Source organism: Meles meles, chromosome 16 (genome assembly GCF_922984935.1).
Source record: "Meles meles chromosome 16, mMelMel3.1 paternal haplotype, whole genome shotgun sequence".
Classification (NCBI taxonomy): Eukaryota; Metazoa; Chordata; class Mammalia; order Carnivora; family Mustelidae; genus Meles; species Meles meles.
In genome coordinates this window covers 78,634,058-78,775,166 of record NC_060081.1, presented here as the reverse complement: position 1 = coordinate 78,775,166, position 141,109 = coordinate 78,634,058, and the positions used below count along the sequence as shown (strand labels likewise).

Genomic DNA, 141,109 nt, shown 5'->3' with positions numbered 1-141,109 from the left:
TTTGTAGCAACATGGACGGGACTGCAAGAGATTATGCTGAGCGAAATAAGTCAAGCAGAGAGAGTCAAGTATCATATGGTCTCACTTATTTGTGGAGCATAACAAAGAACACGGAGGACATGGGGAGATGGAGAGGAGAGGGAGTTGAGGGAAACTGGAAGGGGAGATGAACCATGAGAGACTATGGACTCTGAAAAACAACCAGAGGGTTATGAAGGGGTGGTGGGGGGGGGGTGGGGGTGTGGGGTGGGAGGTTGAGGAACCAGGTGGTGGGTAATAGGGAGGGCACGTACTGCATGGAGCACTGGGTGTGATGCCAAAACAATGAACACTGTTATACTGTAAATAAACAAATAAAAATAAATAAAAAAAAAAAAAAAGGAGAGACTGGCTAACTACTGGGCAGAACCAGCTTGGCCCCGCTGAGGTCCACAGGTGCAGCACGACTCTCGGCAACCCCTGCCCGCCCGGCCCTAGGCTTGCAGCCTCGTTTAAGTGTCTGCTTGGCGGGCTTGCCCGAGAGCCTGACAGCGACAGATTCTTGATCTGGTACTTAATGGTCACTCAACAGCCCCGGGTCCTTTCTCCTTCGCTGATGGGAGCCAACAGCCTGGACTTAGGACCCCGCCCTGGGCTTTAACACTGTGCAGAAGGGAAGGGGCAGAGTCCGTTTCGAGGGGATTACACCCTCCGTGTGGATGGTGTGGACCAACATTCTGGAATTCAGATTTGCCCCCCAGCCAACTGTGCCCGTTCCAACTCCACAATCTCTCCCCCTGAGACCCTGCCCTGCACAGCCAGGCCTCCTGCGTCTTGTAAGCATCTGGTCCTCTGCAGGGTCTCCATGGTCTGCAGAGCGTCCTGTCCTCACTGTGTGGGGCTAAACTCGGTCCTTACTCTCTGCAGCTTTATGCTCTTTGGGAAGAGAGGGGGGAAGAGAAAGCTTCCTTTTGAGCAGCCTGCTAGACCCGTCTCGTTAGAGGAACGATCAATGCGATTCATCTTGAATTTTGATGCAAAAACTGATAGTGACATTTTACCAACAAAGATGGTATCATGAAGACGTTACTTAGGCACAAAGATGATTCCTTCCATTTATTTTTTTGCACACGTAGGGGTGCTGAGCTGTTGGGGCCATCTTTGGGCGAGGCGTTGGGACCCTGGGAAGAAGGTTGAGTCCCAGCTGGCCACTGTGAACCAGCTACGTGGGCTTGTCCTTCTCCGTCCGGGAGCTCACCTCTTCCGAACAGTCTGCCATGTTCTTCTTGCTTCCCTCTTTCTTCGATTCAGACGTCCCCCTTTTGCTTTCTTTCTCTTATTTTTGAATTTCACCGAGAGGAATTTCTCTTATTTCTGAATTTCACCAAGTCTTACTGGGTAGTAAGACGGGAGACGTGCCAGTGTTCAGAGTGCGGGGCGTTAATGAGCTGTAAATGTGGGTCCATCAGTGGATGGAGGCGGCAGAAATTGCAGGGCTGATTCCTCTGGCTCGGAAAACAAAGGCAGGCTCTTGAGTGCGATGGGAACACGACTGTCCCCTGGGATGACCTGTCACCTGATGTAATTCTTAGATGAGAAGGTGATGCTTTGAGCCTTTGATGACATAGACTCCCTGCTCTGGATAAACTTAGTGTCCCCCAAAGGCCACTTCCTTCCCTGCATCCGAGCCCAAGCCCAAGCTGTCCTGTGCTAAAAGGAGCTACCACTACTCTAGTTGGCCAAGACCATGGCCAAGGCTGTGCTCCGTTCTCCGACGCTCTATGACGCCCGCAGCCCTGGGCGGTATACGCACGAGCATGTTTTTTGCTTAAATGTTAGGTTAATTATCTTAATGCATATTAAGGGGGGGAATATCTAGACCATCCAGTGAGTGGTTTCAAGGATTATTTCTTAGGATGAGGCTAAGTTTAAAAGGTAAATTGACTTTAATTAACTTTAAACATTAGATAATATTGGAAAAACCCGAGCATGTCCATGACCGGCGTTGGGGGCAGGGGCACTACTTTGTTGCTGCTTTTAGTGATTCCCAAACTGTCTAAGCTCACGAAGATTCACCAACCCCGGACCCGCCTCCCCATCTGAGGTGCCCAAACCCCGTCCTCTAGAGCCGAGAGCAGACTGGCCCTCTCATTTCTCTCACCACCCACCCTGGGCAGCTCCTAGAACAGCATCCTGTCCACGTGGGTGCAAGGGATGTTGGCTGTTCGTAATGGGGGTTATGGGGCTCTTTTTAGTGACAGGGAACTTGGTAGCCGGACTCTGGCCATCTCTTGCCCTGCCTTGGGATTAGGGGAAAAGGCAAGCACAGAAACTGACAAAATGGCAAAGGTGTTTTGACTGGTGGAGAAGAAAATGGCTTTCTCTGTTTGTCTTCAATTGCCAGGATGGAGAAAATCAAAGCAAAGCAAAAGAAAATTGCCCTCAGCAGCGAGCCCACAGGAGCCCTGACGACTTGGCGGTGAGTGTGGGCCGCCTGGCCGCAGAGGAAGCTGCAAGAAGGGTTTGCGTCAAAGGTGACCTGCCCCCAGGGGTCTTGAAACAGGGACGTCACACTGATCTGTCCGCCACCAGCCCCCAAACCCCAGGCCCCTCCGGGACCCAACAAGAACATGGATTTCTCCCTTTAGAACTGGGATAATGAAAGTGCCCTTTTGTCTGACGCATCTCAAGACTTGAGCTGAAATTCTGTTCCCAACCTGAAGTCACAGCGGGAACCTCTCCCCATCTACAAAATAAAACCACCCCTGGTCCACAAGTGTTCTTTCCGGTCGAGCCCTGGCTCTCTGGAAATCTGTGGGTTACTTAAATAACATTTTCTGCCTTCCAGTTTTGAGGTTTTTCAGAAACACGATTTCCCCAAAGGGCCAGGTGGCTGAAGAAGAAAGGCGTTTCATTTTTTATTGGTCACGAAATAAATAAAATATCTCTCAAAAGTTGTTACTTTTAAATTGGACTGGATTTTCTCTTTCCTTCGGTTGAACAAGTTGAAGAAAATAATGTCATCTCTTGGCTACCAACCACTAAGATGATTCTGTTTTATCTGGCAATTTATATGCAGAGTGTGATGCATGGTTTAACCTTCCTAATTGGGGGACACACTGTCTGAATTAGTGACAAGTCTGAATTATGGTGCTTTTAAGAAAAAATATTCCATTTTAGTGCTCTCAAGTCCATGAAACCATCAGAACTGGTCTTCCAAAGTAGCGCCCAGTGAAATCTCCCTGGGAATTTTCTTGAAGCAAAGAAAAGAAGAGCTTGCCAACTTACATGGCAGGCAGACTAGCACACCCTTGAAAACAGCATATTATTTTAGGGTGTTTGTACATCTCCTTTCCAAATTTTATTTGCATGAACTCATTTGTCCAAATGACTCATTTCATGAGGCGGGGGGAGGGTGGTTCATAAGCTTGGTTGTGTTGATTCTAATTTCTTCAGTCCAAGAGCAAATTTTACTCCAGCCCCTTTCTGAGTGACCACAACCTGTTCCAGGGTGGTAATGGCCAAGAGCTTTTGGGGGTCGCCTACTGAGGTGATCTCAGCATGATGGAAGACGCTCCTGAGGAAGTATGGCGGCCGCCTTGGGCGAAGCATCTTCTGAGCGAGGCAGGGAATGTTCATAGCCTCCTGGGGCAGAGCCCTTTGGAAGACCCAGTACTGGGGGCCTGTTGGGTCAAGTGGTTCTCCTCAGCGCCCAGGTTCTGGGAAACACCTGTCATTTCACACAAGGATGTGGCAAGGGGGCAGACGGATGGCTCCTGCTTGCCTCCCCTCTGGGGCTATTAGAATTGAGAAGATGAGCATGTGCCCTTGGGGATGGTGGAGGAGCGGGATCCCCTCCGCCAGCTGGGGGCCGCGCACGCGCACTGTCCTGCCATGACCGATGTGTGTGCGGTGGCTCTGAGCAAACGCAGCAGAGACTGGGGGTTGGAGATTCCACGGCTAACGAGGTGGACAGACAGTAAAGGGAAACAGGAGTCCACAGGGGTCGAATGTGAAATATCAATACTCATACATAATTCAAATCCAGTTAGGGAAGAAGGTAAACCCATTTGGACGGTGCTCGCTTGTGCCGTAGAACGTGCCAGAAGGGAGGAAATCTCATGCACAAAACGACATGCGCACCGTGTCATCGAGCTATCAAACATGTCTCAGGCAGGGCGGGACTGGGGGTGAGGTCTGTGGACAAAGGTGGAGGGGGGCGGGCGTTCCAAGCTTCTCATGGACATGTTTCTAAGTGATCCAAGATGGTAGCCACGGCCTCTCTGAGGTCAACAGTGAGGAAGAAGAACCAGCTGGAGGAACTGAGGCAGAAATGAAAGACAGCTAATTGGCCAAAGCCCCAAACAGCTTTCCAGGTGACTTTTCTCTGCATTGGACTCCAGGGCGTATGTCCACGCTGTAGGGAGTTTGAGGGGCAGTGAGTGAGCGTGCCCCCCGCCTCCTGCTGGGCACCAGCAGAAACGTGTGTGCACGACTGGGTCCACACACGCAGGAGGTCAGACTTTGCAGAAGTCTGCCAAGAACAGAACTTCAGCCTCGATTTCTTTAGATCCCATTTCTAATTATAAAAAGAACCACCATTGCTCTAGAGGTCCGCCACGGTGGGAGCTGGGTGCTCGTTCCCTTGTGATCCGGGTGTGACCCTGATGACGCCTTCCCTGTACGAGTGCGCCCTTCCAGCTCTTGGGGAAAAGCGGAGGACTTGTGGGGAAGCAGGTCAACTGGTCGTCTTGGTACAAATGACTCCCATTGTTAGGGATACACACACAACCCAGCGGAGATGAGAGGCGATTACCTGGGCTTGTTAGCCACTGTCTTTGGGCTATTTCAGGCAAAAATAAATTATTGGATGAAGTGTTTTAATCCTTTTCTTTGCTATGCCTTGTTTGCTTGTCTCTGTTGTGCTCTTTTTTCTTTCCCTAAGTGTGCATTTAGTTGAAAGTAATTACCCAGAAAAACATGGAAGAAAGAGAAAAGAATTCCAAGTATGACTTGCTTTTTGCTCCTGTCTTAAGGGATCGCTTATATATATATATACATTTTGGCAAAGCCAGAACTACTTAAAGCAGACCCAAGAATGCCTGTCACCCCGTTTTAGCCTTTATACCAAACAGCATTGGCTTTTCCGGGAATAAAGAGAGAGATCATCCAGCGAAATTCCGTTTGGGGTTGACTTTGATGTTCCGACGTCTCGATGCAACTGTAAACATCTTTTAAATTCACAAACCACTCCTAAGAGCCTTTTCTCTTCTAAAAGGAAATTACTTGCAACAAATATGACATCGATTTTCCATCTCCCTTGATTAGTCTCATTTGGTCTGATTTTTATTATTTAAGGCTTACCGACAACGAGAATATACAGTTAGCGATGGTTCTAATTAGATTTTGTGACCTTTAAGGAAGCAAAGGCGGGTCTGGGCCCGGCTGTGCCTGAAGCTGTCGGAGAACAGAGCTGGGTTTATGACCGTCTCCCGACAGCTCCCACAGGGCACTCCCCGGGCCGCCGAGTCTGCTCCCAGGATGCGGAGGGCGAGGGAGGGAAGGGAAGAGGTACAGGAGGGAAGAGGGCGGCTGGTGGCACCCGCATGGAGGTGCTCTTGCCGGCAAAGCGGAGCTTGTGTGCGAACTGCCATCAACAGATGGTCCGCTAGGAAACAGTGGCGTCAAACAGATCTGGCTTGTGACTGGGTCCATTGAGAGCAAGTGGACTGAGCAGGAAAGATGAGGTCATGGGCGCATATAGGAAGCATAGGGAATCTTTTATGCATGCCCATGAACGGGGGGCATTATGGAGGCGTCCCCGCAGCTGGGACAATGGGATATTTGCTAAAGGGCCAGCTTGTTCGTCTGAGATGTTGGGGGGAATTTGCATTTTTCCAAGCCTGTTTTCCATAATGGCTTGAGCTTTGGAACACATTGACCAGACCCAGAGAGAGATAAATATGTGGTCTGTCGAGCGTCCAGTCTTTCCTGAGTGAGGCATTCAGTGGAGTTCAACCCCAGACCCTGACAAGCCGCAGGCAGGAGCCAACACAAATGGGAAAGGCTTTCCTCTTAGACGGACCTGCTTTCCCGAGCATCTGCCCTGAGGATCAGCTGATTCGACACTAACATCTGCCGTGTGCCAGCGACCCCAGAAGGCGCCCACGGTGTTGCGTTTGTTTGAGGTGGACCATGGTTCCCATGGCCCATCAACACGCCGGCCTGGGACCCACAGACACCCTTACCGGGATGCCACAGACATTTGTACAAACACAAACCAAAAAGAGATGGGACTCCCCAGTTTTGTTTTTCTTTGGCATGGTTCAGGAGGCGAGGGGCTGGGAATGCATGAGGCCGAGGTTGAGGCTGGAGCAGAGAGTTCCGATGAAGCCGGCAGCCCTGTTTGAAACAAATAACTACAGAAGAAAAAGCCTGTCACTGAGCCCGTGTAGATCTGGGATGAGCCCACGCTCGGCCGAAACTAGGTAGATGTAGTTCAGAGACACCGGACCCAAGTAAAACCTGACCCTCAGTGAGAAACTCTGGAGCTTTCCAGAAGGCACTTAGCTGAGCGTGCCGCAGCGTGAGCCGAGTAAGGGAAGAAAGGGGCACCCCAGCCCTTCCTGGCGTGAGGTGGGCCTTCGTTTCTGGGAGAGGTGGTCTTCAGGGGCCAGGGTGGACCCCAGATCCCTCAAAGTGCTTCTGCCACTTGCAGAGCCATGAGAGAGAAGGCTGAAGACCCCGTGTCCCTGGGCTTGGGGAAGATGGGCTCACTTCATGCCAAGATGGCGGCTCTCATCCCCGCGGCTGGCCTCACCACAGCCGACGGGATGCCAGGCGCGATCTGGACAGTCCCGGATCCTACGCACAGTTACAGATGCTGACTGAGAGGTTAAGTAACTGGCTCAGGGCCCCTCCGCTGGAAAGTGCTGGATCCAGGCTCAGACCCGGGACGACCTCAGCACCAAGGTGGGCCTCCTGCTGGACACGCTCTTCTTCTGGCTCATCCCTACCCGTCTGGGGGTCTGCTTTTCCAGAGTGTTCTATTCCCCCCTTGTGATCTCCTAGGACCCTTCCTTCAGAGCAAGTTTGGACTTGGGCGGTGGGATCTCGGCCAACTTACTTAATTCCCTGTACCTCAGTTTCCCCATCTGCACATGGAGGCTTAATGAGAGAAGCTAAGTCAGGGGGCTTGCTCTACGATGAAAGGCCCAAAACAGAGCCACATCGGGTCTGGTGTACAGTTCAGTGGCCAACAAATGTTGTTTGTGACGCAGACCTTAACATGGCCACTCTCTCCTCATGTGGAAGGAGGGGTGAGGCTGGCTGGGGGCCCTCAGACAGAGAAGCCTCTCTCCGTTCTACCCTGGGGCCCGTTGCCTTCACCTTCGCTCCCACTTCGGACAGGAACCTGCTCCGTCTGGGGACAGACGCTCTTCCCAGCACTGGGGCTCCCACCCAGCAACTCCTCAGCAAGGAGCTGATAGACCAGACGGACGTCCTTTCTTTGTCTCTGCAAGACAAGGTGATGAAAAGAACCAGTGATGGTCTTGGTGGGGTCTCCTCGGCGGTTTGTCACTGATCAGTTGGGCCGGGCTGGTTCTGTCGCCGGCCGTGGTGAGTTGAGGAGCCCGAGAGGCTCCCTTGCAAACTTCTGGCCACCTGCCTGCAGAAAGCAGGGCCCCGCGGGCTCCGGGTGGGTGCTGGGGAGGGTGTGGCGGGACGGTGTCAAGCACAGCATCTTGCGGGGACAGCGACGTGTGTGGCTGCGAGCTGTCAGGAAGGCAAACCTTGCCCCAGCAGACGCGGCTTTCTCTTACGACATCCGTTTCTTTTAATTATTCCATTCCAGCAGCTTTGAAAGTCACTTGTAAGCTGACGGATGATTTATGCCTCGCGTTAGCTCCTGACGGGGACGGCCCAAGGCCTGGGCTGCCACCCGGCCCCCTCTGGGAGCCCTCCCCGCGGCCAGCCTCTGCTCCTGGGGACCCTCCACCCGCCGCCAGACCTCCTGGACCCGTCCTGGGGGCCTTCCTGTGGGGGTGAGGTCCCTTCCCTCCCCTCCTCATCCTCACGGGCTTCTCTCTGTGTTTTTCCTTCAGTTACGAAGATCTGAAATCTCTCTAAATGGACAAAGGCCATCACGGAGAACCCCTGAGATAGGGCAGCTCCCCTTGCCAGCGAGCCCCCGGGCCCCTGGGCCGCAGGAGAGATGGGGGTTACCTGGGCCTCAGCACCTGCCCCAGGAAGACACCCAATTGCCTAAGAACGTGCAAAAACAAAAGGCCATCGCTATGAGCATGGAAGGCCGCGCGGCTGTGGGCTGGTGCCCCGGTGAGAGCCGGAGGCCGCTGATGGTGGTGGTGATGACGGGGACAGCAGGGTGCCCGCAGCCCCATGGATTCTCCCCACCCTGGGGGGTCTCAGGTGAGGGGCCCCCGTGAAATCTGTCTCTCTGAGGGTCAAGACAGTTTTATGGGCCAAGAACATTTAGAGAGCTGCAAAAGGGATCATTTTTGCTAATGCCGTGAAATTATACTCCGAGTCGAGTAACAGTGGCCCACGACAGGTACGGAGGTAATTTTCCTCGAATGTGAAATCTGGCTTTTAGAGAAGTCGGAAGCCACTCCAGCTGAGGTTGACGGGGCCCCTTTTTCTCTGTGCTTTAAGTGATGTGAACGGGAGCTCTAACTCTGCAAACGGGCCGCTTGGGAAGAGTCACCCAGGAGGGACGGATGGAGCCGGAGCCAGGGGCGTGGGAGGGCCAGCCAGCGAGGCATGGAGAGGGCCTGTCCCAGAGCCTTCTGTCCGTTTCCCTGTGGCTGTGTGTGTCCGAGGCAGTGTCGGATGGAGGCAGGGACGGACACCTGGCTGCTGGGAGCCCTCACTGGGTGGGGAGATGGACATGGGGCAGTTCGTGCCAGTTAGGGCAGGAGCGTGGGACGAAGGCAATACTGTACCCCAGTTTGACGCCAGAGGTCAAGCTGCCGCTGCCTCCGGCTGCCTCCATGTTGCTGTGGGTGGGGGTGGACGTCCAGGTGCTGCGGCCCCACCGCTGAGCTGCCCCTGGCCCCGAACCTGCTCGCCCTCCAGGGCTGGGGGCTCCTGAGAAGAACCATGTCCTTCCCGCGTCCTGTTCTGGCCTCTCAGGCTTCCCTGCGTGCCCATGCTGGGGTCCTCTGGGCCTCCCGGTGTGTACGCCTCCTCTCTTCCCCAGACTCCTCTGAGGAGAAAGTGGCCAGAGCTCACCTGTCCTGGGCTGGCCCTGCTCCCTCTTCCCTTCTGCTCCTGCAGCCGCGCTGCCTAGGTCCTCCGCACTGGGTCCTGGGGGCTCTCCTTCAGGGTGGGTCCCGAGCTCCGGCCAGGGTGCCTACCTGCTAGGCAGCCATGCAGAAACCAAGACCATGACCTCCCTTTCCCCGAGAACCCGTTCCCTCGGTGCTCCCAACGTGGGCTTTGCCAATGGAAGTCCCATCCCAGGTCTCAGGTGACATCTTCACCAGCCGGCCGGCTCCCAGTGCGGCATCCTGGTGATCGCTGACTGTTCCTTCCCTTCCTTACCCATCGGGTCGGGGATGGTGGGGCAGAGTGCTCCCGCGGACTCTATTTGGGAAATGTCTCCTGGTTCCAGCCCCATCGCTCCCAGCCTGGGCCTGCTGCCCTGAATCAGACCGTCCTTATTTCTTGCCTGGCCTACCAGCAAATTCTCCTGCCACCAGCAACTCCATCTCAGGCCTTTTCTGCCCTGACCCCAACTCACCCCTAGCCTGCTCGCGTTGACCCCTTTCCCAACCCTTCAGTACCTCCATTTTTCCTGCAGAATGAACCCAACCCTTGGCCTGTTCCCAAGCCCTTGGCGAGCTGATGGGCGTCCTCTTCCCAAGGGGCTATGAGAGCTTAGAATTGTGCATGATTTAACTTGTGCCTGGCATGTCCCCTCCCCAGGCCTCCTTGTCTGGTGGGGTTTCCACCCTTCCGTCCTTCAAGACCAACTCAGCCCCCACCCCCTAAGGAACCCTCCTGGCTCTCTGTCCTCCTTTGAAATTCCACGCCATCTCAGAAGTGGCTCTCCTCCAGACTCAGGGCCCCAGACCTGTGCACGTCCTCCGGATGCCTCTGCTCTCTACGACGGGAGCTCATGAGGACAGGGGCCTGCTGTGTTCCTGTCCGTGACTTTGCCATGCCGTTCCGGGTGGAGAACACAACAGCTTTTAGGTGTCAGCCGACAGACTCGTGAAACCGAGCAAGGCAGTGTCCCGGATAAAGCAGGAATAAACCCCAGACCGTCCCAAGCGATTGAGAACTCCAGAGGAGAGAGTCTGGAATCACGTAAAACACGTAGAATGCCCTTTGTTGTCAGTGCAGTTGATGGGTCATCAAAGGTTTAATAAATGATGTCTTCAGGGTCTAGAGACGCCAAAGAGATGGCGAGGCCTGGTTGCCGGGGGCCAGCCAGGACGGCGGGGGAGGAAGGTGTGAGCAGGAAGATGAGGAGGACCCCTCCCCGCACAGGATGTCCCTTGCAGACTGTGCGCCAGCGAGCCTAAGTGGCCCCCTGATCCCCGACGACCTTCCTGTTCTATTTGACCCACTTAGAGAATCAAAGACCGGCAGCGCCAGCAGAAACGCTCCTTTCAGGATGCTGCCCACTAGGGATCGGTGACCCAAGAGCCAAGAATGATCCGGAACCCAAGTCAGGAACCAGCTCATCTTTTCTGTTCGGTGCGGCAGCCCCAACCGCTGTCCTTGGGTTAAGTTAAGCGAGGAGTTAAGCGAGGAGGTGTTGTGGTAGACAGTCTAGCCGGCAAGGCCAGTAGCTGTCTGAACTTGATTACTTGTTTGAAAATACTCAACAGAGAAATTGCGAGCAATGGAGCTTTTTTTGAAAATCATATATATATATAGTTTGTTTGTTTTGTTTTTTAAATAGATCTGGGGAGTGACTGTTAAATAGAAAACATGATGGCTGAGTGCTCCAGGAAAGTGAGAAATTGCTCCCCGGGTAGAGTTTGGGCATGGAGTTCTGTTTACATGTTGGGCGCTCTCAATGTGGGGAGGGCATGTCTGCCTCATTTCGGGCAGTGGACCCGTCTTTGCCGGGGACCTACCAGGCAGCCGTGTCCGAGCCTGAGACGCTGTGTGTCCCACTTGCCATCTGTGACCTCATGAGTTGTGTGCTCCAGGCGTCTGTCCAGTGCTGGAATCCAGCTAGCGATGAGGGTCAGGGCGGGGGGCAGAGAATGGAAGTCCCCAGGCTTTCTCCTCCAGGGCTCATGCTCTCCCAAGCATGCCTTTGCCTTCAGGAGTCAGAAGGAAGCGATTCACGGGTTCCCATGCTGCCCTGCGCGTAGTAGGTACAGCGCACACGTGTGTGGGTTCCTCCCCGTGGGCTCTGGCAAGGCATGCTTCTGTTATTTTAATTTAATTTTACTTTTTGACATCTTGGACATGATTTACCACCAGTCTCTCTCTCTGGTGTACTTTCTGACTCAGACACAACATTTGTAAACTTGAAGACAGAGTGTCCGCGAAATTAATTAGAGCCAAAGTTAAGTCCCAGTCATTAGGTTGCTTGTCCCATCACATCAGTTTTATAAGCCTGTCTGAGTGAACTATGGCTCTCCTGCCCCGAGAGTCCTGGACAGAGAGGGAGGGGATCCCCCTGGATTGGGGTCTCTTCCTTGGGAGTCACTGAAAACACCCCTGTGGGAGGGGTGGCAACCGCTAGGCGGGGCTTTGTCCTGTCAGGCTGCTTACGCTCCACTGTCCTGGGGTGGAATGAGGTAAGAAGCGAGATTGGTGCAAAAAAAACACAACGACAACTAATAAATGCCATCATAAAGAATATTTTAATCCCCTGGAAGGACTATGCGTTTAAAGGCCTGCGCTACATTTTCTATTTAGAGGTTCCCAGTCGCAAGACGAAACAGATCCGTCTTGACTTATGGCTTAGAGCCGATTCCAACAAAATTTAATTCACCTAAAAGTACTCCTTTAATTTTGACTTTTAGTTCATACCATCTCGCACTTGAAGGTCTTGGTCTGGCAAATTGGCTGGTTTCGCCTCCCTTCCCATCCTCTGTCCCACTGGGGTCCCTGGATAGGGGTTCAGAAGGCAAGCCACGCCTTGTCCCAATTTCCAAGGTACGGCTTAGGCTTGCCACTCACCAGGTTTGAGTGTTCGACGGCGGACGGTTATAGGTCGAATCTGAAGAACACCAGAGCCTCTGACGCTGGAGGGAAGTAACTTCCAGAAACATCCCCTTCTGCAGACGACGTATACCGGGGACCAGGCTTTAATTACAAATAATCAAACCTAGGAGTCCGGCAAGAATTTTCTAATTCTCTGAAGAGAGGACCCTGCGGTTCTTCAACTGGAAGGGAGTCTGGCGTCATCTAGACACAGCCTAGAAGGCTTGAATCTACCCCAAAGGACTCTGAATCCCTTTGGGAAATCTAGGTCATGTTTCTCAGAACTAAAACATACTCTTGGGTCTATATGGTTCCAGAATCATCTTCTTGCACACCCAATGCAGGGTGTGGTTTAAAGCAGTCAAAATTGTAATCCCAGGGAAGTCAAGTATGTGATCCTTATCTGTTTTGAAGTTTTGGAGCCTCCTAGTTGTGAATATTTTGGTCCCAGCACGGGTTCTAAGTCACTGGCTATGTAGTCACCATTTGGCCACAGGACCCTTGCCCTTAGGATAATGTGAGATGATCTTGGGAGTGGGGATGTTAGAGACAGGAACCTGAAGTATCCAGTATTTCTGAAATTCTCTGTAGGCTATTTCAGCTGCCCCCCCCCCTTAAAATAAGTTTGGTGTATTAAAATAAAACGGCTATGGCTGTATAGATATCGACACTATTTAGGAAATAAATGATGTAAAGTTTCAGTTTTAACGAGCCATTTCGTTATAAGAAACTTGAAATCCAGGCCTTGTCCCAGGTTGTAAAGAGAGGGGACAGCAGACCCAGCGTGACACGGCCGAGGTCACCGACTGGGGCGCACATCCCCTGCCTCCACATCCACCGACGGCTGCTGTAGGCCACAAGAGGACCATACTCTCTGACACACGGGTGGCTTCTTCCTAAACCCCCATGGGGCTCCACGGCAGGGACCGAATCGCCCCAAGTCCTGCCGAATCCGGCGTGGCTCTCGGGGTGAAACGCACCTGTTCCTGCCCGTGGCCCCGCGGAGCGCCGGCGGCCGTCTGCAGGGCCCAGCTCTAGAGGGCGGGGCGCCCAGTGGTGTCTCGTAGCAAGGGAAGCCCAGATGCCAGCATCTGGACAGGGAGCCTTCCCGCGGCTTCTGGGCCCGGAGACAGCTGTACCCTCTCGGGTCATGCGTCGACCTCGGGGGCCGATTGTCCCTCCCTGTTAAGACTGACCAGCCAAAATACCCATCTCTGCTTGAAGAATGACAGATGTCACGTTGGTGGACGCCCTGCAGGACAACCCAGCCGCAGCCTCTCATCTCGCATATGGGAAGCCAACAGGGCACCGGGTCCCAGGCAGCAGGCAAGGGGAGGGCCTGACCCCACCTGGAAGAGGGGGTTCTTCACCCGTTGCCTCGCCCCCGGCTGCCGGTGCCACTGACCCCTTGTGGCTCTACAGTGGCCAACAGTCTGAAGGCGGCTGTCCACGCCCTCCTCTGAGGGGGCCCCTCGGCCTGAGGCGGTTTACCTCGCTGAAGAACCTGTACTTTTAGAAGTTTGTAAACGGAAGCACTGAAGAAATGCCAGGACACAGCACATACGGCTTTTCCCTTCCCTGGCTTGGGATAAAGAACAGGCGTCCCTCCCTGCGACGCGGCATAACCCAGCAGCATTACAAGGTTGGGAACTTGGGGTGACCTTTTCTCTTGCCAAAAGGAAATAAAGCCACTTTTGAGCATTTTCAGCATAAAGAGACAATCTCTTAAAATCACTACCCGAGTCCCTCCTGGGAGAGGGGACAGGCTGGAGAACAGACTTAATCTGCCTGCCAGGCAGCAAATTGATTTAGCAGGCAACAAATGTCAGGAGAAATTAGAAAGGGGGTCATAGCGCCAAGAAATGAGAGAAGGCTGACCAGCCTTCAGCAGAGTCCCAGGGGGCCAACCTGTGTATTCACGGCGGCTTCTGGCTTTTTATTCCTTTTCATCTCTAGCCTGGGCTGGCGACCAGAACAATCCCTCACGTGTATGAGGTTGGTTTGTGCACACCGGGTGCTTTCCCGGGTTCCAGGGCATGGGTGTGCATGCACACGCGTTTACACTCGGCTGCTTGCCACCAGCTTGCCTCCTTCTTGCCTCCGTGAGGCCGCTGCTGTGGTCAGATAACTCTTGGAGTTTGGACTCTTTCCCTGGACCACAAAATGAATGCTGGCATCGCTGGGGAAAGCTGTTCTCTCCGCCCCGTCTGATCGGAATTGCAGCGGGGGAGCGGCTGCGGTCACCCCGCCTGCCCTCCGCCGCCCTCCTGCCCGGCCTGGGAAGATGCAGCGGCCTCAAAGAAGGGGCCACGGGCGTGGGGCTCTGTGCTTCATGGGCTGTTGTCTGCTGGTTGCCGAGGGGTAGAGGTGGACTGGCCAAGGCCAGAGTGGCAGTCCCAGCGCTGCCAACGAGGAAGCCCGGACCCTGAGCCGCTGCAAGCACACCTGTCCCGGAGCTGCGGCCACAGACACAGGGCGCTCTGCGTGCCTGTTCTAGCTGCTGGTCATGAGGCTGCGCTATTTATTCCCTGTTCCAGGGTCTTCTCCCTTCAGGGGAGTTTTAAATCGTTTGGTTGGAGGCCCCCCTGTTTCCTGGTCCGCCCCTGCAAGGGTCAGAGAGTCTCACATCGTGTGGACGTTGCTCAGTGCCCAACCCTGGGAGATGTCCCTGAACCCTGGGGGTGCCTAACGCGTACGCCACCCGAGCCCCACGCTCCCTGCGAATGCACAGAGGCCTTCTGCCCCTGTCCCCCTCCTGTCTTTCTCTGGAGACCTGTTGGCTACCTTCCGGCCAGAGACTTATTTCATCCCCCTTTGTCTCTGTCCTCTGCATCTTCCCCGGGGAAGGCTGTGAGGGACTGTGAGTGAGGCCGGTCTGGAGGTTGCCCTGTTTCACAGAAGGCTGTGCAGCCCATCTTCTGAAGGTGCCCAGAGAAGCATCCTCCTGCCGCTGTGTCCTCCTCCGTCCTGGTTGGCCTCATCTTCGGCCTGTTCTTCCCAGGCGCCCCCCGGCAGCTCCCCTGCGCAGGAGCCGTTCAGGGTGCGGGGAACACGGCCCTGAGCACAGTTCAACCTCTGTTCCTAGGTTGTTGGAATCCCAGTGTTGGGTCCCAGGAGTGGACAGTGAACCCACATGCTTCCAGCCCTGTGATCTCCCAGGACTCTCCTGTGGCCACGTCCTGAGTCTGGTTTTGGAGCAGCTCCCAGATGAACGTTTTGAGGAGATTGTCGGAGTCTTCACCACCCATCAGACTGATCGTTGACTCTGTGGGTGGCTAGAGCAGAGAGGTGGCTGGGCACTGTGGCCGCTGAGCCCCGAGGTGGAGGTCTGCATGCTGGCCCCACTGTCTCACGAGGTCAGCCTCAACCAGGGGTTCAGGGCCTCAGAGCTGTCCTTGTCCCTGGGAGGCAGGGTCCACTTCCTCCTGGTCCTTTCTCCCTCCCTTCTGCAGACTCCTCTGTATCTCTTCTTTCCTCCTGGCCTCCAGCTGGCTTCGGGAGCTGGTGTGTGTTGTCTCCAAGCCAAACAGTGGCACGGAGCTAACTCCCCACTGCCTGCCTCACCCCTCCAGGGTGTGATGCTATGGGACCAGCCGCTGTCTGCCTGGGCTCATTGCAAAGAACAGAGAAAAGCAGGGGGAAGAGAAAGAAAAGCTGGCAGAGGGGCTCCAGGTGGTCACCGCCTCCAGAGACAAGCCAAGCTGGATCCCTCGTCCTAGGGCCTGTCATGGCCACTACCAGCCCACGGCCAGGCCTTCTAGAGGGGACAGCAGGCAGCAGGAAGCAGACGTAGGCTTGCCCTGTGCCTCAGCCCTTCCAGGTCTGGCCCAATGAGGAACATGCATTAGTCTCAGCCCAACTGCAGAATTTGGGACATGGACCACTGGGACCCGCAAATCCCTGGGCGGGGAGAGCGTCTATTGGTCCCTATTCCTGGGACCACCACGGACTTCCTCTGCACCGCATGCAAGTGCCTCCCTGCCAGCTTCCCCACCCACCAGGCTTTCCTGTCTCCAGCCTATGGTCCAGACCCGACCCCTGGGATCAGGGAGACAACAGAGCAAGCCCAGGCCCAAAACCAGGCACTGGTGGAAGCCATATGGTGCCGGTTCCCTCTCGCCCAGCCTGGGGGTGGAGCTCAAGGCGGTCCCAGCTAAAACAGCCTCTGAAAGAAAAGGTCAAGGGGAAGGCCTGTATCACTGTGTCTTGCCAGGGTTTCCCCAAGACCCAGGATCCAGGAAGAGATATAACCTTGTCACGAAGTTCCCATTCGCAGAAGGATGCTGATCTAGAAGCTGCTGGAGAAAGCCAGGGAGCTGGTCATTTAAAGGGGATTAGGGAAACTCATTCAGGAGTAGTGGGAGAGCCGAGTAGAAGAGGAAGCTGATGAGGTGGGAGTCTCCCCCTTCCTCACAAACCCTGGCTCTAGGTAGAACTGGCCTGAAAAGTAGGGTCCACAGTTACTATGGGGGGGTCATGTGCCCTGGGAAGAAGACCTAGGCGCTCAGATCTTGGGAACGGGAGCGGAGCCACAGAGAGAGCACACCTGGGAGTTGCATGCTAGGCTTGCATCTGCTGTTACTGAGAGCACCCATCCTTCTGTCTCGGTCCCTCTGTAGGACTGCAGGAGGCCATGTGTTCACCCTAGCTTTTGTCTAGGCCTTTGTCAATTCATACATGTCTTCTCCTATCTGTCCAATCATTCATCATCTAACCATCTTTGATCTGGCCAACCACCCTCCTTCCATCTTTCCTTGCTTCCTCTCTTCCACCGATCTATCATCCTATTTCCAACCACCCTTCTTTCCTTCTTTCCATCCGCCCCTCTATCTATCCATCTCCACAACCACTGCCCCCCACCTGCCCTTACACCTGCCCACAACCCATCCATCCATCCACTCATCCATCCCTCCAACCATCCATCCATCCATCCATCCATCCATCCACTCATCCATCCACCCATCCCTCCATCTACCCATCCCTCCATCCATTCACCTATCCATCCACTCATCTACCCATCCACTCATCCATCCCTCCAACCATTCATCCATCCATCCATCCATCCATCCATCCATCCATCCATCCACTCATCCATCCCTCCAACCATCCATCCATCCATCCATCCATCCATCCATCCATCCACTCATCCATCCCTCCAACCATCCATCCATCCATCCATCCATCCATCCATCCATCCATCCATCCACCCATCCATCCATCCTCTCATCCGTCCATCCATCCATCCACCCGTCCATCCTTCTACTCATCCATCCACCCATCTATCCACTCATCCATCCATCCACTCATCCATCCATCCACTCATCCATCCATCCACTCATCCATCTACCCACCCAATCATCTACTCATCCATCTATCCACCCATTCATCCATCCACTCATCCATTTAGCCATCCAATCATCCACTCACCCATCCATCCATTCATCTACACAACCATCCATCTACCCACACATCTATCCATCCATCCACTCACCTACCCACCTGTCTATCCATCCATCCATCCATCCATTCACCAACCCACTTCCCTATCTGCCATTCTCTTGCTCATCCATAGGATTCCCTGTATATTGCAGGTAATCACACATGTACACTGTATTTTCTCATTTCCAGTGTGGCTTCAAATCGACTCCAACATATTATCCCCACAGGCACCCCATGGCATAGTCAGGCCAGGGCTCATCCCCATTTAGCTGGGAAATAGAACAACTTGCTAAGTTTCAAACAGTTAACGGTTGGAATATGGTACCATTCTATCACACCAGTCTGCATCTGACTCGCCTTGGGTGAGACCCTGGAGATTTTGTGGTTGGGTTAGTTATGAGGTTGGACTAGCAGCAACCAGTCCTCATGGAGAGGAACGTGTTAAGAGAAAGAAGCACAGCATTTGCCCCGACGTTGGTCCCTGCACACCAGAGCAGCTTCCTTCTGTGTTCTTTGTAAATACAGGTCTTGGGAAAATGAATCTGTGGGCCGTGTCCAGCTTTCCCGTCTGTCCACCAGCCTGGTGTGCAATGTGTGTGTCCTCACGTACCTGGCGGAGGCGCTCGACGTTCCCGTCTTGCTCTTTGGCTACTAGGGCCTTTGGGGTGAGCCAGCAAGCGCCAGGCCCACGCATCTCTCCCCAGACTGCTGAGGTCAGCACTTTGGTTTTCTGGGAACAACTGCCAGAACTCTGGGTTCGTGGAGCTGCAATTTCCCTCTGTTGTTCGGGGGCTGGGGTGGCCATCAGTTGTCCTTAATAACCGAGCAAACAACAGTACAGCTTTGCCTTTGGCTTTCTTAATAGCAGAGAGTGGTCTCTCTCTCTTTCGAATAGCAATTCCACAGACTGCATTACCGAGATGGCTCTTGCCAACCCTGTCCAAGTGGCTATGTCGTTCTTTTATTGTTTCTCTGAAAAGCTCTTATTAATTAAGGTGAAAGCCAGACACAAACCCGGCCGCGCTGCGTCCTGAGGCACCTGGACTGAACTGTTCCTTAGGGGACCTGCAGCTGTCCCTTCCTCTTTGTCCGGGGCTTCTGGTCTCCTCTCAGAGTTCGTCAAAGCCTGAGCCCTCACCCCGAGAACTGGGGACATCTCCCAGCCACAGTGGGGCTGGCAGGAGAGATTGGACCGCCTGTAGCCCCCTCCACTCTGCGTGTGCTCGGTGGCCAGAGAGCAAGGGGGCAGTGACCATGGGAGCAGACAGAATCCCTTGCAGCTTTGGATCTCACGCACTATGTCCTGTTCTGTGTCTTGAGGTTCAGGGAAGTGTCAAAAGCAGCTCCATCCTCAAGGGACAGAGCACTGAACTGAGGAAATGGGACACGACGTCTGGGAACAAGAAGCCAATAGTCCGAGCTGCAGAGCATCCGGCACCCCAGGGCCACAAGGCCAGTCAAGGTCCTGGGGCATGCAGTAGATGACCATTGTACTTCAGAACAGGAGAGGAAAGGTCAGGGATTTTTCTGGAGTCAGGAGACATTAGATGTCTCCTGTCTAATGTCAAGGAGACATTAGAACGAGGCCTTGAGAACAAGGTCAAGTCGGAAGAGAAAGAGAGAAAGCACGCAGGAGCTGGAGAGGGTGCCAGAAATGGATCCCCAGTCGTTTCCAAGGGGCAAGGGAGGAACCACAGGCATAGAGACTAATAGGGCAGGACCAGCAGGAACTGGGGGCCGATGCCCAAGCTCAGACTGGAGGGCAGTGGGGGCTCCCAGAATCCAGGCTCAGATGGGGACATCCTGTGAAGGGGTAGAGGTGTGAGAATGGCAGGGATGGGGAGGGGGCTCGGGAGCAGGGGTGAGGAGGGTGTGCTCTGCCACGTGTCCACCACTAAGGTGCGGCCCTCCTCCTGAGCCATCTTTCTGGTCCTGGTAGACATACTCAGCCTGATGCGGCCAAGTGCCCCTTGGAGGACAGGGTCCCTGAAGCATTCCAGTTTGGCGCAGTGAGGGTGGGCCGGGCCCTCCACCTGCAGAAGCCTTGCTGGGGAAGGACATGTTCCAGGCCAGCCCAGCCTCAGCACCCGGTCCAGCTCCTCCTCCTGCCCCCTGCCCCTGGGAGGTACCTTTGCTGGCCTGTGCACCCTGCATCCTCCCTGTCCCCGGGAAGAAAGAAAGAGATCCACCTGCCAAGGAAGCATCTTGTAATTCCGAAGGAGTCAAGAGCAAAAGGCCCAGCCCATGTGTCCTGCGGGCCCCCAAGCAGCTCTGTAAATAAGCGTAGGGAATATTCATCAGGCCTCGTAAACCTCCCCCCGGCGAGATCCCCCCAGGGACCACCCTGGCTCGGACCAGCTGCACGTTTGCTCTCTCCCTGCAAAACCGGCTGGCTGGGGACACAAGGAGCTGTCCCCGGGTCCCAGCTAAGAAATGTCCCAGGCGTCACCAGCTTCCCCCGTGCCTGGGGCTCCGAGCCCAGATTTAGAGCAGCGGCCCCACAAAACCTCCCTGATGGGGGCACCCCTGGGGCCTCACCCTAAACTTCTCTTGGTTGGGGGGGATGACATTTGCCGCAACCTTGCTGGGGGGCTCTTTCCTCCCCTTCCATCAGGAACTTCCCAAGGCCCCTCTGATCGGAAGGTCTCCATCGGCCCAGTGAAGAAGATTTAAGGATTATCTTAATAATAAATCAGCAGCCAAGCAGCAGACAGCCCTGCAGCGGCGAGGTTTTCGGACCTGCGGCTGTGGCTTCAGCTCCTTTGTCCAGAGTAGGTGAGAGGGAATAAAAACTTGCTTTTTTCGGGAAAGCAAAGGGAGCACAGGTGTCCGCAGGGGCCAACTGCAAGCCGAAGCATTTGGGAAAAAGTAGTTTTATGGGTTTTTTCCCTTCTTTTCTCCTCCAACTAACAATTACTCTGGAGCACAAAACCTCCGTTTCCCTCTCAGCTGGGGTGAGCCCAGCGAGCTGCGCAGGTTCCTGAGCATCCAAGACGGCTGAGCCCGGAGACCCGCTCCTGGGTCCTGGGTCACCAGCTCTTCCGGGCATCCTCGGGGGCTTGATCTCAACCGCGTGGCTCAGATCTGTACCAGAGAAGCGCCTCCCTGGTGGCCCGTCTGCCCTCGTGCAGGTGCCCAAGCTAGTAGAGAGTCCTCCACAGAACGGCAGACCCCGTGCTGAGTCCTCCCCACCACCACGTCCCGGGCACTCACAGACACCCGATGGAGCGGAAGACACTTTTAGTCCTGTTTCCTGGAAGGGCAGGCGGTGCAGAGTGTCGTTGTGTCCCCCACCCCCAACAGCCAGGAAGCAGCGGGGTTGGGACCCGGGATCCTCCCAATCCCCAGCGCTCTGGGCCACCAGACATTAAGTCATGTGCCAACCTGCCCTCCCTTGAGTCAGCACGGCCTGGCCCGCTCCTGCAGAAACACCCCCAGCCTCCCTGGGCAGCGGCAGGAGAAGGATGTGAAACGCAGAGCCGAGGCGTCAGCACAGGACCCCCTGCTGCCACGGTCCTGTTGGAGACAGTGGGCGGTGCGCCCGGCCAGCACCTGGTTGCCTCTGTCCAGATCACCATCGACGGTTATGAGAGGGGAGGTGGAGGAGAAGGGAGGCCCCTGTGCTCGGAGGGAAGGGGGGTCGGGGGGCTCAGCACCTGCTTCCCAGCCTGAAACCCTTGCTTCCCCAGCTGTGGTCCTAGATGTGGATTCAGTGCTCACACCGGCCTCTGAGCCTTTGTTCCTGCTGTTCCTTTGCCCAGTTATACCCTTCCCCTCTTCTCCCCCTGCCAGTTTCAAAAAAGAAGAGATCGGCTCTTCCCCAGGTCTGGCATCTTGGCCTCTCAGCTCCGTCCAGCTGTGTGCCCAGTTCCTGCGCGCACCCCCTAGAGAGAACAGAGCTCAGTGCAGCGGCCCTGGCCCTGGCCCTGCCCCCAGCGCCAGCACAGGCCCGCTTTCTGAAGTGTACCCCACCATTCTCTTTCCCCACGAGCTCTCAGCAACCATGCCTCGTCCCCTTCTGGGATGCAAACTGTGACCAGCTGAGCTGGCCACACGCCCCCCATCCCGTGAGTGTCTGCCAAGCCCAGAGAAGCCGCCAGACCTCAGCTCCCATTCGTGCATCTTTCTCCTTGTTCCCTACCAGATATTTACACTCTATAAAGCCATGATTATCCAGGTGGAATGGACTTGGCACAGAAAGGGGTGTCCCATCAATGCAACAAGAACACAAAGATGAAGACAAGCGACGGTAAAAGAGGCAGCGTCCTGTCCTGAGGCAGCCTCCCCAGCCTGCCATGCAGTTCCTAGCAAATGACAGACCAGAGGACATCATTCTCGCCTGGACCACAAGTCCCGCCAGCCAGCCATCGGCCCCACCAACTGAGCCGTGGTGGACAGGCATCCCACTGCATCTCCCGCAGCACCTTCTGGACCCGTCAGAGGAGACCTGGCATCCCCAGACCCTCAGCCCTGTTGTGGGTCCCCAGTCGCACGTGGGGCATGCTGCAAGCAAGCATAGACGCTCCGAGCCCATGTGTCAACGGCAATCGTAATCACTGACCTTGAGGGAGGGCTGCGACGGGGTCAGGCACTGTGTCCATATGTCCCTTTGTCCTTCCTTTCTCCTCCTTTCTTCTCTCCTCTTCCTTCTTTCAAGAAACAAATTCTGTTTTAAATCTATCTGCTGTTTGCCAGCCTTCCACTATGCTTAACGTTTAAGGATTAATTTGCTTTGTTTTAAAGTCTATTAAAATAAAAAAAAAAATCATTGAGGAACACTGAGGAAAGCGTACAGACACACATGTGTACCTCAGCATATAAAATACGTGTGACGTGAGATGCACTTTCACAGACTGAGCACACATCGTGACCGGCACCCAGACCCAGACCCAGAACTTGGCCTTGCCCTGGAGCCCCCATCACGTTCCCCTCAGCGGCGACCCACCTCTCCTGACGGAACCCATAGCCCTGACTTCTAACAACACAGATTACCGTTGCCTGCTTTAAAACAAACAAAACAACAACAACAACAAAAAACCCAGTCCCTATGTTTTGCTTTGTTTTATTTTGTGAGACAGAATACTATTTGTTTTCTTAGAAAGAACGTGTTTTATTTAAAAAGGGACTTTCTGAAGGGCACACAATACATCACTTGTCCCCAAAATATGTGGCGGTATGTTAATAGACTTTCCATCGTCTTTTCACCCGATGATCGGTTTTGTGCTCTGTCGCGGATTTTCTGAGGATGAGTTTGGAACATGGGATGGGGTGCATGAGGGTGTGGGGGCAGCTGGCCAGCAGCATGTGTTTGCGGTGACTCTTCCACGGAGGCAAAGTTTCCATGCGGTGAATTCACAGAGAAGTGTGCAACTGATGGGGCTCCGAGTCACGCACATTCCCGGGCAACCACCGCTCCCAGCAAGACAGAGACCGTCTCGACCGTCCCAGAAAGTGCCCCTGTGGCCCTTCCAGCGCTGTCATGCTTGCGGTGGCTGCAGATTCCTTCTGCCTGGGCACCGGCCGCCTCCACTCGTCCTGAGTCAATAGGTGCTCCTTTGCCTTTGCGTCCCTAAGGCGGCGGGAATCAGCTCATTCTTTCCTTTCGTTGAGTATCGCATCGTACAAACACGTACCATTTGCCTTAGGACTGACAGACATCTCTGCGGTGCCCATTTATATAGACGCACGTTCTCTTCTCTCTGGAGTGAATGAAATTGGTTTTTGAGAGGCGAGAAACTTAGAAACAGTCTCCAAAGTGAGTGGGCCAACTCGCACTTCCTCCCACGAACGGACGAGAGTTCCAGGTGCTCCTCATCCTCGCCCGCGAAGGATGTGGTCTGTCCCTCAGAGGTCGACCATTCCACGGGATGTGAGCCGTCTCTCCTTTGCCCCTGTGTTGCCCTGGCGACTGGTGATACGAAACGACATTACATTGTCCATTTGTGGGTCTTCTTTGTGAAGTGCCGACCACGTCTTGTTCTGCTTTTGCTTCCTTACCGAATCTTAGGAATTCTTTATTCTGGAGTTAACTTCTCTATCAGATACGTGTATTGTAAATATTGCCTTCCCATCTGTGACTTGCCTTTCTATATGCGCAGTGTTGACTTTGGATGAGGAGAGGTGTACGTGGTTGTGAAGAAGTCCGATTTGCCAAGTTTTCATTTTGGTGGTTACTGCTTTCTGGATCCTCTCTGAGAAATCTGCCTGCCTCAATTTCATGAAGATACTCTTGTATGTATTCTGCTGGAAACCTCATAGTTCTGGCTTGTGTGTGCAGGTCTCTGACCGACCTCAAATTACATTTTATGTGTGACGTGAAGTAGAAGTCAAGGCTCATTGGTCCCTATGTTTCCTGCTTTTCCCACTCCATTTGCTGAAAAAAAAATTTTTTTTTTCTCATTGAAGGTGCCACCGCCTTGACACCTCTGTTCAAAATCCAGTGACAGAACGCGCATCCGCATTGTCTCCGATTTTTGATTACGATCCATTGATCGAAGTCTCTGTGATTCCGTCGATTCCACACCGTCTTGATTTTGGTAGCTTCTGATGCATCTTGGAATCAGAGAGTGTGTGTTCTCCAGGTTGTTTGTTTACTTTCAAGATTGTTTTGGCTATTCTCAGTCCTTCAGAGACAAGTTTGTCAGAAGCATTCTACAAAGATGTCTCACTGAGATTGGGACTGGAATTTTGTTGGAACTGTAAACATCCATAGTTCGATTGGAAAGAACTCGCACCTTAGCAATACTGAGTCTCCAAGCCACCCAGGTGGTTTATCCCCTTAGACCCTTAATTTCTCTTAGCATTGTTTCCTACTTTTTTTAGATGCAAGTTGTGCACAACTTCAAAGTCATTCTTAAATGTTTCATGTTTTCTGATGCTATTGAAAAGGGAATTGTTTCAAAATTTCATTTCCAATTCTTTGCTGCTAAAATAAAAAATGTAATTGATATATTATATTGATATAATATATATTATAATATATTTGTGTCCTATGGTCTTATTAAATGCACTTATTAGTCCTAGTGGTTGTTTTCATATATTCTTTTTTTTCGTATATTCTTTAAAATTTTTTACATAGTCATAACATCTACATGCATAGTGAGGCTTGTGTTTTCTTTCCAATCTGCACAACTTTTATTTTTCTTGCTTTATTACATGAACTAGGAATGTCAGTACAATGGTAAAGAGCTAACAGTGAGGGCAGACATTCTTGCCTTGTTCCCGGTCTTAGGAGAAAAACCTTCAATGTTTCGGTGATAATTAAGATGTTAACAAGGATTTTCGTAGATGTATGTCCATTATCAGTTGGAAAAAGTTCTCTTTGCGTCCAAGTTTGGGGACAATTTTGGTCATGAAGAAGCACTGAATTTTGCCAGATACCTTTTCTGTATCTTTTGAAATGACCATATGGTTTTATCCATTTATTTTGTTAATATGGTGAATTGGTCGATTTTACATCAACTACACTTACCTTTGCATTCCTTGAAAAAACTCGGTTTAATCAACTTAATCTAATTAACTCTACTTAATGTAATTTTTAAAATCTACTAATCATGATGTATTATCCTTTTACATGTCACTGAATTCAGTTTGCTAACATTACGTTAAGGATTCCTGCATCTGTTTTGGGAAGAATATCGGTGTATAGTTTCCTATACAAGGCCTCTGTCAGGTTCTGGTGTCAGGATTATGCTGACTTCCTAAGATAAATTTGATAAATATTTCCCTTTTGGTTTTCTACAGGAGTCTGTGTAAAAGTTGTATTATCTTTTTCTTTGTGTATTTTCTTTGTGTATTTGGTAGCGCTCACCAGTAAAGCACTTGGGCCCTGGAATTTCCCTGTGGGATCGATGTATCTTCTTCTTCTTCGGTGAAGTGTGTGTTCAGATCTTTTTTTTTTTTTAAAGATTTTATTTATTTATTTGACAGAGAGAGATCACAAGTAGACAGAGAGGCAGGCAGAGGGAAAGGGAGAAGCGGGCTTCTCGCTGAGCAGAGAGCCCAACATGGGACTCGATCCCAGGACTCCAGGATCATGACTTGAGCCGAAGGCAGACGCTTAACAACTGAGCAACCCAGGCGCCCCAGGGTGTGTTCAGATCTTAAGGCCATTTAAAAATTCTGTCATCTCCTTAAAGAATTACATGAAGTCTTTATGTGTTGTGGATAAAAGTCTGTTGTCAATGATGTGTTCTGTAAATATTTCTCCCAGGCCATGCTTGCCTTTGCCTTTTCTTAACAGCGTCTTTGGAAAAACAAAATTTTAAAAACTGTGACAAACCCAAGCTAATTCTCTCACTGTCTGAGCTGCTGGGTGTCTCAACAGCTAGTTCCTTTTCTCTGCTGAGTAGTATTTCATGGTATGGATATACCACAGTTTACTTAACCATGCTGCCCGTGAAGTCTCCCTGCGTTGTTTTTTGTTTTGTTTAAGTAGGCTCCACGCTGGGCGCAAATGTGGGGCTCAACCTTACAACCCCGAGATCAAGACCTGAGCTGAGATCAAGAGTTGGACTCTTAACCAACTGAGCCCCCCAGGTGTCCCTGGGTTGCTTCCTTTTGTTGTCTATAAATAAAGCTGCTATAAACATTTTTGTACATGTCTTTGCCTAAACGTTAAGTTCCCATTTCTCTGGATGAATGCTCAAGTGTGTAACTGTTAGGGCATGTCGCGATCGTGGTTCATAAGAAACCGCCATGTTGTTTTCCAGATGGGCTGTACCATGTCACGTTCCCATCACTGATGTGCGAGTGACCGGTGTTCTCTCCATCCTTGCCAGCATTTGACATTATCACTATTTTTTAAGCCATCCTGGTCGATACGCCCTGATAGCTCATGAGGGGTTTCCTTTTCATTTCCCTAACGGCTGATGATGGTGAGCAACTTTTCATGTGCTTATTTGCCATCTCTACACCCTTTCCAATGAAATGTCCATTCGTGTCTTCTGCCCATATAACTGGACTCTTTGCTTCTTAGACTTTCAAGGATTCCTTGGGCATTCTCGATACAAGTCAGTTGCTGAATATGTGGTTTTCAGATATTTTCTTACAGTTCGTAGCCCATCTTTTTATCCTCTTAACAGGGTCTTTTGCAGAGGAAGATTTTACAATTTTGATGAGGTTCACTTTATCAATTTTTCCTTTTACAGTGCATGCTTTTGGGGTCAATTTGAAGAACTCTGCCTGGTGCTAGATTCTGGAGATTTTCTCTCATGTAATTTGCTGAATGCTTTATGTGTAGTATTTAGCTCGATGTTCACTATTTTGCCCCATAGTTGCTTCTCCAGGACTGTTTGTGGAAAGGCTGCCCTTCCTCTGTTAAATTGCTTTTTCGTCTTTGTCAGAGTCAGTCAGGCAAGCATGTGCGGGTCTATTTCCACCGTCTCCATCCGATGCCACTCACCTGTGTGTTTCTCCCTCCACTGATCCCACACTGTCTTGATTGCTGAGCCCGCAGAGTAAACCTTCCCAGCAGGTAAAATAATTCCTCCCACTTCACTCTTCTTTGTTGTTTCAGCTATGCTAGGGCTGGCGTCTACGTAAACTTTAGAATATTTTTTTTATGTCTATAAAACAAACCTGGGCTTTGATAGGAATTGCACTAAACCCATAGATCAGCTCGGGGTGAGCTGACATCTTTATTACATTGAATCTCGCAATCCATAAATATGGTATATTTCTACATTTAGCTAGGTCTTTATTTCTTCAGCATTTTATAATTTTCAGCATATAGATCACGCACAGGTTTTGTCCGGTTTCTACCGCGCACCAGGTTTTCCTGGGAGCAATTGTAAATACTACTGTATTGTAAATACTTTCTTCTAGGGCAGTTTCTGGGGCACAGAAAATGGAGCAGAAGCTGTCGAGAGTTCTCACACGCCCCCCGGCTACACGTACAGCCTCGTCCTCCCCCTAAGAGCAGTACCTTTGAGACAACTGATGAGCTACACAGACACATTCTTATCACCCAGGACCCACAGCTTACAATAGGGTTTGATCCCGTTGTTGTATGTCCTATGGGTTTAGACCAACATATAATGCTGTGTAGCCACCATGCTTGGATCATGAGTATCATACAGAGAGGGTTCCTTGCCCCCAAAATCCTCTGTGTTCCCTCTACTCTTCCTTCCCTGCCCCCAAGCCCCAACAGTCACTGATCTTTCTCCTGACTCCATAGCTTTGTCTTTTCCAGGATGTCTTCTAGTTGGATGTAGCGTTTTCAGATTGGCTTCTTTCACTCAGTAATAGGCGTTTAAATCTCTTCTTCATGGCTCTCTAGCTCATATCCTTTTGGCCCCGAATAATATCCCATTGTTTGGATGTACTACACCTTATTTATCCATTCCCCTGCTGAAGGACACCGTGGTTATTTCCAGGTTTTGGTAATTATCAACAAAGCTGCTACAAATATCCGTGTGCACGTTTGGTGTGAACGGGAAGTGTTTGGCTCCTTTGGGTGAATACTGAGGAACGTGCTTGCTGGAGTGTATAGTAGGAATACGTTCCGTTTTCTGAAGAACTGCCCACTTGTCTTCCAATGTAGTCACGCTATTTCGCATTCCCAGCAGCCATGAATGAGCCCTCCCACAGCTCCACATCCTCGCCGGCATCTGGGGATCCGGGTGTCCTGGATTCTGGTCTAAGAGGTGTGTAGTGTACCTCACTGTTTCAATTTGCTGTGGAGCATGTCTTCATACACTTACCGGCCATATCCGTGGATAGATGGATAGATATGACAATTACTGTATAGATATATAGAAATCCATCTAGATATATACAAATACCGATGTATCTCGGGTGCGGTGCCTTTGGTTAAGGTCTTTGGCCCATTTTGAAATCAAGTTGTTGGTTTTCTTCTTGTTGAGCCTGAGGAGTCGCTTGTATACCCCAGAGGACAATTCCTTTACCGTACGTGCCCTTTTGCACATAGTCTCTCCCAGACTGTGGCTCACCTTTTCATCCTTTTGGCAGTGTCTTTCACAGAGCAGACATTTTTAATTTTCATGAAATACAGCTTGTCAGTTTTCTGTTCATGAATCATCCTTTGGTGAACTTCAGACGTGCTTCTCATTTCCCATCCCCCGCTCCTCCCTGCTCTGTGGGTGGGACAGGATGGCTCCTATGGGCTGGATATTTCCCTTCCTCCAGGTCCATAAGGCTCAGGTAAAACCCCAGCCAGTTGGGCTCTGGTTAGATGGTTTCTCAGAGGGCGCACCTTTTCCAGAAGAACGTGACGCTCTGTCTTGTTTCAAAATGGCCCCCATCCCGCCAGGAGGAGGGGGCTGCTCGCGGAGAGCACCTGGCCAACCTTCTGAAGGTAGGATCCACAGACGTGGGGGGCCCCCGGTGACGAGATCCCCTGAGATTTTTTATCTCTAAGCCTTGCCTACACCGAGCCTCCCACAATTTGTCAACTGTGGTTTGGTTTTCCCCGTGTGGGTGCTGGTTCCTGCAGGGGTTGGAGGCTATGGCTCTCGGCCCTGGTGAGCTGTGACGCTCCCTACTTGCCTGTTGGTCTCTTCAATTTGGGAAGGCTGCCATCTGCCCTGTCACCTCCCTTCTCAGACAGACCCGAGAAGACTTGCGGATCTGTCCGCTTATTCATCTTTTTGCTTGTTTATAGCAGCATCTTACAGCTGCTCTGGAAGCCAGACGTCCAACATTGGATTTCAAATTGTGGTTTCCTCATGGTCTTCGTTAGCAGTTACCAATGTCATCAATGTTCGCACATCGATATTGTATCTCGCGATATTGCTGAACTCATTACATCAGAGGTTTTGGGGTGGGGGGTCGGCATTGATTTCAAATGTGATTCTTAGACCCTCAAGTCATGTGCAAATATAGTTCCGTTCATTCTTTGCAGTCTGTGTGCCCTTTCTCTCTTTTCCTTGCCTTAGTACAGTAGCTTCAACATCTGGGACTATTTTATTTATTTATTTATTTATTTATTTATTTATTTAAAGATTTTATTTATTTATTTGACAGAGAGAGATCATAAGTAGGCAGAGAGGCAGGCAGAGAGGGTGAGAGGGAAGCAGGCTTCCTGCTGAGCAGAGAGCCCGATGTGGGACTCGATCCCAGGACCCTGAGATCATGACCTGAGCCGAAGGCAGTGGCTTAAACCACTGAGCCACCCAGGCGCCCCCAACATCTGGGACTATTTTAATCTTGAGAAAGTATCCCATCTTTTATTGTACATTGTGATGTTTGCTAAAGATTTCTGTAGTCGCTCATCATTGGGTTAATATCCCTTCAATTCTATGTTTGCTGAGAGTTTTTACTGTGAATGGATATTGAATTTTGTCTGAGGCCTTTCGCGTACCTGTTGAGATGATCATACAGTCTATGGTCTGTGGATATGGCAGGCGAGAATTCTACCACTGAACCACCAATGCCCACTAGTCTGTGGATATGAACGATGTTGATTAATTTTCTAACATCCACCCAAGCTGAGTTCCCAGGATAAGTTTCCCCTCGTTACGGGATATCACATACATACACAAATGGATTCAGTCTGTGAGGATCTGGTGGGGGATTTGGATCCAGGTTTATGAGGGATACTGTTCTGTCCTCCTCTGTTCTTGTACTATGTTTGATTCTGATTGCTGAGTACTGCTATGTGCGAGCTCTGATAACGCTCTCCCCTTCTGTTCTTCTGAACGAGTCTGCGTGGAGTTGGTCTTATTTCGTCCTTAAATGTTCAGTAGAATTCCCTAACAGAGTTATTTGAGCCTAGAGTCGTCTTTGTGAGAAGGTTTCAATGTTCAAATTCATTTTCTTTTTAACAGTTGTGGGGTAGTTCGGGGTGTCTGTGAGTTTGGTGGTTTGTGTCTTTTAAGGAATGTGTCCATTTGGTCTCAGTTACTGAATTTACTGACAAAACGTTCCTAATATTCACTTGATGATGTCCTTTTTATCTCTATAAGATTTCTAATTCTGATATTGGTAGTTAATATCTGATTTTCCTCCCTGATCAATCTGAACAGAGGTTTTATCGATTTTACTGACATTTTTGAAGAATGAGCTTTTGATTTTATTGATTTTTCTATATATTTTTTTCACCCTCCTCTTGTACTTTGGGTTTAATTTAGCATTTTTTAAAAAATTTCTTTTAAGATGGAAGTTTAGGTCAATCAAGTTTTTTCCTGCTTTTCTAATATAATAATAATAAATCTAATCTAATAATAATAATAAATGTTTGAAGTTTTCTTCTAAGCCCACAAATTCCAAGTCATGTTTTAATTTTTATTCAGTTCAAATATCTTATCTTTTCTACTGTGATGTCTTTAACCCGCGGATTATTTAAAAGTGTGCACTGTAGCTTTAAATATTTGCAACTTTCCAGGTGTTTTGATATTGATTTCTAGTTGAAGTCCATTGTGGTGAGAGAATATTATTTGTAACTTTCCAATCTTTCTAAATTCACTGAAAGTTGTCTCATGGCCCCCAAGTGGGATTCATTTTGGTGAATGTTTCCCGTGCCCTTGAGGAGCCCGGGTGTCCTTCTGCTGTTACTGACCGTACTGTTCAAGGCTCCTGGGTCTCCACCGACTTTCCGTCTGTCTTACCAATTACCAAGAGAAGGCTGTTGAAAACCACAATTAACTCTGGGGTTGCCTCTCTTTCCTTGAAATCTGTCACTTTTTGGAGCTCTGTTCCTTGGTCTGTACGTATGCAGGACGATTCGGTTCTCTGGATAAACAGCCCTCTTTATCCGTGTAATAGTCCTTGCTCATAAACCCACGTTGTCACGTTTCAACGGGAAGCTCCAGCTTCCTTCTGGTGAGTCCTAGAACTGGGTGTTTCTCCACCCTTGCACTCTTCCTCGTGGATCTTGCAGTAGGTCTCTGAGGGCCAGCACAAAGCTGGGTGTCCTTTTTATGTGCACTGCTACAGTCTCTGCCTTTTAACTGATGTGTCTAGATGATCTGCTTTTTAAAAAAAAAATTATTTTTTATTTTTTATCAACATACAATGTATTGTTGGCTTAGAGGGGCAGGTCTGTGACTCATCAGTCTTACGTAACAGCCAGTGCTCATTCTGTCACGTGCCCCGCTTCATGTCCCTCCACCAGGCACCCCATCCCCCGCCCCACCTCTCTAGCAGCCCACCGCTCGTTCCCTATGATTAAGAGCCTCTTAGGATTTGTCTCCCTCTCTGGTTTCTTCCTCTTATTTTTCCCTCTCTTCCCCTATGAGTCTCTGTTTTATTTCTTAAATTCCACCTATGAGTGAGATTGTATGATAACTGTCTTCCTCTGATTGACTTATTTCGCTGAGCATAACATCCTCTAGTTCCATCCATGTCGTTGCAAATGGCAAGATGTCATTTTTTGATGGCTGAGTGGTATTCCACTGTGTGTGTGTGTGTGTGTGTGTGTGTGTGTGTGTCTCACTTCTGTGTATCTCACAGCTTCTTTATCCATTCATCTGCCGAGGGACATCTGGGCTCTTTCCATATTTTGGCTATTGTGCGCTTTGCTGCTATAAACATCGACTCTTTGCGTTTAATGTGAGAATCGATATGGTTGAGCTTAAATGATCTTGGTGCATGTTTTTCTATCTACCATCTGTTTGTCATTTCTTTCTTCTTTTCTCTCTTGTGGCTGGAGAGTCTCAAGGCCACAGCTCAGGGAGCGGAGGGCAGGCAAGAGTCCTGGTCTCCATGAGTGGAGCAGAGTTTGGGGTTCAGGGAGGCCCGGTGGTAACAATGTGCGTCAGGGTCCGGAGAGAAAGCTGAACACAGAGAAAACACGAGGCATCGGGAGAGGGTCCCCCGGAGTCTAGCGGAGGGTTGCTCCCCACAGGTGCACAAGGAAGCCACCATGGGAAAGCAACAGGGAGACTGGTGCCCCCCCTCCCCGCTCCCAACGGCCACACGTGCCCTCCCAGGGTCCGTGGGGGAAGATGCTGGCAGGCGCCCACGGAGCACAGGCGTATCTGCGGCTCGCTCTCCCCCTCTTACTACTTCCTGTATCCTCTCACTCGGGAGTAGTTTGCTCTTGTCCTACCTTCTTGAAAGGTAAATTAGATTACGGATTTTTAACCCTTTCTCTCTTCTCCAAAACCAATGAAAGCCACAGTGATCCCTTGGAGCCCCTGGTCCAACCGCACCTGACAGACAAGTTGTGACACGTCGGGTTTCCGTGACTGTTCAGTTTAGTGTTTAATAATATTCCGTTGTGGTTTCGTCTTTGATCTGTGTCTTAGTTAAGTCAGAGTTACATCATTTCTGGATATTTGGGAGCTTTTCTATTTTTTTTCGTTAATTTCTAGTCTACTTGCGCTGTGTTCACAGGACAGTAAGTGTTCCATCTTCTAAAATTTATGGAGACATTTTTTGGCCCCACATATGGTCTATCTTAATGCATCATAGACTCTGCTCTGTAGATCCTTCCATGTCTACAGGAAAGGACGTATATTCTAGAGTCGCTGGACACGGTGTGCCACAGAGGTCGGTAAGGAAAGGGACTCGATGACGTCAGAGTCTTTAATATGTTGATTTTTGGGGTCTGGTGTTACTGCCAGTTTCAGAGAGGAAGTGTTAAAAATCCATCCGTGACTGTGGACTTCTCTGTCCCTTTGGCTCCATTGAGTTTTTCCCTCATGCATATTGAAAGTTTGGTATCAGGTTCATACGCATTTATGGCTGTTCCGCTTTCCTGATGGATGGTGAAAGGTTTTCATTATCATTATGAAATGTTCCTTTTTATCTCTGGTAATCTCTCTTGTAGTCTATCTCGTGTGATATTAATGTGACTAGACCAACTTAATTGTGGTTTGCATAATCTTTTTTCTACCCTTTTATTGACTTATAACCCACCATGTCTTTGTGTTTTAACTATTTCTTGTGGATTACAAATAGTTGGGTCTTGCATTTTTAAATCTAACTGGACAAGATCTGCCTTTTAATTGAAGTTGTTCAGTCCGTCTGTGTTTTAATATAATGATTGATAAGGTCGGTTGAAGTCTACCCTTTGCTAATTTGATTTTAATGGGTCATTTTCTCCCTTCTCTGCTTTTTGCTTTCTCTTGGGTTAACAATATTTTGGAATAGTTTTTAATATCCCATTTTAGTTTCCTGTCATTGTTTGAAATACACATCTTTAGACTTTGTTTTTAATGTTTGTTCCAGGGACCGTGATACGTACTTTTTCCCATTAAAAAAAAAAATTGTGGTAACATGCACAAATACAAAACTTACCATCTAATCACTTCTAAGGGCAGAGTTTCAGAGGCTTTAAGTACGTTCCTAACGTCCCACCGTCGCCACCATCCGCCTGCGGGATCCCTTTCACCTGCTGCAACGGGCTCTCTGTCTTCCACCGTTAAGTAGGATGTGAGCCCTTTCCTGGGCTAGGGAAGCACCTTTCTATTCATTGCGTGGAGAATTTTTACCAAAAGTGGGTGCTGAGTTTTGTCAGGTACTTTCCCCTCATCTACTGAAATAGGACTTTCCTTCTGGGGTCTGCCTCTATGGTCAACTTACTTTCCAATGTTCAACCATCTTGCATTCCCAGCACAAACCCCATCTGGTAATGATGTGTTTCACCATTTTATATATTGCTGGATGGGACTCACCAATATATAGTCTTCTGATTCACTGATGTTTCGTTGGTGACGTTTGTGTCTTGGTTTCCAAGGTACATCGGGCTCATCGATCCACTTAACGCCTCTGGTGGTGACGACCAGTGATGCTGGCCCCATAAAATGAGTTGGAAAGTGTTCTCGCCTCTTCCGATTTCTGGAAGAGCTGAAGCAGAATTGGTGTTATTACTTCATTAAATGTTGGGGAGAAGTTGCCTTTGAAATAAGCTGGGCCTGGAGTTTTCGTTGTCGGAAGATTTTAATCTAAAAATTCAATTTCTTTAGCAGATATTGGCATATTCAGGTTATCTCTCTTGTCTTGAGTGAGTTTTGGTGTTTTGTGTCTTTCAATTAATTTGTCCCCTCCATCTAGATTGAATTTATGGCATAGAGAGATCACCTTGCTATCTTTTTAATATCTGTGGTGTCTGCAGTGATAGCCCATCTTTCATCTTTTTTTTTGATATTTACAATTTGTGTCTTTATTTTGTTCAGTTTGTCTAGAAAGTCATCAAGGATATTGATCTTGTCAAAAAACGTTTGGTTTCTCTTATTTTCTCTATTTCTCATTACATTAATTCCTGCTCCTATCTGTTACTTCTTTCTTCGGGTTTAACATGCTCTTTTCCTGGTTTCTACAGTGGAATCCTTGATTATTTACCTGATACTTCTTCCCGTGTGACCCACAGGTAATTTAGAGGTACGGTGTTGAATTTCCAAATATTTGTGGATGTTCCAGAGGTCTGTCTCTCATTGACTTCCAGTTTAAGCCCCTTACAGTCAGAAAATATATACTGTATAATTTTAACTCCTTTAGGGTTAATTTTTTAATGGCCCCAGAATATGATTTATTTGAATGAATATCCCATTTGCACTGGGGAAGCGTAAGCGTTCCGTTTCTGTTTGTAATCTCAACTCGACAAAACCGATGTGTTGTCCAGGTCTCCCCTAGCCTTGCTGATATTCTGTCTTATTCTATTGGTTACTGACAAAGAAGTGATTAAGTCTCCAAATAAAATTGTGGATTTGTCTATTTCTTCTTTCGGCTCGATCGGTTTTTGCCTCACCCAATCTGGAACTCTGCCATGGGGGGTGTCCATATTTGGGGCTGTTAGGTCTTCTTTGTGAACTGATTCCTACATCATGAGGGGATGGCCTTATTCCTACATGGTCTTTTTTTTTTTTTTTTTAAGTCTTCTCTGTCTGCTATGAATATAGCCACTTCCACTTTATTTTGATCCATATTTACTCGGTATATCATGTTCCTTCTTTTTACTTTTAATTCATCAACATGAGGAGCCAACAAACTTTTTCTGTGAAGAGCCAGTAAATACCTATTTTAGATTATGTGGCCACATATGACTTTTTTTTTTTTTTAAAGATTTTATTTATTTATTTGACAGACACAGATCACAAGTAGGCAGAGAGGCAGGCAGAGAGAGAGAGGGAAGCAGGCTCCCTGCTGAGCAGAGAGCCCGATGTGGGACTCGATCCCAGGACCCCGAGATCATGACCTGAGCTGAAGGCAGCGGCTTAACCCACTGAGGCACCCAGGCGCCCCTGGCCACATATGACTTCTGTCTCCTTTTCCTCCTCCTCTTCTTTGCAACTGTTAGGACTTGTGAAAACTGTTCTTTAAGACAGGGCATGGGCCACATGTGGCCTGTGGGTCAGCTTGCTGCTCCCTGTGCAATTATATTTAAGGTGCATGCCTTACAGACAGCATCTAACTGTGCCTTTTTTTCCCCCCTTTAATCCAATGTGGTAACATCTGTTTTTAATCACTGTGTTTAGACCATTCACATTTAATGCAATTATAGCTATAGTTGAATTTAGGTCTTGACATTTTACTTTTCTATCTTTCTCATTATTATTATTATTATTATTATTATTATTATTATTATTATTTGCCTCTGTTTCTTTTTCTGCCTTTTGAATTATTTGAAAATATTTTTAGTTTCCATTTATTTGGTCTATTAGCTTTTGGCCATAGCTCTTTGTGTTACTGTTTAATTGTTGCGTTAGGGACAACATACACACCTAACATTTCTCCATCTGTTTAGCGCTGAGGCTTTACCACTGCATGTAAAATATAACCATAGGCTCCCCTTTACCATCTGCAGGTTGTACCATCACCTTCTCTCTGTTACGGTTGTCACATGTATTGTATCCATCTACGTCACATCTCCCAATGCCTTGTTTGCTTTTTAAAGTTATATGTATTTTAAAGTATGTCAGAGGGACATACTTTAAAAATATGTCCCGATACTTACCTTTGTTGTTGTTGTTGTTCTTCATTTCTGATGTTCCAAGTTTTATTCTGTATCATTTCCCTTTTGCCTGGAGAACGTTCTTTCATATTTCTTTGAGAGCAGGTCTGCTAGTGAATGAATGCCTTGTTTTTCCTTCCAAGTGTGTCTTTATTTTGCCTTCATTCTTGAAAAATACCTTTGCTAGACTTAGAATTCTGAGTGGGCAGTTCTTTGTGGCACATTTGTAAAGATATTGTTTTGGAGCACCTGGTTGCCTCAGTCACTGGGCGTCTGCCTTCGGCTCAGGTCGTGATCCCACCCTGGGATTGAGCCCTGCACCGGGCTCCCTGCTCTGCAGGAAGCCTGCTTCTCTCTCTCCCACTCCCCCTGCTTGTGTTCCCTCATCTTGCTGGGTCTCTCTCAGTCAAATAAATAAATAAAATCTTAAAAAAAAAAAAAAAGACGTTGTTTTATTTCCCTATCTTTCGGCTACCACTGTTTCTGATGACAAATCTTTGGTCATTATTTCCCTCCAGGTAAGGGATAACTTTTTCTGCTTTCAATATTTTTCTTTATTTTTGGTTTACTGTAATTTGATTTTGAGGTGTCTGTGTGTGGTTTTCTTTGAGTTTATCCTATTTGGAATTCTGTAAGCCTCTTGAACCTGGAAATTTATGTCTTTTGATATATTTGGGAAGGTTTGGCCATTACTCTTTCAAAAACTTTTTTTTTTTTTTTTTTTGGTTTTTGGTGGAAACTGAGAATTTTAGGGCCTTTCAAAATAAATCCATTCTGGAGATAAGCTGTAATATGTAGGGCCTACGGTTAACAATACCTTAGTGTATGCAAACTTGCTAAGAGGGTAGATCTTGTGGTAGGTGACCTTAGGACAGAGAGGGCAGGAAAAGTCAGAGGTGATGGGGAGAGGATAGCGCTGACAGGGACAACGGGGTCGTACGCGGGTACTCAGCTCCAAACGCACCAATTCTCTATAGTTTATCATTTAAAATATAATCTCTTATGTTTTTAATATATTTTACTATACATTTATAATTTATAGGTTATAAATCATTGAATGCATTTAATAACTATAGCTTTTTTCTGGGTCAATCATATCTCTGCACCAATTCCTTCCCTTTCAGGGGGTTCGATGGTGAGGGTGTCGACAAGTCCCCAAAACGCTTGGTTTTTGAAATCCCATTTTTTCCCCTCTCAGTTCTTCAGATCAGACAACCTCTATTGATGTCCTTCCCAGTTTCCTGTCACCTTCATTCCACCCGTAGTCTATCCAGTGAGATATTTTGATATCCCCTACTTTGTTTTCCTGTTCGGAAATATTGGATTCTTTTAAAATTAACTTTTCTTTCACAAATATTCACATCTACAGAAAGGCTGCAAAGATATGGAGTGTTTCCAAATACCTGTAACCCAGTTTCCCCTAATGCTAGCACCCTACATGGCCATGGACCGTGGCACTTTTGTCCAAACGAAGACGCCGACATGGGGACGGGACTATTAACTAAACCCTAGACTTGCTTCAGCTTCCACCAGTTTCAACACGAACGTCCTTTTGTTGGTTCCAAGATTCCATCCAGGAAACCACATTGCATTCTGTGATTGTCATAGTTCGTCTTTCTTTGCCAAAACTTCTATTTCTTCCGTTCGTCTCAAGGCTGTGCGGCTTTGCCTCATGAAGGATGATCAGGACAGCCGCTGCCGGGGCTGCGTCTGCTAATTCCAGCATCCGGGTCACCTCAGGATTGTGATCTCTTGATTGCCTTGTCCCCAGAGACTTGGTCAGATTTTCCTAGTTCTTGGAATGCTGAGTAATGTGGATTTTCATCCTGGACATTTGGTTTGTTTTTGTTATGTGAGAAGACTGGATCCTATTAAAAATGCTTGGGAGGATGTCAATTTTCTCTCTCTTTCTCCCTGCTGCCCTCCACCACCCCCCCTCCCCGGCCTCCTGCCCTTCTGTGCTCGTTCGCAGGCTCCGTACACAGCCAGGTGCCCACCACCGCCCATGCTCGCTGTCTGTCCAGTGTCCCCAGTGCCTGGAGAGGCCTGCATCTGTCCAGGGCACATCCCGCAGGCTCGGGGGCTGGGGTGGGACTGCTGGGGGGTGTCCCTGCCTGTAGGAGCGCACACCAAAACACTTTGCTCCCCTGGCCGCCCCCCCCCCCCCCAGCCATGGGCAGTGTGCGGGACAGGACTCAGTGGACGCTCTGGCAGCCCCTGCGCAGCTCCGACGGCTTTCTCTCTGCCGGCGCCCTCCAGCCCCTGGCCCTTCCTGGAGCTCCAGCTCTCTCCTCCGACCCAGGAGGAGCACCGAGTTCTGGGAGGCCCCCTCCTCCCTGCACTGCAGCCCACAAACCTCTCCAGGCAGCCAGCCGGGCCAGCTGGAGGGCTCCCCGCATCCCCTCGCTCTCTCTCGCGGACAGAACTCTCCGGCACTGCGTCTGCAGCATCTGGAAACCGCTGCTTTCTATGTTGTCTGGGTTTGTCCAGGGCGGCGGGGTGAATCCCGGGCCTCCACACCGTCACGGTGGGAAACGGTGGTCAGACCAGCTGTAAGGGACTGTTACCCAGGGACCTTGCTTCTTTCCTTGCAGGACACCTCCTGGCCCCTGTCGCCGTGTCTCTCCTCTGCCACCGCAGCCCCGAGCCCCACCCTCTCACCCCCCAGGAAGACCGCCGCTCCCTGCAGGGCTTCTAGCCACCCTGCGCCGAGGGCCGGGGGCATCGCCCCACAGAGCCGTCACAGGGACGTGCGTCACTCCCACGTGCTCGCACCCCTGCTGCTTCCCACTGCTTGTGGCTCATTAGTATTCCCGACACGTGTGTTTTCTAGTCTCTAAGGGTTGACATCTGCCATCTGTGGGTCTTTCCATGACCACGAACACCGTTTGAGCCTATGACCTCCTGCAAGCTGAACCCTAGTATCCTGTTCTCCTTTTCTGGAGGAAAGGGCCGAAGCTCATGGCCACGAGGTCACAGGACCAGGAAGCAGCAGAGCCGGGGTGCACAGGCCTGACAAGCTGCGCCTTCCCCTCGCACAGCAGATGGGAACGTGGAGTCCACCCCGCGGAGGCGGGCTTTGGCTTTTAGGATCCGACACCTAGGAATTGTGGCCCTGTAGGTGGTTGTTCTCTCCCGCCCTCCTTAGAGCCTCGGGACTTCATGGGACTTGACCTGATCCCAGCTCCAACTGGTGTTTGGACGTGTGTCGGGGGCAGGGCCCTGGTGAGCTGCCAGTGGAGGGCTCTCTGAAAGGTGTGAATTCAACCTGTCTGTCGTCAGCTCAAAACTCCTCAGGGGCTCCCACTGCTCTTAGAATAGAAACAAGTGCCCAGTGGCCTGCAAGTCTGTGTGCGCTCAGCCCTGCTGACCACCCCACCTCTTGCCACTGCCTATCCCTACGCCCGTTTCTCTTTTCTAGCCAACTGGCCTCCTTTGCTCTCCTTCCGCATGTCATGGCTTCCACCACCCCAGGGCCTTTGCACACGCAGTTCCCTCTGCCTGAAATTATTCTTCCATGTTCTGCATCATTTACTACTCAGTCATCCTTGCAATCTCAGTTCCGATCTCATTTTCCGAGAAAAGCTTTCCCCGGCCGGCACCCTCCCTTGCTGCGCCTGTCCCTGCTATTAAACCGCCGTCTATGGGTTGTTTATTTAGAGCACATTTTCTTACCGGAGCCGGGGAGGAAACGGGACTGTGCTGTCTTGCATCCACAGGAGGAAAGGGCCCTTCCTTGGGGGCCCCGCAGGCTGGCAGGACTGTGTTCCCTGGGCCCTTCTGACCTAAGGCCCATTACCACTGGACCGCATTTAATTGGGCTCTGAAAAACTCTGGGGGGTAAAAAAATAAAGCCCTGTGTGACCCGCCTGTGCTCAGAGCTTCCCTCTGAGGCTTGCCAGGGCAGCTGGTGACAAGTATGGGCGCCCAAGTTTTGCCGGCTGCCCAGGGATCTCGGAGGTTGAACCTCCGTGAAGCCACCATGAACCCTCACTTCTAAGCAGCCGCAGGTCGGCTGCGGAGCCGTGGGAAGCAGGTTCTGACCGCCCGTGCTGAGCGCAGCCCACCTGGCCTTCCTGCAGCTAATTTTAATTCCTAAAGGAGGGGCAGGTGCGGCTAGGCTAGCCCGTGGGAGGGCACGCGTGGGGCAGGGGCTGGGCTGGGCTGGGGCAGGGATCAGGGGCCGGGCCGGGCATCCTGCGTTGAGGGTCTTGCCCCACGGCCCCCACCCTGACACACATACCAGCTCCCCCAGCCCCACACCCTGGCTGGGAATAAGATCCCCGGCCACGTACTGAGCAGACTGCTTATGAGACATTTGTTCCCATGGTTGCCCGCAACACCCTCGTGGTGAGCGAGCATTCGAGGTGGGTCTGCGGGTTCCTTACGGCGCCTGTGCCTCACTCAGCCCACACCCCTTGGGTGCCGGGGGCATGGTCTCCTCCCAGCCTCCCGCAGCGCTGGTTCCCCCTTTGAGGCCGCTGGAAACCGCCTCGATCAGCAGCGGGGTTCCCACAGGAGCGATGAGCTTTGCAGGGGTTGCATATAGGTGGCACTTGATAAGTACTACCGAAGCTGTCCTTCACCCCACTGGACCGAGCTTGCTCATGGACACCAGTGAAAGCCCGCCAGCCTGCCGGAGGAAAGGGACAGCGTTGGCATTCGAGAGAGGTCTGTAGTTGGGGACTTAAGGCCGCGTCCGTCATCAGCGGAGGACGGGCAGAATATCCAGCACAGCCCGTCTCAGTCCGCCACCTCGGCTCCGGGTCCCCGCGTGTCCCCATTGTGCTAACGTGGCCTCGGAGCTTTCCAGTCTGGAGGTTTTGTTTTTGATTTTGTTTTCCTGCCTGAAGAAAGCTCTCGGGACCGGGACCGCAGCAGGAACCCAAGCCCAAACAACCCACCGGTGGGAGGTCTATAAGGATCTGTCCGGTCCCCGTCCCCCACCACCAGGATGGGAAGGGAGGGCCAGGGGCCGTCAGGAGGGAGGGCAGGCCTGGGCTTCCGGAAGTGAGTGCTCGGGAGCTGAGCCTGGCTCCGGGGCGTGTGGGGTGCGGGGCTTGCAGGATGACAATACCTCACATGTGCGTGGGGCCTGGTACTTTTCCAAGAGCTTTTAAATGCATTATCTCGTTCGTTGGAGGCTCGTTTGAGGCAAGGACTCAGAACCAGCCTGGAAAACAACTGATGTACCGAATCCGAGTGGAGAGGAAGCCGAATGCAACGTGTGTGTGTTTTTGCTGAATGTCAAACCAAAACAACCTTTTGTTAAAGAAAAAACAAATAAACAAAAATGCTGAACACCAATTCACCAGGGAACACAGTCTGAACAGAGGTTCTGGGCAGAGAATCACGCAGCAAATCCGAATTCGACAAACATGTCCTCAAGGAGGGGTTGGTGGGGCCCCAGACGTGCTTGGGAGGGGCCCCTCCTCCGAGACCTTTTAGGAGGCGTGTGCCCTGGGGACAAGGTTGACCCTGCCAGGCAGACTACAGACCTGGGGCCCTCAGGAGGGGCTGCAGAGGGGGCCGGGGAGGGAGCCCGGGGGGAGGCACCACTCAGGGCAAGAAGGGGCGCATTGGGACATCAGGCCGTGCTGGTCCTGGGTGGACATTGCATCGCCCACGGGGGCAGCCCCGGAGGCTTCCTGGGGGGCGGTCGGCCCCATTCGGACTGAGGCAGTGAGGCGGGCTGGGATGTTCCGAAACGATGGAATGATCAGCATTCCCTGAACGGAAAGGATTTCATCCAGTTGGAGCTGCTTCTTTGCAATAAGTCCATTTCCCCGATTTGGGGGGCACATTCAGGGGGAGTGACCGCTGGAAGCGTGTGTGGGAGTTTGGGAGTTAGGCAGGTTCTTGTGACCCAGGCCGCATGGGAGGTACGACCCCCCACTTGCACCAAGTGTGGACCCTGGCCCCATGGGCCCTCACAGGCCCAGGCCCACATCGTGTGTGTTCACGAGGCCACCCAAAGGCCTGGCTCTCTCCCTGCTGGGGACTGACTTCACGAGCCAACTACGCAGGGAGCGGGACATGGGTGGATGGAGAGAAGCCCTCCTCTTGCCCGGGCTTCCTGGCTGGGTCCTGCCAGCCTCTCCCTGCCCTAAGGACGGGCCCTGAGCCCTGGGCTCTGCAGAACTTTCCGGCCCCTGCTCACCCAGAGCCGCCCTGCAAGGGGGAGTTCAAGGCCTGTGTGCCTGGGGCCCTGGGAGCGTGCTGGCGGGCGTTACTATCTCTGACGCAGCAGCAGCGGGGTCTCCCTGTCCTCCTACCTGCTTGTCAGGGCCTGGGGAAGCTGGCTGGCTCTCAGCCAGCACCACTGCCCTTTTCCCAAAAGGGACATTTCCAGGGTTTCATCCTTCGTTCCGGCCTACAGGGCGACATGGGTTTGGCTCCAGGCAGGTGCATGGCCCCTTCCCCTGGGCAGGCACTGGGGACCCCCACACCCACCCGCAGGAGGCTGTGTGGGCCGTGAGGCCCGTGTTTCCTTCCCTGTGCCCCCCAGCAGAGGGGGGCTGCTCCTGGGACGGGGGTGCTAACGCCTACAGTCTCCCCGCCATCGGCAGGCCCTCCGTGGGGGCGGGGCTGCTGGGGACTCTGCCGGGGCTCCGCACCCACACCGTCGGGGCCATGAGCTGAGCAGCGGCAATCTTCACGGGGCCGCTCGCCGGAAACCACGGTCGCGTGGACCCGCCGGCGCCCACCGGCATGCCCCCCACTGCGGGCCGCCCCCTGACCCTGTTGCTGGGGCTGCAGTGCAGCCCCGGGAAGCAGCCACCCCATCCTAAAGCCTTTTGGCCCTTGGGAAAGCCAGGCCTTTGGCTCACCCCCCCCACAGTCCCCCTGACGCCAGGCGTGCAGGCTAGACCCCGAGCCTGCAGCTGGTCCCCAGCTGGGTCCCTGGCCCTGAGGCTGCCTTTGTGCCTGCACAAGGGAGACTCAGTTCGTCCCGCTCCTTGACCCTGCACCCTGCAGCCCCCTGGTTGGGGGAGCGGACAGTGCCAGCTGCCTGGAGAGGGAGCTAGACCACCTCCGTGACCTCTGCCTCCCCCAGGGCATCTTGGGGAAGCTGGGGAGAGCTGCCCACTGCAAGGCCATTAAGCAGGCTAATGAACCGTGAAGGCTCCTGGCCCCTCCGGCCCCCCAGGGTGCGTCCCCTCCGCTCACAGAGCCTGCTGCCCACCTAGCACCTTGTGACTGCTATTATTGTCACTTAGCGTGGCGGGCCGTGGTTTTCCCAGACAGGGCTGGGGCCCCAGAGCTGCTCCTTGCCTTTTCCGGGCCCAGCTAGCGCTGAGCGCAGCAGGCAGTTCATAAATATTTGCTTGGGATCAGGCCCAAAAGTCACCTTGATTTCCAGAGTAAGGGAAGGGACTTCAGAGTCTGGGGACGCTTGTGCAGGGGTGAGGCGGTTAGCGGGCCAGGGCACAGCCCTGTAACCTATGTCCTCTGTCCCCAGCAGAGGAAGTGTGGGCAGCTTCCTCCCTGCCGGCTGGTGCCAAAGGGAGTCCCCAAAGGCGCACTGGGATGGAGTCTAAGAGGGGACAAAGGCCCCGTCCTGCTCTCTCACCCGGGCTGGGGGGAGGCTGGCCCCCAGGCGCCGTGCCTCACCAGCCACAGCTGGACCCAGGGAGGGCGAGTCTCCTGCATCTGTGTCCTTCAGCACGGAGGTTGTGCCGGGGGGACCTCTCGTGTGGAGGAGACACACCGGACTCCGTAGGGCACTTGCCTGGTGACGCGCGCGGCGGGGAGGGTGGCCCTCCCTGCAGACAGCAGAGCGTGCGAGGCCCCCACAAAGCCCCTGCGTCGTGAAGCCTCAGGAGACCAAGCCCGCGGGGGCTGGGCAGCCACTGGCCGGAGGACTCCGGCCCCCGCTCCCATCCCTTCCCAGGCCCCAGCGCTCTCCATGGCGGCAAAAGCGAGGTCGCCAACCGCCTCTCAGCGCCGGATGCTGGGTTTCAAGGAGGTGGGAATGCCGCAGGGTGGGGGCGGCGGAGGCGGAGGCCAAGGTGTCCTGGGTTGCAGCATATTTACTTCAGCTGGAGGGAACCTAAGGGCCCAGAGCCACCCCCCTGCCGCGAGACCGGGTCCCTGAAACAAGTCGCGGCCACCCTTCCAAAGGGACAGGGCTGCCGCGGGGCGGGGGGGGGGGGGGCAGCCGTGGCTGGAGCAGGGGCCTGGGCTCTCTAGCAGGTGGGGGCCGCGCGTGGGGCCGGGGGCCAAGGACAAGGCCATGGGCACCCACTGCTCCTGGAGCCTCAAGGGCACGGGGGCCCCAGGGACGTGGGGGGAGCAGAGTCTTCGGACTGGGAGGTCACAGCAAGCCCCGGGGCTTTCCCCCAACCCACCCCCCGCAACCCGCCAGACCCTAAGCTGTCTTCTAGGACAGAGCAGGAGCTGCTTCTGTCTCCGTGACAACTACAAAGAAAAGCAAACCAAAGCCTCTGTCAGGTGTCCCCTCCCGTCAGTGCAAAGTGAGGTAAAGAGCCTGGGGCCGGGCGCCGGGGAGGGGCCGGGCGCCGGGGAGGGGCCGGCCTCACACGAGCCTGCGCCTCTTGGAGTCCCTCTCCGCATCCCCCTCCTGGGCATCCACCTCGCAGCCCAGTGGGGACACCAGGTTCAGCAGGGGGTCCTCGGAGGCCCGGCCGAACAGCGCCAGCAGGAGCGCCACGCCGAAGCCCGTGGCGCGCTCCCCCTGTGGGCAAAGAGCAGGTGGAAACACTGCGCCAGGCAGAGCCGGACCCCCCCCCAGCAAACCCCTCTCGGCGGGCAGGGGTTCCTGGTCCACCTCCCACTTGTCCTACGGTCCCCCTCCGGCTCTCCTGTCACGGGACTCAGCAGGGGCCAGGGTGGCGCAATGGCTCCGTGCACTGGGGTCCCAAGCCCCGGGTCTTCTTGGGGGGGAAAGGGGGGAGCTGAGGGCCCCGGGCCTCCAGGCAAGGACAGGCTGGCTGGAAAAGGGCCACACCCAGCAGCTCCTCCGTTTCCGGGGCCGCGGACACTAGAGGTTGGGGGTCGACCTTGTGGTCGACCTGTGGAGGTCGGGTCACAGGCAGTGTGACCCCAACACGTGATGCTTCTGACGAGTCCCACCTGCAGCCAGAGCGGGCCACGGAGGCACGAGGAGGGGAGCAGCCTGGCCAGCGGGGTGGGGGGGGGGGCGCACGGGTGGGGGTCGGGGCAGGTGGGGACAGGAGGGCACCACGGGGGAGCCCGGACTCACGGCGTGCACCGGGGCGGCGATGTCCAGGTGGACCCAGACCCCAGGCCAGTCGAAGCCGATGTGTGAGGCGATGAAAAGGCCGGCACAGGAGCTGGGGCTGTTGTCCCGGTCCTGGGGGGATGGCAGGACAAGGTGACCTTTCTGCTCCCGGCAGCGGGGCGTGGGGGAGGGGCATCTGGGGCTGCTCCCGCTTGGACCTGAGTGGGTGTCCCCGTGCCCCCCTCGACCACCGATGCTCCAGACACCGCCTCCCCTAGTGGCTGCAAGAAGAGGGCCGGGGGTGGGGGGTCCCCAGCATTGGGAGACTGCACAGAGGGACCCCAGGACCCTGCACGTGGGTTAAGGGGTCTGTCTTCACCCCGGGGCGATGCTGGAGCGGCAAAGCAGCACAGCCCGGAGCGGGGACCCCCAGTGCCCAACATGACGGACGTGCCGGTGGGGAGACCAGAGAGAGCCATGTCCCCGCTCTGGATGCTTCCCTGCTGCGTGTGGATCTGGGGCCCCACTGCCGCCACGTCTCGGGTCCCTCGGGCGCCCTGCACACCTACCGCCACGGAGTTCTTCATGTCGGCCACAGCCGAGGTGAACTCGCTGAAGTGCAGCTCGGGGCAGTAGACCAGGGGGTGCACCAGGTCCCCGCACCTCCTCCCGGCCTTCACACAGGCGGCCTCCCACTCGGCGCTGTTGGTGAGCACTGCGGCGTGGTACTTGCCGGTGGCGATGCCCTGGGAGGTGGCCGGGCCGGGCGGAGCACAGGCCGAAGACAGAGAAGCCAGGAGAGGCCACAAACAGCAAAGAAGGAAAGAAGCAAGAGTGTGAGCGTCCCAGGGAGGACGGTCCCTACGCTGTCTGCGCACTGGGGCCCAGCCCACGGGCTCTGCCACCTGCACCGTGCTGGGGGCCTGGGACGAGCTCCCCGGCCTCCTCGGCCAGGCCCTGACGATTAGGGGACTGCACCAGTCCCCTGCCGCCCCCTGGGAGTGAAAGTGGCCCACCTGAGCGCCGGTCAGCGTGGCCATGTCCAGGATGATGTCCGCACCCAGGTCCTTGGAGGCGTAGGACACGCCATCCGCCAGCACCAGCCTGCCCTCCGCGTCAGTGTTGTTGATCTCCACAGTCCTGGGGCACAGCAGAGACCCCAGCTCAGGGATGGCACTCCCTGGGGCACTGTGAGCGAGTCCCTTTGGAACTGGGGAGACTCTCTCTAGAGTCCTCTGCCCTCTGGCTCCCCAGTCTGCTAGAGGGAGGGCCACGGCCATCCCCTAGGGCAATGCAGCACCAGGGCCCGGGTCAGATCCCACCCCACTGCCCTCCAGTGGGAGCCAGGGAAAGCCGCCCAGCCCCTGGCCTCGGTGTCTCGTCTGTAAGATAGAGCAGGGTTGTACGGGCAGCAGACACTGCGCCGGGCTAGCCCTTGGCCCACAATGCCAGGCGCTGGGTCCGATCCCCTCGCACGGGGAGCCAGCGGGCCTCCTGTGGTGAACCTGGACCACCTGCTCCTTCCGCGGCTGCGCGCTGGCTTCTAGGTATGTCCTTGCGCAGCTGAGAAGAAAGTCCAGGGACTGACCTTGAGGGCGAAGTGCAGGAAGGGCCCCAAGCAGGGAGTGGGGGAGGGGCAGGGCTTCAGAGGCACAAAGAACCTTCACCCTTAAGGTTGGGACGAGCTCATCCCACAAAAGCAGGCGGGATCCTACACTGGGCACCGTGAGGGAGCCCAGCGCCTTGTCCGGTGATGCGGCCGCCCCTCCCCGGGCCCCTGTGATGGTGCCCTCCCCAGGGGATGCGCCCCAGCTGACTGGCCCGGCCCTGGGAAGGAGATGGGCCCCCTGCCAGCTCCAGTCCGGGGGTGGCCAGGGAGTGAGGGGAGCCAGACGTACTTTCCTGAGTACAGCAGGTGGATGTCGTCTGGCCTCGTAGCGTTGGGACCCACAGAGTTCTCAGCCAAGCAGAACACAGCGTGGAGGTTGTCTTTGAAACCCTGGAGAGAACAAGGTACACATGGCCGTGCATGGAGGAGGGAGGACAGGCCAGAGTCTTCTACCCTCAGGGACAGACGGACAGACAGAGCCCTGGGGAGCAGTCCCGGCAGCCCCCACCTGGGCAGTTCTTTCTCCTCCATCAGAGCCCATCCAACGCAGAAACGAGCTCAGGAGCGCGGCTGGGCTCCCGGCTTCTCCCGGCTTTAATCCTGGCTCAACCAATCACCCAGCACAAGGGCCAGGCTGCTAGCTGAGCCCCGGCCTCCCGTTCATGGTCGGTGACCAGTGTCTCTCACTGCACAAGCCCTCTGCGCTCGGCACTGCCACACACGGACAGGTGCGCGGGGGCTGGGGAGAGTTGCCTCACAGAAACTGAGGTGGGAAGTTAGTTTTCTGATGCCCAGACATGACGTCTCTACATTGAGAGAGGTGCACGAAACAGGCTGAGGCCGTTTCCGCCCCACACGGGTCCTGAACCCGCCCCAGAAAACCCAAGCAGGCCTCGCCCAGGTGGCAGTGGTAGGCAGGGGAGCCGCCGCGCCCCGTCCCTGCCTGTCCTCTGCTCCCGGCCCGAGTCCATAGCCAGGACGCGTCTCCTCTGGGCACGAGGCGTGCCAGGCCCCACCAGCAACAGGTGATCCTTCCACAACAGGTTCAGGGCCCTTGGCGGAGGTAAACGCAGGCCTGTGGCAAGGGCTGGAGCCATGGCACTGGGTGGGCATGGCTTTGAGCCTGAGCCCAACACCCAGTGCCCGGGAAAGCACCCCTCTCGTTTCTGGGAGGCCACGACACCGGGCAGCCCGTCAGCTCGAAGGCACCCCCAAGAGTGGCTGGGATTAAATGAATTGTGACAACATGTGGTCTTGAAACCACATGTTTCAAGTGGGTGACCCCAAGGGCTCTGAAGCTAGAGAGGCAGGAGGGCCTCACCAGGGTAGAAGGGGAGCCTCGAAACCTTCCCAAAGAGCCAAGTCGGGTCTGGGCCCAGAGGCGAGAGGACTTTGCAGAGCACGAGAAAGCACTACGTAAAGGCGGGACAGCAGGATGGTCAGGAGAGACCATGGTCCCCAACCTGACCCTGTCAGGTGCCTTCCCCCCAGTTTTGGATTCAGAAGGTCTGGGGTGCTGCTGTTCTGGTGTGGGGTCCCCCTTGGGAAGGCCAGCTTAGAGGGTGCTATGGGCCTTGGGCAGGGGGTTTCCAAGCTCATGTTGCAGGTATTGGGGTGCAAGGGCGAGACATACAGGTCTTGGGATCCCCAGGGGGACTGAAAAGCGGCAGGCAGCTGAGGTTTTAGGTATGTAAGGCTTGGAGGGTCATGGCCGCCCCAGAACCAGGTGCCGCCTGCTCCAACATTGCATCGCACATCCTCTCCTTTTAAGAAACGTTAAAACATCGAATGTTGAAATAATTTCAAACTCACAGAAAATTTCACAAAAATGGTACAAATGATCCCTGGATACCCCTGACTGGGACCCAGGGATCCAGGGCAAATGCCTGATGTGCCCTGTGTGCTGGTCTGCATTGCGGAGTCATCACCGACTTGGGGATCGGATCTAGTCCAGGCACATGGACTCGGCCATCACCTCAGTCTCCTCAATCTGTGACTCCTGAGGTCCACCCTCCGTCTTTGGTGACCTCGCTTCACTGCCTCCTGGGGCCTGCGCTCCCCACCCACACTTGGCAGGACGCCCAGAGACCCACCACTTTCTTCCTGGGACCTTGTCTCAAAGGTGGATCGTGTGTGGGGCCCCATCCTGGTCACACCGCGGGGACACAGGGACCCTGCCAGGAAGAGTCCCCTTAAGTCACTCCCGGCCACGCCAGCCATGCTGCTCCCACGGCATTCCTGCCCTGGGTTCCAGCAGCCGCTGCTCGCTCCTACGGTGCTGTCTGCCCCCCAGCGACGTGCTGTTTCTGTATCTCCTCGGCAGTGGGCGTGGGGAGGTTCTCTGGAGAAACAGTGCTCCCCTCCCCCACTTACTTATTTATTCAACGCTTGGTTCCTACTTATAGTTGGGCAGATTCTTAGGAATTAAGAGTGGAGGCTCTAGAGAAAGGACCCAAATAAACAAAATCATGAATGAAAGAGGAGAGAGCACAACCCACACCGAAGACATAAAATTGTAACAACATATTACGAGCAGCTATGTGCCAACAAATTAGGCAATCTGGAAGAAACGGGTGCATTCCTGGAAATGGATAAACTACCAAAACCGAAATAGGAAGAAATAGAAAATGTGAACAGACCCATGTCCAGCAAGGCGATGGAAGCAGTCATCAAAAAATCTCCCAACAAACAAAAGCCCAGGGCCAGACGGCTTCCCAGGGGAAATCTACCAAACATTTAAACAAGAATTAATATCTATTCTGTTAATTCTGTTAATTAATACCTATTCTGCTGTTTCAAACAATAGAATGGAAGGGAAACTTCCAAGCTCTTTCTATGAGGCCAGCATGACCTTGATCCCCAAACCAGACAAAGACCCCACCAAAAAGGAGAATTACAGACCAATATCCCTGATGAACATGGATGCAAAAATCCTCACCAAATTACTGGCCAATAGGATCCAACAGTACATTAAAAGGATTATTCACCACGACCAAGGGGGATTTATTCCTGGGCTGCAAGGTTGATTCAACATCCAAATCACTGTGATACAATTCATTAGTAAAAAAAAAACCAAAAAAGACAAGAACCATATGAACCTCTCAACAGATGCAGAAAACGCATTTGGCAAAGTGCAGCATCGTTTCTTGATTAAAACTCTTCACAGTGTAGAGGTAGAAGGAATAGACCTCAATATCATGAAAGCCATAGATGAAAAGCCCATAGCAAATATTCTCAATGGGGAAAAACTGAGAGCTTTTCTGCTAAGGTCAAGAACACGGCAGGGAAGTCCACTCTCACCACAGCTGTTCAACAGAGTACTAGAAGTCCTGGCCCCAATGGTCAGACAACAAAAAGAAATAAAAGGCATCCGGATTGGTAAAGAAGAAGTCAAACTCTCACTCTTTGCAGATGACGTGATACTCCATGTGGAAAACCCAAAAGACTCCACCCCAAATTGCTAGAACTCGTACAGGAATTCAGCAAAGTGGCAGGATATAAAATCAATGCACAGAAGTCATTTGGATTTTTATACACAACGAGACACAAGAAAGAGAAATTAAGGAGTTGATCCCATTTGCAATTGCCCCCAAACCCATAAGACACCTAGGAATAAACCTGACCCAAGAAGAAAGCAATCTGTACTCGAAAACTATAGAACACTCATGAAAGAGATTAAGGAAGACACAAAGAAATGGAAAAACGTTACATGCTCACGGATTAGAAGAACAAATATTGTTAAAATGTCTATGCTACCCAGAGCAATCTACACATTCAATATAATCCCTATCAAAATACCATCAACTTTTTTACAGGGATGGAACAAATAGTCCTAAAATTTGTAGGGAACCAGAAAAGGCCCCCAGTAGCCTTGGTTTGAAAAAGAAAACCAAAGCTGGTGGCATCGCAATTCTGGTCTCAAGCTCTGTCACAAAGCTGTCATCATCAAGACAGTATGGTACCAGCACAAAAACAGACACACAGATCAACGGAATAGAGATCCCAGAAATAGACCCTCAACTCTATGGTCAACTAATCTTCGACAAAGCAGGAAAGATTATCCAATGGGAAAAAGACAGTCTCCTCAACAAATGATGTTGGGAAAATTGGACAGTCACATGCAGAAGAATGAAACTGGGCCATTTTCTTATGCCATCCATAAAAATAGACTCAAAATGGGTGAAAGACTTCAACGTGAGGCAGGAATCCATCAAAGTCCCAGAGGAAAACACAGGCAGCAACCTCTTTGACGTGGGCCACAGCAACTTCTTGCTAGACTCTTGCTAGTCTCTAAAGGCAAGAGAAACAAAGGCAAAAATGAACTGCTGGGGGGCACCTGGGTGGCTCGGTGGGTTGAGCTTCTGCCTTCGGCTCGGGTCATGATCTCAAGGTCCTGGGATCGAGCCCCGCATTGAGCTCTCTGCTCAGTGGGGAGCCTGCTTTCCCCCACCTCTGTCTGCCTGACTACTTGTGATCTCTCTGTCAAATAAATAAATAAAATCTTTAAAAAAAATGAACTACTGGGACTTCATCAAGATAAAAAGCTTTTGCTCAGCAAAGGAAATAGTGGATAAAACCAAAGACAATGCACAGAATGGGAGAAGATACTTGTAAATGTCTTATCTGATAAAGGGTTAGTATCCAAAATCTATAATGGACTTATAAAACTCAACACCCAAAGAACAGATAATCCAATCAAGAAACAGGCAGAGGACATGAACAGACATTTCTCCCAAGAAGACATCCAGATGGAGAACAGACACATGAAAAAATGCTCAGCATCACTCGCCATCAGGGAAGTACACATCAAAACCACAGTGAGATCCCACCTCACACCAGTCAGAACGGCTAAAATTAACAAGTCAGGAAACGACAGATGCTGGCGAGGATGCAGAGAAAGGGGAACCCTCCTCCACTGTTGGTGGGAATGCAAGCTGGTGCAGCCGCTCTGGAAACCAGCATGGAGGTTCCTCAAAACGTTGACAATAGAACTACCCTACGACCCAGCAAGTGCACACTGAGTATTTACTCCAAAGATACAAACGTAGTGATTCTCAGGCGCCCTTGCACCGCAATGTTCACAGCAGCAATGTCCACAATAGCCAGACTATAGAAAGACCCCAGAGGTCCATCGAGAGATGAATGGAGAAAGAAGATGTGGTACGTATATACAATGGAATACTATGCCGCCATCAAAAATGCAATCTTGCCATTTGCAACAACATGGATGGAACTAGAGGGTATCATGCTAACTGAAATAAGTCAATCAGAGAAAGACAATTATCATATGATCTCACTGATGTGTGGAATTTAAGAAACAAAACGGGATCAGGGGCACCTGGGTGGCTCAGTGGGTTAAAGCCTCTGCCTTTGGCTCAGGTCATGATCCCAGGGTCCTGGGATAGAGCCCCACATTGGGCTCTCTGCTAGTCTGCTTCCCTTCCTCTCTCTCTGCCTGCTGCTCTGTGATCTCTGTCAAATAAATAAAAAATCTCTAAAAAAACAAAAACAAAACAGAGGATCATCGGGGAAGAGAGGGAAAAAATAAAATAAGATGAACTCAGAGAGGGAGACCGACTGTCAGAGATTCTTAGTCCTAGGATACAAACTGAGGGAGCTGGAGGCAAGGGGAGTAGAGGGATGGGGTAACCGGGTGGTGGGCATTGAGGAGGACACGTGATGGCATGACAGCAGGTATTGTGTAGACGGATGAATCACAGACCTGTACCTCTGAAACTAACAATACACCATGTGCTAATTAATTGAATTAAAAAGAAAAAGGAGTGGAGCCTCTAGGCCATGGCCCTCGGGGGATGGGGACCCTCCGCACCCCGCTGCGGCACCCTTGGAGGTGGGAGGGGCCCCGAACGGTCCTGAGGTCACCCACGGCCGCCAGCTGATGAATCGGTGCTAACTGCACGTGGCTCCCTGGGGACAGGGAGCTCGGGCCCCGAACATTCTACCTGCTGGGGCACTCCACCGGAACGGCGACGACTGGCGTGAACAGGGACGATGGGAGCGAGTGGTCATGGGAGCCACCAACAAGCAGCAGCTGCTCCGCTCAGGGAGAGCCACCCAGCAAACACCTTCCGGCTGGGCCTGTCCCCTTGCTCAGGGGTCACGGTGACGCAGAGGAAGGCTACTGGGAGGGGCCTGTGCTCATGAGCGGGGGCCAGGGCCCAGCATGGTGGCCGTGCTCTGCCGTATGGTCTCAGTCAGGTTTCTTCACAGAATAAGCACTCATGGGGGACCCTGACACAGCCAGGCCCTGAGCGACCCGCATGGCTGGACACAGTCAGGTAGAGGCCGTGTATCCAGGCAGAGGGGACAGCCTCATGGGAGGTGACAATCCCAGGGAGAGGTGACGCTCCTTGGGGAGGGGACAGTCTTGGGAGGTGACAATCCCAGGAGAGGATACCCCAGGAGAGTGACACTCCCAGGAGAGGGGACAGCCCAGGAGAGGGGACAGCACGAGCAGCCCCGGCAGAAGGCAAGAAGCTCTGGGAGCCCAGGGGTGCGCAACGTGGCGGAGAGAGGAGGGGGAGAGACACGGAGCTGTGGGGACTCAGGACACCGGGGTGGGGACCTGAGGGAGAAGGAGGGACAGCTCACAGCAGGGAGCCCTCCATCCCGGGCTGCGGAGGGTACGGCTGCACTCACCTGCTTGATGGCAGCCCCGAAGGCCCCCAGGATGGCCGCGGCGCCTCCGCAGTCCCTCTTCATCCCAGGCATGGTGGTCTGGAGGGGGCGCGGAGGGGACACAAAGTGAGCGTGCGCAGGTGTCGGCCCGCCGGCCACAGTGCCCCGCCCCTGCCCGGCAGGCACCCAGGGGTCCCCGAGCGGCTCCCCCAGACCTGTGTGACCCACAGAACCCAAGAAACTCCCACTGGTGGAGTGGCTGGTCTCCAGAAGCAGTGGGGCAGAAGGGCTGAAGGTGCTGGGCTCCTTCCACCGGAGCAGGGCTCTGGGGGGCCACCTGACGAGCCAGAGCTGGGAGGGGAGGGGACCAGGGGAGCTGCCCAGAGCTGCCACGTGGGCTGTGGCCTGGCTCCTCCTCTCCGTGGTGTCCGCCTTCCCACTTTCCTGGTTCCCGTTCCTCAGCCCTCAGCCGACAAGGACACTCGGACCCTCACCCTGAGAGGATCCACAGAGACTCCTCTGTGCGTCCCCCTCCCTCCCTCCCGCCACCACCAAGGCCACCTTTCTACAGCAGACCACCCTGCCGTGGTCACCGCCTGGCCTCGGTGACACTTTTGGCCACGGCTCTCTCTGCTGCTTGACGTCACCATCTCAAACGCCCGCTCAGGGTCGTGTGAACTCTTCCCCAGGGTCACAGTCACGTCCCGATCCCACCCCACTGCACGCTCTGCTGGTGTCTAACGAGGGCTGTGAGTGCCCGGGGCCCCTCCCGCCGCAGAGGGAGCTGCGATTTTCTACAAACGGGTTGAGAGTGGTTATGCATTTTTACATTTTATAGGTTCCCAGCTCTAATTGACAAGTTCATACTCTAAATTAACAACAGGTCAGCAGATGTAGGATTTGGGTTTGAAATGGACAGAGTGATTTTTTCGAACCCTTATCGGATGACACAAGCCTTGAGTTTTAATGGAAAGTATTTTTAGACATAAACCGAGCTGCTTTCATAATTAAGCTGAGTGAAAACGACCCAGCTAGCACTATCGAAAATAAGCTGTCTCTTTGACCTAATCGGCGAGAAAGCGCAGGATTGTTTGAATGGAGAAAACGGGGCCTCAGATCTGGAAATCAAACCGGTGGTGAACGGCCCGTGCGGAATAGCTTGAGTCGGTCACAGCAACTGTGTCTTGCTGCCGCCGGGGCCGGAACAAACACCAGGCGGCAAGTGTAACTCAAGCTCGCAAGTGACTGCGCGAGCTTGGCCATGTTGCTCTTATTTTTACGAAAGACGATTTCCGGAGTCACACGAGGAGATCCCCTGCCTGTGTCACGGGGTTGACACTCCCGCGATGCAACAGAGCGACCGCGGGTCGCAGCCTCGGCAGGGACGGACCCTGGACTCCCCGCCCGCCTCCAGGGAAAGTGAGCACAGCCCACCCCGCTCCAGCCTCCTCGCTGAAGGACTACAAGGGCAGGTTTTTCCAAAGCTCAACCTCGGAGCGCAGCTGTTTGCAAGATTCCCTGTGATGGACCGGAAGGAGCGCGCAGAGCAACCCCGCTGTCCCCGGGGCCGGGAGGTCCGAGTGGAAGCCAGGGACAGTTGCCGGGGCTCCGCCCAGCTGGCCTCTGGGCTCCAGAACACGGTTTCAATTCAAAGCACAACTGACACGGACAGTTATTCGGACTCGGGTGTCCCGCGGACATTTTCTTAAACAGCAAAGCAAAGGGGCGCCTGGGTGGCTCAGTCAGTGAAGTGTCTGCCTTCCGCTCAGGCCACGATCCTGATCCCTGCTCAGCGGGGAGCCTGCCCCTCGCTCTCCCCCACCCTGCTCGTGCTTTCTCCCGTGCGGTCTCTCTCGCTTGAATAAGTAAATAAAACCTTTAAAAAGTTTAAAAAAAAAAAAAAAGAGCAAAGAGAACCTTTCATTTCTAGGAGAATAGCAGACAACAGTTGGTGCCAGTGGGAAAATTAGAGATTTCAAGCAAAAGAATCACCATTTTGAAAAACTTCTATTTTCTGCCTCTGTGACAGAAAACTCAGTGATTTTTAAAGCTAAATGGATAGTGGTTCCAAGTGTGACTTTTAAAACTATCCTGTGTTGGACCACAATTTGGAGGCCCTGGTCACGCCGCGAACGAGGTCTTTCGGGTGACCTATGCATGGTATTACGCAATCACGCTGTCATGGTTCCAGGCGGACCGTAGTTACTAAGTAACAAGGTGCAAAGGGTCACTGACATGGTTTCTGAACCCACACTGTCCCTCACCTTTCAGAGACTCCCGCTTGTCGAGTTTTGGTGTAATAGCAAAGAATGTCCGCAGTTGCTTCTAAAGGGCACTAAACTATTTCTGACTTTTCCTGCTACCGAGTGAGTGAGGGCAGATTTTCTTCTTGTGTTTCAGCTCAGAGAACATATCACAAGAGACGCCGTGCAGAGGCAGACACAGGATCTCGGCTGTCTGTCTTCTATCGAGGTCGACAGGAGAGAGATCAGCAAGATGCAAAGCCACGCCACTCTTTTGGTGCGTGTGTTTTCGTTTTGGAATATACAGTTATTTTCATAAAGTTATATTATTTACATGAACATGCAAAGGATTTGCATTGTTATTTTAAAATAGACTATTAAGTATCTTTCCCAGTCTTCATTTCTAGTAGGGTAAATATCAACATCTGTTAAATATCACTCTGATTAAAAAAAAATCCCCTTGGGGTCAAAGCTTGTTAAGAAAGGAAGGGGGATCCTGATACTTAACACAGTTGAGACCTACATCCACACTCATCCTGATTTGCCTTTGAAATCTTTGGAGACTGAACGAACGGTGACTCCTCCGACAGGATTGGGTCTGGTGTCCCCAGCAAAAGGACTCATTCTCAGGAGCCCCCGCTTCCCACTCTGGCCCTCCAGCAAGCCAGCATCTGCTCGCAGGAGGAAGGAGCTGGGAATCCTACCCACCAGCGCTCTGCTGCCTCAGGGACAAGAGCCGGCATCGTGGGTGAGAGAGGGCTGGCCAGGACCAGGCAGAGCCGGAGGGGTGCACTGGCCGCGGGGTCTGAAAACAGTAATTCACCTGCTAAAAGTCAGTTGGCCTGCTGTCATCAGGGGCGACATGGTTCTCCCGAAAAATCTAAGTGAGTTCTGATCATACAGACAAGGGGTTCAAACCCAGCTATTCTCACCACTTATCCTCTGCCAGGTACAGAGCTGGCCGGACAGGCAAGGGCTACGCGGTGTGCCTCCCAGCTGACAGCTGAGGCAGGCTGGCATCTACACTCCCAGTCTACACGGCCGTGATGCCACACCATCCTGCCCCCACCAGTGACTCCAAGCAAACCCACGGTGCAGGAAGCTGGGACTCCCGGCCTCCCTCCGGCTATGGGAGCCCCTGGACTTGTGTTTAACACATTTTTACTCCACGGACATGTGAAGGCTGCTAGAAATGGAACACATGGACAGCATCACGATTTCTGGAGCTTCTTGGGCAACGGGGTTTGGGGCAGTCTCTGCCAAGTGATCCTTTCGTGAAGGACTTTTCCTGGGTACCCTGTACAGATCGCTTCATGCGATGGCAACTTCCTAATTCAAATTAATAGTTTTCGGATCAAGCATGAGTGCAGATGGACCGACCAAGCTCCGTCCGTGCAGTACGCGTAGAGATGTGCGAAAGACCAATTCTGATGAAGTCACTGACAAATCTGCGGAAGCCACGGCTTTCAGAGTCCAGAGTGCTAACCATTACACTATGGAACCAAGCCACGGCTTTCAGACAGAAGCTGAAACCTATGCCTTTGACCACAACAGACCAAGAGGGAGGCAGAAGTTCTTTCCATCCAAAAAAAATCACATGAATGTGATTTAAAAGTGTTGATCTATTACTGTTTTACATGTACTATAATATTTAAATATTTATTTACTTACTTATTTAACGATTTTTATCTTTAAGTCATCTCTGCACCCAACGTGGGGCTCGAACTCACAACCCCGAGATCAAGAGTCACGGGCTCCACCAACGGGGCTGGTCAGGTGCCCTTGTAATACTTATTTTCCTGGCATGATAGTACGTATGGAATTCAATAAAGGCGAATTCACTATCGATGTCTGTTTGTTTTTTTTTAACCTTTACTATTGAATCATTTCCCGATCAGGCCTGAAAATCCTGCTGTTTATGGGAGGAGGGATGTTAAAAAAAAACCAGACAAACAGGCCATCCACTCTGGGTACCGAGTGGACCAGACAGGCTAGCGGTGCAAATGGTAGTGGACAATCTCCCTGAAATAGCGACCGATAGCAGGGCCCAGGTCAGAAAGTGCCTCTTGGCTCCAGCGGGAAGCCTCCAGGCAGAGGCGGACGGCCCACACCACCAGACTGCCTCAGTTTACAGAAGGTCAGATAGCCCGTCTTCTGTGAGAATTCTCCGTTTTTTACATATTGGTAACTAATTCAAATTATGGACCAGCCCAGGGCCAACAGGACACATCTGAGCACCGCACCAACTGCCAGCTCTCCACGTCTGCTCTGCGTGAGCTTAGCCTGTCCTCTGTCTTCCAGAGCTTTCTCTCGGGAAGGTTGGCTCTCCTCTTCCTGGTTTCCTGCGGCCCAGATTTCACACGCCCGCTCCTTCCCAGCCCTTCTCGGTCTCGGCGCTGCGGAGCCCGGCCCAGGCCCGGTGCCCAGTGTTGCTCAACCCAAGTGTGTGACGTGAGCAGATGAAGTCTGTCCCTCCTCCTCTTCCCGGGGCCATCCCGGCTCCCGGCACGCAGCAGGCCCGAACGTGCTGGGTGTGGAGGAGGGCAGGCAGCTCAGAGGCAGAGCTGAGCCCTTAGTGGCCCAGCCTCCTGAGATGACCCTGCTTAAAGGCCCCCCGTAGGAGTGACTTCTGCCACCGGGCCTCTCGGGAGCACCAGCGGGCGGCTTCCTTGTGGGGCAAAGCCCCGTGGCCTTCACCGGGCGGCCCGCTCTCCGAGTGGGCGGGTGCAGACTCGCACGAAGCATTCTGTCTGTGGAAACCCTGATGGTCGTGGGGGCGCCACCCCACGCCTTCTCTTCAGACAGAATCAAGATTCCTTGAACCGTGCCTCCTTAAAAGGCTCATTTTCCAGCCTTTTAATCATTTCTTCTGCTTTTCTCTGGATCCTGTCCAGACTTGTAGTTTCCAGATCCCTGTTCGGAGTGCGGACGTGATACTACGGCCCCGGCAGACGAGGCATCAGCCCCACCGACTCTTCCCGAACCTCTTCCCCAGACGCAGGCCAAGGCCTCAGAAACCTTGCTCGCTGTCTTCCTCTGGCGCCTCTGAGAGCTGACGAGGCCACCGAGAGCCTTCCCCACCCAGGGCCCCTGCCCAAGCACTGGCCCCAGCACCTCACCTTCCCTTTGATGCTGAGACCCCCGGTGTCATAGACGATCCCTTTGCCCACCCAGGCAATGGTCTGCGTGGCTCCTTCTGGGGTGTGGCTGAGGACGGCCAGCGCGGGGGGGTGGACAGCGGCTTTGCCAACACCATAGATTCCTGCAGAAAGCACAGGGAGAGGGTCAGCTGGGCTCAGGTTGAACTGAGCGGACAACTCCGAGCAGCCCCCCCCTCGCCCAGAAACAACAGCTCCCCCCCCCCCCCATATCTGCTGGCGTGTGACTACTTCTCCTGGAGCGTGTACAGTCCCAGCCTGAGCTCCCTGCCCCCTCTCCTGCCCCCTGGCCAGCGTGGGATCGGGGAATGCAAATTAGTTCCGACGCTCCGGGACTGCAAACGAGTTCTGTGTGAAGTGTCGTTAGGCGAGAAAACCCGCTGAGGAAAAAAAAAACTGTATCATTCCCAGAAGAAACGAACAGGATTGCAGAATGAAATGATTTTTGGATAATGCTTCAAGGCCACTCCAGCCCACGCTCGCTCCCCCCTCCCTGAGCCTCTGTGCGCTCGGCGCTGCACCACCCCCTCCGAGCCCGCTCCCACCACTGCCTCGCTGCGGGGTGTACGTGCCCCGTCTTCTCAAGAAAGCCTCTTGTGGGCAGAGACCAGGCCTCAGGGCCCCCCAGGAAGTGAACTGAATGATCATTAACGTCAGGATGAGAGCGGGTAATGGCCACCTGACAAACGCCCATGTATCCTGCAAAACCCGCTATAAACGCCACCTCCTCGGTGAAGATTCCCTGACGTTCGTAACCTCTCCCTCCACTTGTCGGTTTGTGTGTTGTGTGGCAGGCCCCTCTAGGATCGCCCTCACCGATCCCTGCCCCGGGGTCCCCTCTCTCTCAGTGTGGATGGCACCTTGCGCCTTGCTTCTGGATATGGCGTAATTGATGAGACACCACCTCCAAGACTAGGTTGCAAAAAAGACCTTGCCTCCTTCTTGCTTGCTCACTTTCCTTCACCCAGAAACCTTGCTTTGAGGGGATCAGGAACAGCCAACGAGGCCCCCAGGCCTGGTGACAGCACCGCAAGAGAGACTGGCCGGGACCACATCGCCGGCCCCAGTTGAGCCTTCAGATGACAGCAGGCCTGGCCAAGGTGGTCTCCGCCTGGGAGAGACCCTGGGCCCAGGACCCAGCCCAGCCATGCCCGATTCCCTACTCACCGGACTGTGTGTTTCCTTCAGCCGCTTCCTTCTGGGGTAATTTGTTTGGTAGCCATAGATAAGGAATGGGGTGACTTCCCCAGCCAGACTGAAAGTGCCTTATCCTACTTGTCACCATGCCTCCAGTAACTGGGGAGGGGGGAGGGAAGATGGGTCTGGTGATCAGGAAAGGCCCTCTGAAGAGGGCGATTCGACCCAAGACGTTCAGGGTACGATGGCCCCGCTGTGAGAGCATTGCGGGGAAGGACTCCAGAGAAAGAGAGCCATGACGATGAGGCCCTGACATGAATGTGGGCTTGTGTGCGCAAGGAGCAGAAGGGTCCTGCTGAGCTGGCCCAGGCAGCCAGGACGGCAGCCCTCGTGGACAGGGAGTGGGCCGGGGAAGGACTTGGACGCTGCGGCTTCCGGAATCTGAATCAGCGTTCTTTTCTCCCCCAGAGATGGTCCGCTTCCCGAGGTCTGGCCTTGGGGTTGGACGAACGCTGGCTCCTTCCATGGGAAGCTGGAGGCCACCCAACGCATGGCCCACAGCCACCCTGCCACCCCCAGCGCCCGGGACCCATCCTGAGGCCACGGCTCGTGAGGCCCAGCCTTACCCACCTCCAAATCCTCTCGTCTTCAGCTCCTCGTCTCGGATGACCGTTGGGGTGATCCCCAGGTCTTTTCCAACTTTCTTAATCTCCTGGACACGTTCATGGAAAAAACAACACGAGGACACGTGAGGATGGCTTAAGTCAAGGCGAGGGTGAGGCTCGGGGCCAGGAGGAGCCGCCTGCGTGGCGGAGAGGAGTGGGCTCCGCAGCCAGGGCCTCTGCTCTCTGGGCCTGGAGCACGATTAAATCCAGGCAGAAGGTTCACGCTCCGAACAACTACAACTTCCTGCAGACTGTGGCTGCGGTCCCGCAGTGAGGCCTTGAGGAGAAGGCGTTGTCCTCCCTCCATCCGCTGAGGCCTGGGGGCCCTCGCAGCTGGGTGGACAGCAGGACAGTGTCCCCAGGCCAGGTGCCAAGACTGTAGGCACCGTCGCCTCCAGCCCGAGCATCCCCTGACTTCCTTGGCGTCTACCAATGATTCGCCCACCCTGGTCCCACCCTGGCATGACTCCCCAGGGCCACGAACCTCGAGGAAGGTGTCTGTGTTCATCTCATTGCAGGGAGTGTCCACGATACGGGCAGCCAGCCGCACCCCTTCCGTGGCATTTGCTAAGCACTGGGGAAAGAAACCAGAGGCTGTCACTGGGGACCTAGGACCAGGTAGGAAGGGCTGTCCCTCCCGGTTCGTTCCCGCGGGGATTGAAGGCACCAGCAGTACAGGTCACTGGGGGGGGGAGGGTGGTTTCAGGGCTGCTGACGGGGCGTTGAGGTCAGGCGGAAACAAGACTCCTGTGACCTGCTGTTGTCTCCCCCGTGTCTGTGACCCCCCACCTCCCTTCCAGCCACGGAAAGTTCCACATGGCTCTGCACCTTGCCTCCAGGTTCCAGCAGAACCCTTCAGCCTGGCGCCCCCAGCCGGCGTCAGCGGGGCCCGCCTTCCTTTCCAGGCCCCTTCTGCTGCTTACTCCCCTGGCCCTGGCGGCAGGTGGGCCCTGTGCCTGGCCCCGAGCGCACGCTGGGCACTCCCACTTCGGGCACCTGCCAATCCCACATCCTCTCTCGGGGGAAGTGCGGTCCTGTGCTATGAGCGGAATGTCTGCCTCGCCCTGAAACTCCTGTGAAGCCCCCTCCCATGTGCCGGTCGCAGGAGGCTTGAGGTGCTCAGGCTCTGTGAGGTCAGGAGGGTGGGGCCCACGATGGGATTAGCGTCCTCAGAGGAAGCGGGAGGGAGGGCACAGCCAGAAGGCCACCCCCGCAAACGCAAACCCGAGAGGGAGCCTTCATCACACCCGGCCCCGATCTCAGACGCCCCGGAACCGGACCGTGAGAGAGGCTGCTGCTGAAGCCGGTCCGCCTGCGGGGTGTGCCGGTGGCTGCCACAGCTGACCCATACATCCTCCCTCCTCCTCTCGTCAGGATCCCAGTCCTCCTCTGTGGTCCGTCTTAACGGCTGTGCCCTCCAGAAGCTTCTCTGGACCCTCCCGAAGGAGGGAATGGGCTCTTCGTCCTGCGTCTCTAGGCCCGCTGGCCTCCCTGTGGCCCTCCGGCCAGGAGGGTGGCATTTTCCTCACGTGAGCCCCATGGGAGCACATCGCAGACTCCCCGCCTTTGTGTTCCCAGCCACCCGACGCCACACGGCTCTGGGCGCGGGGTGCGGAGGGAAGAGCACACACACCCTGCCTCGTGCGGTGGCCCAGAGCCCAGAAGGGAGCAGAGACCCGGCCCCGTACCCGCGCTCCGCCTGGCACCAGGGAGGCCCTCGAGTCGGGCGTCTGTGCTCCAACAGAGGGGCTGCCCGAGGCCCCACACTGGCCGCCCTCCCCGGCCCCACCCCTACTTTCTGGAAAGAACTTGTGTCCCACATTTGCTTCGGCGCTGCTCCTGGAAGGTCTTTGCCTTCTCCTTCACGTCTGCCTAGCTACTGCTCTTGTTGCCCCCCGCCAAGCGTCGGACGGCTGGTGGCCAGTCACCCCTCCCAGCGCTCAGGGAAGAGGCAGGACTGAAGAGCAAAGCCGCGCGGGGGTGGGGGGGGGGCGGGGACGGCGGCGAGCTCGTCATTGCTGTCCTGGCTCCCCGGGGTCAGCGCGGGCCGGCCCTGGGTCCACCGCACCAGCCCGGCTGCCTCCCAGGCCCTGCTGATGAGCTCGGAGAGCTTCTGTCCTCCCGAGGTAATTAAAGCCTCGAGCCTCAAAGGCAGAGACGCAGGACTTGACAGCTCCGATATGACACGTGACCACGTGGTCCCTGCCGCCTGACAGCGGGCTCTCCTCCCGGAAGTCGAGGGTCCCCGTGTGTGGGCGTCGCGGAGCCCGTCCACCCCTCATCTCTGACCCAGCCCGTGGCCGCTGTCTGGGAGGCACGTCACGGCCCTAAGACTCGTCTCTAAGGGGGCCGGGCGCTCGCCTCGCAGCCCTGCATGGGCTCAGAGCCCCCGGCAGAGCCTGGCTGGGCCCCTGTGACGGAGCCCGGGGGAGGTGCCCAGTGCCCCTCTGCCACCGCAGAGCCCCGCAATCTGGGGGAAGAGCCCCATGGCCTTGGGAAGAGCCCCGAGACCTTGGGAAGAGCCCCGAGACCTTGGGAAGAGCCCCATGACCTGGGGAAAGAGCCCTGAGACCTTGGGGAAGAGCCCCGTGACCTTAGGGAAAAGCTTGTGCCTTGTTGTCCCCCAGGATGGACCATTCGTTCATTCATTCATTCCATCCACATCTCCGTGAGCACCTACTGTGCGCCGGGTTCCACACTAGACCCTGGGAATTCAAAGGCGTCCAAGGTACTCCTGTCCAGCAGAGAATCACGACATCTCACTCCATTAACCACTATAGTGGAGGAGGGCGTGAGAGGCCACAGGGAGCAGAGGACTTGTGAGGGGCTGACGAGGTCTCTGTAGTATGGAAAAGGCCACACGGGGTGCCCGAGGCTCCCCTGCTCACGAGGCAGGACAGACGGGCAGAGGGCTGGCAGATGGCGGCAGCGGGGAAGACCGGGCTCTGTCCCGTGCTGGTGTGGCCCCAGTGAGTCACCTAACGGCCCCGAGCCGCCTCGGTCTGCCCGGCCCTGTGATGGGGAGAACAACAGGTCCCACCTCCTAGGGCTGTCCACACGAGCTGCGAGCTGCGAGCAGCAATGGGAAGGGAGGTGGAGGGAAGGCGTCTGGAGGCAAGCGAGGAGGCTGCCCCAGTGGCCCCGCAGAGCCGCGGGAGGCAGAGGGGCTCCCCAGGGCAATGGCGGCGGCAAAGCGGGACACACCGGACGTGGGGGTCAAGGAGACCCACCAACCCACTGGCCCTCGTCACGTACTGCGCCCACGCTAGGACCGAAGACCAGGCCCCTGCCCTCCCGAGGCTCCCACCCCAGGGCAGGGCACAGAAGCTAAGCAGAGACGTGTCACGTCAGGTGCGATGGTACTCAGTGGGCAGAGGGACTGACTGTGGGTGAGGCCATGTCAGCCAGCCAGCCAGCCGCCTCTGGGGAAGGGACGTGGGCAGATGGAGACTGAGACCACGCAGGCCTGGAGCAGAAGAACCTGGGGACGGAAGCTGAGGAGGACAGAAAGTCCACCATGGTCAGTGGGGAGGGAAGAGAAGGGCTTGGAGGACATTCCGGGTGGGCGGTGGCCCAGGGTGTGCTCAGGTCTGGAACTCAGAAGGAAAGCTCTGCAGCTAGAGGGGAGAATGGTCGTCGGTGCCCATCGGTGGGATGGAGCCACAGGTGCTCCGAGAACCCAGAGAAGACAAAACGAGGTTGGAATGTGGGAGGACTAGGGAAAGGGGACGGAGAGGCTGCAGGCTGGAGGGCCAAGGGAAGGGGGCATGACTCGGGGCGGGGCAGACCCTTCCAGGAGGGATGACTAGTCAAATCGAGCAGACAAGGCCCTAAAACACAATGTCAGGATGCGGGGTGGAAACTCGGTTTTGGTGGGCTGAGGGGAAAGAGGAGTTAAGAAAGGCAAAGCAATTAGACCGTGCTTTCTCAAAGTCTGGAGGTCAGTGGGAGGAAAGGAAAGGAGCTGTTGCAAGACGGTAGAGACGGAAGCATGTTCTCTCCTTCTAGAGCGAATGATCCAGGTGGAGGAGGTGGCCGGTGAGGGGTACAGCCGTGAGGCGTGAGGAGGAAGGACAGCCCGGGTCTGGGTCAGGGTGGAGACGGTGAGGCCATGGCCACGGGGTCTGGGACACTTGCCACGGGGAAGGAACCCACCGGTCAGCCCAGACCAGGACTCCTAACCTGGAGTCCCTCCCAGCCTTGCTGGCCTCAAAAGGATTATTCTGAAGATCCAATGAAACCAGACGTAAAAGAGCACACAAAGGGGAACAGACATGCGCACGGAGAGGATTCTCAGGATCAAACGAGAGGGCCCGGCACTGGGTAGGTGCTCAGTAAAGACCACCTGAATCCTGACAAGCGTCCCACCCCGAGGGAGGCGGCCAGCTACCTGGTCTAGAAAAGCCTCCTCGGATGTTGCTACAGGACCCGCTGCCACTGTCCTCCCGGGAAGGCCCAGAGACCGCTCCCCGCCTCCCTCTCCAGTGGCCCCAGCGCATGTGGGCCGGGGACATGGGGCGAACATCTGGACACCCACTTGCAAAGTGGACACCTCCACAGGCCCGTTGTCTTGTCCCACCAGGAAAAACTCCACCGTCACCGTCTTCTTCTCCGTGCGCCGCGCAGCCCCGGAGCGGTGGGTGAAGAGCGGAAAGGCCCGGGCCAGGGCGCAGGCGGAGGCGAAGGCATCGGACCGCTCGCAGACCATCTGCAGCACAGAGAGGCAGAGCCCTGAGCAGGGGCAGCCCCGTGGGAGCTGCACCCAGGGAAGAGCTGGGGCCCCAACAGAGCCGCCACACGGGGACCTTCCCCGAGCCACCGTGTCACGGTGGGAGAAAGAAAACGTCCGCTACCCGGTGCAGACGGCCTCCAAGACGGGAAAGCAGGACGTGGAGGGGCATGGGCTCAGGATATCTGGGTCTGGGTCTCAGATCTACCACCAAGGCTGGTCTGGGGCAAATGGCCTGGTCTCTCGACCTCAGTTTCCCTATCCGTAAGCAGGGCTTATGATGTCACGGGTTGTGGTGGCATGTCCACCTCGGCGGTCCCATGAGCCGGGGTACTGTGCCTGCACCGGGGCTGCACGACGGGGACACACGCGCCCCACGATGCGAGGGTGGCCCTGGGCACTCACCAGAATGCACCGCTGGGTTCCAGGTGGCAGGCAGGTGCGCACCAGTCGGGTGACGAAGTGGGCGGCCGAGGGGCTGTTGTGCCGGCTGACCCTGGAGGGCAGGGCGGCCACGGTGGCACAGTTCAGGTACAGGGGACAGCTGTCCGTGGGGTTGGGGTTGAGCGTGCTTAGAGCAGCCTGCCAGAGCTGGATGGGAAGGGGAGAGACGAGAGACAGACACCAGACTTCAACAGTCCGCATGCCGGCAGCCGGGCCCTGCATGCGCGCGCTCGCTCGCCAGGCCGACAGGCCACGGCTGCGGCGTCCCCGGGGCACCCACGGGCGGTAATTAAGATGTGTGGCCTCTCGCTACAGCTCAGCGAGTGCGTCTGCGGGCACCGGTCCACCCTTGTGCCATTAAGCCGTGCGGATTTCAAAGGCCAGGCTGGGGGCCGCCGGGCTTCAAACACTGCGACCCCGGGTGCCGCCGGGAGGGCTTCCGGGAGCGGGCGGCCGGCGCCCCCCCGCAGGGGCCGCGCGGGCCCTCGAAGGCAGTGCCCGGGGGCGGCTCCCGGCCCCCCCCCCCGCACCGCCCCGGCTGGCCTCGCGCCCCCACGGGGTCCGGGCGGGGCCTCGGGGCGGCCGCGCGGCCCGCTCACCTCCTCGGTGACCCGGGGCTGCAGCTTCCCGCGGACGTAGCTCCAGGGCACGCGGTGCAGGTGGTGCAGCTGCCCCAGCACCAGCAGCGGCCGGCTCTGCGGGTCCGCGTCCCCGGCGCTGGCCTGGAACTGCAGCCCCACGTTCGCCATCTTCCGCCGGCCCGCCCCCCCCACCCCCCAGCGCCCGGCCGCCGCCCCGCTCCGCTCGGGCTCCGCTCCGGCCCGGCCTCGGCGCCGCCCCGGCCCTGCCCGGCCGCCCGGCCCCGCCTCCCCCGCCGCTCCGGGCCGCTCGCGAGACGTGCAGGGCCCGCCCGGGGCGCGAGGGGGCGCGAGGGGGCGCCGGGCCGGCGGGGCGGAGCGGGCCACCCTGACCCCGGCCGAGCCCCGGGCTCCCCCCACCTCCCCGGGGCAGGCCCTGACCCGCAGGCCGGAGCTGGCAGGCTCCAGGACCCAGGCCCCGGGTAGGCCCCAGAGCCGGCAGGCTCCAGGCCCTGGGCAGGCCCCGATCCCCCGGGGCAGGCCCGAAAACCCGGCAGGCCCCAAGCCCTGGGCAGGCCCCAAAGCCTGGCAAGCCCTCGCCAGGCCCGGGCAGGCCCCACGCCCCACAGGTCCCTGGGCGGGTCCTGCCTTCAGAGTGAGGAAACAGCTCTATAGACAGCCTTTGCAGGAAGGGGCCCTGGTCCCCAGCCCCCGCAGACACCGGTGGCCCTGACCTGGAGCAGGTGCTGGGCCGACCCAGGCCCAACCGGAATTCCACCCCTGTGGCCCTCACCAGACCACTGTCTGCATGAGTCCGAGTGGGCCCAGCTGCCGGGTGGTCCTCAGTGACCCCCACACTGACAGGCTGTGCCCTCACCACACCCCAGCCACCTGCCAGGTTTGGGTGGGCTGCCTGGCACGCAGGGCACTGCCCACAGTCCCGTCCTCCTCATTTAATGGGTTCCCTGCCGCCGGTCGGGTCCTCACTACTGCAGGCCTGGACCCGAGTCCCAGCGTCAGGATGTGGGTTCCCACCCAGGTTACTGCTTCTGGGATGGCCGATTAGAAACTCAGGCATCCCCTTGTCCTGTAGTGGGCCCTGCCCCCGGCCACCCCTTTCTCGGAAGGGTCATCTGGCCCCAGTCTGAGCTCGCTGCCCCCTGCAGCCTCCCACCCGCCTGGGGAGAGGGGAGGCGACGAAGAGCCAAAAGGAGAGGGCAGCGCCAGAGCCACCTGCCACGGAGGAGGGCAACTGGAGGGTGCTGGGGGCATGCGGTGGGTGGTAGACGGGCCCTGGGTGAGGGCCGAGGGGGCACCGGTGGGTGGCGGGTGTGCCCTCGGTGAGCCATGACCCAGTTGAGGAAGCCCCCCCCAGGACTCATTTAAAAACAAAGATCCTGCCTACATCCTGATTGCTCAAGGGCCTGTTGGTACCCCCCTCCGCCACCCCTGGCTACTTCCATGTGCCACCGTTCTCCTTTTGAGTTTCTTTTTCATTCTCAGCCTCAAAAAAAAAAAAAACAACAAAACAAACCAGCACTGCCAACTCCGGAGCAGGGCATCCAAGGCTTTTACAAAGGCACTGACTTCCCCGCACACCTCCCCCACTCCCTGACTTGCAACCCACCCAGGAGCCAGAGCTTTGTCTTCCCCGGCCACACCTCTGTGTCTCCCCCTCCGTCCTGAGCCCTGGTCCCCGGTGCAAGGGTCGGTGCTGGACAACATGCCCTAGGGCCAGAGAGCTTCAGCATTCTGAAGGCAGGCCTTGTGTCCCCTTTCTTCTGCAGGGCCTCGCATAGAGCAGGTGCCCAAAACCTGGTGGCTGAAGGAGTGAAAGGAATTCCTTCGAAAACCCACAGCTTTCCCAACATGAAAGTCGAAGCTAATTGGATCTTATTTTCTCCAAAAGATTTTTACAGCAGCTGAATGTTTTCACACATTTGTAAAGGGTACGAAGAGCGTGTATGAAGACCGATCACTCTTTCTTCTGTTTGCAAATACGCTGCAGACAGGCCCGGGGCACTCCGGCAGCGGGGTGAGGCTGGGGGATGCCCTCAGAGGGTGAGGGGTGGGAACGGTGCCCCGAAGGGTGAAACAGGACTTCCACAGACACACAGGGCGGGGGAGGGCGTTCTGGGGGAGGGGGGGGAGGCCGGGGAGGAGAGCAGAGACCCGGCGTGTCCTCAGGGCTCCGAATCCTGTGGGTAAGAACACAGGGTCCCAGAGAACAGGCGAGGGGCGGGCTGTGGGGGATCGCAAACTGGGAATTCACTCCACAGACTTGTGCTTGCTGGGGGAAGGAGCTGAGTCGCATTTTAGCAAGCCGGGTCTGGCGGGTTTGAGCACAGGGAGTTGGGGGGGGTGGGAGAGAAATGGTTGGTAGAGAGATCATTCTGGAGATGCTTTCCTTTCAGAATTCTTCCCTGTGTGATCACAGACCAACTAACCCCCACGACCCCACGGAGGGATGGAGGAGATGACTCAGCTCAGCCAGCATTTATCGAACACTCATGATACACAAAGCAAAGGAAATGTTAGATGCTGGTTAAAAGCAGAGAGTTCTGATTTTAGTTCTTAGCACCCCCTCCCCACCCCCCCCACCCCCGAGTCGAAGAAATCCAAACCAAACAGAACGCTGAGGAGTTTTGCACTTCGAATGCCTGCCAATTTCCTCAAGATGTAGCTTGTGACAGATACAGATATATTCCAGGAAAGTACTTTCCCCTTTGCACTGCAGACCTCGGAGACTCCAACACAAATAAGACAGGCAGCACTTTGTTTAGATACATTTTTATGAAGGTATTCATCCACAGCTCAGGACGTATTTCACTGTCAATGAAAAATTCACCTCAATTTAATTTTCTTTAAAAAAAGAAAGAAGAAAGAAAGAAAGAAAGAAATCAAAACAACTTACCAGATCTTTCCTGCAACCCAGTAAGTCACTTCTGGTTTTGATGAGGTGCGACTCATTCCGCATTCAACCAGGCGTTCAGACTTAGCATTTGAGGAACACGGCTTTAAAAACTGGGAGGAATCCACACGAAGTCCCCAGGACTTATTAGGAAGCTTCTGGTACGGTTCACATTCTAGAACACACTTCCGAGCTCATGTCGTGTAAGACGGCCCTGGGTGTATGAAACGTGTATGTATCTATTAATTTCCTGCCAGGAGAAATATCTCCTCTATTGTCTGCGCACACCGATTGCCTCGAGATTCTCGGCGCCCGTTACTCTGGTGTGAGAAACACTCCTTCCCTTGGAGCACTTGCGGCTTCCTCCTGGTATTCTCACTCGTTCCTTTATTCAGTATCTGTTTGTTGAATATCTGTTTCTAAGAGCTCCAGGCCAGGTCAGGCTTTTGGGATACAATGGCCACGGGAGCGAAGACGGCAAAAAACCTCAGCAAGCCAGTCCCGGGGAGAAGACAGAGCTTGGATTGAGCTATCCAAGGACAAGTCCCGGGGTCCAGGGCAGTCTGATCCCTGACAAGGGAGCGGTCCACAGTTCTAAAGGGCATCGTGCGTCTGGACCAGTCACACACTCATGGGCACACATAAAGTGTTTATGAGAAGGACGCCGAGCCGCGCGGTTCGAACTTGACCTTGTGGGCAACAAAGCCAGTGGAGGGGCCTCTGTCACGACTCACGGAGATCATGGTAGGGCTCATTCCCAGTGCACGGAGATCTGCTGCTGCACCTGCCCAGAGGGGGCGGAGGCGGGCTGCACTCCATGGAGCAGCTGGTGGAGGTGAGCCCCGAGCAGACAGGCGGACGAGGCCCCTGCACGAGCTCCCGGGACGAGGCCTCTGCTGGGGAGGTCTGCACCTTTCCTGATGTTCAGGGGATGCACCTCGGCTGTAATGTGTGAATTGCGTCTGGCCTGCCACCCGGAAGAGTCATGCTAAATGCTCCCTGGACTGTTGGAAAGGAACCCATTGCCGTGAGAATCACGTTTCTCTAGAAACTTTTTTGAAAAATCCATTAACTTACGGAAACACTGAAAAACCACTACAACGATCTCTTGCATACCCTTTACCGAGATCAGATGTGTGTCTGTCTGTGTGTGTACATGTGTTTTTTTCCTGCACTTTAAACTTAGTTACATATGCTCTAACCTTAAATACCTCAGTGTGTATCTATCTCTTAGGAACACGGACACCAGCCCACACATAATCACATACCCCGATCATACCCAAAGAAAATTAACATCCAAACAATACGATTACCGAATACACAGTTCACATTGAAATGTGTTTGACTGTCCCCAAAGTGTCCTTCATGGCCTTTTGAAAACCCAGAATCTAAATAAGGACCAGGCGTTCCGCTTGGCTGTCAATTCTCTTTGGTCTCCTTGAATCCAGAACAATCCCTGCCTTTGTCCTTCCTGACATTGACGGGTGGCGTAGAAAGTCCCGCAGTCTGCATTCGTTGGGATCGTTTCCTTGTGATTAGATTCGGGTTAAACGCGTCGTGTTTGCCACCGTATATCACCAGGAGCCACGGCACCCACGTGTCTGCCGTGACTAGCCGAGGTGGGCTTTTTGGTTCAAGCGGGGTTGGCCTGATCTCAAACGGCAAAGGGCCGTCTCCCCCTCATAGTTAATGGTGTTTAGCTCAGTTTCCTCTTCAAAACCCATGCAGACTCAGGCCTTTCTGTCTCCTGACCTTTCCCCTGAAGCTTTTTGTAGCTGCCGAGGACGGCTGCCCGGGTCCGGTACTGCTTGCAAGAGGCTGACTTTCTAGCTGATCAACCCTTCCAGACCTCCCTGCCTCCCCTCATCCCCTGGAAGGACTCATATCATCTGTGGGGTTCCGGGCAAGGAGGAAGGCGCAGAGCTTCGTTTCCAAGAGAGACCTTCAAGACGGTGGGCACGGAGGATGAGCCCGAAGACGGGCGGGTGTCACGGTGGTCGGTGGCTGCGGGCTCCCCAGTTCTGTCCCTGCGTTTGGCTCTTTCGCGGTCACTGGCCCTACTCGGGCCAGCCAGGGCCCTACCAGGCCGGCACCCGTGTCCTTCTCACATGTTTCTATCAGTCTCTGAGGACTGCGATCCTCCCTGAACAGTAAGATGGTCCCTGGGCTCACTCTGCCCCTTCCTGGCCCCGTAGCGAGAGTCAGGCGGGCCTCACAGGATCCCTGGTCTCCTTGCAGTCGGGCGGGGATGGGGCATGGCTGCTTAGACTTCCAACTGGAAATCTAATTCTGCCTGTGCAGCGCGCTCTCCACTCCTGGACGGTCACTGCCTCTGATCCTTTCCGAGGAGTACCGGGTGTGCGCACGTTCCTCGGCGTCGACGCCCGTCTTACCGGGCTCTTCCTCACAGGTCCTCCCCCATGTCGGTTCTTCCTCCTCCCACGGTGAGAACCCGAGTTCCCCATCACCCTCCTGTGGATCCTTGGCTGGTCTTTCCCAACAGCCTCCACTCGTGACCCCAAACCCACTCCCTCGCGGTCCAGAGTCCGCTCGTTCCTCTTGTTCGAAGAATGACCCCACCGGGATACTCAACACTTACTTCTCTTTCGTACGGTCTGTCTGATACCTACCTAGAGTCCCATGTTTCTGTTTGTCCTAAACTGAGCGGCTTGCTGGTTTCTTTTCTTTTCTTTTCTTTTTTTTTTTAACATTTTCTCTTTTAGAAGACGTACATTTATGTGGCTCAAAAGTTGAAACCGCAGGAAGGAATGCTCAAAGGGGTCCCCTGTCTCTTCTACTCCTTTTCCACTCATTCTCCTGGAGGTCACCATTTTTCTCAGGTTTGGGTTTATCTTTCCTGTTTCTTTTTGAAAAACCGCGTTTTATGCGCACCCGATACAAAAAACGGCGCACTGCATGTAATCTTTCGCACTTTGCTTGAAAAGCACATTCTGTGATTTCATCTAGAGCGCTTTTTACCTTCGGATATCAGCGCGATGAGAGAACGGTGGTAATAAAAATGTGCTGGAGAAACCACTTATTAACAACAAAAAGCGTTCCTTCCCACATCAGTTTTTGGACTTTTCCACAAAATGAGGGGCTGAGCTAGTTGCTCTGGGCAGTCCCCTGCCGTTCTAGCAGCTAAATTATCTTCCCAGGAAGCCCACCTTGTCGGACAGGAATAACCCTCCTGTCTTGGGGACCAAATTCTTGTTGACTTCTGAGCACCGGCAAAATCATTTCTGTAGCTGCGGAAGTTTTCAAGGGCAGTGGGGAAAATCTAGAGCCTCGGCATGGGGGTGGCTGTGGGAGGGCAGGGAGGGAGGGAGGTAATTAACTGACCCAAGGTGGTTCCGTGTTCCTTGAGGCGACTCAGTGTACGGAAATGAAGGTGTACGGAAAAGCAGAAGGAGGGGGGAAATGGTGACCAAGATCAAGACATCTTTTCTTTAGGAAAACCTTCCCTTACAGGATCCTCCTGAAGAGTCTGTCTCTCCAGAGCATCAAAAATGAGTCCATCTTCAAAAACCCGAATCACAGTCTTTCCTCCAGAAACACCCTCTTTTTAAAGCCACACGTCTGTCGGCCTTATCTAAATGTGGATCTTTTAAAAAGTAAAAAAGAATCACAAATCTGTTGCAGAGGCTTTTGGCAGCTGAGCTGCATGAGGTGGGGGGGGAACGAAACATTAAGCAGGAATTGTTGGTTTTTCTTAAGGACCCTGAGAGGGAAATTCAATACACACACACACACACACACACACACACACACACACACACACAGAAACATACATACATATTTTTTTCTCACTAAATCTGGAAGGTTCCATCTTTCAGGCTGGTTCGGAGTCACAGACGGAAAGTACTGAATTGGAGTGACCTTACTTACATGACAATGCAGGTTAAAATGCTAGATTTGAAATAAGATCACTTATCCCCACTCGGCGATTTACAAAACCGAAGCGACATTATAACCCGAACAGAACAAAAAGCATTCCAATCGGGGTCCCGGGTCTCCTAACATCTTCATCAATTCAAACGCTTAAACATCACCTACGAGAACCATAAAAAGACATTTTGGAGTCTTTTTCTTAACACGTTGGGAACACAGAGTCAATACGCGCCATAAAGGGCTATTTTTAAAACATGATTTGTTTGCCGCGGCGTAAACTCAGCAGCACCAAGAGTTCCGGGCATACGCCAAGGGGACACACACACCAGGAGGCCCCTCTCTTTTTCCTCTTTAAACGAGGTTACTTTCTGTGTCCCGAGTCTCTGGGGGCTGGAGGAAGGGGAGGGCGGGAGTTGAGCTGGGGACCCGGCCTCTCCAGGGCGGGCTGTGGGAACCCGAGGGGAAGGAGTGCCGGTGCCGGCGGTCGGGCGGGTGGGCTGCCCCGGGCAGGGGTCCCGGGCAGGGGTCCCGGTCGGCTGGCGAGCGGGCACCACCACTGGGGGCTTCTGCCGCGCGTTTTTGTGCAACACACACGGCCTCCGCCTCCGCAAGGCACACTGCAAGTGCCCGAGTTCTGTGTAAATTTAATTATTAGCATGAACTGAAGGTACTGTCATTGTTTAACTCAGCCGACCTTTTAAATGGATAACCAACCTTGAGGCTTAATTGGATTTAAAAAAAAAATCAATTTCTAGCCATTGCATAGTGTGGCAATGAAGTACCACATTCTCGGGCAATTGTACCATCAGTTTTGCTCCAGCCTATTTTTTATTCTTTACAACTTTAAAATGACATTCTCCATGTCAGGGAGCGCGCCGGGTACGCGCACACACGCCTTCCGTCAACAGGCACCCTGCACACGTCCGCATGCCGCGTCATGTCACCCAAGAGTCGCCGCTTTCTGTCCGGTGGCGGGATTAGTCAGCAGCAATCTCTTCACACCAATTACACGAAAACCTGAAGCAGGGATAATGGCATACCACTGCTTGCGAATCTCTCCCAGCCTCGGTCTGGTCTCGTCTTCGTAATAAGGAAAAAAGTCCTCGAGGAGCCTTTACCACATCCCATCTTGACCATTAAATCTCTCCAGAAGAAGGTCATTTCATTTTATGGAAAGAAATGAACAACGAAAGCGGCGTAAGCGGCGACAGCACTGGTCTGGAAATGAGAGGCTGGAAGGTTCTAGCTCCAGCCTGGGTGGTACTGGTCCTGTGACCTCGCCAGCGAGCCCTGGGGCGGGTCTCGGGTTTCCCGTCTGGGGCAGCGGCGGCGGCGGGGCGCGGGGGCAGGGGTGGGGGAGCGGCGATGGAAACGGAGGGCTGCTCTGGGGTCCCGAGTCAGAACACCAAGTAAAAAAAAACGTGCTTCCCTCAGCCCTTCCTCCAAGAGACACCAAATGATGCAAACCAGAGCCCCCTTCGCCTCCATTATATCTGTGAAACGAGAGAAATAGTGATTACTAACGGCGGAATCGGGATGATTAGCTAAAAGCAATTTTAGAATAATAGTTGACAAACAGAAAACACTGAACCCAGTGGTCCACTTTGACTAAGTCTAATTTAAATGTACGTTGTACTGAACGGAATCTCATTTCCATGATCCGTTTTAGCCAGATCACAGAGCTGAACCGGAGGCCCACACAATTATCCTGAGCATTCAGGACAGTCCAGAGAGCTAATTTGGACAATTGGACAAATGATTATTTTCTTTTGCCTCAACTGACCAGATAATTGTGCCCAAGTTTCTGCCATACGACTCTGTGGAATGTCCGTTGGAGGGAGGTGGGGGGAAGGAGGTCTGGCCGGAGACGGGCAGAATGACGTGGAGGCTGGTGTGCGGTTGGGGCAAGGAGCACAGGGGACCCAGCGGATGGCCCCTAACTCCGAGTCCCCGGTCTGGAAGGCTTCCAGGCGAGCCGTAGTCTCTGCGTGCGCCCGCCCGGAGTCCACTGAGTTCACTGAGTTCACCCCCACACCCGCCACTGCTCTCCATTTCAAAACAAATGACATGGAAACATCAGGCAACAGGTCAGAGGTGGCATCTGGGTGGTCAAGGGAATCTGGAGAGAGGAAATTCAGAGATGCTAAGGGCTCACACACACACACGCACACACGTACACAGATATACAATTCGAATCCCACGTTTAAACGTACGCACGCCGCTGTTTCACTTGTAGCCAAGATGAAACGAAGGAGTCTGCCTCCCCAAATCCTAGGAGCCAACGGGAACTCACAATAACTGACCGGTCCGGTGGGCCGCCCGCAGCCCTGTCCTGTCCTCCGTGCCCCCGACGACCAGACATCCCTCCCGTGAAGACGTTACCCAGACCTCTCCATCTGGCCCCCACAGGTTTTGACTAGAATAAGGGAGACTGATGGCCAAAATTAAGCCAGCGTGTTACAATAACACGCCATCCCACCGAGTTTACCCACAAATTCTACCAGGCAAGTGAGCTGTTTCATGGCGGTGAGGAGAGACCAGGAAGAACGTAGGTGGCTCCCACCCTGGGTGACGATCAGCGCTCTTCGAGGAGGTGCACGGAATTCAGCAGGACACGTGTCTACCAGCCTGCCCTCCTCCGCCGGTGTGGGCCTTCGGGAAGAACCACCCCACGGCCCACGCTCCTGCGCCTCTGGGCACGGGAGGGCCAGGACCCAGCCTCCACCGCACCCTGCTATCTGCACACACCCGCAGCGCCATTTCCAGAGGGAGCCACCAAACATTCATCTGGAAAGCTGACCCCTGAGGTGACCGCTCAGGAGGCACCCCGCTCCCCGCCCGAGCCCACAGTCTGCTCACACACATCGCCGCTCACACAGCTGTCCCACCCAGGGTGGAGGGCTTCTTCAAGGTTATCACTGTCAGAATGTTCTTGAAGCCTGAGACAAGTGTCTATCCTTTGAGGGGTGGGTTCGATACTTGGACAGAGCCAGTGGCTTTGAACAAGTTGGGGAGATAGAATTTCTAGCCGAAAAAGCAAGGAGCGAGCACGACAGAAGGCTGCCCGCTCTGTGTGGTTCACCAACAGGAAGGTCAGTGACCTCCCTGAGCAACAGGTGCCTCACAGGACAGAATGCCTGGCTTGCCACGGTGACTCCCGGGAAAGCCTGCTCCCACGGAGCAGACGCTGGGGTTTAAGGACACGAAGACAAACGCCATCACGCCTGGATGATGTGAAAGGCAATGCTTAGGTGAAAAAGACCCACCCCGGCCTTTGAGGAGGAGCCCGGACGCGGGCACGTTCCGGGTGAAAACGTGGGCCTGGCTCTGGGTTTAGCTGGCAAAGACCATCCCTGAAGTGTTCGGTGTAACAGAGCAGGAAACATCTCAAGTCACTTAGAAATTCCAGTCTCCCGGAGCCTGGCTGTAGTAGGACTTCTCAGCAAGGCACACGGACTAAATTTTACTTGAAGATCTCCAAGTGTTTCTGGGTATGTATATGAAGCATACATTTTCATAAGAAAAGTAATTGTCTGACTTTTCGGCAGTTTCCCTTTTGCATGTTGGATAGCAGACAGATCAGTCCCTCCGCGAGCATCCATCAGGCAGATGGATGGACTTTCAGACACAGGCAAGGCCTCAGACACAAAACAAAGAGTAATTGGCCCAAACGATCCCAGAATGGACCAGGCCCTCCCGGAACACAGACGCATTGGAAGATGCAAGCCCCGTCGTTAAAATTAATACGAGGACCGCAGGATGTTCTTTAATCCACAGGACTGCTTTATTGTACAAAAAGTTTCCAGGAACAGTAAATTAGTTTTAAAAAAGGACAAAAAAAAGTCATTTTGGATAGAAGCGCTTCACTAATTGCTTTATTTAAGCACACAAGAAAAGTCTTATCTGACCAATTAGGTTGGAAGGGTTTTATTACCTTTAAGAAGCCATTAGCTAGGATAAAACACTGAAAGCGCTTGTGTCAAAACAAATAAATAATGCTCTCTCAATTAGCAGAGAAAGCGGTAAATCCGTTAAATTAGAGACATACACTGCTTCACGTCCATGGCAAAGACAGCACCCCCCACCCCCAAATTAATACAAGAGACAGTAGATTTCAGTTACAATCTCGGGAAAGATCAGGAGCTTTGGAGACCCCCCAGTCAACACTGACCTCTCTCCTCTCAGGTGCCACCCAAGGAGCCACCCCGGGACATGCCGGAGGGGGCAGGTGTCCAGGGCTGAGCCCAGGGGTGCCCGGAAGGAGCTTTCCCTGCCGGCCCTCTTCTCCGCTCGCACTGCAGGCGGGGGAGAGGCGGGCTGGCGCTCACCGCCACCAGAGCCCAGTGGCCTTCTCACACCCCAGGGCTGTCTGCAGAAGGAGTCCGTCTCCTTCAGAGGGGAAGAATGACCCCGAGGGACCAGGACTGCATTACCAGTTTTCTCTTACTTGCCCCAGGCTGCTGATCTTTCCCTAATAAAGGCTCAAAAGAAAAATACAGTGTTTCGAGGAGCTGGGCCCGCTGGCGCCAGGTTCTGGGGTGGCCTCCTGCCGTGGGGCGAGGCAAAGGCAGCAGACAGTGGGGCTTTCGCTGGCCCCGCGCCGGCTTCAGACCACTCGAGATCCCTGACACCACGTCTGTTTAGCTCTATTATTTTACCCAAATGGGGTGAGGGGGTAGGGAGCAAAAACCAACCCCGATCACCCCTATTAACTGAAAATGAACATAAATAAATGGCGATCCCTTCTTTCTTGTGGTGATCCTTTCTTAGAGGGTCACTTTCCTTCGAGGGTAAGACTGAGCACGTTAGAAGCTCCACCAGTCACCCAGTAGTGCCGCTGGAGGCCGTCAGGCAGGGAAGAGCCCTGCCCGGCGTGGCCCTGCTCCTCAGGGCAGCTGGTCTCCGGGACACCCAGACTCTGCCACCGGATTTGACTCGGCTGTGGGTAGGGAGTGCCTAGAGCTCCTCCCGAGGTCTGGAGAAGCCCCACGTGTCGGGGGTGATCCAGGAGGTGGGGGTTCGTATCTCCCGACCTTTTTCCCAATAAATAACTGTTGTCAGGAAATACCACGTGATTTCCTGAAATGCCAGGGGCACCTCTAGATCATTCTACAGTCATAGCAGTAATAGAAAACCAGTGGCCTCCTGGAGTCACAGACGACTTGGGAAGGGAAGGCTGGGACATGGGTTTGGGTATTAAGACCATGATCTGTCTGGATGACTTGAACCTCTGGACTTGAGTTTAAGTTTCCAGAAACCAACTTTAAAGTCAATTCTAAAGAGATATTTTATGTGATTGATCCAAATAAAGCATGACACATTTAATGAAGTCATGCTCTTCTCAAACTTTTTAGGAGAGGTAAAAAACAACGGAGAGCCATCGGAAATTACACAAAGACCATTAAAAAGATACTGGTGTCTCAAGACCCAATAAAACATGAACAACTTCAGCTTTCAAAGTCGCCACCACTTTCCACATTATTCTACAGTTCTAGGAATATATTCGAGCACCATATTGATAACAGGTAAGTAAACGGCGAAGTCTTGCTTTGGCGATCTGATTCATGCTCACGCAAAGGAGGGATTTCCTAATCCAGATTTTCACAGTCTGCAGGAACATGCCTACTTTCTTGGGCATGTTAGCAGCAGTGAAAGAGCTGATAAATCACACCACTGGTGGAATATTTTACTCTGCAATGGAGTGATGTTTGGTTAATAATTTGAGATCCACTAATCCTAAATGGGGTGGCCCATTCGGAACGGCCTGTGTGTAAATTCACAGTTCATTAAATGGTGTCTGGTTTGAACAGGCCATTATGTGGTTAGTATGGAAGTAATGGATTGAGCAAGGACGGCTGGGGACGAGCACAGGGACACACTGGCTGATTCTGGTGACTTCCATGACACTGCCCATCTTCCATTTGCAAGTTTTCTGGTGAGGTCGGTTCGAATCACCAACTTCTAAGTTTAGGTGGTTTTGTTTAGTAACCCCTTTAGGTTTACAGCAGAAAATGCCAGGCACGGATTCTGGATGAGGAACAGCCCATTTACAGTTAACTCAAACTTATGAGGCCGTTGTAACCGGCCCATCTAAATGTGTTAATTACCATCAATGATGGTTTCTTCTTTTTCACACTTTGTTACTCTGATCATTAACAGTGATGGAAAAGCTAAATTAAGTTAATGGGGAATGGATTATAAATTCTTAAAGGACTTCTCAGTTTGTTTTCAACTGGAAAACATACAAAGAAAGATGAAGAGGCATCTTTGCCTCTACTCACAAATTTTTGGTACCAAATTTCTTAAAAACCAGATGGTTTTTAAAAAATGTTTCCAAAAATTATTTTAACATGTTGCTCCGACATGACGGCTAAAAAAATAACATATGCACGTACAGGATGGACCAGCCTGTGGAGGGCCTGTAAACATTCAACTCATTTTCTCTTTCTAAAAAAAATATACATTGTAACTGATGACACAGGTCAATTTCTACTCTGCAGCAGCAGCAAAGGTCCTTAAATTCTTGACAACGAAGGAAAACCAGAAGCCCATTCCCTCTGCTTGAGCACGATTGTGACGAGGAGTCCAGGCCGGCGCCGCAGCCCCCACGCGGTCCTCAGCCCACGCCTCTGCTGTGCCCGCAGGGTGGCCACGCCCCTCGCGCCTGGGAGGCCGTGCGGATGGCGCACGCAGCCCGGCGGACGCCTAGCGAGACTTCACGCCGATGAGGACAACAATGAGGACAATGATGATGACAAATAATATTAAAATCACAAGCATCTTCCGATTCTTCCTTTGATACTGCTCTGCCTACAGAGAGAGGGAAAAAGGCCGTCATTTTCCCCAAAATCCAAAATCAAGTCTCGCTTGTTTCCAGTCCTGGGCCTGCGGCTCTGTCGGCATCGCTGGCCTCTCTGCCACGGGCTACGTCACGTCCCTACAACCCCTGCCACCAGTTCTAGCACTTTTCTTAATGCGAGCGGACAGCCTGCAGGAGGCCGGAGCTACCGAGCTACCTGGGTGCACGGGAGGCGGCCCGGGCCCACAAAGGACACAGGCTGGCGGAAGGAGCCCCAGATTCCACCCCAGGGCCAGGTGGATCTGCTTCTTCTCCGCCTTCCACTGACCCCAAGGAGCCACTCTTTTGAGGAGAGCCTCCCGTTTCTGGACACAGTTTCTGGGATGAACGCATACCTCCTTCGTGGTGACCTCCAACAACGGGCTGAGCTCATCCCAGCCAGTGTGTACGAACGGACAGGCCCCAAGAGGGGCATTTTCTGCCTGATGCTGGGAACAGGAACACTCCTCTGCTGCAACAGGAGTGCGAAAGCAGGCCCTACGGGTCTCAAGTGCACAAAGAGCCTCCCCGAGATAATCGCTCCCCCGCAGGGCTTCCACCAGCACAACAGACAGGAGCTTCCAGAGCTCAGCACCCGCTGCACCCCTCCCCTGCCCACAGCAGCCTGGAGGCCCTGGGCAGGGCTGGGCGGTGGGGGCGGGAAGGGGGACGCCCTCACTCAGGCCACGTCTGTTGTGCACAACACAAAACGCCCCTCCTGGGACTGACCCGGGAGAGGAGTGCGGCCCAGGAGGGAGCTGCGAGGTTACCCTCCCCAGGGGATGCTCCTTCACAGGGAAGGACACGAAGGAGACAGTCTGATGGAAACGTCTAAGAATATCCAATCCCTTCTGCTTTACTTCCGTGGTCCCCACCAACCTTCTGACTGGTGGTTTTGTTTCTTAAGGGAGCCTACACGCTCATGGGGAGCCACTCATCAACCAGGAGGAAACATCAGGGCAGGCAGATTAATCTGCCTGCAGAGTTGGGCCCGTGCGGAGCCACCCCCAGGCTCCATCCTCCTCGGATGAGGGGACCACCAGGGCACCGGCCAACCACGCCACTGACAACAGTGTGACCGGAGGGGGAAGCCGGAGCACGTTTGCTGCTCTAATACGGAACCTAGAACACCAGGGAAGCCGATATGAAATGATATACTTTAAAGCTTCTCAAAGTGATTTATAAAGTAGAACCCAAAACAAAATTTCTAGTTCCCACTGGATTTGTATACTCCTGCAGAGAAAGCTCTGCCCTTTATCTATGCCTTATTACAAAACATGTCTCACTAGCTTTTATTTAAGAAACTTCAAAACCAATGCATAATTCAACAGTGTATCAGAAAGCGGGTATTCCAGAGCAGAAAACTCAAGCTAGTGATCAGCCTTTCACACACGGGTTCGGCGGCTCAAGAAGCGCTCTGCTCGCCCGGGGCTGGCCCTTCCCCTCCACCGTGCGCTGGCGTCACCCGCGCTCCGCCACGGCTGCGAGCACACGGGAGGGAGGTGCGGGGTTCCCTTTCTGTAAAGCTGGTGTCATCCTCAGACGGGGCCACCCCTGCCACGAGTGCAACTGGTTTCCGAAAGGCGGCAGAGCCGTCCCTCTGCGGATTGGAAAAATGCTCATTATATGGCTGCAACCATCACACGGTCTCAACGGCTGCCAGGAAATGGACGGGACTTACTGTATTTGCGAGGTAGGAGCATCCATTCCTTTTAAAGAAAAGACGCTCCCAGTTACATAGGGGAGCTGCTCGGTGGCCTCTGGATGTTTCTCATCACTGATGACAAGATTCCTAAGACGCTTCCCAGTTATTTTTCCATAAATATCATGAAAGACATCCCAGAAACAGCTACCTTACGAGCAAAGAGCGAGAGAGCTACACTCACTTCCACAAACTATGCCTTTCTCAAGGAGGCACACAGACATACTGTGGTAATTAAAAAGGAAAATGAGATTTTTATTTGCTCCAGAACAATCCTTGGCCTGCAACGCATCAGAAATGCGTCACAGCAAGAGAGACCTGAGTCGGCAGCAACAAGTGGACAGAATGTTCGACACACACCTAACAAACGCCCATTCCCTTGATTTCCTAAAACAAGAAGAGCCAAAGAATGAAATAATTTCTGGAAGGAAGAAATGCCTCATTCCTTTGTAATCTCCTGACACTTTTCAGTAGTTTTCCAATCCAGGTGCAAGGCGCCCATGGAGTCGCTCCCGCAGCCGGATGACCGGGCCCCACGCGGTCGGTGCCGACTACACAGACACGGGGCGCTCCTGCACGCCCCGCCGCTGAAAGCCCCCCCCCCCGCCCCGTGTCCCGGGTACTTGAGAATGGCTCCCCGAACTCTCGGCTGCGGAAACGCATGGCATTACCTTGTGAAGCTGTTTCAGGCCGTCTTCGGTCTTGACACAGGACTGCTCAACGTTGTAGTCAATTCTGTCAAGGACTGTACCCTGAGTAAGAGATGACAGTTACAGACGACCAACAACGGCCACTGGGAACCTGCAGCCGCAGCCGCCGTGACCCAAGCTCTATCTGTTCCACTCAACCGCTGCTGGAAAGGGGCACACGGAAAGCTCTGGAACCCGTGATCAAGCAGTATGAGACACTCAGCAGCAGAGTGCTGTGTTAGTTACATGAAGTCTAACTCGTGAGAAAGAAATACTGACAAACTGAGGTTTCTTTTTCGGATTTAGCCGCTCCAACATATGCCACACTCAGACTTACAGGGGCTTTAAGAGATACACAGCTGAGTGGAAACAGGCTCTGCGAGGCAAGGGCCTGACTTCTGTGCCCATGGACTGCTTAAATGCTTGGACTCCAGCGAGCAGAGCGCGCTGGTTGAGCTAGGCCCAGTCACGATTAGGCCTGGAAACTGACCAGCACGCCTGTTAACATCAACACGGGTGTCCACAGGTCAGAGCAGAGACGGTGAGCTCCGATCCACCATGTAAAATTACACGTTTGCCTCAAGGAGAATTTTGTTTTTAACTGTTTAATCTGTCGGTTCAAACAGAAAGAAGGGAACACCAGGCTATGTGGGGGGACAGGGCTCTTAATGGAACCCGCCGCGTCAGACGAGGTGGCAAGCGCAGTTCCTCGGGAACCGCGGGAGTAATTACTGTAACTAGATCTTCCTCGGCCTCAACACTCCACTGTGCAGCTGGTTGCAGGGGGATCAGGACCCAAATCCCTGCTGGCAAGATAATAAAATACCCTAATCAGATTGTAACACTGAACAAACAATTTAATTCTACTTGAAAGCTAGTGGTTCCAGTTGCCCTTACACAGTAACCTGCCAAAATTAGAAGGGAAACCTTATCTATTGCCAGAATCACTGCTGAGTGGGGGCAGAACCCAGCAGACCCCCACAGCAGGGTGGTCTCATCAGCATCCTTGAAGTATGGGCAGAGAACACGAGACCGTCTACCCTTATTTACTTTTTACTCAAAAAAATAAATGTCGTCAGCAGTTTTATGGGAAATGGACATGAGGATATGCCTATCATCTGCGCATACACAGACCCATGTAAGTGTGTAAGCACACACGCGCACACACACACACACACGGGGGGAGTAGGGTCAAATTTTGTTTCCCGACACGAACGCAGATTCGAGAGTCTCCAGAAGGACCGGATGTCACGGCAGGAAGACTCAGCGATGAGGAAGGTGGAGCACACACCTGCTCTACGATCATCGCTCCCAAGTCCCGGAATATCTCGTTCAGGTCAGAGATGGACTGCACGATCCGGCGGATCTCCCGCTCCCGCTCCTCCACCAGCAGCGAGTTCTGCTCCACCAGCACCAGCTGGTCGTCCGTAAAACCCTAGCAAGACAAGCAGTGCCGGACTTGTAGCTTTAGATGCGCCTCTTGCCCCACCGGATGGTATGCCGGACGGCCGCAGATACCATCTCAAGACCGAATTCTGAAAATATTTCTATAAAGCACATCAACACAACACATAAGCACTTATTTTTCCCTGACAGGAAAGATCCAAATTCCTAAACAAGCAGGACAGTCTAAAGCACTAGGGGCCAAAGCAGGGGGCACAAAGAGAACCCGTCTGCGGCCGCGCAGGGCCGAGCGGCAAAGCCACCAGGGGCGACCCTGCACTTCTCTGGGTTCTTCCAACGTGCGGTGCGCAGACTGCTTTCCCGAAGGTTCTGGAAGGCACATGGCAAGGCCTCCTTGCAGCCTACAGAAAGGAAGGAACAGTATGGCCCCCGTGACTGTTCTTCCCCCTGCCGCAAAAGCTACCTGCCGGATGTCCAAGTCAAGAAGCGCTGCCCCCTCGGCACTGCACGGAAGCTACAGGTCTATGAGGAGAAGGAACAGAACGGAGCGCAAATGCACAGCAGCCCGTCTTGCAGCCCCTTCACGTACCCGGTCATAAAGAGTATTATCGTCTCCATCATCCATTAGTGGTACTGATGTATCAAAAAAATGCTGGGATCTTTCCTCTCGATTCTTCATGCCTATCACAGATAGGAATTCACTTTACTCGAATACGTAAACCATCCTGGTTACTGTTCCACCATTAAAAAGGGGAAATCTAGAGTAAAACTCAACAGTCAAAATGGAGATATTCTTAGCTTTAAAAGGAGCCTATCTCCAACAGAGGCGGGGGGGAGTAAAGGATTATAAACAGGTAAGGATATGCAAGCACTGAGGGTTATTCAAGACAAAAATCACACTGTACACATGTACAATTCACTTGATGCCAAGTGAGTGACAACGGGACACTTAAAGCCACCTGAGAGTCTCTAAGTGAGGCAGAAATATTTAATCTAACTGCTGTTACAAAACATTTTTTTAAAAAAATCAATATTTCTCTCTAGAAGCATCTCTAGTAACAATTCCAAATGGTCCTAATCAAATCTCAGAAGTACTGAAATTAAAATACAAACATGCCAGTTGTCAGAGGGAGGGGGAACTAGGTTTTGTTTTTTGCTTCTGTAGGATGTGGGGACATTATTGATTACCACGGCAATCAAGTAAAACCGCGGATGAGGTCACCCGAGTGCGGACGCGGCCAACCAGACCGCCCGCTGTCCGGGAGGAACAGGTCGGCTGGGCGGGTCACCAGAGCCCAGCGGCCGGCAGCCAGTGGTTCAGCTACTCCCGGAAACGGTTTCCAGGCAAACACTTCGGTTGTTATGAAAATATAAAGCTTTCATGTCATTACAACGTATTTCACCTCTTCGTTGGCAGCTTCCCCCAACCCAACACCCGGAAAGCTACAGGCTCTACCAACGAGCGGGAACGATTCTCCCCCAGTTCTTGAGGCCGGACTGCTTGTGGGCTGTCCCGACAGCCTGTGCTCAGCCTCTGTCCGGCAGCACCTCCCGTGGGGGCGGCTGGGGCCCCCGGGGTCATCACGGAGGGTAGAGGAGGAAAGGGAAAGCGAGCAGCAGGAGAGAAGGATGAAAACCGAAAGCGGAGCGCAGTCCTAGCGCGGGCGTTCTCGCGACCCCCAAGCCCTCAGAGCAGCCGGTGACACTCACGTTTGAGGTAGCCCGACTGCGCGCGCCGGAAGCCGGTGGACAGCTCCTGCAGCGCCTGCGCCAGCGAGGCCACCACGTTGCGAAGGAGCCGCTCCTCCTGCTCGGAGCAGGCCCTGCGGGCCCGGCTGGGCAGAGCCTGCACGGCTCGCTGGCACCTGTGGAAGAGCTGGGAGAACAAGCCCGCGGCTCACAGCCGGCCGGGAAGGGGCCCGCGCGCCAGCGCCTCCGCACCCCCGTCCCAGGGGCGGCAACTGCTCTGTTCACGCAGCCGGACCTCGGGAAAGGGGACCAGATCAAAGTTGTCGGAGGCCTCATCTACATGCTCAGAAAGTCTGAACCCGACGGGAACGGATGCGGGGCACCTTCTAACGCTCCGTCCTCACGTGTTGCCCTGCTGTTGCGATCTTCTCGTTTAGCCCCCAACCCCACCCTGGGGCGGGCATTAGTATTACTGTTCCCACTTTACAGATGGGAACGCCAGAGTCAGAGGGATGAGAGCCATGGCGTAGTTACCCTGCCACGAGCTGGGATTCGAACATTCCAACCCCAGGGCTCTCCCAGAGCACCTGGCCCCGCCACTGATGATCACAACCAGGAGACGCAAACAAGTAAAAACCGTGAAACACTAGAGCTCACGCTCTAGTCAGGTTACTTAAAAATTACTCCAGTTGAGCATTTTACAAGGAATTCTCCTGGCGTACGAAGTTCCTTGAGGACACTAACATACCCGAGTCCTGGGCAACAGCTCCTGATCTGTTCCAATTACGAGGACCATTTTGTACCGTGAATAATTTGTGATCACTAGTACACAATAAAAGGTACACACTTCTAAATCAGTCCATGGTGGTATCTACTGACAACTGAGAAAACCCCATTCCTCTACAACACATGCTGATTCTTGGGGGGACCTCAGGGCCTCACGTCCCTTTGTGAACTTGGGGTTGGGAAGTGTGATCTGATTTAGAGTCTGTACCACGTAATGGCTTTGGAGAGGGTCATGAGTAGGCTGGGAAATGCCCGTCCCCCCGGGGTCCATTCCCCTCCTCACCTGAGTGATCTCCTGGGTGGTTATTTCAATGGCGTGCTCCTGCTCACTGCTGTCATCCAGGGTGGGTCTGTTCAAATGCTGGTCGTGAAGGCTGGCCAGTTCCTTCATCTTCTGTTTGATCCGGCCGACATCATACTGTATCTAAACAAATGAAATCACCAGGACCCCACTGATGCCCGCCAGGCGTCGTCGGCCTCCCAGACAATTAGGCGCACTCGAGTACAGAGTGCAGGCTTCGGCCAACTTGTAGGCTCATGGACGCGTGAGCAACTGTTCATTCAGACACCCCCCTTGTCACACAATTCTTCAGTTTCTCTCTGCAATCCCGGCGGTCACTCCTAACGCCAAGAGCGCTCACACACACACACCTCTTCTTGTGGTGTGTGAACTGAACAAACCCAAAGCAAAGTATTTCCAGGGACGTGCACTCAAGTGTAGCCGGATCAGTCTTTATGGCAGACAGCGTAACCAACGTCGGCATCATAATGACTTCACGAAATAAGAAAGTCTGAAACTAACATTCAACTTACTTCATCCACTCCGTCCACCCATTTCGGAGGTGACCGTTTTGTCACACCAATTGCTGCTTCTGGATCTAAGCTAATGCCCGACACCAGGGCCATACGGTCATCAGCAAGCTACGGGGAAATAAAGGGACATGAAAAAAAATCATTCAGATTCCACTCTGATAAGCGAACTCTTACACCCTCTTAAATGTCGCTCCCTAAGAAGACAAAAAAATGGAGGAGGAAGTGCACTTGCCTGATCACAAGCTTGCTCTGAAACTGCTAGGATTTGGGACTGTTTTCCTATCTTTTCATGCACCAGTTCTTAATTTTCTTGGACATACTTGTGAACATGAATTTGACTTGATCTGGCTATAGAAATGTAATAAAAAAAATCAACAAAAGATCCTTAATAGAAAGACCTCTTAGTACTAGTACTGTGTAAGACACGACGGCATGAACCTCAAAAATTAATGCGATCAGATACAAGTTAAAAAAAAAACAACACTAGGTTACAAATGGACTCACACAAAACGTTCAACAGGAGCGAGGTTCACTCTCACACATTTAGCTTATTTTGGAAATGGGGCTGATCCAGTTATCTTGGTCACAAGATCATTAACCGTGTGTTAAAATCTGTGAAAGAACTGCCTAAAATGATTAGCAAATTACCCACCATTTGGCAAAAGCAATCCTGAAAAATCTGATTGCAAACCTGACTGCCGCTTCCCTTCTTCAGCTCAGTGTCCACAGGCAACGTTTTCACTTATTTTGAAATGATACCGAGAGCTCCCGTTGATTTTCCCTGCATAAGACACTGCCTTAGAAAGCCTTGAAGATGGGGAGGGTGATCGTGGGTCTGGCTTGGTTAAGCTGTTCTCTTGCCTAGAGGCAGTGAACAGGTTCAAAGAATCCTGAGGTGCCTCCAGAGCTCAGAATTTATAACTGCCAGTTTCCAAAGATCCAAATGATGATCAAAAAATAATGGAAAACAATATATAAAAGTCTTGTACAGGTAATACTTTGTAAATTTTCTAAACCATACTGCAGAATTGGGTGAAGAATTTATATTGCTTTTCTTCCCCCTTCCTTGCATTTATCTAAATTTATTTTTTCATTCATTTAGCAAATACTTGTTTGCTTTTCTAATAAAGGAACAAGGCAAAATTTAAAAATCCACAGATAAAGGGGAAAAACAGAACGTAAGGAAAAACCTATATTAAAAAAATTCTTCAGGCAATAAGCCCTAAATCCTAAACAGTTTATAGCAAAATCCTTACAAGCAAACTGGGGTCTTGCATCTGCCCCTGCCCCACCCCACCCCCTCGCCCAGTTCTGCCCCCAGGGGCTTCGGGCCTTCTGTGCGTCTGCAGATCACACCGTGTGCAATGACCACACCGAAGGGACCAGAATCCTTGTAACTGCTCCCGGAGCGTCTGTGAGTCGTGATTAAGTCACCAGCATTCCGCCTCTGCGTGGACCCTACAGGACCACGGTGTCACCTGCGGCTGTAACAAACCGCGTGTCCTCCAACCCGCACGGTCCGGGGCTGGGTCCACGAAGCGTAACCCCCAGGCAGGCTCGGTTTTTCAGAGCTCCCTGATAGGGTCTTGTGATCTTTGTATTGTTTTAGTCCGCACAGAAACTAGGTGAGCTAGGAACTATTATTCCAATCTGTAAATGAGGAAATCGAAACTCAGAAAAGTTAAGGAGCTGGCCCAAGGTCACAAAGCTATCCCGGGACAGACGACCACCGGGCGGGCGGACTCCAGAAGCCCCACCTAGTGCACAAGCTGCCCGGCACGTTGGCAGGCCCGGGAAACAGAACTGCAAGTTGCTAAGAAAACAAATCAGGACAACAAGCCTCCAGATTGAAACACCACCAGGAAACACACTCCTCAGCCCCAGGCCCCCCACCAGCGGTGCCCGGGACTACAGGGCAGGCTCCCAGGGAGCGCACACGCGTCAGGAGAAAGCGGCCTCCCTCCCTGACCCTCTGTGGACACCGCGATGAGGGTCAGACTCATCCTAGACAGAGCAGGACAGACAGCAAGCACCAGAGCTGTCTGTTCCTCCAACTCCTGCTCCCAAGTCCCCAGGAGGTATGCAACCTCGCGCAGGGCACAGTGACCAAGGCAGGAGGGACCGGCCACGCACACAGCGGTGCTGGACACAGAGCCGTGGGCCCGCTGGAGCAGAACGGGAATCTCCACCTCCAACTCCTAAAACTCAGCGAGGCCCAGAGCTGCCGTGGTGCCTCCTCACGGGCGACACTGCTCTGGCGATCTTGGCTTATTACCCAGCCGCTATGTTTTATTATTGTATCATTTCCAATGACGTAATAATTTGTTTTATTTATGGCTTTTAAACTCAGGATCTTACTTTGTACTGTTTTTACAAATATACTGAACTATAAAGATACAGAGATGGTATTTATCTAAATTTATCTGGCTAGTAATTAGTGTCACTTTAGCTGAAACTAATGAGAAACTGTCAGATGAGAAAAGTCAGTTGAAGTGGATTCACCTCTTTTCAGCAGCGCTTAATTTTGCACAAGAGCTGTGTCCCCCCAAAATGCATGGAAGTTCAAACTGGGGCAAACACATTTCTCTCTAAATGTTCTAAGGAAGCCTCCTAATGAAGAGACCCCCGCCCACGGGGGACAGATACCAGCAGGCCAAGCTGGCCCGAGCATCCCCTACACTGCATCAGGGTTTTGCCAACTTGGAAAATGGGAAAACCATCCCCTCTCTAACATAGTCTATAGCCATGCTTATGGTGAAAAAGAAATTCAGCAGCACTTGGATGAAATGTGTCACTGATTTTATCAGTACAAACTTAAAATTTAAAAAACCACATTGTTTTGAGAAGAGTAAACACAACTGAAGATAAATGTCAATTATTTGAAATAGGAACAAAGATGAACATTAAAAAAATATATTTTAAGTGCAAAACAATCACCCTTTCAGTTTCAGAAACCTCACTTCACATTTGAGAACATGTTTTCTTATTTTCTTAAGACCGAGGACATATCAGTTTTCAAGCCGTCACTGTAGCCAACACAGGCTTTAAAAACGGCCAGATTTTTAATTCTCTTCACTCATCCTTGCTGAATTTCAACTTAGTCCCCTCTCTGAATATAGGACACCGGTCTTTAAAGCTTTTCTTAAATGAACTTGTGCTTCTCAAGTAAAATATCTTCCCCTATTTTTTAAATTAAAAAAAAAAATTGAGTTAAAATTGTACTCATAAGAATTTCAGAATTCCTGTCTCTGATTTGTGGCTCTGTCCTCCGAGAACTGTGGGGGTGTGCGACCCTAACCAAGGGCTGCCAACACAGGAAAATTCCAACAGAAGCTCAAAACAGCACACCCAAAAGGCTTCTTCCCCGCCCCCCCCCCCAAAAGGCTTCTTCCTAGTCTCACTCAAGTCATCTTTCGCCCTTGATCCACTTCGGACATTGACATTCGCCCCTAAAAGAGCACCAGACAGTACGGACGAGTTCTTGATCTATGGAAGGAACGCACGCACACACAGACTCTCATAAATCTGGCTGCTCCGAATATAGAGCCTCTCTACGCTTAGAAAGCCCTGAGTTAGTGGACTGTAAGATTAAGGACAAGGCAAAGCCTCTGTTGAGATTAGCATGGTCAGACACACTCCCCCTCCCACCCCCGGACCCTGCATCTGAAAATAAAATAAACAAACTACGTTCAGTCATACTGCCTTGGCAAGAAGAAACAATACCGACAGTTCTGGATTGTTTGTGGCAATGATCATTTAAAAAGTCCAGAAGGGACTTTGAAAATTACAGCCCGGCCACCCTCGCTTCCACGGGAGGTAATCAGGAGCACGTATGATGAAGTCAGGCCACAGGCGTAACAATCAAGGGATGTCAGCCCTACCGTGTGTTTTTTAAAATCTGTGAAAGTTTTAAAATAGTGATTACTTTTTCCGGTTATGAAACAATAAATGTTCAAAACAGACACCTTTTTAAATATACAAAAAAATACAGAAATAAAAAATCAGAGAATCACACCAGACATATAAATGCTGCTAGTTTCACTGGTTTTCCTTTCTTCTCAATTATTATACACATCCTTAAAAAAAATCCGTAGGGAGCTATGATGGCCCGAGTTGCCGGTGCTGCCCTTCCACTAAATTGATCTCTGTACCCCAGCAAGTCTTCGGAGGGGACTGCCCCTGTTGTACAATATGGACAAGGAGCCCTGCCTCCTCCCTACATGTGCCAGCTCCCCCACGACATTCATTCTCAGCAGGTGACCAGTGCGGCCAGTCTGGGGCCCCCATGTCCCCACTGTATCACTCCCCGCTGCCCAGGCTACGTGGTTTGAGAGCTTGACATTTACTTCTTGTAATTTTTTATTATGTCCTATTATGAATTTTAAAAACCCAACAGCTTGGGAGATGACTTTGTTACAGAAGAGGAAGTAGATGAGAGCAGGGAGCAAAGGAGAGGGCTGGACACTTCCCTGGGTACGAGAGCAGGGACACCGCGCTTGGTACTTCTGGAGAAGGAAGAAGAGCGGTCCCCCAGGCTGCGGACTTGCAAGCTGATCTAAGCAGGAGAATGAGAGTCTGATGCGGACACACTACGGAGCGCCACCGCACAGGACGGCTTTACTCGGGGAGACCCGAGGGATGCAGTCAGCAGAGTCTGCTCAGACGTCACCACAAAGGGCTGTGTCTCCACCTACCTCACGCCCAGAACCAGGGGGTCACTCTCACCATCCCCAGAAGGCACAGATTTGCAGCCCCCCTGCAGCTCCGGCGAGGCAGGGCTCTGGACACCCTTCCCAAACATCCCCAGCCCCGACCTCACACCTGGGAATTTAGCAGTAATAAATATACAATTATAACTAGCTGAGTCAACAATAAATAAATGGAACGAAGTAAATAAAATGCAATTCTGGAAGCCACCCTTTGTAAAAGATGGATGGTTCTGGACAAAGGACATGAAGGGCCAAGTGAAGCGCTCGAGAGCCTGAGGAGGCCCCGTGCACAGGGGCGGGGACAGGGCTTTGAGTCCAGAGAATTCCTAGAGCACGTGAGCTGTGTGTGGCGAGGGGGCTCTCCACGCAGGGTCTCTGGTGACAACGTGGAGAGCCCCTTTAAACGCCCAGAAGCTAAGAGGAAAAGCAGAAGGGCCGGCTAGCTCCAACAGCGGAAGGAGGAAAGACTGGAAATGGGCTCAGAGGGCCAACCCCGGTACCCTGGCGTCAGATGTGCTCCTTGTGTGGACAGTGGCCAACGGTGCTTCAACCCAAGCTTCTTCCCTTTGGGAGATCGCACACTTCCCTTTGGGAGCCTTCAGACCCGCATCTCCGAACCGTTCAGCAAGGGGGATCATCTGTTCTACCAGGCCTCCTCCCTAAGCCCCAGACCTTCACGCCGCTCGAGGCTGGTCAGCAAAGCCACGGGCGTCCTGCCGGCCACATGCCACGGAGAGGGTTCCCCTCACTGTGCTGCAGCCGCTTCTCTCGCCCGGGCCTGGGTCCAGGCTGAGCGCTGGCAGGGAGGCCATGGTACGTGGCTCAATGAGCTACCTGCCTAAGGGTAGCTGCTTTTAAATCCTAACTGTTTTTTAATGACAAAAGTAATACATGCACATGTTTTAAAAACAGATATCCAACCTAAGAAAAAGGTAAGCAATGAGAGGAAGTTTCTCCTCCATCCCAGACTTTTCCTGGATGGTGTCCACTGCAAACTGTTTACCGTGTCTCTTCAGAAACCTTCTAAGCACGCACGAGCATCAATGTGAGTCCTCCTTCTCTAAATCAGAAACTGAGAGAGCGGGAATCACATCGTGCGTGCTATCTGGCCCCGGGCTCCTTTGCACTCAGCCACGAGCCGGGAGCTCAGGGGGCTGCGGCCCGCGGGGAAGGGCTCCACTCGGTACGAGGGACGGAGCCTCAGGACACGATCTACCTCACTTATTTCACCAGTTCTCGATGCAGGATACTGAGGTTGTTCCCTGTCTGTTGCTATTATCGATGCGTTAAAAAGGATTTTAAAGCGTACAGGTGGATCTTTATCTTCTAGTTAGACGCCCCAACGGTTTTGAAGATAGTCACCCTAATCCCGGCTCACTGGTCAGACTTCTAAATTAAAAAAAAAAAGAAAGAAACCAAAAAACACTCCCCTCCATTACAATTTTTAAAAAGTCTACCCTCAGGAAAAATATTTTTACCCCTTTGCTGCTGAAATGAGTGATGGAGACACAAAACGGACAGCCACAGTTCAATCTCCTTCCTCCTCAACCCTTTCATTAGCAGTTCTAGAATAAAGTGCGAGGAATATACACCCTCTTCATCTTCCGGGTGAACTGTCAGTAAGTCAGGAAAAGGCCAAAAGTGTGCTGCCGGGAAGGGGGCGGAAAGCAGACCCCGCACTCCCCAGCTCCGTGAGCGCACATGGAAGCTCAGCGGCTTCACCCCAAACACAGGGCTATGAAGCCTCCCGGGCAGGTCCACAGGGCCTGAGCCCTCCTTCCTTCGGGCTCTCCCCAGACATCACGTCCTCCATACTCCACGTGAGTCACACACATAGTCCTAAAAACAACCCGGGTTTTTGGAAGTTCAAGAAAAGGCTGCCAAAGTCGAGACACTTTCCTAAGAGCAGTAAATAACAGTTCCTTAAGCCCTTCCCTAAACCGCCAATTCACCTGGTGTGAGAGCGCATTAAATAAATCCTGAGGATTAAATTGTTAAGCACAACAATTATAAGTAATCAAAATAAATGCGAAAATATATATAAGCTCTGTTAGCGTTCTGTGTATGACCAAAGACTTCAGGAAAAATCTGACATAATTGTATTAACTAACATACAAAAATATTCAAAACACAATACCTCATCCAGCTCCTGAAGAGACATGTCGTTCCCATCAGTCCCATCCAGTTAGGGATAGCAAAGAGAAAAAGAAGGATGGGGACAGACAGATAAGGTATGGTCAGTTGAGAAAACACTGATCTTAAGCAACTCTAAAGCAGAGTAAAAATAAAGATCCACTAACCCAGGCATTTAAAAAATCTTCCCCTTTTGATTGTTCCTTAAAAAAAAAAAAAAAAAAAGCTACATCAATATACATTTTTCTTTATTTATTGTGATTGTTGTTTTGGTGAATGAAATAGGAAACAAACAATAAACAGTTGTAAAAATTAAAATACAATAAACAACATACACTCGCTTTAGTTTCACTAAAATATAATGCCAATCTGTTTCATAAATATAAACTATCACACACAATATTCTAAATTTCCCTTAGGAAGATAAAAAAAAAGAAAGCAAAGCTAAAATGCAGTTTCACCGCGTCAAATTCATGTACATTCAGCATGTAAATCAGCCCTGCAAAGGCAGCAAAATTAGAAAATGAACACCCCACAAAAATCATCCATGGCTGTATTCAGATAATATTCGAGTGACCACACATGTAAGGTCTCTACAAATTCAATCCCGCAGACACGGCTTTATCCGTGGTAATAAGCAAGCCGAGAAACCATCTTCCCCGGAGAGAGACAGGTGGTAAAAGAAAAGAAAGACTCTTCCCGTTTGCTTGCTATATATTATTACCAGCTTAGAAAGCACACAGTTATTTATAAAGCTATTAGAAAAGCAAGTAAACAAAACAAAACAAAAAGATAAGGAGAGATTTTTTTTTTTCCTAAGGGGGGTAGGAAGAAAGAAGCACCGGCAGCCAGAGGATTAAGTTTCAATTTAAAACTGAAGGTCCTTTTCCAGATCAACATGGAACTTTATCTTCTGAACAGATATTTACTAATGATGGATAATCTACACAACTAGGTCTTTTTTTCTTTTGTGCAGTATTGATCAGTGAAATAATTAGTGGTAAATTTCAATAATCAAATGTGTTTTTTTTTTAATGCTTAGCAGTAAATTTAGAAAATTAAAAACATAACTTCCTTATTTAAAAATGAATAGTGCAAATGAAACTGGTCTATCAGGGCCAAAATATTATTAAACAATGACAGTAATAAAAAGTGTAATCAAGAAATATTCCTCCATGTAAAAATTCAATTAGCTGACATTATAGAAAGCTGAAAGTCCTCTTCATTCCTTCCACAATTTGCTTTGAGAGCAAAGAGAACTGTATTTATATACACACCCTGCCGTAACAGTAGTACTAGAACATTTTAACAGAGAAGATAGTGTCAAATGTAAATCTGATTTAATTACCTTTTATTTTAAAAAGAAAATGTTTCTATTTTTTAAAAGCTTTAACATTTTCATCAAGAAAGCACTGAAATGTCTGTATTAACAAAACAAGGCACAGGGCAAACCCCTAACTTTGGGGTCTCCGTCTGTCCATCTGCCTGTTCTGCAGCAGCTCCGTGGCATCTGATCTCTGAACAAAGTGTCACTGCAAACCACGGTTAAGATCTCTGCCACTCGGGAGCCTGTCCTCGATCATTAACCAAGCACACACGCCCTGATCTTTTGGTTTCCACAATTATTAGCTGATAAGAGGTGAAATCAGAATCACCGGCGAGGTAAGACTCTCTCTATCGCAAATAAGAAAACCAAGCTTCAAAATGTATAAATCCATTTCCCCAATCTCAGAGCTTAATGGCTGAGATAAGAACAGACCCAGGTGTTCCGGCCACCTTCCACCCCACCTTCCAGCATCTCTAATTTTATTAACAGTTCAGGGAATTACTAGCCATAGGCAGCTACTACCGTACCACATCTGGAATTAAATTCAGAAGGTCATCTTTTCAAAGAGCCCCCCCCCCCAATCCCATTTTGCTATTTAAAAAGAGAAGGAAGGCCTTCAAAACTCCCCCAGCCACCAAATTACCAGAAAATTCTCCCAGGACCCAAATTAAAACATTTAGAATTACCATCAGGAAAAACCAAAATATAGCCAAATGAAAACACGTTACTACACATCACCACCTTCTAAATCTTTACAATGTCTAAATCTAGGTTTCTGACCTGCTCATGGCATATAATCAAGCAAATATTGAAAACTCCAAGCAACATGTGGAATTTATAGTCTAAAGAACTTTCTATATAGAACTGAAAAGTAAGTGGAAACCCATCTGTGTTTACTCAGGAAGTCTGGGAAAGTTGAGCAAACGGAGTTGGAAGCACAGGTCTAGGCTATATAGTGCTATTTATTTCCGTTCCTGCGCAAATACAAGTTTGCTTCACTTTTATCCAACAAAGTACCCTTATTCTCAAATAAGCCTCACTGCTCAAAGGGAATCTTTAGAGGAAGGAAAGCAAATGAATCTGAAGAGAAATATACAATGATTTCATACTTGGATTCTAAAGACAGAGAATTAATTTTCCAACAGACTCAGTGTGGACTAGAACCTTTGACATGCTGGTAAAAATGGACTCTGTAGGGTTGCTAACTGACATACAGAAGAGGCTAGCCTAGTGCAAGAAAAAGAAAAAAAAAAAAAAAAAGATTTAAACAATGGGTTCTTCCGTTTCCCAGGACCTGCGCCACGAGTCCTGGAGAGGCAGCCAGCACTGCGGTGGCCGGGTGGGCCAGCACCGGCCTCTGGAGCCAGGGTCGCCCGAGGCCCCATCCCAGCACCCTGACTCGCCAGGCGGGTGACAGCGGGCGAGCCCCCCAACTCCTACAAACCTCAGTTCCCTCCTCTGTCTCATGAGAACAACAAGGGCACCTGTGTGGCAGAGCTCCGTGAGGATGAAATGAGGCCGCACACGGAGAGTGCCCCCGTGCGCACAGTCAGCTCTCAGTAAGCCTTGGCAAATATTACCGTCACAACCGAAGAAGGACTTCAGATTTCCTACAACCTTAGTTAATCCTCAGTATCATTTTTTCCCCTAAAGCCTACCATGTTTCATTCAAAATAATGTGCTAGTTCCAAACTAATCTAATTCCAAATAACCCCAGCTTCCATTTACAGATGGTGCGTTATTTTCACGCAGAGGACAGGTCAGGCAGTGAACGCTAACCTGTCGCTCCAATCCCTCCATCAGATCCATCCCAGATCAAAGCAATCACACGCGTCCTACAGCACCTCATTAGATGGAACAACTCAACAACGATGTTTCATTCAAGACTTTACACGTTGTTTGGAATGATTATTTTACTTTGTAAATTCATTTCAGTTCCTTAAAGCCAAGCTGCCTCTAACTGCTTGAATGAGGTGGTGCCTTAAAACCTGCACTTGGCCAAAACAATGTCAGAGTTATTTCTGCAAAGCATTGGAGCTGCTTCCTGGGATTTCTGCGTGACACCGGGCTGACGGGCACGGGGACGCTGTGGACTACTTGTCCTTTTTAAATGAAAGCTAGGGCTGTGTGCTGGGCCAGGAGAAACTGTATTGAAACCCTAGAAATCACCTAACTTAAGCCCCTCAACTTATAAATAAGGCAAAGACGCCGGAAGGGCTTAAAAAGCTTGCCTACAGACACATTCTGGGTCAGTCGCAGAGTGCGACGACGTAACCCTAAATTCCGACTTCAAGTCCTGCGCCTTCCTTTATTTCACACCTGCCCTTGAGGCACAGCGGCGATGGGGGAGCCCACACTGAGGCCCAAACACAATAAATGAGAAATGCCAACCACTGCATTTTGCTCCACATCTAAAAATCAAACCCCAGTCTGTTTCTAACAATTAGTTTTACCAGTATCAGTACAAGCAAAAACACAATGCAGTGGAATTTTGTTCAGTTCTGGGTGGTAAACTTGAAAAAAGCATACAGAAACACTAGGTTTCATTCACAGGCAAGAAACTTAACCAGGCTGTCTGAGCAGGGGCTGCTGAGCTAGACGGAGAAAGCTCTCGGCAACGCGGAGGCTGCAGGTTACCGTGCAGAAGCAAGAGGCTTCCCGTGTCAGAGACCCCGAGGGCCAGAACCCGAGCTAGGACCCCAGGACAAAAGGTACAGAGTTGGGGTTCATACGGGCAAAGACTTTTTTTGGTAGCACAAGAGGTGGAATGACTGGCTGCTGGAATTTCCTACAGCCATCACAGAATGTGGTCAAGGAAGAGAGGCACAGGGGTTATCACAGAGGGGATGTTGGGTCAAGGACCTTTAGGTCTCTGCTGGCCCAGGGGACTTTGTTTGGTCGCTGTACATCCTCCTTAAATTCCTGCTTAGCTGTGACATATTTGCCTGAACGCTGCAAAAACCTCTTTCAGCATGCATGCATATGCTGGTACGCACAATAAGCCCCCCTTCACCACCACCCAGCTTCTGGAGGTTTTTCCCCCTCCAAGTAGGATGCAGAAAAAAAAAAAAAGAAAAAAGCATGTTTAAGTTTTTTGAATGATACGGCTTTAGAGGTCTGTGAGGTACACACATGCAAACAACTTGACAATTTCCACAGCTTTTTCCTTAAATAAGGATGTGAACGTTCAGATTTAAAACTTGAAAAAAACAAACCCCCCAAACCCCCGAACTATCAGTTCAATGTGATTTACTGATTTCTTTTGGGTTGTGTGTGAGGTAACAAACACACACTAAAATCAACTTCTACAGCTTTTTCTTCTAACCAGGAACTAGAAAATTCAGGTTGTGATTTTTTAAATTAAGTTAAACTCTAAAATTTAGTTGCTTCCTTTTTAATTACCCAAGTTTTACATATTTACAAATTGTCTTTTAATTATTTTTCTCACGTTTTTAGTGACCTGTATATATCTTTTAAGTTTTTATTTATAATTTTTCAAACATACAGAAAAGTATGTAAAATGGTGTAATGTCACCCCAGAGTCCTCAACAGGTTTAACAATCAGTAATACTTTGCCTTATTTGTTTCATATGGGGGGGTTAAGTATATAAAAAAGTGGCATTTTAACATTTTACTACTAAACATTTCAGTAGGTATCTCTGATAAAATTAACAAACTTAATTATAATTACTTTAATTAACTCATCATTACTAATATCACCTAAACCCAGTCTATTTTCAAATTTAACAACTATGATTTTCTTTGATTTGCTACAGGGTTATGAAACTTCCAATTCAGAAACGAGGTGTTAACATTTCTATGAGCTAGATATGCAGAGAAAACACTGCCTAAGTTATTTGATAAAGTTTTAAAAAATTGTGTTAGACATGGCTTTCTTCCCAAATGTTTATAGCACTTTTCCAACTTCCAGAAAAGTCGAAAGAATTATACCCTGTATTTAGTCATGTTAACACTTGCCATGTTTGATTTTGTGTGTGTGTGCAGAACCGTTTCTGTTGAATCAATTGTAAGCAAACTGAAGATATAATACTTTGCCCCTGAACGCTTCAGAAAAATCTGACATGCCATGTGTTTTTTTAATGTGCACAAAAATATGAATGTGTATTTTCTTTTTAAATTCTAACTTAAGCAAGCCATTTTTGTTTAATTGCAAATTCTGTTTTTTAGATCCTCTGGGCTACAAGGATATTTTACATGATCTGATTGCTTACAATCTGAGAAAAATTCCAAATAGACTAATCAAAGTATGTAGTATTTTAAATGGTAAAATATATAGAACATATCTTTCAATGTTCTGAGACGTGTGTATTTAGTCTGATCCTGAAATCTATTTTCAAGAAATTGTCTGAGTTTGCTATACCTATCTGCACCTTTTGTTGACATACCTATTTTTCCGAATTGTATACTCCAGCCATCCATATTTAATTATCTGCCTTAGCTTATATATATATATATATATATATATATGTTTTTAATTGCCCAACATAGAAAACCATTTTTCAAAAATCTGTTTGACTTAAAGATGCACTTTTAAAAAGCTGCCCGGCTTAGACACCAGGTTTTTAAACTGTCTGATTTAATAATTAATAAGAATAAAAGTCTCATGTTACCCAACGGTTCAGGGCGTTTTGAACCTTATATATGATTAAAAATTTAAAAGCAAACAACGTTTTCAATAAATTAAAATTGATACCTTAGAAACATTAATGCGAGTTTTAGTTCTGTGGGGTTTTTCCACCCCATCAGTAGCATAAAATCAAGCCATGTAAGGAATATGCAATTTTGACATCTTATTTGATAAAACCGAAGTTCCACTGAGGAGTTTTATTCATTCGGTTTCTACTCTCCAATTCTTGGCTTATTTCAGAACCTTCTTTCCAAAATCTGCACTGGAATTATTAGCCCGTGTCCATTTACACTTGATTTCAGTATAGTAAGATTTCTTTAGTTAGCATGCAGGAAAAAAAAAACATTCAAATTCTTAAGTAAATAAAAAATCTAAACACACCCCATCCCTGTTTTCTATGCTTTTAGACCCGACTACACTATTTTATTCCTCAAACTGTTTACACGGCTTGAAACAGCTTTTCTATAGGAGAAATATGGCCAAAGACATTTTCTACTTGTGATTTACAAAAAGGAAAAACTGTCTTTGTGGACGGTCTTTCCATCACCAGGACACATGGCATGATTTTCCTGAAGCATTCAGTAAAGTCATAAAGGAAAAAAATTAGGAAGCAATATGGTCCCTAAGGGGAGAAATAACTGAGATCCCCAAAGCTGCGTGTCTCAAGTATAACGCCTGAGAGTCTGGTTTGGGGGTGACTTGATTCCCTCCTCCTGCCTGTCTACAGCAAGGAGCCCCCCGCTACCAGCTAGTTTTTTCACTTCACTTTTCCATTTCAGGTAGTCCAGGGCTCATCGCCGCCGGGCACAGAGCATCCGGACCCCTCGCCTTATTGCTCAGAGCAAGAAAGAGCAAGAAACCGGGGCTCAGAAAGGGAAAGCGGACCTCTTCAAAAACAAACAAAACCGCCTCAGTCATCTTCCCCGGCCTCCCCGGTAGGCTCCACCGCGGGGCTCAAGAAAGGTTCAGGTAATTTTAAATCAAAAAACATGGGCTGTTCTGAAGGTTAGTTTTCACATACACACCACGGTTGGTTTTGTTTTTTTAAAGTTCGAATGGAGGGAAAAGCTTAATTTCCTGTGTGGGAAGTGGAAAACGAAGATCCTAGCACCCCAGTCTCACACACGCGAGCCCCCAGGAAAACCAGCGAGGCGATCGTTCACAGGGAACGCGGCCCCATCGAGGGCGGCGAGGCCAGGAGCAGAAAAGGGGTGGGGGAAAAAACAACAAAAACCAAAACAAACCACACACACACACACACACACACACACACACACACACAACCCCACTGCTTCCCCGTTTTGGGGGGGGGAGGGTGCCGTGCATTTGCAAGGATTGGGGTTCTGCGAGCCCGCAACCCGGCCATCAGGACCAAAGTGAGGCCCCGTATGCGGGTGGGAGGCGGGGGGGAGGGGGGCTGAAACAAAACGAGACAAAAAGGCTTCAGAAAGGCCCCAATTTTCCCCCAATCTTCGTGTTAAAACATATGTAAATTGGAGGCGGCCAGTCGTGCAGTGACGACCGCGGCGGGGGTGGGTGGGGGGAGGGGTGCGGAAGTGAGCGGGAGAGGGCAAGGCCGAGCTGGCGCGGGGGCCTCCAGCTGCTTTCTCCGCAGCCGGGGTGATAGGCGTGCCCGGGCCCGCGCCGGGGGGCCTTGCGCTTCCGACCACTCTCAGTCTCATTACTCTTACTTCTTTTTTTAAACAGAGAGACAGACAGAGACAGACAGACAGGCAGAGCCGCAGTGCACACGGTGCGCGTGTCGGAGAGGCCGCCGGGAGACTCACCGCAGCAATGCTACGTGAATGCAGAGGGCTGGAGGTGTGACTACTCACTTGCTCGGCTAACAGCTGCCGGTTTTGGATGGAATTATTCCGCAACAACAAGAAAGCGTCGGTTAAACGCCTGGTGGCCATGGCTCACCCTTTGTGACCCCCTCTCGGGCCCCCCGCCCACTTATCGTCCTGGTTTATTCACTTTCTCTCTCTCTCGGCCTGGCCCAGGCGGCCCGCCCTGCACGGAAACCCCTCTGGACAAAGCCTCAAGCCCACCAGGCGCAGCTTTGCGCCTCGCCCAAGCGCGGAGACCCCTCCCCAAATAACCACCTAGGCTTTCCAATTGTCTGACTCCCCCTACTCAGGTTCTGCCTTCGATCTCTAAGCACTTGAATCCCCCCAATCCTTGCCTGGCTAGCCAACGTCCCAGAGACCCCACCCCAATCCAACCTTGGATCTACAAGCGTCTAACTCGCCAATCCGGCTCTGGGCTGGGAGGCCCTGAAGCCCCCTACCCCCCTTTAGTCTCTGAGACCCCCAGGGGTCTGTGCCCCCTACCCCTAACTTGGCTCGCAGGCGTCGAGGCCCGGCCCTAAGGCCTGCCTCTGACTCAGTTTCCCCACCAGAGGCCTGGCCCAGGCCTCCTTTGGACAACCCCGGGACAGGCCTGGGCCCTGAACTCCAGGGCGCCTGGCCCTCCCTTCCTGGGCCTGGTGGGAGCTGGCTAAGGCCCGGGCCCGACCTCCTGACCCCTTCCCTTTCTGGGCGGCCTGGTCCTCCACTGCTACAGGGGCCTGCCCGCCTCCAGGAGGGCAGCAGGGCCTGCCTCCCCAGCCTCCTCACTCCTCTTCTCCGGCTCCCTCCATCCCCGGATCTGACTGCAGCTCAGCCCCGGGCCGTTTCCGTGCTGTGGTCCCGGGTTCAGGCGTCCCCCCGGCCCTCTTCCTGTCCGTCCCTCGCGAGTGCCCCCCTGCGACGTTCACAAGGCTTGCTCGCAACGTTCCGGGAGCGGGAGCTCCCTGCCCCCCTGCCCCAGGGCGCGGGAGCGCTCCGCCCTCTTCCCGGGGTGCTCCCGGGGCGCCCGCTTTCCCCGTCCCAAACTGGGCCCCGGGCCGGGGGAAGCGCACGAGCGGGTCGGCCTGAGCCTCAGAAGCGTGCCCCCGGGTGCACAGGGTCGCCAGGGGCCTTGGCGCGCACATTAGAGTGGAGTCGAGCGGCAGGCAAATTTGGGCCCCCGCAGAGGCGAAGTTTGAGGCGCGCGCGGAGCCGGGGCGGGAGAGGAAAAGTTGGCGGCGACTGCCTCTGGAGGCCGAGCACGCTCCACTGCAGGCGGCGGCTCGCGCTCGCCTTTTTTTTTTTTTTTTTTTTCCAATTCTGAGAAAAGATGTATCCGAAAAACAGCCAGGAGAGGGGAAAAAAAAAAAAAAAAAAAAAAAGCCAGAGCCGGAGCTCCAGGCCGCCCGGGCCGCGCCGCCGCAGGCAGCCGGGGGTCGCGGGGGCGCCGGCCCTCCCCGGCGGCCGCCTTCTGTAGGGGGCACTGCAGGGTAGTAGAATTTCAAGTGGAAAAGTTCCCCGAAACTTGGACAGCCCCCCCTCCCCGCCCCTGCCCAACTTTTTCCTTCGCAGTGAGCCCGGGGCCGCGTGCTGGGCCTGCCGCGGTCCCCCCTCCACGACGAGCCCCGCAGCGCCCCGATGTCCCGCGGGCCGGCCGGCCGCCCTGGGGTCCGCTCCCCCCGAGGACCCGGGCCGGGAGGCGGCGGGCAGAGGCTCCGCGGGGCTCGGGCCTCCCGGGACCCAGAGCGGCGAGCCGGGGTCAGCCGGAAGGCAGAGGCCGAGCCCCGCCGACCGTCTGACCCGGGGCCGCCCCACGGGCACCCCGAGGCCAAGGCCCGAGCCGGGCGCGACGTGGGCCCAAGCGGGCCGGGGTCGCGGAGCCGGGCGACCGCGCCTCCGCGGGGCCGAGGGGTCTGGCTCCGGGTCCGGGCGAGCCGGGACCCCCACCGCGGGAGTGCCCGGCGGAGCTCGGCCGTGGGGTCCCCGCGGCGGGACGTCGCCCGAGCCTGGGAGTGAGCCCTCGCGCCTCCAAGGGCTCCTGCGTTCACCCAACTTTGCACACGCGTGTGTCTGCCGGTTCCCGCATGCCGAGCGCGGCGCTCGCGGCGAGAACCGGCGGCCCGGACCGGCTCCCCGGGCGGCGGCGCCGAGCCTGCCGCGGCCCATACCGCCCGCCCGCCCTTCGGGGAGCCCTCGGGGTCCCGGGCCGGGGCGACCCGCGCGTCTCTTTGCTTTTCTCCGGGAGAATGTTCCTATGGGCACTCGTGACAGACACTAAAACGAACGTTAAAAACCCTGCTGGGGAACACAGAAATGCACCGAGCGAGGGACACGAGCGCGCCGGGGAAGGGGCTGCGCTGGCGGCGCCGGGCGGCGGGGGGCGCGGACCCGGGGCTCCCGTGCGGGCGACACCCCACCTCGCGGCCCGCCCCTCCCGCTGCCGCGGCCTCGGCCGGAGGAAGGCGGCCGCTCCGGGGGCGCCGACCCCGGCTTGTCTCGTGCGCGGGAATTCGGGGAGCCGGGGTGTGCGCCCCCGGGCTTCGCGCCGCACCCCGGGAACACTGGCGCGTCCGCCGAACGCGGGAGCGTGCTGTCCCCGCACGCGGTGATGTGACCCCAGGCCGGGCGCACGGCCAGGCCCCCACTCCCCCCTCGGAGAGCACGTATTGTGAATCCCAGCCGAGCCGGCCCTTCGGCAGGAACATCAGATTAGACCCGTGGTCCGCACTCCGTTCCGGACTTGTTTACTTCAGCTCGGTCTCTCCCCGGGCTGGAACGCGAGCTGCCTCCTCGCAGGGGCCGAGTTTTATCCATCCGTGTTGCCACTGCCTTCCCACCTGGCTGGGAAACGGCTTGCTTTTAAAACATGCCTATGAATGAATGAGAGACCCGCGCTTTAGTCCCCACACTCTGCGACCTCCCTCGAGTGACTTTGAGCCTTTAGAGCCCTTATCTGTTAAGAAAGGAAAAAAAAAAGGGGGTTTTTTTAATAATCCTCGTAATCCGTGCCCTGTCTGCCTCTCTGGGGCCGTCGTGAAGATCAAGTGGGACGGGTGAAAACGTTTGTAAACCGTCAGATGCCGAGCAAACAGCACATAGGATGCTTATTCATTCGTCCCCTTCGCTGGGAAAGCTTTTAACGAAGTAATTCCTGGGCTTGTTTTTCAGCCGATGGTGGTCGCCCTTCGTGGTCAGTCTTAAATATTTATTGAGGGACAATCCCGTTCTTACATTTAGGAAATCAATCAGGCTTCCATTTCTTTGAGAGAAATGAACAGTGCTTGCACACATAAATAATGGAAGAAAGATCCTCGTATTCCCAAAACAGCCACCCAAGCAACCCAAGGGCCCAAGAGCAGGGAAATCACAAGCATCCATGAGATTGGCAGAGCAGCTCAAAGGCGGCGTTGTGCAGCTCTAAGCCAGCCGCATCCAGGCGTGGGACTGTGTGCATGAAATAGTGTTAAGTGAGAAGCAGAGAGGCACGCTGGAAACGATGGTGTCCGTGGATGCCCTGACCCACATTGGAAGGGGGAGGAGGATGTAAATCATTATATTTGAATGTTCCTTGGCTGTTTTATTTTCCTGTCAAGTGGCTTAAGCCTGATTTTTTTTTTTTTAAAGCATTCCCTCATGGCCAAGTATGTGTTTCCTTGGAATTGAAATCTAGGTTGATGGTTTTATATTTTAAAAGCTTTCATTGTGACTCATTCTTGGCCTGGGATAGGATTCTGTAATACTCCCCAAGCTCAAAGAGCCTGGGTGTCCTGTTTCTTGGGCCTCGTTCGTACCACTTTCTAACATTTTGCCAGGGGATCCAAGAAGTCACTTGTGGAGACAAGTGTTTCATTGTCTTCCTGTGGTCTTAATCAGGGCGGAAGGGAACCATAAACATGGAATCTCCCAGCTGAAGCCAGACGACGGCAGGGACAGAAGGTCTTCAAGTGCTGACAAGTTAGTGGTTAGACAATATGGGTCCGCAGTGGGAGACTCACACCCTCTGGAGAAGAAGCCGAGATGAGACAGGGCTGGGGAAGGCCTGATTCGGGCCCAGCATGTAGTAAGTTCTACCCAGATGGGCAACGTGGTTTTCACGGGAGCTGTCTTGCGGAGGCACAAAGGCTCTGCTCTCCCTGGGCGGGAGCAGCTCCAAAGAGCAGGGCATCGTGGCGGGTACTGCATATTCCCCCAGCACATTCTCAAGGTTCCCGTCCTGCGGTCTGGGCATCCAGGTGTGTGCACAAGCGTGCACACCCGTGGAAGGGGTTCCGCAGTCTCAATGCACACCTTTTAACTTTGACCTTCTTAGTGCCTCTTAAAAGACAGATGGTCATTCTTTTATCAAGACGAACAGCAAAAACCTCATAAATATCTCATTTGCACAGATCTGACATAACAGGCAGACTGTGGCCAGGTTTAGGAAACAAGAGCCTTCACGTTCTGTCTCTCGGGATAGTTCTGGAGACCTTGAGTAAACTCTCCAGCCTCAGACTAGCACTGACCTCAGCCACCACGCCCCTCCCCAGCAGAGTGACACTGGGCAGAGGCAGCAGGCTCCACCATACCAGGTTGTAACACCAATGCTTCAGTTCAGTGGGCATTTCTCCCAACCTAGCAGTGGCCGCATCTCACTCTTCCTGAGCGCTGCTGAAAGGGAGGAAACAGGGCAAAACCCTTGCCTTCAAGGAATTTGCAATCTCCACTGACCCGGCGCTTCTAACCCTCTCTGCACCGCCGGTCTCTCTTCCCCTCCATCCACCCTCCACGCCGCAGCCGTGGTGACCTTTCCAAGGCGCAAACCTCATCATGTCACTGCCTGATTGAGGCGCTGAAACAGCTCCCTCCGGCCCACGCCAGCGACGCTCGGCAGAAAACAGGTGCTCTCTAAGCCGGGCCCTCGCTAATAGTAACTAATGATGGTCTTTTCATGGTTGGCAGAAAAAAAATTAAGTTAATTGATGGAATAGTCTCCGTTTTAAGTGTTTCTCCCCTCACTTTTCTTAAGCCTTTGGTCCCTTCGACCACTTGGCTATATTGGATTACACTATAAGACTATATCTAATTTGTCCCAGAACCATGAATTTCATTAATTTTTCTTTTTTTGCACATAGCAACATTTCCTGGTGTTCTGCCTGCTGCTGTTCTGTTTTTTCAACACAGTGGAGTGTCCACGGGGACGGGGACTCGGCATTCAAGGCCCTTTCCCACAGGGCCACCTAAGTGGTAAGCTTTTAAGTGCCTGGATTTTGAGCATTGCCCATCGGCTTGGTTGAGCTTCTTCGAGACTTAGTGCCCCTGTCATGTGGTGTAATAAATGTTTGTGGCACGGACAAATACATGGATTTCTAGAAAGGTGAGATTAAATATAGGAAGTGCCCGAGAGTACCAGATGGTCAGTATCCTAAGTGGGCGACTCTGTCTTCCCCCCATCGCTTGCTGTCCCCACTGACCTAGGCTCTTCATGTGACTGGCTCCTTCTTGTGACTCAGGCCTCAGACCACCCCAGATGAAGAAGCGTCCACCCTCCGACCTTGCCTGTGCCATTGGAAAAGGACTGTCTTCTCCCGGGGCCCGAGGCGCACCACCCCATGGGCCCATGCTCAGTCAGCTTCAAGACTCCGTCAGTGGCTAACGTCAGGGTTTTTGTCTTTGAGGCCGAGAAAGAGACCTCTTTGGTAATAGCTCATGCCAGCAAAGCAAATCTTTGGCACTCTTTTTTTTTTTTTTTTCCTTCCAGGATGATGTTGACACACGTGTACTAAAATAAATCACCCTTTTCCATCTTAACCATCTCCCTTGGCAGGAGCAATAAGTTGATGTGCCAAGCCAGGGCTGACCTGTGTGACTCAACCCTCGAAAGACATGAAGGAAATCGTTGTTTTCATGGTAACAGGTTGTAAAACCCAGCGAGCTCGTCCACCTCGTTTCTTCCCGTGGCTGTAGCCGTTGCCCTGTTTGTGGGTTTCTGTGTGTTGTTTGAGCCCAGAGCTGGAATCTGGTCCTCGCCCAATGCCACCTTTGTAACCAGCCTTCTCTCATGAGCCAGGCAGCTTTGTATGCATCAGGAGTCCCTTGATTGCAAGCGAAGGAACCCAAATCAGACTGGTTTAAGCTTAAAACCAAATGTGTTAGCCCAGGTGACATTAAAAAAAAAAAAAAGAAAATCAACCTAAAAAACAAAACAACAACTCAGCAAAGCTAGATCTGGAGGGTACAGGAGATCAACAAGTCTCTCTGTCTCTCAGCCTTTCCTTCCTCTCCGTTGGTTCAGGCTCAGGCTAGCTCTCCCCGGGACGTAGCAAATTGATATCTGGAAGCTCTGCCCTCGTGTTTCACAGCAGCGCAACCCCAGAGGAAGGACCCTTCCTTTCCCTAATGAGCCCAACAGAAGTTCTCGAATTAACTCTCATTGACCCGCCGAGTCACCTTCTTATCTCTAGACCCTGAAGCCTAAACTGAGGCTAGAAAGTGGCGATCATCTCATCAGTCGGGCCTGGGTCAGGAGACCGCCTCTGGACTCATGAAGGTGAGGACGGCAGGCTCAGGGCCGCCCGGACAGAATGCACGACAGGTTTGCCTTTTTGGAAATCAGGGGGTTGGACCCAAGGAAAGGGATGCTGGGTTCTCCGATGCAACAGATTTCTGCCTCAGGCCAGTTTTCAATCTCACTCTGGGCCCTTTACACAAGGCCATCTGCCCTTCCTGGAACCGATTCCCCGGGCTTTGGAAGCTTTGGTAGGGACTGGTTGTCCTTTACAGCCTCTCCGTCGCGCAGCCGGCAAGTACTGATTTGGTCCCAGTCTTTCGTCCTTGCCTTTCCTGTCCTACCCTTCAACCTCCGGTGGTTTCAGGTCCTACCTGCCCTCGGGCTCTCTCCACAAACACCACTGTCTGCTCTCACTTCGCATTCTGAGCACTCCGTCCCAGCTGCACAAAGCTGCCTGGGTGTCCCACAGGGAACCTCAGCTTCCCATCAAGGGCCCCCGCTCCTCCTCTATTCCAGACCTGCAGCAGAGGCAACGCCTGGCATCCAGGCCCCAGAAACACAGCCTTTGGCGTCGTCTGCCATCCCAGCTCCTCCTTGCCTGAGCCACCATACTGTCCTGACCAGAGTGGGGGGTGGGTGTCCGTAGCCCTTCCTCCTTCCCACCCCCACAGCCGCTCCGCTGGTCTTGTCTGTTTTGCCTGGAAAATCACAACAGCCAGTCTACCTGGTCTGCCTGCTTCCAATGCTGGTCCTGCTATAGGATAAACTGCCACTTTACTGAAAAGATCGGTCTGTTCGTGTTCCTCTCCTGAACAGACCCTTGCTTTGTCATCCCGCTGCCTATGAGAGAAAAGGAACTCCTTGACTTCGCCTCTAAAAGCCTGAAGTGCCCCTGTGGTCTCTCAAGCCACACCTGCTGCACATTCTATGCCTTCTGGAACATTCTCTGCCCACTCCATGCTTGTGCTTTCCATCCCCTGGGACATGTGCTCTCCTCTGCCTTGAATAGTTTGCTCCACTCCCACCCTCTTCTCCTTGAAAATTCTCACTCACCTTTCAAGATCATCATGATGATGTCATTGCTGAGGCCTTCCCATCCCCCCAGGGAACATCAGTCCCTTCTGCTTTGTGGAGCACAAAGCACCGTGTTCATTCCTCATCTGCAGGATACGCTACCACCTTGTCTTGGGTTTTTACATCTGTGGGCCCCAGGAGCCGGGGACTTCGGGGAGGGCAGCACTGGCCTATCCTCCTCTGAGTCTGGTGCCTCCAGCGGGAACTCTCGTTCATCCTGCACCACCTAATGAATGTTATGTGAGCTTCTCTCATGGGGCCGGGGGAGTGAGGGGGACCCACCAAGATCGGAGGGGGCCGGGAGGCATTGCAGGCATCGTGGTGGGAAGATAGAAGGATCCTGCTTTACATCCACAACCCTGGGGTCAGGACGCGTGGCTGGTGAGGCCAGAGTCCAGGTAGATGTCAGGGCCCACTCGCTGTAATCGGAAGCCACCCATAAGCCCAAAGGCCTCCGGGGTATTGGGGCTAATGAGAAGGTTGTGATGAAGAGGACAGAGGGGAAAAAAATCTGGCTGAACTTTGAGTCTCCAACTGGCACATCCCCTCCTCCTGTGAAAGGCCCGCTCGTCCTCAGCTAACGGTCTAAATCAATTTGAGTCTCAAGGTTGGATTGTCGGTGATAAACACATGTCCCTGGTACCCTCTTTCTATTTTTTTTCCTTCCAAAGTTCAGTAGCAAACCCAGTGAAATGTTTTCTTTGGCTCTATTAGATGTGACTTCACTATTCTCCCCTGATGGGATCCGCAGCCTGCTTCGTGTCTTTCTGATGGAAATAAAGGCTGATTGAGTCGGACTCGTGTCAGATTATCTCTGGAAATATGACCGGACGTGGGGTCTGGGTGAAGCTCATTCGATTCTCTCTGGGTGCTCCATTTCTCAGGAGGAGCCGGGGAAAGCAGGACGCGTGTTCCGAGCCCCTCCCGAAGGAGAGAGGTTTTCGGGGCCATGGAGACTAGAGAGTGGTACATCTTGACGTAACCGGGGGTCACTCGTGCAGAAGGCCCAATGTGAGTAGGGCGGGGAAGGGTAGGCTAGGTCTGGAGAGAAGCCAAGCACCCACAGACTCCTCTGCGTGGGTGGTATTTCCTGCTACGGAGGTTACCGTGATCGCGATGTCCCGCGCTTCCTTGTGGCCCTAAAGACCCTTCCCAGCAATCGGTTTTAAGACCTGAGTCAGTCAATGAAGGGACCAATTGCTTTACCGATAGGGAAGAACCGAAGAGCCACGATGAGGCCAGCATTGCGGGACGTGCTAGAGCTGGGTGACACACTGCTCTCAAAGAACTCGAGCCTAGTTGGGGACACAAAGCTAACAGACGGGAGACAATTAGCGAGCAATGGAGCTTGAAAAAATATGCCAAACTGACTATAAAGGCAGCCGTGGCTCGGCGAAGGGAGAGACTGATCATCTCCGCGGAAGCCTCCTTCACGGAGGGAGGTAGAGGCAGGCCCGCGCCTCGAAGGATGGGGAAAAGCTTCAGGAGCGGAAGGGCGTGGCAGAGGTGGGGGCTCCGTGTGCAGATGCAGCACTGGGGGACAGGCAGGGGAGAGACGAGGAGGGAGCGTCGCTGAGATGGGGGAACACGGGCGGTGAAAGGGGAGCATGCACACCCAGATTACACCCAGATCTGGGGCCCCCCCCGGGAGTCAGGGCTTTCCTTCTGATGTTTATTCAGCTCACGAGCGTTTACGGTGCGCCTACCTTTATGGCACACCATACGTTTATGCCGGCCACCGTGAAAGGTGCTGGGGATTCAGGGATGAGGAAGACCCAAAAGGCGAGTCAGACACAGGAATATCTTCTAGCAGGTGCTACCACGGAGAAAGGCACCAGGGGCAGGCAAAGAGGTGCAGCCGCCTAACTCCGCAAAGAGTTAAGCGGGCTTCATGGAGGGAGCCTCCTAGGGCTCTAGGAACTGGTGGGCCGTGGGAGAGACAGAGGCACGATCTGGGCAGGAACAAACAATGTTGTTTACTGGAGCAAAAAAGTGGACAATCTAAGTATGCAACAAAAAGTGGCCACAGGAATCCCACCGAGCACTTAGAAAGCAGTTTAGTATGTGCCCATTGGGAAAGGTCTGCGAGATATAGTGTTAAGAACAAAAATGGCAAGACCCAGAAAATACTATATTGTTTGCCCTCTTTCACATGAGAAACATACATATATATATATATATAATTCATTGGCAAATGACTAGGTTATCTCTGGAAAGAGACACAAGAAACACGGAATGTTGGTTGTTCCCAGACAGAGGAAGCGGGAAGAGGACAGAGGGAAAGGCTGTCCCTCGGACTTGGCATGAAATGACTCCATCAGGAGACAGTGCCTGAAGCCTGACTCTTACAACGTGCTGGAGACCACCCAGGTGGGCGGGAGAGGATAGCATTCTGGGCGGAGGGGACAGCCCAGATGAGCCCTGGGGAAGGTTTCGAGGAAGGTTCTCTTGCAACAGGCAGAGGGCCGGTCAGCAAAGGGTGGACCACGGAGAGAATTAGGCGCTGGGCTGAGCTGACACCTGGGTCAGAAACCACTCACTCACGCTGTCCGGCCAGGGTCATGGACCTCGCGTGATGGTTTTCAGAGGTGTGGACTTGCAGTCTCATTCTGGCTGTGATGCTGTAGCAGAATACACAGACCGGGGGGCTTATAGATGACAAAAGTCTCTTTCTTATCATCCTGGAGGCTGGAATTCCAAGAGCAAGGCACAGGCACACTCAAGTTCTGGGGGCTGGAGCTCGGAAGCCCGGTGCCGTCTCTCTCCGAAGGAGGGGCACTGATTCCACTGGTGAGGACTGCACCCTCATGACCTGGTCTCCCCCCAAAGTTCCCGCCTCTCACACCATCACCTTGGGGGGCTCGTATTTCAACAAGTGAACTTGGGGGGCACGCAACGTTCAGACCACCCGTGTGACCATGCTGAGTTGCACTTCCTAGAATTTCCTTCTTCCTGTGTTGACAGCGAGGACGGGCTACAAGGAGATTTCTGCAAGATTCAGAAGGTGCTTTCCCCAGTGTAAGGTACAGCGATCAACACACCAATGTGAGGCTTTTCCTTCCCACCACTCACTTTCTAGGAGGAGGAAGCAGAAAACAGCCGAAGCGAAGTAATGCGAGCCCAGAGATTGAGGAGTGCCAGGCGAAAACTGAATGGCCGGATGGGGGCCGCTCTAGACAGGGGATATTTCAGGGGAAGGGGAGCTTCTTGGAACATGTGACGTAGCAAAGGAGGGGGAACATGTGGGGTGAGACCAGAGCCAAAGGTCTTGCGGGCCTTGGAAACCAAAGCCAGGAGTTTGGGTTTTATTCTAAGAGCATCCTGGAGTCAAGGCATCTTTCGAAGTTGGCTGCGTGAAAGCCCCCATGTAGCTTTTCCTCTCTGGGTATATGTGTGTATGTCTGGGTTGGGGGGAGAACTTCGTGTCTTGGTCTTTGCCTGAAGTTGACCCACAGTCCTCTCCATCCTGCGTCGGTATGAGGAAGGCCCGGCTCCCTGCGGGGCTCACCAGAATTCCATCTTTCCAAGGAAATCAGACTTCCTCTCACTGAGGAGTTCTTTTCAGGGTCCCTGATAAAAGCATCATGTGGACGCTGAATTACTCGTGTGGCTTCACGCTTCATTTCCCTGGGATGTCATTAGCAACATCAGGCATTTCTGTCTTCATTCGACAGAATTTTACCCTGTTCTGCCTGGAACAGGGGGAAAACAAAAGGGAAGGCATGGGGGCGCCTGGATGGCTCAGTGGGTTAAGCCGCTGCCTTCGGATCAGGTCATGATCTCAGGGTCCTGGGATCGAGTCCCGCATCGGGCTCTCTGCTCAGCAGGGAGCCTGCTTCCTTCTCTCTCCCTCTCTCTCTCTCTCTCTCTGCCTGCCTGCCTCTCTGCCTACTTGTGATCTCTCTCTGCCAAATAAATGAATAAAATCTTTAAAAAAAAAAAAAAAAAGGGAAGGCATGGTGTGGGTGGGGAAGTTGACTTGGGAGAAGCGGAGGGGCCCTTTCAGGGCCGCAGGGAAGTCCAGCAGAGGGAGAGCCCCTCACAGCAGGACAGATGGCTGCCATCGTCCCAAGGGGTCACTGGTCAGCCCCACGTCCTCTCGCTCCTGTTCCGAGTCTCCCGGCTGTAGCGTTTCTAATTGATTTAGAAATAACGAATGTATTGGTTGGATGCCCAGAGACCACGCAGGCCAGAGAAGCAAGGCCATTTGTCCGAGGCCACATAGCTGCCCAGTGCCAGCGTTGGCCTTGAACCCAGTTTGACTCCCTCCGAGAAGAATGAGTACCTTCCCAGAGTCCTCTGTGAAGAACGCTATCTCCTGTGTGTAGTTCTCTGGGACGACAGGTGCCATTTCTCACTCAGACCGTGATCCTGTTTGGAAGCAAGGCCTGGGGGGCAGGTGTACAGGTCAGAGGGAGCAGAAGCAGGGAACCATTTACGCGCTGGTAAAAGGACTCAGACCCTCTTGCCAAGCAACACACACTTAGAACACACCACGTTTTTCTTGGAACCATCTGGTACCTCGACTATCTTCCCCCAACGTTGGGTGGATGGGTCAGGATGTGGCGGACCGCTTCCTGGGAGGGCTGGCTGCGCTGACTGGTCTCCTGTCATTTAAAGACCCAAACCTCCACCTTCAGGAAGCCTTCCTTGATGGAAGAAGGAATAGGTTCTCAGATGCTGACTAGTGTTTCCAGACTCACTGGCTTTCCCGGCAAAGGTCCCAGAGCTGAGTCTCATTGGCCTGACCTAGGTCACACAACTCAATGAGTTGCTCTCACCGGGGAGTGAGGCTCCCTCTGGCCCAGCCTCATTCTCCTACTCCTGAGACAGCCAGAGGTGGCCCAGCTCTCCCGACCACATAGACCAAGGAGGGCGGGGGATGCTTTCCCGAGGAAGATCAGTCTGCTTCCAGAGGAAGGAAAAGCAGACGCTGGGCAGGTAAGGGGCAGCGGGCCCCAAGGACTGAAAACAAGCATTTCCTTATCTCCCTCTCAGAGCCAGAGAGCCGTGGGACTATGTGTACCCAACTCACTTCTGTACTACGCTCAAGCAGAGTGGGGGCTTTGTCGGTATTTGTGGAGTGAATGAAGGAATAAACGAATGGCAGATGAGGGAAGGAAGCTCCTGAGAGCGAAGGCGGGGCTCACAGGTGGGAAGAACACAGGCCCCCAGCAGGCCCGAGGCAGGGAACGGCCCAGGCCCCACGCGCAGCGGGCCAGGCCTGGGAGACCATCGGGAAGCCCTGGGCAGTGTGGACAGGGCTCCAGCGGCTGGATGGCCTCCCTGCCCAGGGTGCTTGGGCCTGCGGTTCGGCGGGAGGCCGCGGGAGCTGGCAAGCCAGTGGCAGGTCTGTGGGCTTAGGGTGCAGCGTGGTGTGAAATGAGGGGCTCTCTCCTCAAATGGATCCGCCTTGGCCAGTGGCCCTGGTCCTGGAGCAACCTTCAAGGCAACAGATGGATCCGGAGCGATAGGAGAGAGCCCCCGGGGCGTGATAATTTCCTTGCTCCTTGAAAGCTGAGCGGTTGCCAGCCCAGAATGGAGAATCACTGATAGGTATTTTTCTTGAGTTGGGGGATGGGCGGCTGGAGGCCTGCACTGCATCCCGGTGAGGGGGATGCCGGGCCGCATGGCCTCCCCAGAGGCGGGCCTGGCCGGCGCGGGGCTCTCCCGGCCCCTGACAGCAACACTGGGCAGATGGAACAGCAACTGGGCCCGTCATTCTTCGGTTTCCGGGAAGGGAAGCCGTGTGCATCTGAAGACGAAACAAGGCCGCTTGGGGTTGCTTTTCGTGCGAATCCCATGCCTGAGTTTCCCATGTGGAGGGAGAGGCTTTTTCACAGCTCCCTGATCTTTTAAAATGGGCGGGACGTGGAAGCAGGAACCATCTGCTGGGCCCCACGGGGCCTGCGGGAGGAGGAACGTCCTGGGCTCTCAGCTCCTGCTGGTTGTTGAAAAACTGCCTGCCGTGTCCCTTGCCGTGTATGCGTGCGTGCGTGCACGTGCAGGTGTGTGCACACGCGTGTGTGTGCGTGCGTGCACGTGTGTGTATGTGCGCACGTGTGCGTGTGTGTGTGCGTGTTGTGGGCACTGCTGTAGTTCAGCATCCGGAACGAATCGCCTCCCACAACTGAGAAACCAGGGCTCCTGCCCCCTCACAAAGAAGCAGGTGCGTGTGCTGACCTGAGGTCACGGAGGGGCAGAGCCAGGATGGGACTCAGGTCCAACTGGTTCCAGAGCCCACGCCCAGCCCCTCAGCCATAGTGTTAACTGCACAGGGGGCAGGGGGGGATGGGGTCACGGCACCCATGATGATTTGAGTTAAGCCACCTCAGCTGAGAGCACCTCCTAAGGAAGCTGTCTGAGGACTAACCTCGCAGAGTCCCCAGCAGTGACAGGGGGACTGGGTCGTCAGTAGGTGCTGACAGAGCGGTCACCACGTGCCAGCACAGAGCTGGCTTCCCCGGGAAGCCACGGCCGGCCTGGCACAGAGACCCGGCCTCAGGGCAAAGAGGAGGCTCCCAGGAAGGGTGATCAGTGAAGGCCTCCAGGAGGAGGCAACATGGGAGCAGAGAGACTATCTTGGAAAAGCACTGCAGGGAGAGGGACCAGCTGGAGGGTAGGAGCTTGGGTGACGCTTTCACAGAATGGGAGGGCGGGGTGGGGGGGCATAGGACAAGAAGGGACACACCGGGGACCAGAGGACACAGAGCCTAAGAGGCTGTGGGAGGGGCCATGGATTGGCCGAATCTAATCGGGCCGCTGGGGACTCCTGGGGTCTTTCCCTATGGGCCCTCGCGAGGTGGTAGTCTCAGTCCCCTAAGGGTGGAGGTCGCCAGGCCCCTTTGGCAGCTGGTACCTCTCTTTCAGTCTGGAACAGGGGTCTCCTCCTCTGAATGCAGAGATGGCCACCAAAAGCCTCTGTGTCCTAGAGGGGCATCACGAGTGCAGGTGCGTGCCCGAGCTGCGGGGACAGAGAGGAGCCTGTGTGTTGGAAGCACACAGCCCTGCCTGGGGCCTGGCGGGTCTTTGACCAGAGATGCCCTACCTGGCTCCCCAAACTGGTGGGTACGGCCTGACCTTTACTTTTCATGCATTTGCATTTTTCATTTTTTCCCCTGGTTCTTGGCTCCGGACAAAGTGGAAAACCGTATACAGTGGCCATACTGTTGATGTCTTGCTCAGAGAGGAGGAAAGATTTCACAGTTACTGAGCAAAAACACAGGTCGACAGGTAGGCTACTAAATCACGCCCACAATTCTGCATCTGCCGGTGCGGGTCTATATGGTATTTTTCCTTTCTCAAGAAGAGAATTTGAGCTCTGGACTCTCTGACAAGGCCCCATTAAATAGGGCCTTTCTCCCGCCCGCTGACGGCTGCTTTTATAAGAGTATTTATCAAACAGAACCCGAGTCCCCCTTTCCCCTCCACTGGGAGGGTGGGGAGCCCTGCACACCAGCACCTCCAGGGGAGGTGAGTGTGTTTTTTTGCACGAAGTTCATGAAATTAGAGACGGCAAAGGTGCTTTCCTGGGCAGGGGCCGTGGGACCCCAGCATCTAGGATGGCAGCGGGCGTCCGTAGGTATTCGGCCGGCATTGAAAGAATGACTCCTTGTGTCCACGTTGGCCATATGGTAGACCTTTGCCTCCGGCGCCTTGCCCATCTCCTCTCCACAGCCAGATCCTTCTCCCGCCTCACTCCCTTGCCCCTTCCCTTCATCCAGCCTGTAGTCACTAGGCTATAAAATGACTGTGGAATAACTATCGATCAAATAACAAATATTTTTAACATCTATCATGTATATGCCACTGGGTTAAGACCTAGAAAATGTATGGGGCTTTGGGGAGGGGAATGAGCTTCTCAGTCATGAATGATGGCAAAATCACGGCAGGCCTGCACCCACTCTCCCCTCCCGCGCTCGGGGCAGACATCACTAATCACTCACCAGGTGTGTAGCTCCAGGATTCTGTTTGACAGAGGGCCCTGGGCGGCTCCTCCTTGGGATGGTCTCTCAGGACATGGCTCTGGGAGGTACAGGGTCGCCTGCTGGATCCGCACAAGGTGTCACATCCCTCCTGGGGATCGGTGGAATAGCAGACATCATGCTGCTCTAGTCTACGTATCTTAGGATTAAAAACCCACCCCTCACATGATGCAAAGAACCATAAGAGGCAAAGCCACAGGGGATGAAGGCTAGATGAGGCCGTGGCAAGAGGCCTAGGCTTTCTGTGGCATGGCCTCTCACCTCCAGCAAGGCCACCCTGGAAGACTTCCCGGAGGAGGTGACATGCCAGTGCATTAGCTGTCTCAGCTCTCCTAGGGCATTTGTCTTTGATGAAATGGCAGGCCTGCATCTCCACTCCTCACTGGGATCCACTGCTATCCTGCCACCGTGACCTTGACATGTTCCTCTGCAGGGGCCCTCGTGTCTGTTGCTCCTTCTGCCCGAAATGCTCTCGCCCTAGCTCATCCCATGGCTGGCTCCTTCCCGTCCTCCAGATCCCGGTTCGAATGGCTCCTCTCAGAGAAGTCCTCAGGCTGTCCCGTACCAGCAGGCGTGTTCACAGCCTCTCTCTCAGCCCCCTGCTGCTTCCGCTAGCTGGGAGCTGCCCCCCACCCACCACTGCAGCCAGCACACGGAGGGGCAGGCATATCGTAGGTCCGCAATAAATATGCATCCGAAGACTGAAGAAGAAATAAAGTCCAGAAGGTTCTGCAGAAGGCTCTGGGGACAACCCGGCCTTTGCGAAGCCTCTCCACAGAGCGGCTAATTCCATGACATAGTCCCCAGAGCCCTGGTCCCTCCTCTGAAGCTGCCAGAGCTCCCATGCAGCCACCCGTGTCCCCTGCGAGAGTCTCCAGTCCTCTGTGACGGCGGCGTCTGCAGGTGTCCTCCCACCTGGATGGAGGGCGGGGCTCAGCCCACCCCTGGTGAGCTTTGGAAGCAAGCACAGGTGTGGCCAACAAACAGATGGCTGGTGGCCGCAGCGGGGAGATCCGGCCCCCTGAGTGCGGGGTCACGCACCAGCACCTGCAGTCCCACGGCTGTCCAAAGGCATGTCACGACAGCCTGCCGGGCTAGGCAACACTATCCTCTCCAGTTTACAGGCGGGGAAACTGACACTCAGCGAGCTCAGCCATCGCTGCAGAGAGGGGGAAAAGGAGCTCAGAGAGGTGAAGTTATTCGTTCTAGGCCACACAGCAGCTAAGCGAGAGAGCCAGGACTCAAACCCAGACTGCCCGACCCTCTTAGGGCCTGGCACGCTTCATCTAGTCCCTCTAGCAGAGGGTCTTGGAGCGGGAGGCGGGTGAGAGCTGGCCCAAAGCAAGGTGACCGTCTCACACAGGGGCTCAGAACTGAGGGCTCTCCCTTGGTCAGGAGGGCCACCCAGGAAGGTCGGCTGCTGGCCACCACCATTCTCTGGCCTCCAGTCCCCAGTAGGAAGCAAGGGTGGACAGGCGAGGAGCCCAGCATGCATGGAGACGAGCTTCTGGGACCCTCGCTTGCCGTTGGATGTTCTCTTAGCCCACTCATTGGTCCCAGCCCTCCGGAGCCTGGAACAGTCCCTTCCACAGCCCCGTCCACCCTCCCCATGGCCACCTCCTAGCGGGACCCAGGACCAGGCTCCGGGGCCTCTGATTTCTGTAACTTTCTCCCAGTGAGGCCCAAATTCAAACTCTTCTGGGTTATGTGGGGCGGCCGTTGTAAGAGACTGCCAGAAACGGGTGCTCCAGACAATGGGGATTTGCTCTCTCCCTGGGCTGGAGGTCAGGCACCTGAAATCGAGATGCAGACGGGACCAGATGCCTCCGTGGGTCCCTTCTGGACTCTGGTGGCTCCTGCTCCTCCTTGGTTTGTGGTTCCGTCTTCACAAGGGCCTCGTTCCTCTGTGGGTCCGTGTCCTCTCCTCTTTCCATGGGGACACCAGTCACTGCATTTAGGACCCACCCAAAACCAGGATAATTTAATCTCAAGACCCTAAGTATATGCGCTAGGATGTCATTCCCAAATAAGGTCACTGAGGTTCTGGGTGGATGTGGAATCGGGAGGCAGGGAGGCACCCCTCAGTCCACCCCAAGGGTCAGCGGCCAGCTGTGGGCAGAGATCCCTGAGTATCCAGAGCTGCCCGCAGACCCAGATGCCCCCGAAGAGAAGGCAACATTAGCAGCTGGGGCTCCCCGCGCCAGTCATCTCCGTGGGCGTCACACCTCCTGGGGGGGTGCTGTCTCTCGGTGGGGGAAGGGGGGTTGCACACACCCCATCCTCCGTCCTCCATTGCCAGTGGCTTCAGAATGGGCCTGCATGGCCTTCTTCGGGGGCCAGATGGAGGCAAGGTCACATTGGATTTCGTCATCATCATCACCAACTTGAACTTCGTTTTCATTGTGTGTGTGTAACTTGTTTTGTTTTGTTTTAAAGGCTCATCGGGGCTAGGAAAGAGTCTTTAGGTCCTGGTAATGTTCACCACCGGCTGACAGAGGGTCCATTGTCCGCAGGGCCAGGGGCCCTCTGGGGAGATGTCGGTCTCTCTCCTGCTGGAGCCTGGGGCTGGTCTCAGCTGTCCCCGAATCCGGATTTGCTGGGAAGTGGGCTGCAGAATGGACCCCAGGAGAGTCATAAACCCCAGGCAGGAATGAAGCATGGTTTAAAATGTGAGGATTTGAATGGAATAATATACAGCCTGGGAGATAAGCCTCTTCTCATTCTGGGCCTGGATTCCTGTGACAAAGCCCACAGATAGGATTACTGCAAAGAACTGAACCAGGAAAGCCGCATAATGACCTGCTTGCCAGCCTGCCTGCCAGCCTTCGAGACAGTCAGCCAGGGTCTCAGCCCTTGTGGAGCCCCTCACCCGCAGGGGACACCAGCAGGCACATGGGAAGTCCCATACAGGGGCTGGGGGTGAGGGTGTGGAGGAAATAGGGAAGGGGACAGGGAGCCCTGGGAGGTGGCGAGGGGAGGAGGTTGGACAGAAGGCTTTGCAATACGCCTGCCTCTCTCCCTCTCTTCTACCGCGCCCCTGTACACTGAGCTCCCGGGATCCCCCCGCACCCCCCAAGCATCCTCTACCCAAGAACCAGAGGAAGCGTTTAAAAACTGGGTAAGGGTGCACGGGTATCAGACGGTCCAGTAATGACTGCTATACGGAAAATGACAAGGACGGCATGTCTTTTCGAACACATTCATACATTTCACATACACTACGTGCTATAGAAAGACTTACATTCTGCGGCTAGAACCTGCGTCTGCATCTAGATGCAACTAGAATCCGCATCTCCCTCTCACCTTGGCTAGGGGATTGCCGCAGGCACAGGGAATGCAGGTCTTCCCCCAGCCTGGCCGTGAGTAGGTGGTCCCCGCTCGCCAGTGCCCAGCACGCAGGGCCTCTCTGAGCCACCCCAGACCACCGAACCCCCACTACGTTGCCTCCGCCCTGCTGGCGGTTCCTGACCTCTCAGTGGGGAGGGGGAGTTGACGCGCATCTCTGCCTCTAGGCCCTCTCTTCTCCGAAAGTCGCCCACAGCTCTTGAGTCCAAAACAACCAACGTGGCCCAGGTTTGAAGGGTCCTTGACACGGCGCGGGCCTTAGTGGAAAGACAAGTTCTTGCCAGGGTATGAGTGCAACCCTCAGGAGGGAAGAGCCTGGATTCCAGAACACTCCAAGCAAGTCCTCTCTGCGCCCCCCGCCGGCCCCCGGGACAGGTGGCTTCTGATGCACCTGGCAGAGCCCGGTCCCAGGAAGGTGCTTGATACGTGCCCGAGAGGGCCAAACGGCCAAAACAGGGATAATAAGGCTCATCTCTCTGTGCAGACCACTTTATTCTTCACAGGGAGATACACCCCTAAGCCAGATGGCAGCGGGACCGGCACCTTTAGGACTAGGGACAGGGGAGAGAGATGGGGGCACACCCCCGCCAGGCCCTCTGGGAGCTCACGTCTAGTTAGGAAGACAAGATATTGAAAAGCTCACCGCTGATAAGGGCTAGGCGGCCGGTCAGTACAACAGCAGAACAGACAGTCGAGGCATCTCATGATTAATCGCCCGGAGAATCGTAGGGATGATCGATGTTTTAGGAACTCGGGGGAGGGAGTCATTTGTTTTTGTAAGCTGGGCAGAGCGGACACCATGGGGGTGATTGTGCCCTTTCAGAGGGGGCTGGTGGGGCTGTGGTCTCAGGGGGCCCTTGTCTGGGGGACTCATGCTGGTGGGAATTTGGGGGAGAGTCTTATTTTTAAGGAGTGGGTCTGACAATCAGTCGCCCACCTGCTACAGCCTAGCCACACTGGGGGCTTCAGAAAAGCAGCAAGTTCAAGGAAAGGGGGAGCCCGTGAAAGCTTGATTCCTCTTTCAGCTGTCCCAGCTTCTCCGGGACGAGCCACGCATCTGAAATCTCCCCTCTGGAGAAGGCATCGGAATTCGGTGCTTACGTTCTGGGAAACAAGGGTGAAGACATCGGCTTTGAGCCCCAAAAGCAGCTGGGGCCTCTCTCCCCTGGCAAACGGATCCCACCTAATGTTACAAAAACACATCATTTTCATGGTTGTGATAGGACCCACAGGTGTTTGGATTTTGCCTGAAATTTCAAGAGGCGAGAGCCGAGAAGTTTCTCTGAAGCTCTCAGAGCTCTGGATTGTGTTCGGTTTGGGTATCTATTAAGAAAACAGCCATTTCATCACGGCTAGTACCGTAAATTGGTTCGTGGATGCCCAAGGCTCTATATCATTAAATCGTGTCGCTATCTATAAATGGCATTCAGCCTGTTTCCCTGGGAGCAAGGTTATCTGCCTGTTGAGAAACTCCCACCCAGAATGGGGAGGTGCTGCTCTGTGCAGACTTGGGGGAGACAGGCAGCAGGAACAATCCAGAAAGGCCTGCCGCCCTCCCAGGGCTGACGGTGCAGCTGCCCCCGAGCCCCCCCCCCCCCAGGCCTGCTGGGCCCCCGCTCTGGGCAGTGACAAAGCAGATGGCTGACCGTGAAGCACACACTGTCACCCGCCGGGGCTGGCTGGCCACGTCACAGCTGGGGAGGGGGCTTCTGCAGCAGGGAGAGACCCTGAGACAAATGTGCCGGGCCCTGAATGAGCCTCAATGCCCGCCCCTCTCTCTCCCTCCCCCCTTCTCTTTTTGTCTCGCCCCTCGAACCCAGCTGACTTGGCTCCCCTGGGAAAAGGCTAGGATCTGCACAGGCGCGTCCCCGCCGTGGCGTGAAGCCGTCGGCGCGCCCCTCCCCCAGCCGGTCTCACGAGGCTGCTGCGATGGAACTGTGGTCCCGTGGAGGCTGCAGGGCCAGGGCCGGGGTCGAGCCCCCACGCTGCCGCCTGGGCCTGGCCTCTCAGCCTCCGTGCCTGGAACACGGGACTGCAGCGGGGAGGACCTCAAACAACGCATCCCAGTGGACAGCTGGTCCAGAGGGGGTCATACTGGCAGCACGAGGTCTCGCCAGGGACATCCTGTCCGCGAGAAAGCAAGCCCCTTCGGGCCTTTCCTCCAAACCCTCCACAGACTCAGGCTACCACTTGTCTTCTCAGAATGCTGGCAACGGTGGGAAGAGGGGACATGCTTGGGAGAGAGGGACGCGGTCTGTTTGCCCAGAAGCCAGAAGCACGAAGAAGGGAGAGACGGGAAGGGTCAATGCGTCTGTGGGGCTTTCCTAGTCCAGCCAAGGCCTCGCTGCAGCCCCCAAGGCAGGGGAAAGTTTGGCCAAGCCTGCAGGGGTTGGGAGGGAAGATTTTTCCAGGCTGGACACAGCAACAAAGCCCCAGAGGTAGCAACAACAGCCCTGTGTTTACGGGACAGCCAGGAGCGGTGGCCGGAGGCAGGGGGAGGGAGAGGAAGGAGGGAGCCTGTTGTTTTCTTAAATTAAAAATAAGTTCCATATGCTGATGGTCCCCCAAGGAAGGCGGCCTCAGCACCAAAGGCCCTGGCAGTCTCTCGAAGACAGGCTTTCCGAGGGACAGGTCTTAACGGAGAGCATGTCGCCAAATAGGTCATCAGCCGTGTGAGCCGCTGGAGGAAAACAATGTTCTGTGCCCACCCCCCCCCAGCACACGATGCTGTCAGGACACGAAGCTGGAAGGAAGTACGCGGGGGAGCCTTCCAGAGACCCCGGAGCGGATGCTCCCCAGCGACAAGGCTGGCGAGAGAGAAGCTCCCAGAACCGGGGAACAACAGCTGCCACTCCATGGGCCTGAGGTCCTTCACCGCACCGGGCGGCGGCGGCGGGACGGAGTCTCTCAGTGCACTGCAGGCACTTTCGGGGGCTGCCGTGCCTCCTCCCGTCCTGCCGGGAAAGTCCACGCCCGTGGCCTGGCTCTGCAGCGGCTCAGCCGGCAGGTGGAAAACATGGCGCAGGCGCGGCTCCGGCAGCCAGAGGGACACGGGCTCCGCCGCCAGGCTCGGTGGCACCGCCCCCTGCACGTCTCTTCTTCTGCGCGGGAGCCGTGGTGGAGGACATTTCCATCCAGCGCTCGTCTTAAGGACTGAACACTACGACACGTCCCGTGTGCCGGGCACCCAGTCAATGTCTCCTGGTGCTCCCCTGCGAGGGAGGCACCATGTTCCCCTTATAGGGGTCAGGAAACAGGATCCAAGACCGGAGCTTGCCGAAGGCCTCACAGCCAGGAAGCTGTGGAAGGAAGGGAGCGCTCAGGTCTAAATATCTTTGCCCGCCTGACTTTTTTGTCTCCTCCGATCGCCTTTCTCTTCCTTCTTGGGCCTTTGCACTGGCCGTGCCACCCTCTGCCTCGCACCTAGACCTCCTGAGACAGAGTCTGGCTTCCCCCCCCACAGGCAAGTGAACCCCTGGAAGGTAGCTGGCCCCCAACCCACGTGCAGTAAGTGGACCCGGGCACCACATTAGTCTCGTGACCTTGGGTGGGCACCACCGTGCCAACACCCATGTGTATCTCACAGACCCTTCTAGAAGACCAGTTTCAGCAGATGCAACAGGTCTTGGGAAGGAATGTAATTCCCAACCTGGGGGCAATCAAGGCAGGGGACCCACAGAGTCCGCTCTTGTCATATCCATAGAGTTCCTGGATTCGATGCAGAGGGAGGAAGGAACAGAACAGAGGTGGGAGAGGGAGGAGAAGAAGTAAGAGAGGGAAGAAAGGGGGGGGCACAGGAAGCAAAGACACCAGAAGGGGGAGGAATCAGAATAAGATGGTGGGCGGGAAAAGTTTGAGACCATCCAGAGAGACGACTAGCCTTCGGGGGTTTGAGCTCCGCCATCTTGCAGGTTCACCCAAGGAACCTGGATCTAATCCCAAAGTTGGGCCATCCCCGAGCGGGGCACTCAGCAGGCCAGGGCCCGGCCAGGTGCCGTGCCCGGCCCAGGGAAGGCCCACGGCCACGCTGTGGCTCTAGCCCACAACCCCTCGAGGACAGGGACGGACGTTTATTCCCAGCATAGCGTCCTGATCAGAACTATCCAACACCCAAACCTTTTAAAGCTTTTGCCGCTAATAGCACGATTTCTTTCTCCGTCATCAGCGGTAACAAACGGATCTATAAAAGGTTTTAAAAGTGCTACAAATAGCTCCCCCAGTCCCCTGAAGTCAAGCTCACTGAGAAAACGGCTGATTGTCTTTCTCCCTGCCGGTCTGGGTGTTGGGACACGGGTGACAGACGGCTCACCTCTGCCGGCTTCCAGCCCGGTGCACACCTCCGGGAGGGGTGTGGGCAGAGAGCCGGGTGCGGGCTTCTGCCCCCCACTCTCCCTCTGCCCCCTGCCTCCTCCTCCCCATCGGGGAGACGAGCGTGGAGGCAGGCCAGGCTTGACACTCAAACTCCTACAGGGGCAGGGTCCGGCCCTGGCCAGAGGGGTTCGTGTTCATAAACGCGAGGGACGGTGTTTCCCGTGGTCCCGACAGCTAGGAAGGAACATGGGGCCGTGCCTCTCACCCTCTGCCTGTCCTTTGTTATGTGTCTGGTCTGTTTGCCGTCTGCCCCCCGCCCCTCGACACACTGGCCCTGGGCTGCCGTGTGCTCGGTTCCCCCACTGCCCACTCCGGGCACGACACCCCCACGGGGCTTCCAAGGGGGCCCGGCTGGCCCGCGTGTCCCCATCCCCCCCTGCCAGGGAGCACATCGGCGTTGTCTTGGAGCCTGTCACTCTCTCCCTCAAGAAGTGCCACTTCCAACACAGCAGGGAGCGCAGGCGTGGGTGTGGGCGGCGGGCGGGGGCTGGGGCGGAGGAGGGAGGCCAGCGGGGATTCGGTGCCCGCTCGGCCCCCACGTCTGCGCTCAGACGGTGAGTGACTCACCCGGCAAGCGGTGTGACTCAGCTGGGCCCCACGCTGATGAGACCGGCATTCAAAATGCACCTTGATAATGGGCGAGCCGGCAGATAGCCCCGAACGCGGCCACACACACACACACACACACACTCACACCCACCTGTGCACACTCAGAACAAACAGATCCACCCCCACACACACCCACACACTCACACACTACACACACATACATGCACACGTACACACAGTCTCCCCCTTCCCTTCCTGGCTTCCCACCGTTCTCCCTCTCCCTGCCAACCTCCCTCCTGTTAAGAATCCAGGCTTTGGAACCAGGGACATCATCCCCCAGCCCAGCACAGCCTAGCCGTCCGTGGTCTTGGACACGTTACTCCAGGGCCTGGTCCCTCATGCCCTCGTCCACCAGACATGCTATTCATGCCTCCTCCTTAATTAAGCTCCATGCGAAGTACTTGGAGGACGGCCGGACACGGCGCCGGTGCTCCGTGCTGGTCTGGGGCTCCCCAGCTAGGATCATGCACGGAGCCCTGCATCCAGCAAGCATCTACTGGGTGCCGAGTCTGAGGCCCACAATCTTCCCCAGGCCCTAGATCCCGGAGCAGAGGCAGCTGGTAAACAAGTGAATTATATGCAAGGCAGCAAGGCAATTTCAGGGCTTCCTGGCTAAGTGGTGTGGGGGTGGGGTACGCAGGCTTAGGCTCTCAGGAAGAAACCCCAGCAGAGATCTGGATGCAGGACTGAAGGCAGGGGGACAGCCCCCACATCAGTGCTCCTTGGTCTGGTTACTCCTGCAAACAGTGGGGGGAGAAGGGTCAGTAGGGACTCAAAAGCAGGGAAATGGCCTGTGGCCAGGGGATCCTTAAGATGACTGAGCCTGGGTGGGAAGAACACACACTCCCTGTGCCCCTAATTTTTATTACTTTCCGGGGGGAGGTGCAGGACGTCTTCTATCAACAATTCTCCTTTGGTTGACAAGAGAAGAAACCCAGTTCAGTGTAGCTCAAGGAAAAACAGGGGACTTCACTGATTCATGGAAGTGAGTATATAGATAGGGTGGATTTCAGGCATGGAAAGATCCAGGGTCATTAAAGCTTCCATCAGCACCTTGCTCCATTCTGAGCTCTGGTTTCCTCTACGTGGGGTCATTCCTAGAAGGTTCTAGGCCTGCACCACCTGTATGGTGGCTCTTGGTGGGTCCTGTTTTATAGCTTCTCAGATTGGCCAACCCAAGGAAAGACTTCCTTCATTACAGCTCCCCTCAGAACCCCGTGACTCCATCTCTTTGACCCACTGGGTAAGTGCCCGTCTCTAAAGGAGTCATAGTGGCCAGAGGAATCAATCTTCTGACGGAGCAGCTTTGGGTCATGGGTCATGGGTTCCACGCAGATCTCACGGGTTGGAAACTGGGGAAGGGTAGTGCCCCCCACCCCAGAAAACCAAGGCACCACAACCAGAGGAAGGGACCATGGGAAGCAACAGTGTCCTTCTTCTCCAGCTGCAGGGCAACACAGCCTGCTCCCTAAGGGGCCACGGAAAGCAAAGAGAGGGCAGCTGAGAGCAACAGAGTAGTAAGAGAAGGGGACTGGGGAGGGGGGGCAGGCTCCATCCCCAGTGAGAGACTGGATTTCAAGGTGGAGGAGGGTGGGGGGCTGTAGTGAGTTGATGGCATTCGTTGGGGTGGGGTATGAGATCCCTCAAGAAGGACTGGTTTCCAAGGGCTGCCAGACAACCATCAGCTGGAAGGCTTTAAACAATGGAAACGTATTCTCCCACAGTTCTGGAGGTCGGAAGTCCAAAGTCGAGGTGTTGTTGGCAGGGCCGTGCTCCTCTGAGGTCCGAGGGGAAGGGTCTGTTCCAGGCTTCTCTCCCAGCTGCCAGCAATCCTGGGCGACCCTCCGTGTAAGGTGCATTGTGTCCTCCCTGCCACCACCTCTCAGGGCGGCCTTCCTGCGTCCGTGTGTCCCCTCCTTTCTATCTCTTCTGGGGACTCATGACATCAGATGAATGTGGGCCCTCCCTCCCCCAGGAGCGTCTCATCTCCAGACCCTCACCTTAGCCGAATCTGCAAAGATGCTTAGGCCGGATAGGGTCACATTCCAAGGAACTGGGTGGAGAGCTCTTTTGGGGGAACCATGTAACCCGCTCCAGGGGGCTCGAGTTTTCAGAGGGACTTTACACGATTTCATGCTACTAAGAGAGGAAGAGTGCTACAACAAAGTCACAGGAGTGCATTCGTTTCTTTGCCGAGCTGTCCAATGTCACAAGCATCAGCCAAGCGCACGCGTGTTGGGGCTCCGTGATGTCTGTGGCCGCGGACGTGGTGACATCTTCCCCCCCCCCCCCCCCGGCCCGGCTCACCCTCCAGCCGCGGGGGTGGGCTCTGCAACAGATCCCATTCCAGGCACCTTCGCGCCGCCTTGGCGAGGTCTGCAAAGTTCCCGGAGGAGGCAACGTGGCCAGGGTCAGCCTTGGAGCGAGGAAGAGAGCGTGTCGGAACAGACTGAACTCGCTTGACCACGGGGGATGGGGTTGGTGTTCCCTGAGAACAGACCGTGCAAGCGGGACTGAAGGAGACCAGGAGTCCCTTGGCAGGTGGGCTCAAGTTCACTGATGGGGACCCCGTACTCAGACGGTCACGGGGGCTCCTGGAGGAGGTGGAGTGCTAGCTGTGAGTGCGGTGAGGAGGCTGGGGTCCAGGGCTGTGATTTTCACGGCAGCTCTAAGTGCTGGCCTTGGAGTTCCAGCCCAGGGCGGAAGCCCCCAGAGCTTTAGGAAGTGTTTACCATGGCGCGCACGGGCCAACAGAATGAAACTCGACACTGAGGTCACACCCTCGTGGGGACCCAGTCTTCATTTTCTTGGGCTCCAACCTGGTGGGTCTCGTCAGCAGTCCAAGACCACCTTGTGAAACCAGAAGGCGTGACAAAGGCTTCCCGCAGGGTTCTGGGAAGCCCTGGGTCGCTGCCCCAGGCACTACCCAGCTGGCCTCCCCAGGACCAGGGAGGGAGGGAGGAAGAGGACCCTGACGAGGAGAAGAGGCCCTGGGCGGGGAGGTGGCTTGGTTTCCGAGACAGCTTGTCGAAGCAGCTTTGCCGTTTATCAGGATTGTTCTTGCTCATGGATGCTAAGAGGTTTGGGGGGATCATCTCTGGGACCACCCAGGAGTGGGCCAGGTTTAGATGCCAGATTTACCGAATAGAACCACACATACACACACACACACACACACATGCTCTCACACTCACATATCAGCACACACACATTCACTACACAATTCCTACTCCCAGAAGAAAGACAGTGAGAAAGGAGGGGGAGGGAAACGAGAAGGAAGAGAAAAAGAGGGGAAAGAAGGAGGAAGGGAGACAAGTCGCCAAACCCTTGAGATCGCAAAGACCCTACCCCTGTGAGTGGGGTCCCTGCAGATCTTGGATTCCCACATGCTGATCGGGGTCCCCTGACCCGGGAAAGGCTGCCTTCCAGTCCTGAGGAGAGGGGCCTCCTGGTGCGTGTGTAGCCATACCCAATCAAACAGAGCAAGCACATGGCCCAGGGACACTTCTGTCTTCCTCCCTGAGGCTCCGAGGACACAGACCCCCACCTACCACTACCACGTCCACAGCAAAACCAAAGGAGAGCAGGCTTCCCAGCAAGCCCCACCGTGGCAGGGACCAGGGGCCCGTCATACCGCTCATAACCACGCACTGAGTCCCTCCCCATGTGAGATACGGGACACAGAGGGGCCTGCCCCTCGTCTGCAACCCCAGAAATAGGACAGGAATGAATGAACCACCTTACGAGGTAGTCCGTGTTTATGGAGGAGGATGCTGCCCTGTGCGACATGCTCGTCCAGGGTCCCCTTTGTCCTCCGCCCGGGAGCCAGGCACAGACCCAGTTCTGTTAAATCTGCAACCAGTCATGTGAGTTCTCTGTTGCTGCTGTAACAAACTCCCGCCCCTTTAGTGGCTGAAAACAACACGCATCTAAAATCTTACAGTCCTCGAGGTCAGGAGTCCAGCGTGGCTCTCGCTGGGGAAAGGCAGCCAGGCTGGCTTCTTCCTGGACCTCCTGGGCCACGATCCATGTCCCTGCCTCTTGCAGATTCCAGCAGCTTCCCACATCCCTCGGTCTGTGGCCCCCTTTCCCTGCCTTCGAAGCTGCAAACCCGACTCTCTGTCTGCCTCTGCTGTCACATTTCTGTTTGACTCCAGCCTGGAAATGTTCTCTGAGTTTAAGGATCTGTGTGATTAGATGGGACCCAGTGTTTTAATCCAGAGGACTCTCCCCATATCAAGGCCCATAATTTAATCGCATCTGCAAAGCTCCTTTCTGCAGCTTCCAGGGGTTAAGACGTGGGCCTCTTCGGGGGGCCAGGCATTTGCTCGGCCTCTATACCAGTGCCCGGAGCTGCTCCCCAATCAGCCAGCACCTCCGGGAAGCTCCTGACAGAGCCCAGCTCTGTCTGTAGGTTGCTCTGCCTAAAATCCAGGTGCAATCATCATGAACAGGGCACGCTGTGCCCCTGGAACCCTCCCAACAGGGCCCTGGGGGCGCGAGGCAAGCTGTAGGCCACGAGGCTGGCGAAGAGGAGAGCAAGCGCGCTGTGCGGGAGGCAGAGGGCCTGCGGGAGTGTGGGGAGGTCAACGTGGTCCGGAGAGTGGGACGCAGGGCCTGGGGCTGGTTAAGAGGAGGGAAGGTGGGGCTGGCAAGTCAGTGGAGGCCGGACCACAAGGAGCCTGTGTTTTATTCCAGAAGTCCTGCTAAGGTGGTGGTGGGAAAGGGCAAGACTAGAGATGAGGAGCGTTTCTCCCTGGCGGCTTCGGGGCGGTTGCGGGGTGATGGCAGCTTCCGGAAGGCGGTGGCGGTGGAGGGGATAGAAGGATGCTCTCAAGAGCATTCGGGGCAGGGAGAGCTGACGAGTCTTGGTGACGCGCTGAGGGAGAAGATGGTCTGGGAGAGGGAGGTCAAGGACTCAGGCTGGGGCTGCCAAACAGAACCTGATTGACCGCTTCTCCCGTGTATGTCAATGAGGGGCAACTCTGTTTGATTTGGTCCTCTGGACAAGACAAACCAGGCCCTCGGGTCCAAAAACTAGGCCTGGGGAACGTGCTCCCCCTTCCTTGGGTCACCTCCTCTTACAGCTGTCCAGGCTGCCCACCACGGGAGGACTGTTATGGAGAAACACCCATAATGATAGTCTTAAAACTCACTTGAATTCGTGTTTGGCTGAGTGAAAAAGCCCTCTGGTCTTGGCTCTGAGTGTCACTCCGGACCCAGTCATGCCCAGAATGGAAACCTATTCCATTCCCAGGAAGGAGTGAGAGAGGATGGGGAAAGGGCAAAATAGGTATTTTCTTCCCCAAACTAACCTTAAGTCAGTCTGAACCCTGAACTAACATTAACCTTGATCCCAACCCCGCTGGAAACCTAACTCCAACTCCTACCACAATTCAACCCAACTCGGCTTGCAATCTCAACTTTAATCCTAGCCTTAAACCCAACCCAACCCAACTCAGCCTCAACCCCAACTCTAGGCCCAGTCCAACCCAACCCAACCCAACCCAACCCAACCCAACTCTTACCTCTAAACCCAGTCCTAAACCCAACACAACTTTAACTCTAGCTCAACCAAACCCAACCCAATTCTAATCTAAATTACTCCCCACCCTAAAACGAACTGCACTCCAACCCTGACCACAACTCAAAGCCAACATAATTGGAACTCTAAGAGCCTGTCCATTGGTGCCTTCTCAGAAAGCAGCTCCTTATGCATTGAGGGGAAGCATGTGAGAGCTGTTGGTCCCACTGTCCCAGGAGGTGAAATGAAAAAAGAGGTAGTGAGACCCAGGCACCCCAGGAGCTCCAGGACTGAGGTTCTGACCGCTGGGACCCATGCTGCAGCCGCAGCCAGGACTTCGTGGACAGGGCTGGGTGTGGGAGTCCACCCAGAGCACCTGTGTTTCGCCTGGATTGCCCGTGGGACCCAGCTCTGTGCTTACTGCCTGGCAAACGCTCCCTGACCTGAATGGCACATTGCCAGGCCGGCTGAGGTCACGGGATGACCTTGGGCCTGCTTTCATGTTTTGGACAAGCTTAAGGAAGCTGGGAAGGGAGGCTCAGGGAGGTGCAGAGGAGGAGCTCCGGGAGAGAGCGAGCTAATTGGTGAGAGGAGACTCGAGATCCCTTCCCAAAGGAAAGAAAATTGGGCTGTCACCAAGACGCTATTAGCCTGCTTCCTCCAATCTGCTTGATCCTCTGAGTGGGGAGCAGGCGGGGAGAGGAAAGCATCCAAAGAGCGGACACCCAAACCGGCATCCTTCCCCAGTGGGAGAGGCAGACGGGGTTTCCAGATGCAGGCAGCAGCTGCCCGTCCTCACTGCCCCCTGGCCCGCGGCATTTATCTAACCCTGGGGGCCAAGCACACGCTGGTACCCGCCGGCCCAACCATCCCTCCCTGCCAGGCCAGGAGCCCTGAGCACCCACTCGGGGGCAAGGTCTCTCTCCAGGTTGGGAGGCAATGGGCCTGGGCTCCAGGGTCTGACACATTTGCATCTGCTCGCAGGCAGTGGCCTGGCCGGACTTGGCTGTCTGCGGCCCGAGGGGAAGGTACGGGAGGCCGCCTGTCAACCACAGTCATCCACCAGGTTAGGGAGCATGGCTCCGGCTGCACAAGGTTCAGCTTACACGTGGAGCTGGGGCTGGGAGGGGCCCACTCGGCCGGCTGCTGCTGGAGGGACGGAGGCCAGGCCCGAGCGGAGGATCTGCCTCCACCACCAAGCCAGGAGTGCGTGGGGCTGCAGGCGAGCTGGATTTCACCTGTCCTCACCCCATCCCGGCCGGCAGCATGGTATGAACAGGGTTGAAACAGAGGCACCTTTGGAGGGTCCCACAAGCCAGGAGGGGCCGGAGCCTGCGTCTCTGCCCTCGGGGAAGCACTGGCCTCTCTGAGCTGCATTTGCCCGTCTGACAAGCATCGGCTCAGGACGCGGCCTCGGCTTGAGAAACAGCTGTCCTGCTCCCGGTGCCCCCCGGCTCAGCGCACCCCCACCAGGAGACGTGGGGGTGGGGGGATGAGTTCACGGTCGCACTCGCTCAGCCCTGCTCCCTACATCAGACAAGTCGGCGCACACGCAATCCAAACACACCCGGCGCTCACCACACTACCTATTAAGCACTCAAGAAATTACTGATGATCACTACTACTGCTGTTTCCAGCCTTGCTGTTCCTCGCCCTTCGGGGCGTGGAGAGATCGGTGGTCCGGGCCACCTTGCCTGACAGAGGCAGGCGTCCGCTATTATCCCTCATCATGTTCTTTTCTTCTCCTTCATGGCATGTCACACATTTGTAATTACACGTTGACGAGTCTGCTTCTCTGATTTTTCATGTTTCCTCCCCCAGACTGGGGGCCTGGAGGGGACGGGCATGGTTTCGCTCCCCACTACAGGGCAGGGGCCCAGTGCAGCTTTTCTGAGAGCAGCATCAATGGTAAAAATTGAACAAAACTATTACTGATGTGATCGAATGGCCGATCTGATTTAGTAAGCGAGGGGGCAGGAGGCTAAGCCTGCCGGGCCTCCCAGCCAGCCTGGGGATGGCCCCACGCGGCCACCTTCCCTGGGCTGATGAGCCCTGAGGCCACTCCGGCCATGGCTCCAGCCCTCGTGGAGGCCTGAATTTGGAGCAGCTGGTGGACTCCCCAATTATGGCCCGTGGGGAACTTATTGCTCAGGCAATACCCCAGCAACCAAGGGCAGGGGAACCGTGCCTTGGCTCCGGAACGCCGTGCATCGTCTTGAGCAGCACAGCCAACACGCTGAAGCTAGGACAGGTCTTGAAATATAATTAGCAGGCTGAACCCAGCGCTTTTCCCCTCTCGAGGCCTTCTGAGCCCCAAAGGCGGCCTTCATTTTCACAGACCCCCCCCAAAACAGGCATGACTGTTTTCTTGGCCAGCTTGCTCAAGGTACCGATCTCTGAAACACACCCATTGCCAATTCAGGGAAACAGGAAAAGGAAAGAGCCCCTTGCATCCCAACACAAAACAAGCAGACTGGCTTTTCGTGGAAAAGTCCTCACAGAGCAGGGTGTGCTGAACATCCAGGATGCATAAATCACGAGCGAAAGCCCAAAAGACGGCAAGCAGATGGCTGGAGATGTTCGTGCCGTTATTACAGCGAGACTTCTGTAAAGCTCTAGCCCTTGGCAGGAAGCCAGAGGGTGACCTCGGATGGAGGATATGCTTTGCCCAAATCCCTGAGTCTCCCAGGGAAGGGGATCGTCCCCCAAAGCTCTCCACGAGGGCCCTAAATTGCACTGAAGAATTGAGACCCTGAACACAATAATCAGCATGTAAGAGCGTTTGTTTTAAGGGATCTGGAAGCCCCATCAAATAAGAACCTAACCCCAAGGGAGGGGCTTTTCTAAATGGAGCTGCTGTCTCGGGGTCCAGGAAGCTGGTATTACCGAGAGGGAAAGCATCGAGATCTTAACATGCCGCAGAGCTCAGTGCTGCTTGGACAGACCTGGCTGGCCCCGAGAGGGGACGTTCCACACGCGGGCGGGAGCAATTAGAAGCCCACTGCACGGGCCATTGTGTTTAATGGTTACAAAGGTGCTTGTGGCTGCTTATGTGTGTCCACTCGGTCACCGGTGTCTGCTGTTTTTGTCTGCGTGATTTGCATGAAATCGCTCTGGAGACAACCTGGGCTGTAATTGCGGGACTGCTCACACAGCTGGAGGGATCCCATCAAAGGCGAAAATAAGCTTGCCCTGGCCAGGTCCCACGTCCCCCGGGGCGGGGAGAACAGTCACAACCCCACCTCTGATACGCACAGTGCCCAGCACACAATCAGCCATCGGTAAATAGTTGTCAAAGGAGGGAAGGAAAAACCGAGCCTCTTATCCCTCCCTCTCTTCCTACCAAACCTTTCTTATCCTTCAGGGCCTCCACAAGGACAGGACTCCAGGAACCAGGTGACCCTCCCGGCACTAGCGGCACCGTCCCGGAGCCCGACGCCGGCCCCCCCTCACCGCCACCTCCCAAGGCAGGGCCAGGTTCATGGCAGGGGCTCAGTCCAGACCGGTCCTTTGACTGTGAGCAAGGAAAGGGGAGACACCGTCTTCCACGCTCGAACATTCCGTTCAACCCTGTGGAGTCCCACGTGGTACGGGGCTCCGTGAAGCTCACGCAGGGGAAGGGGACTAGAGGAGCAGGGGAAGGAGGGCCACTGCATTCGTTTGGTAGAGGAGGAAAGGCACCGAGTGAAAAGCGGTGGATAAATTCAAATCAAAACCACAGCAAGGTACCACATCGTGCACTTTAGGACGCCTAGAATCCAAAAGACAGGCACTAACCAGTGCTGGCGAGGACGCGGAGAGACCGGAACCCTGCTGTGTTGCTGGTGGGCATGCAGAACAGTGTAGCTGTTTTGCAAAACAGTCTGGTGCCTCCAAGACCAGCATTCCCTGAGCCCCTGCCCTGGCCCCAGGCCCCAGCAGCCCCAGCCACACGGCATCCCAAGCTCTGAGCAGGGTGTTTCATTCTGTCCCTCCTGGCCCTCTGTCATCCCACTGGTCACAGAAATCATTTCATGGGTCACAGCTGGGCCCTGGCGCCCCCGGGAGCCCGCTGCCCACCTTGCCTCGCCGTTCTCCGCCGGAGGCCGTGCATTACAAGGTGGAAGGGTGTGTGGACAGCTCCTGGTCACCGCTTCCCGCACTGCCCGCCGACACCGCCCTCGAACCCGGCCCTGGTGGTGTCTTTTCCCTGTGAGGTGCAGGAACTGCCTGCCTCCTGCAGACGGGGGCATCCCAGGGAGGGAGTCACGTCTGCTGCTTTCTTGGAGCCCAGTAGGCATGTACGCTGTATCCGTGACTACCCGGAAAGCATGCCACGGTCGGCACGGGGCTGGGGCGGCCGGGATGGGAGGGCGTCACTCTGCTCTGAGATGCTCTGAGATGCTCCATTTCCTAATCTGGGATACGGGGGTGGCTGTCGTGAGGTCCCCATGAGGAGAGGTGTGCAAAGCCAGTGCCCAGCACCCAGAGGGCACAGGGACAGCCGAGGCATGCACACTCCCCTGGAGGTGGGCGTGTCTGCATCTCCCATTTCAACACACACACAAGCTACCCGCGGGCTCCATGCTGGGCCTCCTGCAGGTAGACACAGAGCAACAGGGCCCCAGGGCCAGAGAGGGATGCAAGACCAATAAGGGCCTTCCTTATGCCCCTGGCCATCGCCGGAGGCACTTCCCACATAGGAATCTCCGCACCCCCGCTGTGACCCCACAAGGCAGGGATGGCCGTTAGCCCTATTTTCACAGGTCAGCAAATGGAGGCTCAGAAAGGTTAAGTCATTTGCCCAAAGACGCCCAGCTAGGAAATGGCAGTGAGCCGCGGAAACTGCCCTCTAACAGAAAACGAGCCACGCCATCCCCGCGCCGCCGTTTATGAGCCTGGTGGCTTTGAGGGTGTCCCTTGCCCTCGCAGACGAGGCGAGGCCGCCCGCCTCTCACCGAGCCTCCAGGTGGAGGGTGCCGCAGGGCCACAGGGGCCGACACGACATGCTCCCCCAGTGCTTGGGGAATCACCTTGCTGCCTGCAGGGCTGGACAAGTGGGAGGTGAGCAGCCCACAATACCATCACGGGGGTGGGGGGGGACGCGCACGAGGAGGCGGGGGTCAGTCGCCCAGGGGCGCGTGCACGCTGCCCAGTGTGTGAACGGACTGTAGCTGCCTGGCGGGCACGGAGGCAGAGGGGGCTGGAAGGAAGGGCAACCTCATGGGTGACCCGGGAGCCCCTGGGGGGCCTCTGTGCAGAGGCCGCTGGGCTGGGGCTGAGAGGGGTCGTGCCCTTTCCCTGTGGGCTCGGATGTTCCAGTGCATGTGTGCGTCTGTGTGTGTGCACGTGTGTGGGTTTGCAGGAGTCGAGGATGGATCCCCGAGGCCCTTCCCGGGTCAGCCTGGCTGGCAGAGCAGAGCACCTGCTCCTCGCCCCCCTCCCCGGCAGGCCATGGCCTCCTTGTGCCCTCCTCCTAGAGCACAGCCCCTCCTGCTGCTCACGCTGTCCCTCCTTCAACTGCAGGGAGGCCTTCCCAGTCCCCCAGACCCTGGTGGGCCTCCCTGCTCTCTGTCCCCCACGGCACACCCTACTTTCTTGTAGCTCTGAGCACCTGGGAGGGCCTCGTGCCCTCGAGACCGGGCGCTCCAGGACAAAGAGCCACGTGTCCCCGTCTCTGCTGGACTCCCGACATTCCAGCACGGAAGGAGTGATGGCCGAAGGTCGAGAGGCAAGGAGCGAGGTTTCCTTCCGGCCAAGGCAAGTGCCGAGAGGGGCCCCAACCATGGAATCCTCCCTGGAGGAGTGACTGAGAGGCCTGGTGGTCTGGAACAGAGCTCCAGGGCCCACCCTGCTACTCTTGCCTAACGAGCCCAAACGAACCCAGTGGCCGTGGCATTGCAGACTCTGGCTCCCGAGCCCCAGGAGCGCTGGGCCAGCCATGGCATCATACCTCCGTGCAAGGACAAACTCCCTGTGCTCTGGGGCCGTGCGTCTGGCTCATTCCACACTGAAGTGGGCCCCGGGACACGGCGTCTGATTTGGGGACCCTGATGTCAGTGGCGGGCCGCGTGGTTGGCGGGAGGTGGCGGGGGAGAGCGGGGCCACTACACAGCAGGACGGGTCCCAAGGCCCAGGCCTTGTTGGGTTTGGTCCTCTTCGAGGAAAATCACCCCCTCGGCCATCTGCAGGCCCATGGCGCAGACAAGCACACAGCAGTTTCAGTCCACGATTTTTTTTTCCTTCTCTTTCCTGATTGCATATTTCACTTTCCTCCGAGAACAGTGGGGTCCCTACTCCAGGAAGCCCCCACCTACCGTCCCCTTTGTCTCTTTTCCTTTTTCCTTTGTATTTGTTTTATTTTTTTTTTTTTCTTCTAGGAAATGACCAGCGACCGTCTTATCCTCGGAGGGTCGGAAGGAGAAAGGAAACCCTGAATGTAATTAATACAACTTCATCTGTTTGGCGCTTCGGGAAGCCAGCGGCGTCTCATGTTAAAGCATTAGAGGAAAAGTGGAAAAAAGCCTTTCCCTCCGCCTCCCACCCAATGCCCTCCTTAAAAGCTGGGGGGTGGGGTGGTGGCGACGGGGGGAAGGTTTCTGTCCATACAGGTTCCCACAGTGATATAATGTAAGTTTTTAGAACAACACAAACATTGACCTTGGCAGACGGCCCCGTGGAAAGGATAGGCACCATTGACACAAGGGAATGACTTAAAAAGGACAAGATGCCCTCCCCAAGGAAGTAGAGAACGTGTTGTCTCTGCAGGGCTATTCACCAGCTGCCAGAGCAAACAAGCCCCGGGCCCTGGGGCCTCCTGCAGGGGTGCAGCTCCGTAGCAGCACACCTCCATGCCCATCCGCAGGGCACTGCCCCTTGTCCACTGTCCAGGCCACAGGCGTGGGAGCCGCGCGGGGCGCGACGTCTGCCCGCGTCTTCTGCCCCTCGGGGAGCCTTGGGGCCGGTCCCCGAAAAGTATTAGTTGTCTAGGTTGTCTAATGACTACAGGGGAGGGGGAAGGGAGGAGAGGGGTACTCTTGGGAGCACAGACGCATGCACGGCGGGGGTGTGGAGGAAAGCAAGGCGAGAGGGAGCTGGGAGCGGTCCTTTCCAGCCCCCTGGATAGTCCAAGCAAGAGAGCAAGAGGTCCACCCTGGCTGCGAATCCCCGCCCCGTCTTTTCTGCCCGGGACAGCTCGAGGGCATCCCGGATGCTGGCTGAGTCTCTTTGTCCACATCTGTGAGATGAGAATCACCGACACTACCCGACTTACGGGGGTTTGCAAAGCCGAAGGGAGCCATGGCCTGAGGTCAGCAGGGCAGCTGCATTACCACGGGGGCGGGGGGGCCGGAGGGTGCCCGGTCCGCACTCACGGGGGAGCTGAAGGAGGACCTGAGGTTCAGAAAGGTTGGCTCTCTTCCCCCTCTTTGGGAGAGCACCCTACCCAGGGCTCAGGGGTGAGACATGGCTGGGCCAGAGCCTGGCCCCTGGGCCCTTCCTTGGCCTTTAGAGATGGGGATACTGAGGCCCGCAGATGTTTAAGTCACTGCCCAGTTCAAGCTCACCATTCCCATGCTGGCGGGAGACAGCCAGAAAACACGGTGACCCCGCTTTCCCTCTTGACACCTCCACCAGGAGGCCCCTGAGCAGGAGCCCCCACGGGCCATCTCTGTGGCCCATGCATGTCCCTCCCCGGCTCCCGGGCAAGGGGAGGGTGCTGGCGGGCGGCCATCCTTCCAAGAGGCCCATCTGCTTGGGGCCCAGGAGGAAGGAAGTCTCCAAGGACGGGCTATAAACTGACAAACCCGGGGGCCTCCTAGGCCTTGTCTGAGCGTCGGCTTTGATGAGTGCTGCCTGCCCTGTCTGTCCGGTTCTTTCTGCCTCATTGAATTCCGGGTCCCTCTACAGCCCTGCTTCCTGGCAGAGGCAACAGGGAGATTTTAGGAAAATGCTTCTTCCGGAGACATGGGGAAGCTGGGGCCCACTTCCCATTCTTGCCTCTCTGAGGCCTCCCTTCCAGCCCACGCTTTCCTTGGGTCCTGGGTGGGGGTTCTGGGAGATTTCCTGGGCTATGGCATCCGTGAGGAGCCCCCACCCTCATGGTCCACATCTGTAAAGTGGGGGTGAGAGCTGCGGTCAATAACCAGGGCGGCGGAAGACCCTCGCCGGGCCCCCTGCCCACCACACCAGGTGCCGCAGGTCTCCTGGGCCCGGCCCTGGACCGGGTCTGGGAAGCGACAGGTGAGCTGTGTCTTGGAGACTGAGAAGAACACAGACCTAGGAAGAGGGTTCCAGGCAGTGGAATAGCATGTGCAAAGGCCCCGAGGCAGGACAGGCAGGCGGCTGGTGTGCTGGAGCCTACTCAGGGAGGAGGGCGGTAGGAAAAGTGGGAGAGGAGGTCAGGAGGCTGGACCACACGGGGACTAGGGAGACCTTCCTGTCCCAAGACAGGGAGTCTTTACCAAGCATGGAGGGTCCCGATGAGGAGAGTGAGGGGCTTCTGCCCGGGGAGTCATGTGAATGGTACAAACCCCTCCCTCCCTGCCTTAACCAGGGCAAGGAGTGCAGAGGGGAAGGGGGCAGACGGGTACAGTGGCCAGAGGGCTGGGGATAGGGACCCCAGCTCCTGCATGTGATCGCTGGTCATGCAACACAGACACCTTGTTCTGAGGCCCGCATTCAGACAGAACTGTTTCCCGGTTCGCTGTGGTCACCAGGGACGTGCCCCAGTGTGCAAAGGCGTCCCCTTATGTCACATCGTGGGGTTGCTGGGTGATTGCTGCCAGCACCCCCTTGCCCGGTGCCAAGGACAGGCCCTGGTGATTGATGCCAGAGCTAGATCAGAGGCCCAGCGAAACGAGTCCTTGGAGGGCTCACCGTGGAATGCACCATCTCTTACGGTTGCCACCGCTCCACTTAGGACGGTTGGCCCAAGTCTCTGAGCCTATAATAATAACGTCGATAACAAAGGGCAGCGACTCACGCTGCAAAGGCCTTACAACGCTACGCAGGTTGACTCACGGAATCTAAACAAGAACCACGTGACAGCGCTCCGAAGACCGAGGCCCAGAAAAGCCAAGCGACTTGCCTAAGGTCACACAGCAGGGAAGGGAGAGAGGCAGGATCGACCCCACCCCCCGCAGTGTGGCTCAGCCCAGGCTCTTCAGGGTCCCTTGGGCACACCTGCTGCCCACAACAGTCATCAAGAAACAGCTAGTGTTTCCTGAGCACGTACTACATGCCGGGGGCAGGAATCCCCTGCACTCTCCACATCCAGCATCTTGTGAGCATCTTTCACGATTTTCCCCAACCGCCTGTCCCCCGAGGTTTTTGTGCCACCGACGAACTGCGCATCTTTCATGTGTCTGCGCTTTGTACCTAGAGAGCAGAAGCTTCGCCCCACCTCCAGGAGCCAGATCCGGCCCCGGGAGCGATGCTGCGCTCTGCCTCAGGGGACGCGGGGACCCAGGACAACTCCAAGGCCGGCGTG

At 54.0% G+C, this 141,109-nt stretch overlaps 2 protein-coding genes across 8 annotated transcripts; both read right to left on the bottom strand.

Moving 5' to 3' along the window:
- Positions 1 to 44,486: 44,486 nt before the first annotated feature.
- NPEPL1 (aminopeptidase like 1) lies at positions 44,487 to 67,167 on the bottom strand. The gene is made up of 12 exons (XM_045981639.1): positions 66,898 to 67,167; positions 66,260 to 66,445; positions 65,663 to 65,833; positions 61,610 to 61,699; positions 61,091 to 61,172; positions 59,285 to 59,427; positions 53,944 to 54,021; positions 47,573 to 47,673; positions 46,691 to 46,814; positions 46,244 to 46,420; positions 45,696 to 45,806; positions 44,487 to 45,167 (listed from the first exon to the last, which is right to left on the bottom strand). Exons 1-12 carry the CDS (start codon positions 67,045 to 67,047, stop codon positions 45,009 to 45,011), a joined length of 1,572 nt encoding a protein of 523 aa, XP_045837595.1. The 5' UTR covers positions 67,048 to 67,167; the 3' UTR covers positions 44,487 to 45,008.
- Positions 67,168 to 74,553: 7,386 nt separating this feature from the next.
- On the bottom strand, positions 74,554 to 103,104 carry STX16 (syntaxin 16). 7 transcript variants are annotated; one of them, XM_045980664.1, is made up of 10 exons: positions 102,252 to 102,345; positions 94,446 to 94,457; positions 87,832 to 87,947; positions 87,600 to 87,707; positions 87,070 to 87,210; positions 86,022 to 86,187; positions 84,901 to 84,992; positions 84,199 to 84,342; positions 82,890 to 82,970; positions 77,441 to 80,488 (listed from the first exon to the last, which is right to left on the bottom strand). In XM_045980664.1, exons 4-10 carry the CDS (start codon positions 87,690 to 87,692, stop codon positions 80,384 to 80,386), a joined length of 822 nt encoding a protein of 273 aa, XP_045836620.1. In that variant the 5' UTR covers positions 87,693 to 87,707; positions 87,832 to 87,947; positions 94,446 to 94,457; positions 102,252 to 102,345; the 3' UTR covers positions 77,441 to 80,383. The 7 variants fall into 7 exon arrangements, with proteins under 7 accessions (XP_045836618.1, XP_045836620.1, XP_045836614.1 ...); XM_045980662.1 differs by lacking the exons at positions 77,441 to 80,488; positions 87,832 to 87,947 and adding an exon at positions 74,554 to 75,171 and having other exon boundaries at positions 102,204 to 103,104; XM_045980658.1 differs by lacking the exon at positions 87,832 to 87,947 and having other exon boundaries at positions 102,204 to 103,103.
- Between the last annotated feature and the right edge of the window lie 38,005 nt (positions 103,105 to 141,109).

What these genes read in the sequence shown, in the direction of transcription:
- NPEPL1 (XM_045981639.1), bottom strand. Translation starts at nt 67,047, where the DNA reads ATGGCGAACGTGGGGCTGCAGTTCCAGGCCAGCGCCGGGGACGCGGAC. An exon ending in TGGAGGTGTCCACTTTGCAA is followed by an intron (nt 61,700 to 65,662) that starts GTGGGTGTCCAG and finishes TTCTTTCCCCAG; the next exon opens with TGCTTAGCAAATGCCACGGA. An exon ending in CACCTGCTGTACTCAGGAAA is followed by an intron (nt 46,815 to 47,572) that starts GTACGTCTGGCT and finishes GCTGTGCCCCAG; the next exon opens with GACTGTGGAGATCAACAACA.
- STX16 (XM_045980658.1), bottom strand. Translation starts at nt 102,332, where the DNA reads ATGGCCACCAGGCGTTTAACCGACGCTTTCTTGTTGTTGCGGAATAAT. An exon ending in GGGTGGACGGAGTGGATGAA is followed by an intron (nt 87,211 to 87,599) that starts GTAAGTTGAATG and finishes TCATTTGTTTAG; the next exon opens with ATACAGTATGATGTCGGCCG. An exon ending in GCCTGAAACAGCTTCACAAG is followed by an intron (nt 80,489 to 82,889) that starts GTAATGCCATGC and finishes CTCTCTCTGTAG; the next exon opens with GCAGAGCAGTATCAAAGGAA.